Below are 133,819 nucleotides of genomic sequence, written 5' to 3'. Positions count from 1 at the left end.
TGGCAGGGATGGGCATGAAAAAGTGTATTACTAATACTAAACAGCGTATGCATTCCATTCATGTGGCGCGAGATACCTCTATAGCAACATAAAGCCTGTCTTCAACTCCGTTGGTCGAACAATGGCAACCTGAAATTTCAAAGAGATGAGCGAGACGCTATATACACCTGGCCCAGAGTTAATTTATTCAGTTCTCATTCCTACTTTAAGTTGGGTTATGCTATTGTAATCATTCCCATCTGCAGTATAACAAAACCAAAGTGAGGGAAAAGGGGAGAGAAAAACGAGAGGTGGCAAAAGGAAAACTGCATGCACAACTGCAATCCATGTCATTGCGTGTGACAGGTGAAGCAAATGTATTAGTTGTTATAGCAGTGGTTTATGAGCATAAACTGGCAAATAGACAGACAATGTCAAATATAAAAACCATCAATTTAATGTCAGAGAAGATGGTAAACAAGATGCATTGAAACTGTAACTAAATCGCTGCTCTTCTACTCGATCACGGAACGTCTAACTCTATATTCAACAAAAAACAAATGTTAGGGGAAAGAAACAAATTTAGATATAACATTCTTAAATTAAAAACAAGAAAAAAAAATGTCCACGTCAGGATTAAAAAAAAAAACGCCGCACGAACATGCATTATATTCTAGATGGGAATACGGTCTTGATGCAAAGGTCCAATGATTGTCTCATTACTTTAAAAGCAATCTATGGTTCCCTTACCATCACCAGTACCACACCACAATGACGTCTCTAAAATCAATGGTAGCACATTTATCATTGCATCATGCATTAACTCCCTTTGCCTAAACTACCAGTGGAACGTGTCATATTATATTGCGTATTTCGATCAGTAGTGATTGACTTTAAAGAAGAAAGATGATGCAAAAAATTGAACGCTTACCACATTGCTTATAGGGCTATTCCAGTTTGGTACTGATCTGTTCTATTCTCCCAGATGCCAGCAACATAATATCACCTATGGCTAACTAGTGAAACAGCCATGACGAAAATAAACGACAGAGAACCCCGTCATAATCACTACACTTGGAAAGGTGTTGCCCGAAATTCCTCATTATGAAGCAATATCAAGTCACTTCCTTCCCTGCCTGTCTTTAACTCCGTTATTTGGTCAAACAATAACCTGGAATTCCAAAGAGATAAGCGAGACGCCATGCACCTGGACTAGAGTTAATTAATTCAGTTCCCATTCATGTTAGTTATGTAAACGAACACGTTCCTAAATATCCTGCTACAGTATAACAAGAACAAATGAAGAGAAAAGGAAAGAGAAAACGAATCGTGGCAAGCGGGACACTGTAACAAGGGGAAATTTACAACATTAAGTGTGACAAAATTATTGAAGCAAACCCAATCTCCAAACTCCAATACAAAGCAAGGGAAATAGAGCAGCCGTGTTCACGGGTTACGTACACTTGATAAAATAATACGATAAATGACATCGGAGTAAAGCTGAACTGCCGAAAAAAAAAGAGAGAAAAAAAAAGAAGAAAGAACGGATAAAAGTCCTGCGGGGGTCGAACCTCTCGCCTTCCGGTATGGCGTTATGAAGAACCAGCGCGCTAACAGATTATGCCACATTGCTGTCCTGAAGATCGAGTGCAAAACTTAAATGTAAATACTATTGTGACAGTGTCGACTTGTGATGGCGCTATTCAATTTCTCACAAGTGGCAGCGTGGATTCGATCAATATACAGTTGCAAAGAAAAATTGGGAATCGTTCCGTACAGATTGCATTCTCATTTTCAGTTTTAAATTGCAAAATTGTCAACCTGATGAGGAGATTTGAAAACATAAAATGCATGATTACTAAAGCTTATTGTCTAAACTACAACATATTTATGTTTCAGAGGAAATGGAGCAAAATCAGATGAGGTAAAGGTGCTTAAACGTTGTCAAGTCAATGCATGGTTTAAAAAAAAAAATCACCTCCCATAGACATAACACGTAAACTTGTCTGATTTTGAGTCTTTACCTTTAATCACAATTTCTAGTGTGATGACGTCATCATATTTCAAAACCATCACATGGACTTGAAAGGCAAATGTTCAAACTGCAACATATCTGAATTTGGGATAATATTGAGCTTAAACAACAGAGATACGAGCAAATGAATGTCAGAAACAGTACCTCAAAAAAATCAATTCCACTTTTTTCATCTAAAATGACGATATGATGACGTCATCGCGTTTTCCTGGCAATATTGATACCAGGAATGTTATTTACAATTCATATACTTTTGTAATATGCAATAGAAATATAGGGTCAACGGACGATTTAAAGAGCCATGGCGAAATAAACAAAGACATGTTTTTTCACTATATTTGCAGAAAGACGCGCACGTGGAATTTCAACTTTGACGCCAGTGCATTCCTTTGTTATAGGTCGAAATCGATCGGAAATCAATGGATATTGTTACTCAAAGTATCAGGAATCCAAATCAGTCAAAAAAATTGCATTTTCATGTTGCTTACGGGCTCTGCGCGCGGAATTGCGCGGACGGACGCGCACGCGAGAAAATGTTTGAAACGCTTAAAATTGTCTGAAACTTCGAGATTTCCCATTGGGAAGTCGTTTTGAGCCTTTTAAAATTTTGACGCGCGCTTACGCGCGCGTAATGATGACCTGTGTAACTAGCGTTAAAAAGTAAGATAGAGCGTGACCTGAACTTCATGTCCACCGAAAATGATACAGAAATGACATCTAGTTATGAAGTTATGATCGATCATGTGACAAGGTCCGAAAATCACAAAATGGCGCCTAGATGACGTCATAGATATGTTACTGTCATGAAAACCTTATTGTGGCTAGATTTTGTCATGAGACATGTTGACTGAAAATGTCATGTTATTTCGTTATGTCATTCTTGAGATATTGACGACACAAAATTGTCCAGAAAGAAAGAAGAATAAAAACGAGATATGAAACTCGTCACGCTGACGAGTTAGGTGATACGCTTGGGGTCATCAGGTGTCGGTCATCTGTGATCGACAAAGAAAAGAATGTGATATAGGCACCTTGAAGTTATATTTAGCGTGCATGCAAAACCGTTTCTCTAACCACTCGGCCACGGGACATCCCCGGAAATGGTAAGGCAAAAAAGAAATGTATAGATATTACAGGGGGAAAAAGTCAATGCCCACTCAACAATCATGGCCGCGTGAGCATGTATTGCATTGCTAGACGGAAATGTGGCCTTGTAACGACTGATGTCGCTATGCCATTTCTGGCAACTTGGGAAAAATACGCGCCGTAGACATAAAGCCTATAATCGGCTGGTTTTGATACCTTGCCTTTAATCACAATTTTCAGTGTGATGACGTCATCAAAGTACAAAACAATGACATGGTCTTGAAAGACAATTGTTCAAAGTACAACACCTCCGTCGTCGTCATTACATACTATGATCGGTTTGACAAAGTCAGCCTGCAAAATTTTTTCAGCAGTCGAAGCAATGTGGTCTCCAACACAAAAAAGAGGGATATGGTGTGTGTGTGTGTTTATGTGTGTGTGTATAGGTGCGTTTATATACGAACGTGATTTCTACATGGACGAATATGTAATACAAAATTGAAGAAAAAAAGTAAAATAGCTAAGTATTTTGTTTCGTGATCTTGTGGGGTTCGAACCCGCAACCTCACATCTCTGAGACGTCGCCTTTAACCACTCGGCCATACGTCTCGGCGAGAAAATATGAGGAACGTAAACTTATGTATGTGAAAGCTGAATCGGGAATCGTTTTGTCCACATTCCATTCTCATTTTCAGTTTTAAACTGCAAAATTGTCAACCTGATGATGAGATTTCAAAGGATAAAATGCATGATTGCTGAAGCTTATTGTCTCAGCTACAACATACTTAAGTTTCAGAGGAAATGAAACAAAATCAGCTGAGATAAAGGTGCTTAAACGTTGTCAAGTCAATGCATGGTTTTAAAAAAAATCACCTCCCATAGACATAACACGTAAACTTGTCCGATTTTGCATCTTTACCTTTAATCCCAATTTAAGGTATGATGACGTCATCAAATTTCGAAACCATGACATGGAATTAAAAGGCAAATGTTCAAAGTACACCATATCTGAATTTGGGATAATATTGAGCTTAAACAACAGAGATACGAGCAAATGAATGTCAGAAACAGTACCTCAAAAAATTAATTCCACTTTTTTGATTTCAGATGATGATATGATGACGTCATAATGTATTTAGGGAAATATTGATACTTGAAACGTTATTTTCAATTCATATGCTTTTGTAATATGCAATAAAAACATAGGGTCACCTGACGTTTTAAAGAGCTATGGCGAAATAAACAAAGACATGTTTTTCGCTATATTTCCACATAGACGCGCACACGAAATTTCAACTTTGACGCCAGCGCATTCCTTTGTTATAGGTCGAAATTGATCGGAAATCAATGGATATTATTACTTTATGTATCAGGAATCCAAATCTGTCAAAAAATGTGCATTTTCATGTTGCTTACGCGCACTGCGCGCGGAAATGCGCGGACGGACGCGAACGCGAGGAACGCTTAAAATTGTCTGAAACTTCGAGATTTCCCATTGGGAAGTCGTTTTAAGCATTTAAAAACTTTGACGCGCGCTAATGCGCGCGTAATGATGTCCTAGGTAATTAGCATTAAAAAGTAAGATAGAGAGTGACCTGAACTTTATGTCCAACGAAAATGATACAGAAATGACCTTTAGTTATGAAGTTATGATCGATCATGTAACATGGTCCGAAAATCACAAAATGGCGCCTAGATGACGTCATAGATATGTTACTGTCATGAAAACCTTATTGTGGCTAGATATTGTCATGAGACATGTTGACTGAAAATGTCATGTTATTCCGTCATGTCAATGTTGAGATATTCACGACACAAAATGTGCCAGAAAGAAAGAAGAATAAAAAGAAAGAAAGGAAGATTTTGACAAACACAATAGGTGATACGCTAAAAGCGTATCACCTAAAAAATAAAGAGAGATTTTGACAATCACAATAGGTGATACGCTGATAGCGCATCACCTAATAAAGAGAGATTTTGACAATCACAATAGGTGATACGCTGATAGCGTATCACCTAAAAAGAAATAAAGAGAGATTTTGACAATCACAATAGGTGATACGCTGATAGCGTATCACCTAATAAAGAGAGATTTTGACAATCACAATAGGTGATACGCTGATAGCGTATCACCTAATAATCTGTCATCTGCGTATTAGATGTATACGTATGTCATCTATCTCTGTCTGTCCATCTATCTGCCTATCTGTCCGTCTATCTGTCTGGTCCATTTATCTATCTATCTATCTTACTATCTATCTATCTATCTATCTATCTATCTATCTATCTATCTATCTTACTATCTATCTATCTATCTATCTATCTATCTATCCATATAAGTTGTATATCTACTTTTTTATATATCTGTCTGTATGTTTGTCTACCTATCTATTTGTCTGTATATCTATCCATCTATCTATCTATCTATCTATCTATCTATCTATCTATCTATCTTTTTATCTATCCATATAAGTTGTATATCTACTTTTCTATCTATCTGTCTGTATGTTTGTCTATACCTATTTATTTGTCTGTATATCTATCCATCTATCTATCTATCTATCTATATGTCTGTCTATCTATCTATATATGCTGAAAGAGTTCCAAGAAACATATACCCTGAAATTATTTCTCATTGAGTGTTTTTGTTTTGTTTTGTTTTGTTGTTGTTGGTGTTGGTTTTTTTGCAACACTCCTGAACACACACGACCATGATAAAAGGCCCCCTTGTAGAGTGAAACTTTATACCGTTATGACATACTAACATAATTATACGTAGACATTTTGGAATCAAAACAGAATGGAAAGTTTTCTGAGTTCATAAGATTATTTCAAGCTAAAAAGTTGCAAACGAATTCATGTTGTGTATGTAGTCTTGGTAATTTTGTATTATATATTGTTGATTAATAATTAATGCTTGCGTGCGTGTTGTGTGTGAGTGTAACAGCCTGTGTTTGATTTTCTGTCGGGGAACCTACTCCCACAAACATCTGCTTCTATGTTAATATAGGTTCCCACTACACGCAATTTTATTTATCCGTCATGAATGTGATGTACTTAAGATTGATTTCAATTGATTTTGGGCCATGTAAATATTATTTGTATATATGAACTTATAACTTTTAATTTATGTGTTACTTTACATTGCAATGGATGGATGTTGCAAACACAACACTGTATGCTTTGTGCGGAAACGTCAATAAAATGACAACATTGCGCTACGTTGTTCCGTCACTCTACCTATGTTGCTTAAATACAAATATCATATGATTGTTGCGTGCTGTTATCACACCTGGTGTTTATTATTCAGTGCCTTATTATACAGTCATAATGATAAAAAGAACTATGAAACAGCATGCGAAAAAGTTCTGCCCCATCCTGTACAATTTTACACTAGATTATACAAGACTGATTATAATTGTTTGTTTCACCCAAAGTCACGACAAATTTGTGTTGAACATGGAACTTATTTCTTTTTTTTTTCTGTTTTTTTTTTTATTACTTTTTTTTGGGGGGGTGGGAGTGGGGATTTAGATTACCAAGCCACCGAGTCATGTGCAAACGGTGGTTTGTTTGTGTGTTTGTTTTTGTTTTTTGTTTTTAACCCTGAAGTGCACGGGGATCCTATATTATATCCAGGTACTAGGCGTATTCAAAGATCAACGTTTAAAGTTTGAGAGCTCTGAACAATGCAGTTGACTTCTTTTGTTGTTTCAAACATTCGAATTTTCCAGTTCCGCGCGAGTCGAATAAAAGAATCAGAACTTGCAAAATACGAAAGAGTTCAAAAGAAACGTATAATAAATAATTAACAGGACCACTAGTACATATAATTGTCACAGATACGCTGTTCCTGAAATATGTTTCGTTGAAGATTCACAATTGGAATTAGGTAGCCTATTATAATGTAGTGAGATATTGTCTTATTTTGTCCCCTGAGCGGACTTGCACAGAAATATTCCCATCCAAATCTCAAGAATGAAGTGAAACATTTTTTTTTTACTTAGATCTGAAATTTTTGAAGCATTTTAATGTCCCTTTGTTTTCAGACAAGTACTCTTATCTTATACGGATATTAAAACGTGGATAACTGTCCACAAGTGTGAGATTCACAAAAACTCGTGCATTACTGTCGCGACAGCAGGCCCGACTCCCAGTTTTTATTCAAGCGCGCTGCCTCTTCAGAACGGCCAAGCATGGGCCACCGAGGGTACGGTCACAGCCCCCAATATCAGCCTGCTCGGCGGCCGGGCGGCGATTTTTTTTTTTTCTTTTTCCGGCCGGGCACCGACCGCCGACAGACTTGGCACCGTAGATTTTTTATAATAGGGTATCTCGGTCGCCGCTGAAGCACATTTCGCCCCCCACCATATTTTCATTTGCCACTCCCACACCCTTACCCAATTTCAACCAAATTTGGTGACTTTTCCTAAAAGTAAGAAATTCCAATATTGTGAAAATATGAAATGTGATACCAATATCATATGTAGCCTACACCCTAAACAAGTCATCATTATATAGGTCTCATACATTATTTTCTTCATATTGTAATGAATAGCGCCCCATGTGTTGGCCTTGAGAAAATTCAACAATAGCAAATAGTGAAAGTTTACTTGATTTTACTTTGTGCCAAATATAACAATGATTGGCACAAGATAGAACATAATATACACGTGTACTGGGATAAGGAAATATATCGAAAAAATATGATTTCAGCATATTTCCTATGTATTTCTTTATACTTAGATAAATAACGCCCTCAATGGGCAACCTTGAGAAATTTAAAATAATGCGTCAGAGCACGATTTGCTTTATGAATTTGCCAAAATACAATGACGGTGGTACATAATATAATAAAGAAGTTATAGAGGGGGGGGGGGCACAGTGTCCCCCCCCCCCCCCCGGATACCGACCTAATCAAACTATAGCGGATAGCGGTCGCCGTCGAGCGATTTTGAGGAACCAAAAATTACAAAAGCACAGATGAAAACCAAGGGAAGAAGAGGAGCCATGCAGACTCTCTGAACCTTCTCCCCCTGAGAGAAGAAATAGCTCAGGCTTCAACACTCTCAGTAGCCCTCGCAGAGGATGACTAGCCTATCACACAGGGCCGGTGGAGCGTTTTTAAAAGCGTGGGGGCCCACTTCCGGGTTTCATGAGCTAACAAGCAAAAAAAAAAAAAAAAAAAAAAAAAAAAAAAAGGTCCTCACCTCCTCTCCACCCTTCCATTTCCGGGTTTCTTCAGCTGACAAGCAAAAACAAAACAAAAAAAAAAGGTCGTCAGCTCGGATCTCCTACCTCTATTTCCGGGTTTTTTCAGCTGACAAGCAAAAAAAAAAAAAAAAAAGGTTTTCAGTGGAAAAACATAACCTTACCGCGCTCACACTTCAAGATCTCTATCTAAACTAGGCCTATTTCTATTGAGTGCCGCTTACGTACTTCCGGGTTAAAACAAAGTGTGGGGCCCAAAGTGATGACAACTTATGTATTTCTTTGTATGGTGCACAAAAAGTGTGGGGGCCGGAGCCCCCACGGTCCCCACGGCTCCGCCGGCCATGTAACAACAGGCACCATAGTTTGGGGGGCAATGAGATGAAAACTATAAAAGCTTGGGTTGTTACATTGACATAAGTAATATGGTTTCGTTATTTCTTTATTATCTATCTATTGAATGAAAAGAAGTAGGGATAGTGAAAATCTGAAATTAGATAGGAAATTGGAACATTTTGATCTCGGAGTTACGAAGGATTTTTTTTTCTTCTTCTTCTTGGTTTCTTCCTTTCTATTTCCTGTTTTCTACATAAAATGATTTAATTCTGGTTTCACAACTGAGTTTGATAGATCGTAATTCAAATTTTAGATCCTTTTTACTTCAGGTTTTATCTTTTTGCAAATCTAACTCTATTTTGAGAAGAATAAGGTAGAAGGAAATTTATTTGTTCACTTGCATATACGGGCTTTCATGTATTCGTGTTTTAAGAAAGTGCTGGGTTTGTGAACCTCGCTGTTGTAGCCGTTGAGGCAAAATCAGCGGCTTCTTAGATCTGGATGTTGCTCTCTCACATGCAAAGCAAAAGCGTAGTTGTTGATGGCCAAGGGGCAGTCACACATAATTATACCCAGGTAGCTCAGCTCGTGAGAAATTTCCGGCAGAGGCCGGTGTGGTAGGAGATAATGTCCGGCGGGTCGGTACGCATTCGGGACACCGACAGATGACCCACCGATCACCGGCAGGGCCACTGGGCGATTTCTTAAAAATCGGTTGGTGGCAGGTGTGAGAATGTTCTGCTGTCGGCGGATCATCATTCGGTCACTGCTCGGACTCCGCACGGGGAAATCTTCCGACATCGCCAAGTTTCGGCCTGAGACGGGAAATCGACAGGGCATCGCTCGGGCATCGCCTCCTTTATACACGTAGTGACCACCGCACTGTGCAGTACGCCCGGATGTCAACAAACGAATAACCAGCTGATTGAAATATCCGGCGCGCGCGCTCCGCTGATCTGTTGTGGGCATGTACTATGGGTGGCCAAGTTATCCATTACACATTTTTGACAGTGTACAGTGCACTGATTACCAACGTAAACCGATAAGGCCTAAATTGAGGTTTTCATGACATTATACAATCAGCTAGCCGAGTTCCAAGGAACTTCCAACAGTAGAAAATCCCTTACAGACAGATTAATATTTATTACCAAAGGTGTATCCATGCTTTGCATGATTTATGACCAAACCCCTGGAATAACGCCCTTGTAAATGTTAAAATCGGACGATCGTAACCCCTAATGGTACGTTATTGTGTAACTCTTCCGAACGAACGAAATTTGTGCATGCAATTGCGCAACACTAGACTGCAGTGCTATCCATAAACGTGTGGGGACAGTGCTCCGCTGAGACACGTGTGTGTGTGTGTGTGTGTGTGTACGCATCATACACAAACATTGTGACCGCGAGCTGCGGTGATTGGAGGAGAGAGGCCCGAAGACGCGTACCTCTTTTGGCCTCTATTCATGCGCATGCACACTGTGAGTGTGCGTCCATTCGCACTGATCGGAAGCTCTCGTGGCTCGGACAGGCCATTTTGGGTCAGGTGCTTTAGAGCCCAGCGTGTGTTCGCTGACCCATGGAGTCAGCGCTATTCTTATTCGGTGTCACGACATTTGATACAGAATGGGAGATGCAGCGTGTTGCGTTCGTCTCCGTGCCGCACAAACCACTCGCCACGATTGTAAGGCTTTAAGAAAACCGTGGGGGGGGGGGGGGGGGTACGTGGAACACCTATTAACAATCATATCAAAGAACTTGTGACACAACATGTGCACAAAATGCTTGACTCAATGATGTGACTTTAAATAACTAAAGTAGATTCTCTATAATTTATAATTTGCAATACAGGTAAATATGAGACGAAAGCATAATTAAAACACCATATCTATCTTTCAAGGAATTTGTTTCAGGTGAATGTGCCTGTCCGGTCCAATGAGCTCCACGTGAAATCGCAAAATTCCATAGTCCATTGCATTCTTATTATATAGTACAGTTCATTGAAAATTTGACAATATAACCATGAAATCTAGATTCATGGATAAATGTGTGTAGTCTCTTTCGCTACAGAAGAACAAAGTTTACACAAGGTAGTTTTTTAATTCATGTCTATCTTTTACTGAGCCCTGGTTCAACATATTTTCTTAATATTTGAATATTCAGAATTGTAGCAGATTTAACAAATTCTAAAATGCTATACGGTGCTACAAAATCCAGAATACTATTTCATGATGTTTTGCCTATATAATTCAATTTTTATACCTGTAACCACAAGAACCCAAGAACTCATCATCAAAAGAGAAACAGGGTCAGTTCCCCTATAGGCCTGGCATGAGGACCTGACATTATTATGAATTCACTGCACTAGCTCCAATTCTTTTTCTTCTTATCCGCCGATCTGCGTCTTCGTTGTCGGTGGCGGGTAAAGCCTTGTAATCGCGAGAACTATGTTACAATGAAGCGCAAGATATTATATGGAGGAAACTCTGCCAAAAATAGAAACAAAACAAAAAATGAAGTGCGTACTTGTGCCTCGCGCGGCAAATTGTGAACACCCAGTAGTGTACTGTGCCGATTGCGAATTACGATAGTGATATAGGAACATACAATTGTACTATTAGATGGCATAGCATGCCCAGGCCCAGCTCTAGCGCTTTTTATATACCTCCTATGTAGATTCCTCTCATCTGATTGGTTAAAAGTGGAGTCATGAAAATATATGTGCCCCATTTTTGATCAAAATGACCTCATGATTTACTGTGCCCGGGCCATAGAATCAACTGTGCCCTGTAAATGGGTTTGGAGACACTCGCAGCCACATACACATAGATCACTCATATGTACGCACCAATGATACGACCTCCGCGCTGTCAATCAGCATTGATTACGAGTGCTGTGAAAGAGACTAGAATCCATATTTTCGGTATCTATATTTCGGAATCTACATTTTCGGTATATTAAACAAATAATGACAGCTTGATATTCGGGGCACAGTTAAAATTATGTAGACCCTCGGTGATGTGAAAACCATAACTATGCCCTCAGCTTCTCTTCGGGCATAGTTATGGTTTTCACATCACCTAGGGCCCATAATTTTAACTGTGCCCCTCATAGCACTCATTATTTGTATAACGAAGGCCGTCCTTGCGGGCAAAGCGACCACACTGATGGTTAGGGAAGATACCATCATATTCAAGTGCTGCAGTAAATTCAATACTACTAGTGGTCATTACTGCTCTCCATACTACGAGACCATACATTTCCAGGTTCTCTTTGTCTCTCTAGATCTCACACTGTCAGCACAAATAATGCGTGCACGCAAAAGCGTCTTTATGTCGAGTGTGTCGAGTGGTAGCTGCGGCAAATTCAGTGGACATTTTAGATGCTTCAACTGCAAGACCCTTGAAGCGATCTAGTTTGTGTACGAGTATCTGTACATGTACTACGGCTAGCTCTACCGCGATGGGGCGGCCGTGCTGCGCTTGCCTGGCTAGCTCAACACATCATGCACACAGCAATCGACAACTGGCTGGAGAATACCGAGTATTATATTTGTACACGCACAAGCTAGTGGGGTTGAGTTGTGTTAGTGGTTAGCTGGACAACAACCACGAACCCACTCATTATTTGACTTTGAAAAGATCTGACTCTGTCTATCCCGTATCGATGGATTGTCACATTGAATAAGTTTAACCTGCGCCGGTATTCCTATTCCATCAGTTTGTGAAGATGAGATTTGCTGAACATCTAGCGGCGCATATTACACCGGAATGGAGAAAACAATACATTCGTTATGAGGTTAGTCAGTCACAGTGTCCTATATTATAGAGCCCGCCGTTAGCTCAAATGTGGTGTCTGGTGAGCTTCTTTCAAACTTGACCGAAGCGAAAGATCGATCTGTATTTTGTTAGGGATAAACTATGTTTCGCGCAGACTGTGTCTGGCTTCACGGAATCCCTTTATAAGAGGAGAGCCGTAAAAGTAGAAAATGATTAATAAGTAGAATCTACTACCAAGTAGCGCGTGGGTAGTCGGGCAAATTTACAAGTTAGTCTACAAAATAGGAGTGGTTGGATTTGTTATTGTCCCGTTCATAACATTTCATGTCAGCTTATCTCGAACTGAAACATTTTCTATTATTTCGAAATGTAAGAATATCTAGTCATAGATCTGTTATACATGTTAGAACTCAGAGCCGTGCGTCGAGTATCGAAGTAGAAGTAGAAGTAGAAGAACTATTTGTTTTGCGTGAAATTGTATTAGAAATGACTATCAAGACTGTGTAAACCGTTGGCATTAGGCAGTCCAACATAAAATAACACTGACAGTGATTAAACAGGCAACACTTGCTAAGCAGTGCAGCAATGGCCCAATGCTGAGATATTTTACTTTTTGGATTACAGTGTAGTAGGTCGAGTAAGGCTAGATAACCACCGCTACCACTGTGAGTACTAGGTCTAGTCTAGTTTTGGGACACTTGTCTCAAGCTGTTCTGCAATATTTGACCAAATTTGTTCAACCCGAATAAATTTTTTTTTACAACTAGTAATGTTAAATAGACCCTAATTTAGCCTACAATTGTATATCAAACTAGGTCTACTATTACCATTAGGTTTCTATCTCGTTGATTTTGTTAAGTAGGGTTGGACCTACTACTACTAGTACAAATCTACGTGAAATGATGTGATACAATTATGTGTGTTATGTATGACAGTAGAATTTGCTGGCTTGTGATACTGTAAATGATAAGTGTCCAGATTCTGGAGGCTGGCAGAAAACTGGGAGCTTTACCCTAGTCTAGTAGCTAGACAGAAAAATCAGTCTGTCCGGAGGAGTTTTTTTAAAATCATTTTTTGACATTTATTGGCTCTTCTCCGTAGACAAGGGGATTTTGTGAAGCCAGACACAGTCTCCGCAGAACATATCCTCTGCAAGAGACAGTTCGTAATTATCCTTAGGTCAAAGGGTCCAGCCAGAGTAAAATCACTCAGTTTTCAGACACTTTTGTAAATCTTTTCTGCGATATTTGCTCAAATGATATAATATATTCAAAATGATATTTTATACAACAATGTTTGATAGGTATTAACACTACTTTTGTCTTGATTTTTATTTTGTGATGTACATGTGTAAAATGATTTTCTGTTTGTATTTTTTGTTGAAATGGAAAGTAAATAGTAATAAATTAATACTATAAATTGGTAAACTTGGCCTCGCGGGTAAAGTCTGCCACTAGTGCCCTCATTTATACAAGTGGCTGAGTTTACCATAACTACGGTACATCATAGAATTTCACAAAATCCCAAAATATATGATCTTGACAATCCACCAGAATCCTTGCAGCCCTTCCAGAATTCGGATGCGCGCTTCAAGTGCGTTCAATGTCAATGCCCATACAAGTCCACTGAAAAATGCCCAGTGCAATACCTTGTTGGCACAAGATTGCATCAGAGAAATTGTTGCGCCCGTTGGTGTCCAAATTCTGGCGAGTCAGCACTTGCATTCTGTCCCTGTACATTTAGTCCCTGCATTGGCATGTTAATGGAGATTTTGTTTTTCTTTTGTGTTGGTTGTGGATACTGTCGCACAATGGAATGGCATTTTTCTCAATTTTTAATACTTTTTCGGCGACCCTGGTTCTTAAACACTGGACTCGATATGTGCATGCTTTGGAAAAGTTGCACCGATTCTGCATTTTTAATGGTGAAATTTGGGATTTTGGATGGATTTTTGGAGGGGACTAAGAGACTTTCCTGTTGTGAATGACAGTGCCAGTACCGTATGTAAAATGATGTGATATGCCTGTGTTGTTACAATAGAATTTACTGGCTTGTGTTAAATGGTAATTAAAGTATCCGGATTCCAAACGGTGGCCGAAAACTGATTGTTTTACTCTAGACAGGACACTCTGGCTCTCTAGGGCCTGTAGAAGCTGAGACAACTTGGAGTTGAATGAAAGTCAGACGCAAAGCAGATACGGTTACAGCTCAATTGTCTATAGGACTATTGTAGAAATTTAGTTAATGACTTCTGTACAGCGACAGGCCTGTGTGTATACAAATGTTTCAAGAGTCTAGTTATTGTCAATAGTGACATCTACAATGTATTACAGCAGTAATCATGTAGAAATGCACACCATGCACTCCTAACATTCCTTTCATAATTTGCAAAAAATAAAATAAATAAAATAAATAATGAATTTAAAAAAAATCTTATGAGTTGTGGTCTGTAGACATTTAACCAGGTAAGCAAGTTTTAGTTAACAGTTATGTGGCTACATGTAGTATAGTATTAGAAGTGTTTTGTTCAGATGAACTGTATCTGACTCTCTCTCAGTCAGTTACAAGAGAAAGGTTATAATTTTCAAAAGTACACTGATAGTGGCCTGTGTTGGCATACAATGTAGCACAATGGATCACCGATTAGATAAAATTGCGATCAATATACATGTACAGCATGACAATTACACTGGGTTGTTATACAAATGTAGTCTGTGAAACAGCAACTTCACTTGTTTAGTCTTTAACCACAATTACGTCTTTTTGACAATAAACCAAATGGAGGAAAAGGGAGTGATGTTAATGCATTCTGCCCATTTCCATTATTTTTTTCTCTCTCTTCTGGCTATAAAGTGATCAAAGGATAGCAATTTCCAAAGTGCTAATATTAGAATACTGCAATCACAGAGGACTGCTAAAGTACATTGTATGTTGTACATGTACTTCAGTTGGTATCAATAATGAAGTTTGTATGCCAAGAGTTACAGTACATACACATTACACAGAAATAGTGCTGCATTGTTGAAGTGATTTATGAATACATCTCCATATAACTTGTATACATTGTAGGTCAGTGTTTATATGTAAAACAACTTTTGTCACAATGAAATGAATATTTGTCATAATATCATCCGACACTTTGTCACAATATCATCCGACACTGGTCATTTTCAGAATAAAGGAAATAATGCCCGCTGGACCTACAATGAGATAAAGTGTCTGATAAAACGTTATGAAAGCAAGATCGAGAGGGTGTACATTCAAAACACAAGGCAGGAGGAGAAAATCTATGAGGACATGAACGACGGGGATGCCTGTGTAGTATTTGGAGAGCAAGAGCAGCATCAATACTGTTGTCATAACCTCTTCTTGCCAGCAAATCAAATACCCAGAAAATCTGATCCGATGTTCATTAACTTCAGGGATATGATGAATTCTGATGATCTAATACATGGAACAACAAAGATTTGTGTACCCTTCCCTTGTTAATGACTAACAACGTAACAATAACAGATTTAAGGAAGAAACTTCAGAGTGTGGACAAAGTAGAGGTACAATGTATTAGAATACTCAGCATGGGAATGATCACACAGTAGTAGTTGCAGTTTTGTGCGGAGTAAAACCTGTGCAAACTGAACTGCATCCTGGGATCATCGTTCATGTGCAGTTTTATCGCAAAATTTTGCCAGTTGGTCGCAGTGTGCGTAATTTTTCGAGGTTTAATTGCATTGTGAATGGACACTTGTGATTTTACAAAGTTTCACCCCGCAAAATTTCACAATGAGAATGGCCTTAGAATTTACTGTTGAGAAACAGAATAATGCTGTAATTTCTAATGAATCGAGCGCATAGACTTCATTCAGTTGCCCATTGCTATCTAAAAAAAAACACAAAACACCCAACAACAACAAAAAATGCTCATGTGGCACACTCATAAATAATGTAACAGGCAAGATTGTCCGGAGCAAGACGTTGTCAGGTTGATTCTGGTCAGAAAAGTTCTGATAAGACAGGATATCAGTAACATAGATTTTGCTTTCATCATCATGTGTTACATCTGTTGAGTCCTGGAAGAAATTCTCAGCAGATAGAGCTGTACAAACTGTACCTGTACTATTCTCCCACACTTCTAAGTTCTATTTCTAGGAAATCTCACATAATTAATCCTGTTTGCTCCTCCTATTTACTGCAAACTTCAATTTACCGTAATATGACTTTGCATGAGGTCCACAGTGTACACAAATGCTTTACATTGTACATGTACAATGTACAGTACAAATTGTACATTAGTTTACAAGATTTAGCAGATATGTTTTATTTGTTCATGTCTGACAAATTTTGATATGTTCCATCATACATTCCTTAGGACTTCAGTATTTTTGTTGGAGTGCCCTGTACCTGTTCGTCATTTGATACCCTAGATAAAAGTTTTAGATTCCTGTTTTGTTTTTTATCAGTCTCCAATCCTGTAATCAAGTCTAATATTGAGATGGATGTGAGAAAAGTGCATTTCATTGGTTTAAAAAAAAATGGTTTTCTTTGTGCTAGGTGTATCATTGGATTGTCTACAAAATGTAAACAGTCCAAATGCAACTGTAGGGACTAGAGTGCATGGAGTTTGAACAGTTACATGTAGGCTATGGAACTGACAGCTGCTGGATGATAACTTCTGAAAGGTGTAGAAAGTGATCAAACTGCCAGATTCATTCATTCAGTTTATTTCCACAGAGTAAATAAAAAAGAAATACAACCATTACAATGAGCGCACATGCAAGATGCAATGAACCTCAAAACGGGGAATCAACAGTAGGCCATAATGGCCTTTCAAAGGCTGATCCCTGTCAATTAAAAATGGTATGATTATTAATAATGATAACATAATAAAACATTACAGAATACATTCGACTGTGCAGATGACAAAAACATTACGATAAACAAGTTATTGGGCAAGTGATATAACTCATTCATGCGTGTGTCAAGCGAGATTACTGAATTAAAAAAAAGAAACAAAACTGTTTATTCTTCCTTTTAAAGGATGAAAGACTAATGGTACATTTTATGTTGTCTGGTATGTTATTCCACAAATGAGAGCCAGTATGAAGTACATCTAGAAGCATTGTATATAAAATGGAATCACTTATCCCTTTGACGAGTACTATGCATGTACAACTCTTGTATTGTTTTCCATGAAGCGGTTGTCTAAAAATTTTGGTAAGATATTATTGATTATGGGAATATGCAAATGTACAGGAAACAAATTTTTAAATTTCATACACAGTTAACAATTTCAATTTTTTAGACATGTATGGACATGTGCATCATATCTATCACATATTATACAATGTATGTAACTTAATTTGAACAGGACAGTGAAAGATATTAATTTGTATTTTGATGTAGAAAAAAGGACAGAAAAGGTCTATGATTCATCGATGAATTCGTATTTTCTTATCAGTTTCTGTGAGGGTACATTGTGTTAAAAATGTTCTCCAGCTAAAGAGCCAGAGTAATTTGCTCCTATTACAATGTCATGGTTGTAGATCTGCGTTAACATTCAACCTTGAGATAAATTAATGTGAATTGAGTTCTGTAGTGTAATTCAATCAAGCCTGATTCAGAGAGAAGGGCCGATCGTATAGCTGGCCATCCCACAGGTCTGCAATATTGTAGGTTCGTGTACAATTAGTACACGTGCCTATTGAAGAGTAACTCTTGTTTCCAGTGGATATATGGTAGAAGCATTGTTTGGCCATTAAATTTGGCCTTCAAGCAAATAGAATGCAATCATTGTATTGTAAAACTTAGAGCAGCAAGAGTCTAGCCCGCTGCTGACTGCTTGCTTTTCTGGTACCACTAATTCTTTTGGTGGCTTCATCGTGGAGCGGAAGTGGCTCAAATTTTGGTCTGATACCAAATCGATTTATTCCTGTGAAGCTATTTGAGTAGTTTGTTGTGACCCACTACAACAAAAGGATCCTAAAGTCGCTGACAGCTGAGCCGAGAAAATCGAGTTTGAAGTCACGTCATCAAAATTGGTCAAAACAATCGGATTTCTGTTTTTGACATAATTTTGTAGTCTAATGTTTTGTCTATCATCTGCCGAAAACTCGAAGCTAAATGATTAAAGGAAAGGGAAGAAATTAGCATTTTTCTGGGCCATGATTTTCCAACTTTTAACGTGATAGAAAGGTGTCCGAAGATTTGGATTTAGCGCCGCAGCTAGACTCCGCCCCTATCAACGAAGGAGTGATGTTATTGGTCAGTGTGTGGCATCCTGATTACTGATTGGTCGTGCGTAGACCGCTGGCGCTAAGCTTGAATGAACATCGCGGAGGTCCCTACGAGCATGCCTTCTATTGTCAAGCGGTGAGACCGTCTCGTCTCCTCTTGATCATGATAGCGTCGCAAGGAGAACTTTGAAGGCGTTTTTCTCGAGACTGATTTTCTCAACCACTTGACATGCGCTAATAAAATCATCGATATCTCCGCAACCGAGTGCTTTTATGATGTGTGCTTTATATGAAATTAAAGTAGAGGAGTGAGGGAATAATGTCATGCCATTTTCAGAAAATTGTTCTCCCCCGACTTTCGGATCCTTTTGTTGTAGCGGGTCACATATATGTGTGTCCATAATACACTGTATGATTGTCTATACTTTTTAAGGGTCTACTGCTGTATTCATTCTCCACATGCTATAACATTCTACATTACAACAATGATGCTGATCTATCTGGTGTGCACTGTGACCCCCTCGGTTCTTTCTAAAGTCTAAGATTGTACACAGGTATTTTAGTATGTGGTGTGTCATTACGATTTTGAGTAAATTTCACCAAAATCTACGTAAATCAAGGACCACAATGACTAAGTTTCATGGAAAAATACCCTCCCAACTTGCCACAACGATTTTTTAGCGTCACTAATTTTGAATCGTAGCTGTTCGATTTCTGTACGCCGGCGAGAAAGATCACGTGACGGCGTGACGTATCAGCCCCACTTTGCTTTTTGTTTGGAGCGTCAGCTGGCTCGGGGAGCCCTGCTTGAGCAACGGCGATACGGGCCGAGCAAGCGGTAGCGTATCGCGTGGTTCCGGCCGAGCAACGGATGCACGCGGCATGATCTATTGCCTCACTTAAAAAATGCCGATTATTGTGTCAAGTGTTTGGGTGTTGTCACTACTTCAACTTTACTAGTAAGTCTTCAAACTGAAGAAATATTTCGATTTTAAGTTGATATTTATCCACGATACTACCTTATCATGATCCTGAATGCTACAGCACGCAGTCCCATTACGCTGTGTGTATTGGGCGGCTGGCGGTACTATACTACGATGTAGTATGATGAAGCTGGCGCTGGCGTTTCTTCCGCGGTTCAAGTTACATGTATACTGTCGTAATTTACCACCGTCAGACACACTCAACAGTCTCGGACAACAAGAGAGGCAATAATTCTGAAATTGACAGACTGATTTCAGATTGTTCAAACTCAGAAGTCGAAAAAACGATTGCGGATTGTGATAGCATTTGGCAGCAGCAGACGTAAATGTATGCCTGATCAGCCTGTGTATGATCACTCTGATGGCAACAATAGCCAATGCATTGTAAGTGATGGGGTGGACACTAATACGTACGGCAGTATTACAATACATAAATATTTCAATCAAAGATAAATGTTATAGCACTGCGACTATTTCACATTAATCTTTGACGGATTTTGATATATACCGAAGATTATTTGAATAAAGGAATACAGCATTTGGCAACAGCACTCCTAAATCGGTGTACGGTCTCCTGCAGTAGCGCCAACAAGGCACACCTAGGCAGGCATGCAGACACCGCTCCGCAGTCAGCAGTGCAATGGGAGATCAATGCGTAGCTGGGCTTCGCTCGCGGTGCTCTCAGCTGAGGAAACTGAGCCTGATACGTCACGCGCAATGCATCCTGGGACAGATAGTACGAAGGGCTGCTCGCGACGGATTCGAACATGAAGAATTACCTTATTTTTAAAGAAAATCATAGTAAATGTATCTGATGGTCTTTTCTCGTCGGGAAAAGGGTAATAGGTTCATGAAATATTGTTCTTTACACAAGAAACGGCTGATAATCGTCCGGACTTCCCCTTTAACAAGAAGGAAAATGCCTGTAAAGCCAACTTTGGCAATATCATAACCCCATTCCACAGAGACTTTCTCTCATTGGTCACGCATCTGGAGAAGCAAAGTTTATTGCTTCTGCCCACCCACCAAAGTGTATCTGATCACAGTCTGATGACAGTCCATCCAATTAACCATACAACATTATGTGTAATTTAAGGAAAGTAAACACTTAACACAGTTGTGACAAACACGTCACTTCATTTTTTTTTTCGTTTTTGTTTTGTTTTTTGCCAATCATTTGAAACTGTCATTTTTACTACATTGTCAAGACATACATACGATAGACTTATTTGGAAAACCTTGCGATTTGGAGGCTGAGGCATACCAGTTGCCATAGCGACATTTCTAGTTTTTTATTTCCTTGCAATGAAGTTAGACAGTTGTACAAAATGTAAATTGATTCAGAGCTTAGCATGAAAAATTTACATAATGCTTATCTTCCTAAATTGAAAAACAGTTTCCTGACATTACAAGTATTGTTGGCTTTACAGGGTTCGAAATTGGCGATGGTCCGCTGGCCATTGGCCACCCAAAATCATGTCGGACTAGCTAAAAATCATAAAATTCTGAAGTAACTAGTCCGTCTGGCTAGCCAAAATATTGCTTCAGTGTCAAAATTGATTCTAAGTAGTCCGCCTGGCTAGTTAGGAAAAAAGTTAAGTGCGACCCCTGCTTTATGGGTGATGACACATGAATCACTGGAGTAATGTGCGTATTGTGTGCAGAAAATCAATACTTCAGCCCTGCTGATCAAAGATATTTTGATACTCTTTATAGAGGCAGTGTAGGAGCAGTTTAGAACCACATGTATATTTTTTGTATTTTTAGGAAACTACATGTAGACTCCTCCCCCCCCCCCCCCCCCAAAAAAAAAGGAGAGAGTTAGAGAAACAGCAACAAAATCTTATAAAGTTTTACACCTTTCCAACCTGTAAAAAGGAAAGCAGTGATAGATAGAGGACAGATGAACGTGTGTGTAGGTCAAAGTAGACAGTGGATAGAGGCATGGAATAACTCTACCAATTAACTCAGGACATTGCCCGCATACAACGCCCACTACCTTCATCAGCTTTTACAGGCATACACAATGTAATTCCATTGGTGAGAGCTGGGTGAGAGCATTCTAAAACAATTTCTGCTATGTCACAGATCATATAAGACCTTCACAAAACACTTATTATGTTACCTTGGGTGCAGGATGCCTCTAGGGAGAAGACTAGAACCATCCAGAATTATCCTCTGACTAAAGAGCTTTAGGTGCAGTACCAAGATGCCTACCGTACATACTGTACTACTGTGTACGCTGAACATTTCGCGAGGTTTTTATTTTTGCGAATTTCCCGAGTCAGCTTCTATTCGCGAAATTAAAAACATGCAAAAATATTGACTCTGAACGCGATATGAATGTGACGTACGCGTCTACATTTCTCCGTTTAGTACATGACTCCAGGATCGTGAATTTAAGCACTCGTGTAATCATCTGCAAGTCTCGATTCGTAAAAATTTAGACTTGCTAAATATATGGCGTACAGTATACAGTATGTACAGTAGACATGTCCCTATTGCAAAATACTGACCACAAAACCTGCTGAAACTCATGGCAATCCTTTGAGGCTCATCAGTTTCATGGACAGTAAAGGGATGACTGTAGCTCTCAGTCATCCTCTCGCCGTACCTGTGTGAATTGCCCAGAACTCATTTTACATTAACATAAAAAGAATGCATTGCTTTATTTTATGTCATACAGGTGACTTTCATTCTAATGAAGTCCTCTGGAGCAGCAATTTTCATTTAAAAAGCATCTAAAGTCGTATGTTTGCATCTTGTTTTGGTTAAATATTTGTTGAATTGCCTACCAGGTATAAAACTATATTTCTATCTCTTTTTCATGTATGAACAACCATACAATGTATGTTATTCTCTTTATAAATCATTATAAATGCTGTGCTTATTATTTTCTTTTGTTATATCAAAAATTATATACATGACCAAAGGGAATTTTGCACTATAGGCTGTAGTGATAACATATTTTGGGGCCTGAACTTCATTGTAAGGAAATATGATTATAACTGAGTTCATTGTGATGGGAGTGCCCTGTATTGCATTTTCTCTCAGACATCAGCAAAGTTGATTTGTTGATTTCTTAGTGTTCAAGACACACTCTGTGCTCTTGATGAAACAGTTGCCCATCCTTTAATGCCATCAGTGCAGGCATTTAAGCAAATTGGTTGTGCTGATATACACTGTACGTATCTGGAGTTCCTGGAAGGCATCCAAATTCCTATGATCTATACAGTGTACATTCATACATGTAGATTACCATTTGAAATATTGATGACCCTCATTATTGCTGCCAAATATCAAGGGGGTAAATGGGGACACCCAGTATGCAGGGAATGTACAATGTGCAGCTCACCACCAGTTTCCAAGGGGAGAATCACACAATACACTGATATGCTCACATCATTCATACATGTAGTGTACATGTTGCTTGTGTGGTATAAAAAAAGAATAAATAAATAAAAAAATTAAAAAAAACCACCTCTTGAACATTACAATTTAAATCCAATGTGCCAATTGTTTATATTTTGTATATACAGATATATATATATTTGTATATCATGGCTCGACACTAAATCTTAAATTTAAAATTTTTGGTGGCCCGAGAGAAAAATTTAGTGTCCCGAAAAAAAGCAATAAAAAATATTAAAAGTCATTTTTTTTTGATAAGGCAAAGATTTAAGTTTTATGATCGTAAGAATTAGAAGTTGGACATATCTACTCATAAAGTAACTTCAACAAACTTGCAACACTCACTCTCAGGCACTCATTCAGTCCTTTTCATCCATCCTTTAAATAAATTTAACTGCTAATTTCCGGCGCAAAAAGTTACGAATTTATTTACATACTTTTCAAAAAATGTTGGTGGCCCGAGGCGGGCCACCAAATTTGCCCTTTTTTAAAATTTGGTAGCCCGACTTTCATTTTTGGTGGCCCCGGGCCACCGGGCCACCGTTAGTGTCGAGCCCTGTATATATATATATATATATATATATATATATATATATATATATATATATATATATATATATAGTACAATATATAGTAGGATGGAAGGCGTTGCTTTATTAGTGACTTAGCTGGACAGTCTGTTTCGGCCGAAGCCTCGTCAGCAACTAAATCAGTTTCTTGTTAAAGTACAGTGTAAGACATACGGCTCTGGTGCACTCAAGCAAGCAAACAAAAGATACAAAAAATACATGCACGTGGCTACTTAACAGCACAATAAAGTTGATAATGACACTGGTACTGGGCTTAAGGCAGGGGTAATACACTTGTATGGTTCAGATTGTTACATGTGGAAGCCGGGGAGGTGGGGGGGGGGGGGGGGGGGGAGCTAACCAAGCTCTGCGAGGGAAAACTTTTTCTTATGTTTACATGTTGAAATGAGTTCTGTTCTTGAGTTCAGGATTGCTGGTTTCTTGGCCGTGATGATGTGGTATTTCTCCCATAGACACAGGTTGCAGCGGTTTGTTTTGGGCGAGTACGGTTGGGCGTGCCTGACGATCCTCCATGTGAGTGAGTAGGGAGTGCCTTCATCCTTCAGTCCCCAAATGTGTTTACTCAGTTCTGTCTGGTGTCGCTTTTCCCTGTTTGTGAAGCTTGCCTTGTGTGTGGCATATCTGGATTTGAAGGAGGTTGAGGTGAGGCCGATGTATATTTTCTCATCGTCTGGGGTCGCTACCTTCGCTTCGTATATGATGTTCCTGGCTGTGCATTTCCCAGGGATCGGGCAATCTTCCTTCTTTCTGCAGTTGCAGGAGTCCCTGGCTTGCTCTTGACTGTTGTTGATTATTAGGTGATCCGAGTATCCTCTCGGATCACCTATTGTATCTGTACGGATTCTTTCTTCTTCTTCTTCTTCTTCTTCTTCTTTCTTTATTTCTCCCCAAAAGTTGTGCAGAGGTTAGCTCAGAAAGTACTATGCCTATCAAGTTCAAACTTATACCATGTATGTATCGTGTCCCAAAGACGGCAATCGAACTAAAATCAAAGTGATCAGTCGACCGTGACGTCACTATGACGTCATTATATGGAAACACATTCTCAATCATATCTCATTAATGGAATGAAGTTTTTCAATGAAATTTACGTCACATATATTTCAAGTTATGCGCATTCTACTCATATTCTCAAAATTCACATTTTCTCTTGGTACGTGCGCGTACGCGCGCGTTGAAATATTTGTATGCTCAAATCGAGCTCAAATTCTTTTTGCACACGTTTCAGACCATTTAGAGCATTTTTTGAAAAATTGAAAAAATCGGACGGACGCGTACGCGCGCGCGCATATACGCACGCACAGCTCATATGCAATAGAAATTTTCAGTTTTTTCACACGGATCGGATGTCCACAATGTCAAGGAATATTTCTATCAAGTTTCAAGTCGATCCGACTCAATATGACATCATACGGGCCCGTCAAATTCAAAATTCCGCGCGTGCGTCAATGGGGATACACTGTGCAACTATGCCAAAAAACCGCCAATTTTAAATCGGATTTTACTCGTCAGGATGGACGATGACCCCCCATTTTCTTGACATATTCTAAAAGCTGATGAGTTGTACATGTCATTTCATGGGTTGGCGATACTGAAAAAATGATTAAAAGATATCAGATTTCTTAATAAAGTAAACATAGTAAATTTTCCAAATGACGTCATCAAATTTCAAATTCACTCGAGCGTATCTCACTTAAATTTCGCCAATTTTCACCCAGATTTCAGTATGTTGTAGCTTATGAAATGTTCTTTCATCAATGTGATAACAACATTTTGATTGGATAACGTCATCACCTCGTAAAAATGGATTGAAAGTATCCTTGTAAAATTTCACCAGTTTACGTGTTATCTCTATGGGAGAGCAGTTTTTCTGGCAGTGAAAATTGACATGACTCTCTTTTTCGAGCACTAGCTCACTTATGCTTCGGTGAATTTCTCCCAGATTTTAGTATGTTGTAGCTGAGACTTTGGACTATCGTAAATGTGACCTCCATTTTTTCATACAACGTTGGTATCACATCGAAAAACTTGGTTGAAAAATTGCATGTGGCTTCGATGCAGCGTCATTTTGCTTAATACACAGGGCCTATGGAGCATGAAATAGGTCATTGCATAGCGCATCCGACTCGTAATCCTAAGGTCCCTGGTTCGATGCTCACCCCTGCCAGTTTTTTTTTTTTTGAACACTTTTTTTCCTTTTTTTTTCTTTAGTTAATCTTAATCTCCTTTCCTAACTTTATCTTTTTCTGAATTTTTCATGCTTCTCCTTCAAATTTCTATAAAAATAACATATTTTTTTCTTTATTTTTCTTTCTTTCTACTACTTTCTGTGCAATAGATGAACAACAACAATGGCTATTAATCCCATATTTTGCACATGTTTTGTTCATGTCACGTACATTATTTCATAAAATAACAATTACTTGATCGGACACCATCTTGGGTATGTAAATTAGGGTGAAAGGTCATAAATGTTTTATCCTGTATCTTGGTGAATACATGTCCTATCTCTCCCATATTTTGCACACACAAAGACCATGTTACAAGAATCATTTCACAAAATAACCACTTTTTGCTCAGATGCCATCATGTCTGTGCAAAGTGGGGTCAAAGGTCATATATTCTTTCTGTATCTTCATTATGACGTGTTATCTCTATGGGAGTGCAGTTTTTCTGCGAATGAAGCTATGACAATCTTTTTCGAGCAATAGCTCACTTATGCTTCGGTGAATTTCTCCCAGATCTTAATATGTTGTAGCTGAGACTTTGGGCTATTGTATTTTACCCTTCGTTTTTTTCATACGATGTCGGGATCACGTTAAAAAACGTGGTTGAATTTAAAGCTTATCTTCAATGTATTGAGATGTTTCTTTTCTTTCTGCAACTTTATTTGCAATAACTCAAGAAAAACAGCATCTATCACCCTCAAATTTTGCACATGTTTAGTTCATGTCACGTACATTATTTCATAAAATAACAACTTCTTGATCAGACTCCATCTTGGGTATGTAAATTAGGGTCAAAGGTCATAAATGTTTCATTCTGTATCTTAGTGAATACATGTCCTGTCTCTTCCATATTTTGCACACGCAAAGACCATGTTACAAGAATCATTTTACAAAATAACCACATTTTGCTTAGATGCCATCCTGGCTGTGCAAAGTGAGGTCAGTGGTCAAATATACTTCATTCTGTCTCTTTATTATGACGTGTTATACGGAATATGGTACCAAAGATGGCAGATCTGACTCGCTTTTCTAAATGAGATTCCGAATATCACACGGCGAATGTCCCTAAACACAGATGAAACCTGTATGGTCATGCCTAAATTATATATTTGTTGCTGTATCTTCGTTATCTAGTGTATACAGAATTTGGAACCAAAGATGACAGATTTGACTCCCTTTTCTAAATGAGAATCCAAACATCACACAACCAATGTCTCTAAACACAGATGAAACCTGTATGGTGTTGCCTATTGCAATCAGACCTCGAATCATTGATTAAAAAAAAAATCGGATCACCTTAATTTGTCAGTGATGACAAATTACAATCTCTAGTTTTGTTGTTGTGTGCCTTTGTTATAGTGTGCATATTGTCCATGCAGCTGTAGCTTACTTTCAGAGTGTTCCTGTTGCATATCTTGCTGAGCTGGTGTCCTTTAGGGAAGTGGTGCTCGACGTGGGCTAGGAACTTCCTCCCGATGTTTGTTTTAACATGTCTGCTGAACGGGGGGTTGAACCACGTTATGTTTCGTTTCCTTTGGTGTTGTCTTTCTTTTCTGGAGCTGTTGGTCTCTTTGGGGGTGTACGTCAATGTTGTTTGGTGTCCCGCCTCGTGGAGTGCGTTCTCGTAGTTAAGTAGCCACGTGCATGTATTTTTTGTATCTTTTGTTTGCTTGCTTGAGTGCACCAGAGCCGTATGTCTTACACTGTACTTTAACAAGAAACTGATTTAGTTGCTGACGAGGCTTCGGCCGAAACAGACTGTCCAGCTAAGTCACTAATAAAGCAACGCCTTCCATCCTACTATATATTGTACTACATGGGCTCCTATATAGTTGAGCACTGTCAGCCATATTGCAGTTCACACTCTACTTACGTATAACCGCTCCCTCCGTCGAGCACTCTAATCTGCAACCTGAGGATGGAAAAGTTTTGCTTCAAGTACAGCACGAAGAACATACCAGTGCCGCCTGATAGCGAATACATCAAAAGACTGATACAGAAAGTCGAAGACTTCATAAAACGACTACGATGGCGAGCATTCTTCTTCTTAAACCAAGACTCAAAGCCCGACTACAGAGAAACTTACGGATTCAGAAGCCAAAAGTCCCCTCCTTCTGTCCCTCAGCTGAAACCCTTCGAAGATGACTTGCTCAAACTGATTGAAGATGTCAAATTCCGCAACGCCAACTCACCATTCCAGAGCAAACTAAAGGAGGACCTGAGAAGGATACGCAGCGAGAAAAACATCTTGGTGCCTGCCGACAAAACAAACAACTACTACTCAGTCACTCCCAGAGAATACAACAAGTTGATGAGAGATAATGTCACAACCACATACAGGAGGTCAAACCACCAAACAGAGCACAGCACGAATGTAGAGGCCAAAAGGATCGCCGACAATCTAGAGCTTTCCGACAGGATCCAGGTTCTAGCCCCGAAGCAAGCATACATCACACTGAAAGACCACAAAGACAATTTCCGGAATCACCCTACATGCAGGCTCATCAACCCAAGCAAGAGTGAAATCGGCATCATATCGAAGAGAGTGCTGGAGAGAATCAATGGCAAGGTCCTGGAAGCGACGAAGGTCAACCAATGGAAAAACACCACCGCAGTCATCAACTGGTTCAAGGGTACCCCGACAAGGCAAAACTCCACATTCCTTTCGTTCGACGTCGTCAATTTCTACCCGTCCATTGACAGGAAACTGCTCAATAAAGCCATCAAATACGCAAAAACATTCACCACGATCACGCCAGCCGAAGAAGAGATCATCTTCCACGCCAAGAACACCCTCCTTTTCCATGACAACGAGCCTTGGCAAAAAGCAAGTGCAGACGACCTCTTCGATGTCACGATGGGCTCATACGATGGAGCTGAAACATGCGAACTTGTGGGTGCATACATACTAGGAGAAATCGGCACCATAATCCCCACAGAAAACATCGGGCTCTACCGAGACGATGGTCTTGCCATTATCCACAAACCCCGCAGAGCAGCCGAGAACACCAAAAAGATGCTCTGCGAAAAATTCAAAGAGTTCGGGCTACAGATAACGGCCAGTGCAAATGACACCATCGTCGACTTCCTCGATGTCACATTCGACCTCACCAAGAAGGAATTCAAACCGTACTCGAAGCCAGGGGACTCACACCTATACGTACATACAGAATCGAATCATCCACCCACCGTCACCAAGAGAATACCACAGTCCATCCAGACCCGCCTATCCAACATCTCCAGCAACGAGGAAATCTTCAACAGCACCAAACCAGACTACGAGAACGCACTCCACGAGGCGGGACACCAAACAACATTGACGTACACCCCCAAAGAGACCAACAGCTCCAGAAAAGAAAGACAACACCAAAGGAAACGAAACATAACGTGGTTCAACCCCCCGTTCAGCAGACATGTTAAAACAAACATCGGGAGGAAGTTCCTAGCCCACGTCGAGCACCACTTCCCTAAAGGACACCAGCTCAGCAAGATATGCAACAGGAACACTCTGAAAGTAAGCTACAGCTGCATGGACAATATGCACACTATAACAAAGGCACACAACAACAAAATAATCAACAACAGTCAAGAGCAAGCCAGGGACTCCTGCAACTGCAGAAAGAAGGAAGATTGCCCGATCCCTGGGAAATGCACAGCCAGGAACATCATATACGAAGCGAAGGTAGCGACCCCAGACGATGAGAAAATATACATCGGCCTCACCTCAACCTCCTTCAAATCCAGATATGCCACACACAAGGCAAGCTTCACAAACAGGGAAAAGCGACACCAGACAGAACTGAGTAAACACATTTGGGGACTGAAGGATGAAGGCACTCCCTACTCACTCACATGGAGGATCGTCAGGCACGCCCAACCGTACTCGCCCAAAACAAACCGCTGCAACCTGTGTCTATGGGAGAAATACCACATCATCACGGCCAAGAAACCAGCAATCCTGAACTCAAGAACAGAACTCATTTCAACATGTAAACATAAGAAAAAGTTTTCCCTCGCAGAGCTTGGTTAGCTCCCCCCCCCCCCCCCCACCTCCCCGGCTTCCACATGTAACAATCTGAACCATACAAGTGTATTACCCCTGCCTTAAGCCCAGTACCAGTGTCATTATCAACTTTATTGTGCTGTTAAGTAGCCACGTGCATGTATTTTTTGTATCTTTTGTTTGCTTGCTTGAGTGCACCAGAGCCGTATGTCTTACACTGTACTTTAACAAGAAACTGATTTAGTTGCTGACGAGGCTTCGGCCGAAACAGACTGTCCAGCTAAGTCACTAATAAAGCAACGCCTTCCATCCTACTATATATTGTACTACATGGGCTCCTATATAGTTGAGCACTGTCAGCCATATTGCAGTTCACACTCTACTTACGTATATATATATATATATATATATATCGTAAATCTATCGTAAATATATCGTAAAGGACAAGTCCACCTACATACACATGTATACAGAACATGTACAACTGTACAAACTTGTACATGTGGATTGAGTAAATGCTGCAGTATTTGCAGTATTAGCAGGGAGGTGAGTCTGTATTAGCAGAACACATAGTGAAAGTTTAGGGAAAATTGGACAGTCCGTGAAAAAGTTATGAATTTTTAGGTGCACAATCACTGCTGGATGAGAAGATTACTTCATTGTATGATGTTCCATGCGTAGAACAGTATAAGGAAAATATAAAGAGAATTTCACTAAATTTTACTTTTTGAAAAAAGTGCACATTTCCTCGACTTGTCACTGACTTTCATATTAAAGGTAATATTACTCCCCCTGCCTTCAGAGAGAGGGTAGTGAAGTTTTCTTTTACTATGCAAGAAAAGTGAAAATATGCTGAAATTTCTTTATATTTTCTTTATATGGTTCTTCACATGTGACATCACAAGCTGAAGTGGTCTTCTAATCCAGCCGTGACTTAGTAGAAACTTAAAAGATTCTTAACTTTTGTCTTTTATTCCTCAAACTCTCACTGATGTGTTGAACTACATGTACTAACATTGGTGCATTCACTTAATGGTTGACTTTTCCTCAAGATACATGTAGTTCCTCAATACAGTCCTTTGACCCCGTCAAGTTAGTTCCAGACTTACATTTGGCGGGTACCTACCACCAATACGCAATTGAATGCCTCCCAGCCAGCCAGCCCTGTTTCAAATGCATTGTGGGATGACTGGGGAGCATACGGTAGTTGAATCTGGTCTGGGCTGCACATTCGGGAGAGCTTGCCATAAACAAACCTGCCCAGGCCAGGTCTTTCATCCAGGGGTATATTTGAAGATTTGTGTGTGTGTGTATTATCGTGTGACCAGCACGACCCATGTAACAGTGACGACCCATGACTTTTAATAATGGGTGCAAGAAAATTAAACCTGTATACTGTAGTGCCAGGTACTCATGGCAAATTCAAAGCAGGGAAAAGAGTAGTGATGAAGGAAAGTCAAGATCAATCACATTGCATCGTACAATGTATGAGGAAGAAGGTTCAAGCTACAAATTGTAGATGCTTGGAAGCGACAATGCTACCGTGCTTTCCCACAGTGCATCTGTTACAGGGCCGTGCATCAATTGGCGGTACCCCAAATTTAGAGGGTCAATTTTTTTATAGGTGGCATTCACATTCCCCTAATTACCTAACATTGTCTGCATTATCTCTCTGGATATTCAGCAAAGGGAAAATTATTCAATGTAATTTGCATTTTCAAGAAGATGTTCAAGGTAAACATCTCTATAGAGCTTTGTATAGATACCCTGAAAATTAACTTTGTGACATGGAAGAACATTTTTTTTCTAGTACTGTGATGTTTCTCAAAAATATGAGTGTTAAGTTCTTTATGAGGAGAAGAATACTTAAATTTTTTCACACAGTGCATTTATATTGAAAACTATTTCACTTTCGTTATCTTAGCAACTATTGCAATGTATCGCTACTGTTAGTTTTTTCTTTTCCTGTTATTGTTGTTTTCTCTGTACAGTTGTATGTCTTGATTTTGTCACTTAAGAAAGTGATATTTATGTTTGTACCCTGGAAAAAAAATGAATGAATATGAACTTGAACTTGAACTTGAACTAAATTAGATTTATGCATGATCAGAAGAATATAAATCTCATTAAAATTGTGCCACATCTTGAAAATTACATAGACTAGTGCACTACATGTGTGTGTAATTGTCAATCATAGGGATTTGGTATTCTCCTGTAGGTTTGTGGTGTGTACTGTACTTGATAGTAATGGTTTTGCTAACTGTAGCTATGTACCATTCACTTGCTCAATTGGTCGAGGGAAGGTTCAGAGACGCAAGGCATTACGGGCTGCCTAATGTTTACCTTACAAACTGTAGATGCATTGATTTACATTTTACTACACAACTTTGAAAATTAAAACATGGCGCAGGCACATTCACTCACCTAGCAAGTCTTTTGGAGTACGACTACTGTATCCGCCACATCAGTTGAGTAACTAGGTGGTTGCACGTGTTGCTGTTCCAAGTACAAAATAGACTTTCACAGTTTGTATTAATGTTTAAAGATATACAGCACACTTTTTATGAGAACCCATTGCTTGGAGATAATGCAGAATGGGCGATTGTCAAATCTGCAACTGCAATAATACAATTGTACTATAAAACATGATGTTTTCATGTCATGAAATTTTCGCGAATTGGAGCCAACGGCCTTTTTCGCGGCATGAAATTTTTGCGAGTTGCCTCTAACATTCAATGCATATACTGTAGTGTACACAACAATTTTCATGTGCATTTTCATTTCGGGAATCTTGGCTGTCGCGAAACTCGCCAAATTAAAATGCATGCAAACATTCCTCGTTTTACAATATAAGTTGGGATTCCTTTGCTGTTATGGCCATTGCCATAGTACTAAGAGATGTACCATTAAGTACAACATCCAGTGTGCATCAGGACAAGTCGTCATGTTACATGTAACATTACGCTCACTGTACTTGTGATGGCAAGTGGCAGCGCAAACCTTTAAATCCCTATAGGGCTCATGGTGTGGATTAAGATCTCTTCAATGAATGCAGGCCCACGCAGTATGGTTAAATGATTCATTCAGCCACTGAAACATACATTAGATTGCATTGGCACAGAGTTGGTATGTTACAAGGAATAAGACCATGTTTCCACGTATATCTGCAATGGCCAGAAGTCAGTTGTTGGATGCACCCACTCCGCAAAGCTGGCAAGAATTATTTTGGAGTCACTGGCTGCAGAGGCTTGTGTACTGATGGATTCACACAAATGGATCCACCCTTTTTCTCTGTTTGATTTTCATACATATGGGGGTTTTTCCCCCCCTGAGGAACATAATTTTTTTTTTTTTCAAAACTGAATTTATTGATATCTGACTGACTACCTACAATTTGTAATTTGCAAATTGGGATCCAGTGAGTTTGGATGCCATATTTTCACTACCAATGTATGGCAACGCTTCAGCATGATTCTACATGTACATTGTATGTGTTCATGCACATGATGGAGATGTGCATAAAATTTGAATATAATGTCATTCTTTTCTGACAATAACTTCAGTTAGGCACACTATCAGACAGGCTCATCATTGTCTGCTGTGCATTGTAGTTAAAAAGTAGTTTATCAGACAGAACGTTTTATATTTGAATTCCCATTATTGTGTACGATGTATTTCCGCTAGTGTGATGTAAACATGTTTTACAGACCTATTTATACACGTACAACGTGTAGTAGTAGTGAGGAAGTATGTCTTATCCAGATTTCTTTGCAAAATTGAATTAGTTCCAAGTAATGGATAAGTGCTTCAGGATTTCATAGTACAATTGTTTGTATGCCCCTCGCCTTACCAGTACTTGAAGCCACACAATCAGTTCCCTAATTGTTTTGGTAGTGTAATTTTATTCATTTCACATTGCCTGTTATTCATCTCTATGTTAATAAAGACATTTATACGCTATCAGCCAGTCACTTTTAGAAAACAGGTAGAAAAAAAAAAATCCATAAGATTGGCAGTACAGCAATCATAACAACTTAATGACACTTTGAGTGAACTAAGCAAAATGAGAGACAGTCATAACTCATTAAGTTTTGACAAAAGTAATATTTACATTTGATGTATGTCCAGTGAGCACTGAGGGTGTAGAATAGGTACATGTACCCAGGTTGTTGCTCGTTGCCACTGTTGATCTGTAGAGTGATGCCTTCTGATTTTTAGCTCACCTGAGCCAAAGGCTCAAGTGATATACCCCCCCCCCCCCCCAACCTGGAGTGGTGGGGGGAGGGGGAAAGGATCCAAATGTGGACCTAAATTGTACATTTTCATCTTCTTGCTGAAAACAACATTATTTTCACCAAACCTTGCAAGTAGCATTCCTTTAGTTTAGGGGGTTGGGATCTCAAAGTGTTTGAATGGGCACCATGCTTTCCTTGGGGGCCCAAACCTCCTAATTTTTTTTTTCCAAACTGCACCAACCTTCTATAAAGTACGATGTACGACAAGTATTTTACCAGTGTGATGCAATTATGCAAATGGACACCATGCCCCCAGCTCTCAAGGCTGCCCCCGCCCCAAGTTTGCAATGATCTCAGGTACATGTAAGAGTCTGCAAGAATGCATGGAAGGTGAACTTGCAATACTCGGGTGAGCGCGAGACCCCCAGGTTTCCTGTTATTCTCTCGTTATTTCTCATGGACATGTCTCAAGGGTCAATAGTTAAAGAGAATAAAAGCAGATATTCAAAGAAAAATTTATCACAAAAAGAGACTTTCACCATTATGGAAGCAAGTACAAGATAAGTATAACATACAGGCATTTACACCCTCTGTAGCACTACAATAATTGTAGTTCACCCTTGGTCATGGTAGCCAGGTATTGTAAGATATTATGCAAAGAATAAGAGTGTGGTAGCAAATACGGAGAAGAATTTGACTGGAAGCACAATATAGTTAAGTACTTTATGATAACGTACAGTAATACCTCTTCTACAGTTTGAGAAATTCCATCAACTTTTGGTGAACTCATCTGAAACTAGCTCATCCCCCTCCCCCTCCCCACCCCCCCCAAAAAAAAAAAGGGAATAGAAATGAATGGATTGCATATTGAAATACTCTGACGGGATGCCAAAAATGGGAGGGTCACTGTCCGCTATTTCCTCCCCAAGTACAAAAGGAGAATCCAAACACAGAGTAGCCAAAGTCCCAAGGGGTCACCCGTGGGTCACAGGGCGGCGAGGGCCGAGATCCACTTCCTCAGACCTTTAATAGTGTAGCATGTTGCGAAGGAACGGTCTGTTGATGTTGACATTAGGAACATGGGATGTCACATGATCAGGCTTTGGGGTCAGTGACAAGGACCACAGGGCCTCAGGGTGTCACTGGCATGAGTATCACATGGTGGCCTTTTATACTAGGTGTTACAAAAACATTTCCCACTTTTGATCCATAATAGTTCAAAAACTATACATCAGATAACACTGGCATTGATATGAGCAATAGCTGAATAGTGTACAATTTTGTTGGAGACAATTTTGAAATGAAAGCATGATTCACTTTTGAGCTATTAACCCTTTCTGTGCCAACGAGCGTGTTTCTAAATTTGCAGTGATGCGAGGTGATGCGAGGTGCTCTTACTAGAAACACGCTCAATGAGTCAAATGTGCACAAATTTCACACACAAATCTATGGATAAGAAATTAATATGGCACGCAGAGGGTTAAGCATCAAAAGTGGGAAATGTTTTTTGTAACACCTAGTACTTGGCTGTCCAGACAGTGCCGAATTTACCCAGAGGTCAAATTGTCTCCAGTAATAATAGAATAAGGTCAAACAAAACAAAGTTGTATGTAGCTGACACCTATTCCTCTTTGAGAGCATGCACTTGTAGGACTTCACAATCATGGGACTTTTAATTCTTCTTTTTTAACTTCCAATTCTGATTCGTCTGTCACTCTGGGTGTACAATGTTAGTCTGTTACTCTAAAAGTGAAAATTTGAATGAGGTGTGGAAATTTTTTGCGCATTTGTACAGTATGTAATGTCTTTGTTCCGCGGAATCAAAAACATGTGAAATTCATCTTACTTGGCCAAGCGTGAAAAAATAATAGCATGAAAATATCCACTTTACAGTAGGCCTAATCAATTTAACTAAAACATGAATTTGAATTGCAAATGCTGTGTATCCAGTCATATCTGAGTATGAAATGTGAACATTGTGTAAATTTGTGCCTGAATTTAAAAAGAAAGACAGTCATTACGATCATTCATTTCTGATAGCAACAAATTGCAGAAACAGAGTGTTTCCTATGGCTGTATGTTTACAAACTTAATATTCTTAATACTTTCCTTCATTTCTTTTTCATTTCTCTTAGTATCCTCCTATCCTTTAACCTCCTGCATCTGCCTCTTTTCATCTGTCTTCATATGAAATTATGACTGCCTTTGCTGAGAATGATATTAATTGTTAGTAATATGAAATTTAGTGTTAATGTAGTTTGGAAAACCATCAGAGCGGAGCTTAGCATTGGTCATGTATTTCATATTAAAAAAAAGAATAAGATATGTGTATATATCATGCTTTTAACAGACCATGTCATGACAAACATACCATGAAAATGAGATTAATTCCCTTTTGAGATGGATATTTTTGCAAGTAAAATAATAAAGTGCTTTTTAATACAAGCAGCACTGTAGTCCCACCTGCCTGTTTTAATATCAGCTGCAGCAATGCTGGTATTACAAAAATTATCACCAATATGCTCACATTTTGCTTGCCCATTCAAATTATATTACATTGTATACATAACATCTCATGGTTTTTTTTTTTCTTTTAGTCAACTGTTGAAAAGAACTGTAGACAGCTCTCTTTTAAATAAATTGTTGCTTCATATTTTAACTCATGATTATGCTCTATCTTTTCTCTCTTGTTTTTTTTTTTTTTTGAGGGGGGGGGGGGTTTATAGACATTTCTGTCTTTATCATTATTGTAAATATTGATAATATTCCCAGTATCTTAGATTGGTAAAAGTAAAGATTGTCAATATGAGGTGATTCCAATGTTTATCTGTCTTTTAGCATTTTACATACTGTTCAAATATCATATTGAGGGTAATCATCTTTGCAGAACTTTAACGTTTTAATTTCTTTCATGTATAAACTGCACAATATCATATATGAGATTATGCATAAAAGGGATTTTGTTTTTGTTTTATTTTCTTTGACACACTCTAGGAACTCAAGAACATGCTGTATGATGCACAGCGGAGAGCACCGGAAGCACATGGTAAGGAATAGGAGTGAGAGAAATTCAGTCTGAAACAAGAATACAAAATAACATATTTATCAAGCCACGCAGACACAATGGTGATATAAAAGACAACAGACAAATCCAGTTGGAACCAGTAATGTATACATGTACTTCACCTACTTAAACATCTATGAAAAATATGGAATCAACAGAGACCTGGAATCCTGTCCAAGACTGATTCCAAACGAGTCAATACAAAATCATCGTATTGACAATCTAAGCATGGGTATGTAAGCACAATGCCTGTATCTTTATTTTTCCCAACCTTCCAACCTGCATTCTGTTTGTAAAAGGGAAAGGGGGGGGGGGGAGGCATATGTGGTCCAGAAGGTAGTGTACCATTCAATCAACACACATTTGTTTTGTTGTTGTTGTTGTTTTTTTTCATTGGCAATGATATGAACTTGACTGAAATAAGCTAAATGGGATTTGTACACTGTACAGTAGGTCAGAGTCTGTATTCCTGGAGATTATTAAGTGGATTCAAAGAGAAGAATATTTTTCTCTCAATGCTCACTGCTACCATAAGTTTCAGTTAACTGTAAAATTCCTTTTTTTTTTGCAAATAAGAATGGGAGAGTACCCTGTTTTATTTCATGTTTTTCCCTTCCCTTTCCTATTCTCAGCTTTGTGTCATAAGAGACTATACTAGTGTAAGAGCACCTCGTCTTTTTTTAAAATCTTTTTTTAGCAACTATCAAAGCAACAACAGACATAACTGTCAGGTTTTGCTTGTTTGACTCGTATTGTGTGCAGCGTGAGCACTCGGTGCAACCGTGGAGCTGAACAACAGCTCCATGCTGCAACTTGCCCATGGCTGCACAAATTTCAAGTCACAATCTCTGATGACCAAAAAATTAGCAGAAAAAGTTGGCTACACAATGGGTGATTCACTTCTGACATTGGCATAAATGTCAAGTACTTCAAATTCTACTGAATGGGGTCAGAAGGCCAGGTGAACATTGAAGCAGTGTACCCATTGACTGGTACAATGCCTTCCTGGCTTTATTTGTAAATTGCTTAAGGTTTTGTAATTTGATTGTACAGAAGGGTGTACATTATGTGGCTAACTGTTTATTTAAACTGCCTTGCATTATTATTCAAATTGAGCATGAACCATTGCACATTGACCGGGGAAATTGTAGAATTGTGTGCAGTGGTGAAATGGATCTGAAGAGAAGTCATCATAATGATGTTCATGTGCAATGTGTGCTAGTTTTTAGCTACAAGTGTACATGTACATACAATGTACCTTTTTACTTAAGAAATAAATTTGCCTTTTATATTTTCTTGCATTAAAAACAAATGAAAATACTTTTAGCATTACACATATTGATCTTGTGAGGACTGGACAATGTTTCAAATCCACTTTTAGATAGACCAAGGTGGATAGGAAGAAAAATTTATGTTTCTCATATTTTATGTATAAAATAAAATGCAGAGAATAGAAATGTGCTACTTTGCATTACCCAAAATGACTGACAGTGCTGAGTATATCTGTAGATGATGTACAGTATGTGTGGATGTACTATGTGTACATTTGTGAGGTAAAGCCTGTGTATGTTTGTATACAACAGCTCGTTATATTTTGCGGAAGTAAGCATGTCCAAATCAGGTTGTACAGCAGTTATGGTATAAGTACAATATGTATGTCCTGGTAAGATTTAAAAGGGGGAAGTGGGAGGGGACAGAAAATGAATGAGGGGTAAGGAGAAAGAAAAGGAAAAAGCTGATGCAAAAAGTTAACCAGAATGACCAAAAAAGAAAAAGAAAAAAAGGGGGTCAGTGATTCAACTATCGGTAAGTCTCCTCGGATTGCATGGATTGTATAAAGAGCAGCCCAGGAAATTTGTCTGTTCCTCCAGAGGAAATGCAGCGGAAAGAACGGGTCACTAGCAACGACAGATGGAGAGTCACAGAAAGTATAGTGAGGAAGTCTGGAGTTATGAACATTGCCTTTATTGCAGACAGAGTGTCTTTACCCTGGCTTTATTTTTTATGTCACCATTGTTTTCATCTTATTTTCAATACTACATTGTTAGTAGACCTGTAGTAAAACAACAGAAGTGTTTCTAAATTCCTAAACCCGCGCTTTTCAACCAGTGGTCTTTGGCCCACTGTTGGGCTGTGAAACTCTCACAGGCAGGCTATGACACTGGCTAAAAATGACCCCCCCCCCCAAAAAAAAAAAAAAGAAAAAAAAAGAAAAAGAAAGAAAGAAAAAAAAAGAATAAAGTGGAGTAAAATGAAATGAATTGAAATAGATTCAAGTGAATTGAAATTTAATAAGCAAAGATACTTTCGAGAAATCAAACCCAACATAAATTGTGATTTGTATCTTTTGAATATTAACAAGTTGATATAGGAGAAGAGGAACAGTAGTAAAGTCCTAACCTCCTAGATAGGTTTTTGTTCTTTCACCACCCATGACAATGCTAGGGCCAAAATGACCACAATTTCATGGCTTGAACTGCACAGTTTCTTAGCAAATGTAGCAAAAAAAAAAAAACAACAACCAAACAAACAAACAAACAAACAAACAAATCAGCATCTCTTGCAACAAGACTGCAACTCCTGAAATAGGACCCTGGATTTGAGTGACCTTTCTTCCAGCCACTCACATGTTTGTTTGGTCTTGGAAGGAACAAACATAGAATCTGCAGCAGTGTGACACTTATAGTCTCTGCTACAGCTCTCTTAAAGCTATATCACGTGACTGAAATAAATAAAATTTTGTAGCTTGCTATACTTCTTTCTTGCACTTCTGGCTTCGTGGAGCCATTTACTCATTTCAAACAGAAAACAAGTAATATCACCAGAAAAAAAAAATGCACATCAAACAGTAGACAGTAAACAGTACCTGTCCAATCATGCCAACCAACATTTCTCTGCAAATGTGAGGGCTTAGCGTAAATAAGTTGCAGGTACCTCCAGAATAGAATGTGCAACTTAAATAGAATGTGCAACTGGATTTAAGCTATCCATGTGTTTGCAGGTACCTGGCAGTTTGAGTAGATTGTGATATATCATAAGTTTCCTTTGCTTAGTTTTCATCCTGACCAAAAGTTGAGGACATCAACCACTTGATTAATATCACATTTTGATTGTGATTGATATTGTGACCATGCATCACAAAACCAACAAAAAGTCACACCCACTGATTACGTGTGAGGACTCAAAATAGATGAAACGGGTCAACCTAGTTAATCTTAAGTTTTCCATATTTTCTGCAAAAACAATTCTTCTACATTATTCTGAAGTTTGGTGTCACAAAATGAACAGGAAATTGTACTCAGCAGTTTTTCTAGAACACTTTTTTTTTGTAGGATAGTGTGATCAGGTGTGTCTCAGAGTCCCCCTTTCATTTCTTAATAAGCCTTTACACACTCTTCACTTTAAACTCTAACACCTTTTAAAAGGATGATGAAACTTGGTATTCTCTTGGACAGAATGTGTTGATAGAGCATGATCAATTTCAACTTAATTTGATAATCCCTTCATTGTTTTTGTTATGAAGTGTTACATCCTGTTTTCTGTCCAAATCACTGCACAGAGCACAGCTCGATAAAGAATAAGCACTTAAATAGACCCTATGCTTCAAAGCCTCTTTTCTCAATATACTTTTCCAGAGTGTGCTTTTTTTTCCCCATTATTTAGATAGGTTAGGAGAGTCCATTTGAATTGAGTGATGCATTGTTTTCAAACTTAGAGTCCGTTTTTTTTTTTCAAAAATTGCTCTAACTACAAATTCATGTCTGGCAACTTTGGTTTTGTGATGCAAGGTGACATGCCACTCTTCCTGACATCAATTACAACTTTAGATGGATCCATATCTCACGATTTTAATCCGCAGCCATACAATTTTTTGCCAATGAGGATGTAAAATGTCACTAAGTAGCGTGATTAACATTGCAATCCAAATCACTACAAATCTTTGTGATTATTTCGGAACTATCTTGATTATTTGAGAAATTGCACAATGATTTGCACCATGGCTGGTGTGAATGGTAGAGCCTAGACATAGTCTTGGCATATTTTATCCCATCTTTCAGCACACTCATCACAACATCCCCAAATGGAAACGCAGGGGTCATCATTTTGGCAAATTGTTGTGTATGCACAGTTTGGTACGCAAAACATTATGATCAGGAATTAGCGAAATATTTCTTTCCATTTTAGCGGATGCAAGAAATCTATCAGTACTTTTGGATTAGGATTTAAATTTTGCTGCCTACTGTGTGTCTGTTTTGTTTTTTGTATTTTACACACAATTTTTTTTTTTACACACAATTTACTATTAATCAAAACTTCTCCCAACAACTGCTTCATGTGGGAAAGCCTGGATTTAGTTTTTATGTTCCTATTTGTTCTAAGGGAAGGTGAATGGAAAATAAAGGTCTCTCTGTGCAGGTGTATCTGATGTACATTTACAATAAAGATGCTATAAGGGGCGTGTGAATTTTGACAAAGATGACATAAAATTTGACAGCATTGCTGTCATTAATGAACCTGCTTGCAACTGTAACCAGCACAATTTGTCATGAAATTGTCAATCTCAGATGCCTATTTTTTATAGGTGATGAGGTTGAGGATTTAATCTGATGAAGTCTTTCTGCACTTTTGTCGTTTCAGTGGCAGGGGAGGCACAGGTCGACCGACATTTCGTCCAATTTGAGGAGAAGTTCTTCCAGTACTGTGAGAAGGAGCTTTCCAAGATCAACACATTCTTCTCAGGTAATCTAGTGTATGACCGTAAATGTGTACATTGTATTTTACTGTGGGAATGTAAAAATGCCAATAGTGCTTAATTTAAAACCCCACTCCATCTTCTAAGTTTAATTCTAGCAATATTGTAGAATCAAACAAAATAGAATTGTAGAAGATTCATAGAAATATATACCAAACTCAAAGGAGTATAGAATCATACAATTTTCTGAGTGTTTGCTAAACAGTGATGGCCATTGCAAACGTGTGCAAATTATATCCCATTGAGAGTCTCCCAAAACATAGCACAACCTCCGAGAGATGTTCTGTGTTCACCCCATACGATTGGGACTCTAAACGGTCATGGCACAAAGCGTCTTGGGTGAGTCTTGGGTGACTCTGAGGTAAAGATTGGGCTAGATAAAGGGACTCTGAACAGTCTCTGGGGTGAACACGGCACACACTTCCAATGACCTGCGCGGTTTGTGACGGCGTGCGTTTACGTGTACATGCATGTGCTCACAAGAAACTGCCACTTCTCTCAAAGGGAAATGCCTGCCCACAGGCTTCCATGGAAACATATGCTGACTTTGCGCTAGATGACCAGGGAACTCTACACAGGGGTTCCCCCCCCCCCCCAGTAAGTTTCAAAAAGATGCTTGTTTTTGTCTTGCATGTCATATGGGTCTTCCGAGGTCCTCATGGACAGGGGGACTCTAATGCTCTATAGGAGGCGTTGACGCCATCACTCTAATCTTTTTAAAAAGCACTATGGTTTTATTTCTTTGTTTAAGTGTGTAAATCAATTTTTGTTCAGTAAACTAGCCACCAACCCCTCCCCTTCCTGCTCCCCCCCCCCCAAAAAAAAAAAAAAAAAAAAACGAAAACAACATCTCGCGAAAATGTCTATAACCTCCTCATTTGGGAAAATATCTGTCCGTGAAAATAACAGCGTATACAGTAAATGTGACGGATATTCTTCCCTACATGAACTGAACACCATTTCATTGTCTGAGTGCAAGATTATGATATCTCCCTCCCCCCTCCCCCCATGGACAGGGGGGGGGGGGGGGGAGATTAGAACTCCATAGGCTACAAATGCATTTGAGATAAAGTATTCTCATTATACACAGGGGATGACAGAAATAAATATTTTTGTGGACCAGTATTATCTTGTGACAATACTGAATGATGAAAAAAATATGAGTTACTTTATCCCTTTTTCCCCTCAAAGAAGATATGCTTATTACATCATTTTGCTATCTACAGTCATTTCTCATAGACCATAGACACCTGCCTGAGTATACTTTTTTAGGAGGGGGGGGGGGAGGGATAGTCGTCAATGGGTTAAGCTTCAAATTGATGTGCAGTGGCAAGGAGTTTAAAGATTTGGAGAAGTTAAAAACAAGTCCATGTAAACAAACTTTCACAAATGGAAAGGTTGTTTATGAGTAGAAATTAATGACTCCAGACCAATGAGAACTATGAAAAGTTTCATTGTAAACAAAAAACAAGATGGATTACACTGGCAGTCACATGAGTTGTTAGTGTTCAGTTCTGTTCTATAAAGGTCACTGATTAGAAACTATATATCTCAGTGTGCCTCCTCAAATTATGACCAAGAAATATTTATCTTTGAAGTCTGAACTAGGATAAAAAAGAAAAGATGTTGCTTTTATGGCTGTCATTTGGCTGAAGCAATGCAGCTGTAAGCATCTAGATGACAGTCTGTATTTCATCTTTTATAGTCTCTCATTGTTGATTTCACCAGTGGTTAGCACAAGTTTTATTAACACGAATACTCTTCTGTACTTTATGAGTGATATACACGTTTACATTTTGTATTTCTCAAATTCGTAATTGCCATTCCAAAGGTTCTTTTTTCTTTGTTTTCACGACAGGAGGAGTAGAAATTAGAGAAATGGTAAACACTTGCGCTTGTGTAACCAGATCTTTTGTTCCAAATAGAACTTAAATTTTTCAGATACAAAAGAGGATGGAAAAAGAGAATAAAAATAAAAAAGGGAGAAAGATTGTAAGAGCAACAAATAGATTTTATGTGAAAATGAGGATAGACATGGAAAAGGATGATAAGGAGCAAGTGTAATATCTTGGGGAGATATATGCTTGTGCACTATTGAAATAAATTTGTACACTTTTATAAAATGCAGAAATTACATATTCTTTGGTAAAATGGCATACCTTTACAAGCTTTTACAGTGAACTTTATTCAATAATGGGCGAGGTACTCTACAACGTAGCAATGTGCAGGTTATTGTGTGTGCAGGTAAAACAGCTTCATATTGACAATAGAAAGACGCTGCAGCAGGATTCGGAAGGCTCCACTTTTTGTGTCAAAACATGAGCACTCAGTATATGCTTCTATTCTTCAGCTTGATAATACACACATGAACAAACAACTTTGAAATACATAGAAGAAGGAGGTTATTTACAGTTCACCATGTGTTGATGGTAAAAAAAATTGAGTATTTGTTGATTGCACACAATTTGATGTACAGTATAGGGGAGGAACCAGGGTTGGTTGGTGAGATTTTATAGAATTAATTTCAACTTTTAAACCTTCCCTTCAAAAGTATACCTTTTGTTTCAAATGGTTTTTAAATACATGTAGTGTTAGAATTGTCGCACTGTATTTTTATCTCTGTAAATCAGATGCAATTCAGCCATCGGCTGCGAAGTTTAAGGATCAATAGACCATTCAACAACAACGATAACAAAAAAAATGCCTAAAGGCTTCATGTAAATAGATGGTGTGCCTTAAACCTGCATGATTTCAGGGTCTTAATAGAAGGGACTGATTTGGTAGATGGTGCCTCATTATATGATATGTCCTCCTCTCATTGCTCTTTAATTTTTGCAGTGGATGCATATTTTGCTGCCATTGTCTGGCTCAGTCTGTGCCTCTTTTATCTGGTATTGTGCTGAGGTCATGTTCAAAGGCAACTTTGTGGAGTCAATGGATCTATTATCAAATTATCCATCCAGCCACCCCCATCTGTTTCTCATATGCTGGCTCGCTGTGTGACACCAGGCATCGCTTGTTTGATGAAATTACGAGCATTTCCACACCACGCAGTGTCAGCTTTGTAGGGACAGTGGAGTCAACGAGCATGGAGCCTTATTTGATTGGTAGAGCAAAGCATCCAATAGGAGCATCCACTGAATTATATCCAGTCTTGTACAAGCAATTTGATTGTGAAACTCATTCAGTTGTGACATTTGCCCCAGCAACTAGAGCAAGTTGAGTGCAACACAAAGTGTACTTGGGATGCCTCTGCCCTTGCTCTGCCTTCCTTCCAGGCACGTTCAGATGGCAGGAGTGTGATTCTGATGGCGATCTGGAATCACGATCCAATCTCACTTTTGAGATCACCGTTCAAATGACGTGAAAAGTTCGCTGAATAATCATGATTGAAACATCTTTTTTTTTCTTTTTTTTTTTGCAGCTGTTCACATGACAACCAAAAATTTCGATTTCCCACACAAATTGAGCCTGCTACCTCAGCCTGACCCCAAGCGCTACAGAAAGAAAGCCTGAAGCATGATTCCATGCGTGTTGCATGTGTGCGTTCATACACCACAGCACACTCAATGCAGAACTGGGCCTGGATACACACAAATACACACAAATTCATACACAAACAACACACACACACACACACACACACACACACCGTGTGAATCCCCCTTTAATATACAATGCAGGACACTCTTACCTATTATTGATTGGCTGGTATTATTTAATGGTTGTGAGTTTCAAACAATCTTTCTAGTTTGACACAGTTTAACTGAGACCTTGATGCTGATAATACTATACAAATATTGAATGGTCACAGCGGTGATGGTACAAGATTTCACACCTGGTGAAAGATAGAGGCACTCTATTCAATTAGGTGAAGTCGAGTTGAAAAGTGTGCCTCATCTTTCACTAAGCACGAATTCTTGTTCCATTGCGCAAGTAAAGACTGTACACTGTTTTACATAGCACCTTGGACATCAACAGATGTGATCCACACACATTCTTGGATTCAAAGTTTATTTGATGAAAACGAGATGAGAAATGGCTGAGATATCCAAAACGAAGTGATCGTAATAACATGTGGGACCCACCTTTTATTAGGATCGCTTTGTTTTACTTTGTTTTCGGATATCTCAGCCATTTCAAAAACGATTTTCATCAAATAATCTTTGAAGTCCTCTTAGATTTGTATGCTCTTTATAAACAATACATAAAGTGGTTTCTAAATGCCTTGAAAAAAGTAAAAACTGATCCTCACCTCAACCAATACTATGCCATTTCATTGTAATATCACAGGAACATTTTGAGGCATTTTGTTTTCCACGTAGGCCCTAGTCGGGATCAGACTATTCTTTGTGAAGGATGTGGTGCATTTTGTATCAGATACAGTACTCTCTGCGTAATCGGGTATCGCTTAAACGGGTACTCCGTCTGATTGGGTAGTAATGTCAAAATCAGTTCCAATGCACATTCAAAGTACCTGATAATGGGGTTGCCTCTCCGCATAAATGGGTAAATAATTTTCTTCTAATCTAATTTCTACCCACATTTTATCCCAGATATGACACTTTAAGAAATCATGAATGTCAAATGTTCCCGGGCTAATGACATTCTCTGCTTAAGCAAAGAAGACGATCCTTTGGGGAGTGATTAAAAATGAAAACACATCTGCCAGTACCGACTTGCCACACGTAAACGAATATTACACATGGAGCTGGCACTCACAAGTGCACAGACAGACAGAAGTTGAACACACTTGCGCTCCGAATGTGCCGTACAAGCACGCGTGTTAAGCATACAGTGTAGGTGTTTGGTGCAGTGTACAATGCATGTACATACACATTGTGTGTGTCCAATGTGAATGGGACGTGTTCTTCTCTTAATCGGGTACTCCGCTTAATCGGGTAAGAAACGCTCTGCCCGAGCCTACCCGATTATGCGGAGAGTACTGTGCTAGGTACCAAGGTATCACACAAAATAAAAACTTTTCATTAGATATAAATACAATACTCCTAAATCTTACTTATATTAAAGAAGTATCAAATTAATATGTATGATAAAGTGGGTATTTAAAAACCTGCAAGTAGTGGTAATGGAAAAGTACTAATTCCGTGATTTGAGCCACTGCCCCGGCATGTATCACACCATCCACCTCCATGTTCTCAGGGATCTCACCTATTAGAGCTATGGCAGCTGCACAAGACGTGCAACTATGGGAAACATTGATTTCATTTAATAGAAAAAAGAGTACAGTGTGACGTTGATAGCAACAAGAGGTACTAGATCGTTTTCCAATCAAGTTTCCTCTTTGCTCCCCTCTGACCTGTAACTCTCTTGAATATGTATCGTTGCTGATCTGTGTCAAGGCAGTATTTGCTCGTTCATTATCATTTTCCTTTCACTGCACCTGAGGTACAACCGACAGGGAAACCTACCTGTCTGAACCCCTCTGCCCATTGACTGAGTTGATGACTAAGAGTTCCAGTTCTGAAAAACATCTGAAAGTCATCAATCAACTTGTTCGATTCCCAGCATGGTGTCACTGGCTGCTGAAGGATGCACATGTTGAATATTACATCAGGGTTGGCATTTGTCTGCATGGCGTCGTCGCTATGGAAACAGCATCTGCCTGGAAATGCCAGAACAAACAAATTATGCTGCAAATTTATGGACAGCTCTTTGTCAGACCCCTGTCTCCCCTTAATTTGGGCTTCCCTTCCCATACTCTCTCTCTCAGTCCCTTCCTCTCCCTCTGTGTTTCTTATCTCGTTCATTTTACAGTTATCTTACTGTAATAATCAATCTTCTAGGGTGATACAGCACAGGTTGGCAGTAACTGGGGAACCTGGAGCAGCGTGTCATAGCAATGTGTTTTTCTCAGCACCACGTGATGCTCTCGTGTCCTCCCTGGTCTACCTACATCTGGTGATCTGACAGGTTGCCTTAATAATGAAAACCACCCCACTTCCTTTGTCTGATAGAGACACCGACACCTTTTTGCCTCGTCTTTTTTTCTTTCAAGATAACTGGTATTTTCTACCCAAAAGTTCAATGCTAGTCACAGCTGATAATACTGTAGATTACACTGCTTGAGTGACCTTTGCTGATTGGACAATGCCATGGGATCGTGAACGCATTCTAATATAATCATATCAATAGCTTACACTTTTACCTGAGATCAGTGTCATCAACATCATCATCAACAGCAGTAGTAAGAATATGGTGGATAAAAGATATGTTGTGATAATCTGTAAGATACACTATGATTCTCTTGTAGGCACACAATAGACACCTGTAAATTTGCATTCATGCTGAACTTTATACACTTGTAGTATTATTTGTGATGTTTGAAGTTGAATTCCTATAACACTCCAAAATTGGGGATGCTTAGCTACATCATATCATGACACTTGCATCACTTTTACCGTAAGGCTGTGTCACACCTTTCCGAGCAAGCTACGCAGGCTTGTTGCGAGGAGGATTTTCCAGCACGCAGGAGAATTTTCCGTGGGCGGACAAGAACGTTTGTGAGTTTCGCACTTGTTTCTTATGCTAGACGCGTGCTACTTACCTTCTACTTGCGTGTATTCCGTGTGACCTGCGTGAGAGCTTTGAAACCGATCCGTTTTCTGTTAGGAGCGACTTACGGGTACTGAGAAGTACCCGCATTGGAGTTGCCTGTGAGGTGCTGCCGGTAAGGGTCTCCTACTGGTGTTCAGTGTGTACCTCTGCGAGCGAACCCCCACGACTTACTCGGAACAAGTTTTGAGCATGCTCAAGGCCTTGTCATACCGTATCTGGGGAAGTTTTGCGGCGTGACTTGCGGGGAAACAATACCCGGAGCTCTCCACAGTTGGTCCGCACCTGACAGTACCTAGCTCGTATCTCGCCTGTAGTTACCCGGAGGTGCGCACGCAAGTCTGATTTAACCACAGCCAAGTTTTGAGCATGACCAAAACTTTTTCCGGGTGAGTTGGGGGGATGCCCGCAGAGGTCCACGCAGAACGCCAGTAGGAGACCCTTAGCAGCAGTACCTCGCAGGCAACTCCCACGCAGGTACTTCAATCCCTGTATGCAGCCAAGATAATGACATTCTGTGGGACTTCTGCCATTCCTTCAGAGGAATTCCTTCACTGAGTTGTCAGCCCCCACGCTCCTGGCACACAGGTCACACAGTATACCCGCAAGTAGAATTTAAGTAGAATGCGTCCAGCAAGTAAGACACATGCACTGACTCGCCCAAATCCTTGTCCGCCTTCAGATATTGTCCGGTATGCTGGAAAATCCCTACACGCGACAAGCCCGCGTAGCTTGCCCGGAAAGGTGTGACAGGGCCTGAACATGGTTGTGGATAAAAAGATTTGTGTGCGCACCTCCGGGCGACTACGGGTGAGATACGTGCTAGGTACTGTCATGTGCGGGTCATCTGCGGGGACCTCCGGGTACTAAAAATTGTCCTTCGCAAATCGCACGCAAGGCTTGCCCAGAAAGGTGTGACACGGCCTTTACTCTGTACATCCTTCAGACCAGAGGGATTGGAATCCTTTAGCAGAAAAAAACAAAACAAAACAAAACAAAAAACATTGTGGTCTTTTTCTTTTCTACAGGATAGGAAATGTTCCTGTAAATATACATCTCAAGCAAGTGACTGAAAGAGCTATGCAAACAGGAAGGTCCGTGAAGGATGGCATACACAATTACTTCATTAGTGATGTCATATGATACAAAGTGTGCAACATGGGATGTCTTTTCATGATTTATATATTTTTTTAAAATGTTTGGTTCTAACTGAGCTTGCTATTAGAGATATGTCCCCTTTAGTTTCATAGTCATTTCACATTGATCCTTTGTGAAATAGCAACTATAGCAACTGTTTTTATCAGAGTGTGACATTAACCAGCACGGAGTCCACTTTCCAATCTATTTCCTGTGGATACGATTTGGTTATCTACAGCAAAATGTTCACTGTGATTGACAAGCAAGATTGTGATCCTTTTTTTTTCCATCTGCTACAAGATCATAAGGTAGTCCTCAAACCTAGCGGGGTATTAAAGGTATAAAGATTGAAACTGTTTGATTTTCTAATACATGTGTACTTGAAAACAAACACAAAATTCAAAGTTGCATCTCATCTCAATGTTTTCTTGCCTGAAAATTTATTCTGTACACATTGATGAATTTTAACTCATAAAATCATTAGAACAAAGACACTCATGAGGGGTAAAAAGGAATAGGACACAAGATACGAGAACAAAGCCATCACAATATACACTTGTATGTTTATGAAATGGTATGGAAATAGAAGTTTGAAAGCTATTGGCAGTGCTGTAATGAAACTATTCTAAATCAAAATTCTTTTGAGTCATCTTTGTATTGTGTTCTTGTCATCTACAATTGAAACTTTGTTAGATGTTAATTTTCTTAAATATGTTGGACAAAAAGGAAAATATGTGGGATTACTTCAATTCCTAAAAGTAATATAACCATTTACAAATAACAGAGCAAGATTTATGCAGAGTCAGCTGATCCCCCCCCCCCCCCAACCGATTTCTTAATATACTGCAAAAGCTCAGCCAAAATAGAATAGAATGATATGGTGGGAAGTAACCCAAACTTGCACTCGGCATATCCGCAATGGCGTGATAGGGCCCCATTGTTCCTGTTCTGTGAGAAAACATGATGGAGGAAATAGTCTGTCCCAACATTGTGCATCAGAAAGATTTTTTTCTTAATGTGATTTTGGCATTGTTTGTATATAATCACTAGCGAGTGAGAGGGATCCAAATTTTGTGCAATTACCTGTCGCTCCATTTTGTTTAATAGTGAGGATGCTATACATATGATCTTGTTTGAAGTGGTGAGTTTATTGTGGGTGCCAAACCTTGCTGTTTTTTGCTTTTTCCTCTCAGATGAATCAGGATATTACAGTTTTTAGCTGAACCCTTTGACTTCATTCCAAATAATGAAGTAGAACATTCCTTCCTGTGTCCTCACAAAGCAAGGACACATTCAGTAACAAAATCATACACTGTCAATGATCTCCTGGACAAGCTACTGGGTGAATGTCACTTCTTCTGTCCTTCTCTCATTACAGGATCAAAGATGTAACTACATGTATGGTGTCATCAAACACAATAAATGCTTTCCGAGATGTAGTTTTGATCACTTTACTTTCTTCTAACCTCACAGAATGAGAATTCAGAATTACAGTGGGGGATTCTTGTGAGCTACAAGGCTGAAATGTGCAAAAGGCAATCAAGCAAAACAAAACAGGCCAGTGTGGCTAGAAGAGCAGGATGCAGTCTCAGGGCCAGTACAATCTGATGCCACTGTGTAGAATCCTCACGGATCTTTGGACTTGACTTCAGATAGGGCATCATACAAAACGTGAACCTCCTCCCAATTAGAATGGATTTATTGATCGTTGGACAATTTACATCGCACTTTCTTCTCGACTAGCTGTCAAGTTTTATTCTTGTCTTATTTTCTGCTGGTAGTGTTCCCTCAGATATGAAAGGCATTGTGAGGAGTGGGGAGAGAGAAAGAGACAGAGAAAGAAAAAATCATAGCATGTGTTTACTTTTAGAAGTGTGGAAGTTACTAGACAAATGAAACTGCAATTGATTTAGTTAACTCCCTAGAATTCCAGTGCTAACTAGAATGATAATCTATCATAGGCTCCAGGTTCGCTCACATTTATCACTAAGAATAGTAAAACTCAGTATTTAGGACGCAGCTGACACAGAGGTCTTGCTTGGATGAAATCTACTAGACACGAACTACTCTTCCCAGCTATTTTAGTGTATATTTCTTGATCAGCATATATGCAAATAAATCAACTAAGGCCTGAATATTCAAAATATGCAAATAAATCAACTGACAGCCTGAATATTCAAGACGCTTGAGAGGATCTCAATGAAGGGTTACTTGCTATTCATGAGTCATGTAAATTTCTCTAACAAGGATGACTGTGCTAATAAATATTCATTAACTTGAAGAACCAATCAGGAGAAAGGGATGGAAATTCTAACAATGGCTCATGTACTGATAGGACATGGAGATGTGCATGGGTAGACATAGAAAGAAAGTGTTTGTGGGTATGAGAGTGGAATGTACTAAAAAGGGAGTTTCGGAGTTGCGGAGTTGCGGTTGACTGGTCAAATGACCTTCTGCAGGGATCATATGATTTCTACCCAGCCGCTAGCGCCAACTCACTACTTGATAGAACATTTCCCGCTCGAGCTTTAATTGTTCGAAAGCTTTATTCAGTGATCCAATTATGGAGCTACAGTGATCAAATTAAGGAATGTATCCATTTTACCGATATCCTGTGTTTCACACTGCGGAGATTAAACATTTTAGCATGTATGTTATTTTCACTTCTTTATTTTCATATGATATATCTTGCTTGATACAAGCAAGTAAACAAAACACAAAATGAAATCACAGAAAGATGTGCATGCTGATCTGTTATGTCTCTGCTAACATGTTCGCTTCTTTCCGCCCCATACAAACTTGTACATGAAGGTTTTGACAATTAATCAACGTATGAGGAAGGAATTTAACAAATAGTGTATGATTCACCTAATGATAGAATAAGTACAAGAGATAATTGTGTTTGGATAGAGAAGGATGGGTGCTAGTATCAAAACTGCAGATACCACATGAATTGCAGAATAAGGGAAGGCAATGTGAGGCCAGCCCATTAGTCAACAGGGTCCAAGAGGAATGCTGTTGCTCTACTGCTCTGAAGTTCGTGTATGTTGTCATGGTTTGCCAATTGGCCACGGCCAGCCTCAGACTGTGGTACCCCAGCTTTCATATGTAGCAAGGGACTTTGAAGTTGGAATGTATTCATACAAGTCATGAATGATGAGGAGGTCATTTAATTTTTGACGTCCGTTGTGGAAGTTATTGAACAATGGGGCAAATATTGGTAAATGCCATGAGATGATAAGAAGACCAAACATGAACTTGGTACATGTGTATCGCCATGATGTTTATGATGTTGCATGGATGTACAAGGCAATGCCATCCAATAATTTCAGAATTACTAAAATGATCACGTTCATCTGCTTGAAAGAGTGTAACGGTTAGAGTTTGTTTTATGTTGTTTTTTGTTTCTTTTTGGGGGTAAATATCAGGATTATTACCACTATTTTAATAGTGTTTAACTTTATGTGGTATTGTGCGTGCAATACATGTGGTACCAGTATTTCAGTTTGGTGTCAAGTCATATGTTACAATACGGTTATTAACAGGCACTTGCAGTGGATGTACTGTTATAATAACATTTAATACTCTCAACATGATATGATTGCTGTAATGATATACCGTACCTTTTGATAATGAGCAAAACAATCCTTTAATGGCATCCCCTTGTGCCAATGGACCGTACTTTGGTGAAATGTTTCAGTCAATTAGACACTGCTGTCATGCTGTATCAGCGTTAATTTACCATTGCATTCTTGGTTCTATTCTGCCTTCCACAGAAAAAGCAGCTGAGGCTTCGCGCAACTTTGCACAGCTGTGCGATGAGCTGCGTCTGGTGGACAATAAGCCCGACCCGGTCAAAATGCGGAAGAACGCCCTGCGCCGACGCAGCTCCTTCTTCATCCCCGAGCAGCTGGACAGCGAGAACCGCGTCATCAAGTCGCACAAACGGAAGATCGCTGATCTCAAGCTGGCCTTCACAGAGTTCTATCTCAGTCTCATACTGCTGCAGAACTACCAGGTGAGGCGTTGTACCGCCCTTGTAAAATGGTCTGAATTGATTGTCTCAGCAACTACCTCATTCACCAGTCATGACTGTAACAAATTTATATGCAAATCTGCTCTGAGAGAGAGCATGTTTAGCAATAGTTGATTTTTACCCATGTTTCAGCCATCTTTGAATATTTAAGTTAAAGAGATCATATACATGTAGTTTTGGTTGAGACCTAATTTCAGGTTTTTAACATTTTTTGTGAGATAATGAGAAAACTCTTATGAAATATGAAAGAGCATGTGACTCTATGAGGAATTCAACATTTATTTGATGAAAATTGTCTTTGTAATGGCTGAGATATCCAAAAATGAGCAATTCTAATAAAGTGTGGGACCCACACTTTATTATGATCACTTTGTTTTACTTTGTTTTTGGATGTTTCAGTCATTCCAAACCCAATTTTCATCAAATAAATTTTGAATTCCTCTCAAAATGGTATGCTCTGTACTATATCATAAGTGTTTTCTTGGTATCTCACAAAAATGTAAAAGCCCAATTCTCATCGCCACCACAATACTGTCCCATCCGTTTAAAACATTACTAGGAGACAAGTTGTATCTAAACAGGAGTATATATTTGAAATATATCTATCTCTTAACCCGTTCCTTACGGGAACCTGGTTTACCAGGTTCCCGTGGGAGCAACTGATATACGGGAACCTGGTTTACCAGGTTCCCAAAATGAAGACAAGGGTGCCTGCTTCAGTGGCCTAAATTCATGTTTCTTTGTGTTAAAATGCTCAGAAAAGTGGGTTTGATAAAAAGATCACAGTTTATTCTATCAGGATTTGTTCTCTTGCTGTTTAAAAAAAGGGGGGTTTACAGTATCATGTATCTTTTCCTGATTTAGTTTTTTACTTGTTCTGCTGTAAACTCGTACGAACATGTACATAATGATCAAGGCTGAGATCAGTTAGAAATGCGGGTTCGCTGACCCCAGTCACCTCATTCAGGTACCTGGTTTTGTGTAGAACAAAAGATTCTGAGAGCTCATCAGCGCACGCTCTATTCATACCTCGCACCCGATCGATATTTCCATTGTTCACGGGCACATGTAGTTGACCGTAGAAAGGGGGACACAATAAATCGCTTGACTGCCTTCACACAGCTGGATTACCAACGTGTGTGCCTCTCTGTCGACGGGCGAAAAGAATCTCGTTTGGGGGCATTAAAGGCGCTCAGAGATTTGCGGAAGGAACGGGTTAAAAACCTGTTGCAAACTTAAGTGTACAGTTCCACACTCATATGTAGTGTCCACAAACTTTTTGTGCATGCTTTCTGTGCACTGTAGACTACGACCCGTGGATTACTTGTGATTAGAAAATGGATCGATAAGGAGTTGCAAAAATCAAGTTTTTCACTGTTTTAGAAAGAGGGAAAATTCCTCTCTAGAAGTGCATTTGTCATGTTGCGTTTTCTACTAATTTTAGTGTCTAATGGTTGAAAAAAGAAATGCATGCCATTGAAAAAAGAGAAAGAAATCTAAAGTTGCACTTTATGCTGTATCTTATAGTCACAGATTACATTCACAGCCCAGCATGGTAATGTGCACCATCTTCACATCCTGTGAAATATGACTTCCCTACTTTCTGCCTCACATTAAGAAGCCCAAGTCGGTATAGAGTTATACATTTAACAACTCTACGAGATGCTGCGCTCACTATCATGCAGTGTGGAGGAATAAGCCTTCATTCAGGGAAAGACATAGACATAGATTCTTTCACTAGGCAAGGAGTAATGTGATGGGATGGGCCATCGTTCAGCCCTTCTCCTTCATGATCACCCCATCAAATTGGATAATGGCCGTGGCATCCAGTCTCCTGGGCAGTAAACAAATATTTGAGCCATCTGCAATTAGGTCAGGAGATACATCTGCATCCCTGTGAAGATGCAATCAAGGAGCAAATTGTCGTGAGGCGTCCTGTAATTGACAATTTCCCACTGAAGACCCTGTTACAGTTTTAGTAAATAACGTCACTGTACACATAGCTCAGTAGTAACCTTACTATGATTTTGTGTTTGTTTCTGTTTCATGTTTTCTGCAATGCCTTTGTGGTTCACAGATCACTATATTTGAAATGATGGCACTGATGACTTTTGACATCAGATTAGTCCTTCAACTCTTAATTTTCCTGCCAAAGGATTGTGTCTGTGTGTATGTATGTATGTGTGTGTATTATATACACAATCTATACATACTTTACTATACATTATTTATACATAGATACATCTATTTCTGTGAACAAGTAGTACCTGTTATATGAAGAGTTAGTGCAAAAACTAATGTACTATACATGTATATCAATTTTTTATCAACTTGAGATATTTGAGATTGAAGCTGCTAAAACTCAAAGGAAATTTTTGAAATATTTGCGATAATTCTGACAGCATCTTCAAAAATATTTCATGTCTAATATGTAATGAGTGCAGTATAATCAAAATGACTCAATCTTTCTCTATTTGATTGTGACCTTCATTAAAGAAGCTTTAAAAGTTTTCAAGCTCTTTATGTGTACAACATGATATGTGTACCCTGCTACAAACTCACCCATGTTGTACTTGATCATGGTTGATATGCTAGGAGCTTAACTTCACTGGCTTCCGCAAGATCCTGAAGAAACATGACAAGATGCTGAACAACCAGAGCGGGGACCACTTTCATGTGAACAGGGTCCAGAACTCCCCATTTCACACTGCCAAGCAGATCAACAACATCATTAGGGATACAGAGGTGAGATGATGATGATCATATTGATAGTGATCATTTTTGTCGTGCTCATAGCAGATTGTCATTCATGCGCTTTCCCTGTGCATTGGCAGATTGTCACTAGGTTTGACATTATTCCATGCGTGGGGAAGCACATTAACAACATTCTGCCATGTGCACAACGATTTATGGTGTACATGTACAAATTGCTCATCATTATTGAATATCTACACTGTACTCATTCACATGCCGACATAGAGAAGTAATGTTACTTTAATATTTCACATGCAGTACAAAATCAATGGCTTTCTGATTTCAGTCTTTCGATTATTTGTTGAGATTTGGCTGTCATAAGTGAGTGAGTGTTGTCAGCTGTGTTATATTACCTATGAAGGCAGAATTTCAATTATTTTCTTGTTGCTGTAGTCATGCCTACTTTGCAAATGTGTTGAGAAGCACATCTTTAATTCGCGCAATTTATTTGTATTTCAGACAGCAATAGCAACATAAAAAGTGCCAGAAGAAGATTCTGAGGAAGTTTCCTGTTAATGCCATAGAAAAGTGGAATGAGATGAAATATGAGCTGTTTGGTTTTTTAGAGTAACTACATGAAGCAAATGTTGCTGTCATTGTGTTGCCTTTAATACCGAAACTACAAAAATACAAACCTGCAAGTGAAACGTGTTCAAGGGAACAATGACTGTACAGGAAATGAGAAAGGTCATTAAACTGACGAAAGAAAGGTCCACTGTTATTTTCTCATGCTACAAACCTTTCATTGTAGAACCAGGTGATTTCATACAGAGCGCTACAAGAGCACTTAATCTCATATGTCCTTGCTGTCACTTGATTATGTGATGGATACTGTGAATTTCAAAATATCATCATGCCACTTTGAATTCTATAAGAGCTGAACACACACACAAATTATTTTTCTCATACGAGTATACATGTTAGGTGTGATTGTGTAAATATCCATGGATGTTCACTACGCTTGGTTTGATTGGACTAACGCTTAATCTTCCAACTTTGACCAAATGTATGTCTCAACAAATGTGGCATGCTAGAGTGTATACTAGCTTTTGGTCCATGCGATCGACAGTATCAAAGTTTCTTTAATCATGCAGAGGGCCTTTATGTCAACATGCATGCTATAACTTTCTAATTTGTCATTGCCAAACACCTTCCAAGTGATGTTCTTGATATGATTGATGCATGGCTCATGACAGACTCTTTCCATTTTTCTCTCTCCTTTTGTCTATTTCTGCAGACTCTGTACATCAATGAACTTGAGGCTGGGAACAGGCAGAAGGCAATGAGCAAACTTAGGGTACCTCCTCTTGGTGCAAAGGTACAGTGACTTTAATGTCTTCTAGCCAGTGCAAGCTGAACACACAGGCTCATTATGCTGAAGGGAATGCCCTGAATATTAGTCTGCCAATTTATTTGAAGGATAAAACATAGTTTCCATATAAATGCATAAAATGTAGATCTTTGCTGTAAGATGGAGACGTATGATATGAAAATGTGTGAAATGATGATGTGATGACGTAATTTCAGTTGGGTAATGAAGAAGATGTGAAATATCAACCAAAAAGGTATGCCTTTAAAAAAATTGCAATCACAGATCATACCCAATCATAGTTATATTTTAGAATTGATTAGATTGATTATATATATATTGGGCCATAGCAGTATCCAATGTGCAATAGTGAATCACATGCAGCTAAAAAGATTCACTGCTACTGCTACGGCACAACTCGATCATCACATACTAGTCACATTCTACCTGCCCACTTCTGAACAGGGAGAGCACTTTAGGAATAAGAATTGTGTGTTACCATTGAAAATATTGTACGCTTTTCATCTCATATTACTCCAGAACAACTCTTTATCCTTGCAAATCATGTCAGCCAGGCAAGTTTTTGGTAAAACCTCTTTGGACTTGCCAGCGAATTCCAAATGGTAGATGATGAATTCCGAGCCCTCTTGAGAATTACATTGTAGCATTGAATAAACTCGATATGACAAATCTTTCATACAGTGATGGGACACAGTGTACATGTATATGGATACCAGTAATGCGTACTGATGTAAACAAAATGGATCTCAGCTGGTCGTTGTAATTGTATGCTAGGAGTTTGGCATTAGAACCTCATGTCCAGATTTGACATGCATACGTCATATCAGGATTCCTCATACCATACTTGCCACGCCCCTATTGTTTGTTCCTGCACACATGACTTTGCCTGTGGTTGCAAATGATTTTAGCAGTGAAAGGGCAATCTGCCAAGTTAGAATGATGTTGATACAGCCTTTATCCACTTTGCCATTGTTATTGGCTCTTCTTGCACATATTCTTTGGACCAAAGTGGCTGTTAGTGCCCAAGGAAGGAGGCACAAGAGATCCTAACATGTTTGGAAATGTTCCATTCATATGATATTAAAATTGTTTTAATTTTTGCCAGTGTTTACAATCATATTACATACAAACTGGTATAACTTTTCTGAAGGTACACCAACAGAACTTTATGCTATCTGCCTACCATGGCATGTATGAAAGTATAATTTTTCCAGGATTGTGGTTCAATTTCTTTCTCATTTTCGCTCTCTCTCTCTCTCTCTCTCTCATTTTATATTTTGGTAGGCAAAGGTCACACATTCTACAGTGTATTCAGCTGGAAAATTTACCAAAGACATGTCACAAATTTCACTTTGTTTCATTGCTGTAGTGAGGTAAATTTCATCAGTATGCAATCTGTGTTTGTGGATTTTTATGACGATTTATTTCATTGGGTTTGCTGTCATCAATCATGATTATGTAAGTTTGGTTAACCTTTACTTTCCTCTTTTTTATGCTGTAGAACATCAACTGGACAACATTCAGAGTGGGGCTGTATCTAGGAATATTTACAGTGTTGTGTTTTGTAGCCGCAGTTGCAGGTAAACGTACACTGTATCTTTTATATTCCCCATCAATTCATGTTTTTGTTGCCCGTTTGGAGCATGCATAGAAATCAAATCAAACAAATAAATTTTCAGTTATTTCAGAGACAATCATAGCACCAGGTGAATGCAGCACCTTTGATAAGAACTTAATGTCACTAAATGAGGGCAAGGGTAGGAATGGCTGAAATGTTTGCTTCTAAGTTTGTCTGTGTCTTTAACATTTCTAGGTGTTTGGCCACCTCTTATTGTACTCAGATGTTGAGTTTCAAAGCTGGAGGCAAAGTCCTCCCTGCCTATTTTTAAGTATTGGAAAGGTGCTGTAATGTTTACCAGAGCTAATGAGATTCACATGTATCCTTGCATTTGTATGATGATTGCAATTTTTGTTAAACATGTGTAATGAGTTTTTGCTACATTGTAGGGTGTTTGAATGCAAGCATGTAGAAATATTTGCATGATTGAAAATTAATATTTTGATGGAAAGAAAGTTTGAAAGACAATCCCTATGTGAGTCCTTTTTTTTTTTTTTTGCCTTGACTTTCACTGTCTTTTCTGATGTTTATGCCAGTATCGTTGCATTGGGAATTTATAGGCTGCAGCAATTGTGCTTGAATTTCCTGAAAGTTTGTTTATAGAGCTTCTAAAATAATTGATTGAACAGCAGATGTTTATAGTGTCAACAGTTTTGTCAGGGTAATACCCTCTCAGTGAAGAGTACAAGATCTGACAGATAGACATCTGTGTTAGAAGAGGGGAAATAGTGCTGTGAATATGTGAAAATAGAAGTGAGTGATAGAAGTTGCTGTAGTGGTAGACAATCCACCATCGTGGCAGTGCCTTCCACTACAGCAACTCCTTTTACTCACTTCTATTTTCAAATTATGGAGACCACATCTTTAGTAGTTGGCAGATAACTGATGTCTACAATGTAATAATATGAATTCATGTGTTTCCATGGCGACAGGTATCCTGATAGACAGCAAGGTGGATAACATGCCGGCGGTTCACATGTACCGAGGCATGTTCCTCATCATTCTCATGATCTTCCTCCTCGGCATCAACACCTACGGCTGGAGGAAGGTCGGCGTCAACCACGTCCTCATCTTCGAGCTGGACCCACGCAACAACTTGTCGCATGAGCAGCTCCTTGAGGTATCGTATAGATCTCCTTCAAGAGTTACAGTCAAACCTGTTGATGGCGGCCGCCGAAGGGAGACAAAAAAGTATTGCAGCTATTTGACAGGTGCCTGCTGTAGATTGGGTCTATTCCGTGGCTTTTCTCTTGGAGGGAAATCTTTTTAATTGGACGTATACGACAGGTAGCTGCTATAGACAGGTGGCCACTAAGACAGGTTTGACTGCATTTCTTGCTACAGTTGTCGTTGCTGTTTTGTCTATTGGGAGCAGAGAAGAAAGGATTTTATTCCCCATGAAAATCTGGCCTAGTATTGCTGGTAAACTCTTCTAAAGGTCTTCAATTTGTTTTTTTTTTTTTAAAAAGGACAATTAAAAAAGGAAAAATACCAATTTTGCATATGAGCATAACCAAATTATGCTCCTTTGCATGTTATCCAGTTACTCAGTTACTTAGTTACTTGATTACATAAGCAGTTAATTTGATGATTAGTTAGTCAGTCAGTCAATTAGTTAGACTGCTTATTCACTCATTTCTCTCAGCTGTAGAGTATTATTTTATATTAGAAAAACAACAAACTATGACTGCACTGCCAAAAAGTTCAAACTTTGATATTGGATGTCCAGATGTAGTGGAAAATTATGGGAATGGAAATGCAAACAATATCCCTAACGTATGCAGTGTAAATGTATATCCTAAATAAAAGCTGTAGCTGTAGAATCAGATTGAAGAGAAATTTGGGATGTAGAGCTTTTATCAACAAATTGATAGCATTTGTAAAAATAGTTTAATACTAATTAAGTCAAGCTCGATGATCTGTCTTTTTTTAATATGTCATGAAATATTGATTCGAAGTGTTCATCCACATCTGTTTATTGCAAATCATGTTTCAGGGTCATTTATGTGTAGAGTATGCAGTATGTTATTGACCTGTGAGAATGTGGCAATAAATCATGCAGGATATCAATATGAATGCTTCGGGGTTCATTGATAACATTCACTTTATCACAAGTGTCATAAACAGAGAGCCAATTTAAACCTCTGCTATCGATTTATCACCATTACAAGTTAATCTTAAGTACATGTATGATGCATCAACATGTTGACATGAGTTTTTATGATTGACAAGGGGAGGAGATGTGCAGTGTAGCATTCGATGTCTCATCTCTACGTTAAATTCTCTGTTTAGAAAGAGATGTGTATCCGTGAACTCAAAGTCCATATAGATAAAATACAGTGCTTTATTACCGGTGTCACGAATAGCGTGAAGAGACTTCATGCCTGTGTGATCTTATCATTGTCATCAAAATTTGATTACCAGGTATGATTTATCACTTTTTGGTTGATTGACAGGTATGGACAATGGAGGCTTTTTTTTTGAGTTGTGAATTGTGTGTCTGGGTTCACATAACTCTGAGTGTCTTTTTTTTTTGGTCTGCCTACATTGTATGTGAAACTGTTTGTATGTGTCTGTGTCTGTGTCTGCATGGTTGTATGTGTTATTCTCCCAGTAGTGGGGCAGATATGTGAAAAAGATGCTCACATCCGGCGGAAAGTATGAAATTTTGAATATAGGGGGATTTTGAGGCGCTGATTTCAAAAATTGCCGGATCCAAGAGATCTGATCACGGGGTCAGCCGTCATTTTGAATTCCAATATGGCCGCCGTCAAAGATCCCTATCTTCAGTTCTGAATGACATTTGCGATTGGAATTTGATATATAAAAGCATGAAGATATGATGACTTCAATAACAGACTTATTTGATATGTCTGACAAGCTGCACGGCAGCCAACTTGAATTTAATACAAATTTGCCATGTTGGAGTGTTGAAAATCTCTATCTCGGTTTGTAAATTAGGCTACCTGATTGAGCGCGCGTTTGTAACTGATAGAGTGCGCGCTGATGTATTTACATTGTGACGTCGGTGAAAGGTGCATTATGCTTCCTTTTTGCTGCACTTTTTGACATGCTCGTGAATGTTAGTCGTGATGTTTGTCTTCGTAGCCACATTGGAATTCAAAATAGCCGGCATTGCGTTTGTCAGACACATCACATCAGTTAATATTTTAACTCAGTATGTTAAAATACTTGTTTACACCTAATTTCAGGGTCACTCACCACTTAGAAATCGAGATAGGGATTTTGAATATTTCGTCGAGGCGGCCATATTGGAATTCAAAATGGCGGCCATTCGATGTTTGTCAGACACTCCGAATCAATCTGTCATCAAATTCAATGTGTCAAAACGCTCATGTGTACCAAATTTTGGTGCCACAGGTCATTCAGAACTGAAGATAGGGATCTTTGAATTTGTTTTGTGATGGCGGCCATATTGGAATTCAAAATGGCGGCCGACCCCGTGGTCAAATCTCTTGGATCCGGCAATATTTGGAATCAGCGCCCCAAAAGACCCCCATATGCAAAATTTCATACTTTCCGCCGGATGTGAGCATTTCGACCAATTTTTGTTACATATCTGCCCTACTACAGGGGTTGTTCTATTGAAGGGAAAAATAGAGAATAGTTTTCATGTGCGATACTTTAACCCGCTGTAATGATGAATACTGCCATCAATTTTTTTTTTTTTTTTTTTTTTTTACACTAGTGAAAAAAAAAGAGATCTAGGGATGTGTCTCGTTACATGCAGGACTAATCTTGTCATAAAAGGAGAAGCTCACATTTATGTGGCTTCAGTAGAAATGGGTGAAGAAAGAGGCCCAGCTGGATATTGGTCCACCCTTTGTTCATACTGTGCAACAGAGCACTTGATTAACGATCTTAGCCCTTCCTCGATCACCATCTCGCGGTCCCAAAGACGTTGTGCACAAACAGAGGTGTAGATAGTGGTTTACCTGGTATGGAGTTGATGTGACATAGATGTAAGAATGCACTGCTTTATATTATAAGAACATCAAGTCGCTCTTTGTATGCACAATAAAAGATCACAATCACTAAGTCTGGCCAGGTAGTCATATAGTGTAGCTTGTCTTCAGATGACTTTGGGTGGAATTGGGAGAGGCAGCTATCACAAAGAGTGGAACTGTTTACGAATTCAGGATGTTTCTATTTCCACTACAGCTATCAACTCTGCCTTATTGTGTGGAGGCTCCTCAAAAAGTTATCTTTTTTGTCCTGACAAAAGAACATGAAAGCCTTCCTGCTTTTGGAAAATGACATTCTCCCATTGACATGCATGTAACACACTAGTTTCTCCCTAGTGACTCTTACAAACCTCCCCAATTTTTATGTCTGGAATACAAATGGATTATGGTTGAATGCATCACAATCCTCCTGTACTGCAACTTTGCCAGTGCTACCAGGGCAAGTCATGCAGTCATTTGCATCAAAAGCAGAGCTGCCAAGTCTCCCTGATTCTGCAGGAGTCTCCCTGAAAATGTCAAAGTCTGTTCATGTCTGAATAAGAGAATATCAAAATCTCCCTGATTTGGGAATTATTTTTGCCCATTGAAATGTGTGTAACACACAGATATCTCCCTGATTGCTGTGTGGAATCTCCCTGATTTGGATGTGGGAATGTTGGCAGACCTGCAAAAGATGATCAAGTGGTTTTTGATTTATTTGGGCATCACATTTCCTGATTGTATGCTTATTGTGTATACAACTGTGGGTCATATACAGTATTTACCCTATCAGCTTCGACAAATTTACTTTGTATAGTTCATTTACAAAACCAGTCAAAGCAATGTTATATCTTTGCACTTCTTTTTTCTCATTATCCCCAACTGCCAAAGAAAATAAATTTATTTGATACATTGTAGATGATATTATTGGAAAGCATGAAATGCAGTTATAAGATACTCACACAATACTGTTTTGACATCACTATTACTGTAACTTCATTTAAACAGCAAAAAAAAAAAAAAAATCATTGATAGCAGCAAATAATTCAAAATCTCTTTTCAGAATACTGTATGAAAAATGAAAAATCATCTCTCACAGAAAGTACGTCAAATCATCCACCGGGATTAAGTGACAGTAGGAAGACGTGGAGATGACATACATTGTACATTGTCCTGTCTTGCAATACAGACAACATATCACTGACATAATCATATATCAACCTCAGGAAGAATTGAATCCAGCAAAAATGTGAGATCATCACCAAAATGACAACCATTCTATCAATAAAATTGTCTGTTTATGCCAATTACAATCATTATCATCATTGACTGATGTTATCGTCATTCGTGAATAAGAAAAAAAAAAGAAGTCCTAGTCAAAGCGACCAATAGTTGTAATGAATGAGATGTTTACCAGATGCCTGCCATTCATGTGAACAACACTGTCAGTTTTTCGTTGAATTCAAGCTGACATGATATGTTATCTGTATCATGCTTTGAATTGGCATTAGATATGACGAGGAGCACTCAAGGAGGGAGGCATTTATGGTTTAATGGGAGGGAGGGGGGGATTGCCATGGGAGAGGTGATTGCCCTCTGCCTTGTCATACTTGAATTATCTCTGTTTTAGATTGACAGGCTTCAAGCAGCGTGCACTGTAAACAGATGACAAACACCGGCAGTATGTCCTCTACTCTTGGTTGTTATTTATAGCACCTTCCCCTGTGTCTTCAGCTGCTTTACGTCGCATATATGGCGTTTGTATGAATGCAGTGCAAACAGCATTAACAATGACTGTCAAGATTGTGATAAAACGCTCCCATCCTAGTGAGCCTTGTGCAAACAGGGACTGCGCTCCTTTTATCAGCTACGTCTGACCTCGCGTGTTAGTGACTCTGAGCAGAGTGAAGGGAAACCTGAAGGCCTTTGTTTTCAGGTAGAGGTCATTAACCCTCTCCAAACTCGCGTCTCAAGATTGTTATTTTCATCACATCTAACAGTCTTGCTTGTGGCTTTGAATGGCTTAAAGGGGATGGCTAGTAACTGGTCAGTATGAATCAGTGGGAATGCTGGGGGATGATTGTTCCAATCCTTGTGGGATTCATTTAAGAGTACATTATAGTATCTATTGTTGTGTGAAAATTTATTGCTTTAGAACGGTCTCATTTCAAGTAATGTGAAGTTTAATGCTCCGTCACTGTACAGGCATGCTAACCTGGAAACATCGAATTGCACATTACTTGAATATGAGACCATTCTGAAGCAAATCATTTTCGCAAAACAATTGATATATAATGTACTCTTGAATGAATCCCACAAGGATTGGAACAATCATCCCCAGCATTTCCACCGATTCCCACTGATCAGTTACTAGCCATCCCCTTTAATGGGAGGGCATACGTTGTCACTGAGACCCCTTTCACACCGGAGTGGTAGTAGGAGCACCCCTAGTTGCACTCGATGTAGGGAAGTCTTTAGCTGGATCACACCTCTGGACCACTTCCATAAACCTGGCAGTCAGTTTGTGTTGCCATAGCCAACAAGCCTACTCGGCATCCTCAAGGAAGAAACTGTACTAGGAGTGTAGAGCAGCCATGTCTCTGTGATTCGGCAAAGGACTCTCGAAAACTAAACTCTCTCGTCATGTCCTGACAATAGAATATAAAAGCCTCCTTGACTTTGGTATTGTTTTCACCCATTGAAATACATTTATTAACCTGTTGAGGATGAGCCCTGAATGTACTCGGGCAGAGGTCTATGGGAAATGTGTGTTGTAGCAAAATTAGTCAGTCCTCTATGGGTTAAGCAAGTATCTCCAGCTGATTGCTCAGTGGAGTCTCCCTGATGTTGCTGTCTGAATCATTGGCAACCCTCAAAGTATGTAAAGAAGTTTGTCGTTGGTATTGCAACCTGGATGCATATTCCCCCTCTTTTTTGCTTTCGAGAATGTATCGTGAATGGGACAGTTCACCTCATAAAATCCAGAAAATTTGTCAAAATTGAAATACAGTTGTAAAAAAGCACCCAAATAGATCAGTGGAAAAAGGTATAAATCCAAACTCGAGTCTCTGACAGGTATGATTGGCTTGCTTTATCCTCATGGTACTGTTGAATTGTGGTATAAGTCATGTGACTGTGCAGCCATTGAAAATACTCATCCTTCTCTCGCTCATTTTTGAACGGATCACTAGGCCTACATACGTATGTGCAAGGCTGCACACTAACCATCTTTTTCTACTGGTCCGACCTGTCTTTCGGACCAGTAGGTACCCAGTTTTTCCATTTTTACTTGTCTATTCATGAAAAAGTTACTAGTCCAACAGTGATTTTTGCTAGTCAGGAACCGTTGAACCAGTGCCACTGTGCAGCATTGTTATGTGTAGTACTACAAGAGTGGAAATGTTCATGCGACACAAGTAATATTTTGTGCTCATCCTGGGGAGTGGTAAGATGAATTTTGTGTGTTTTTAATTCCCCATAATCAAAATATGAAGTAGTATTACATATAACAAGCTAAAAACTTTGCATGTTTTTATTTTCATTACTAGTTTCATGTCGCACAAAATTCGCGAAAGTTTACACACTGCAAAAAATGCCACTTTTACGGTATGCTAATAATCATCAGCAAATTGAAAGTTGTATGCAAACTTGCAAAGGTTGTGCGTGCAAAGATAGCTTTGTGTAACCCTGAATCATTAAGATCTATGCTGCCATTGTTGGACCATCTCAAGGTGGTTTCGCTGTGGTAACCTTGGTCATCTGCAACCAGTGTAGAGTCTTTTAGAATGAACCCGCTTTATTTTTGTCTCTTGTTTTGTTTCTTTTTTTCAGACATTGACAAGTTGGTTTGTGACAATGGTTAGTGGGGATAGATTTTTACTGTGGATACAAATGTTTGTTTAAACTTTGTAGGTCCTGGGCCCCATTTTATCAAAAGATGAAATGGATTTTAAATTTAATTTAAAATCGATGTTGTTGATATATTCCAGAAAGCAAAGTAAAACTTGATTTCTTCTTCCTCTTCCTCTCTCTTTCTTTCTCTCCTGCTTCATCGTTGTGATTGTGAAGACCTCCCAAGCATTCTGAATTTTGAGGAAAGAATCTGAATTTTGACCATTCCCAGCCCTTGTGTCAATAGGAATTTCCTATTTTTATTGATAATTTTACCACACGCTTCTACGGAAACTGCTTTTTTTTCCTACGTTTGAGCCAAATCGTCCCTATTTTTCAGTCAGAAAGATTGGAAGGTCTGCGTTGTGTATCAGAATAGCTGTTCTACAAAGCTGTGCCAATCACATAGTGCACACGTAGATGATAGCAGTATTTATATTGGCAAGAAAGTATGATAGTCACCAGGAATTTTATTACCAAGATAACCATCTTTCTCTTCATTCTTTTTACTGTATGTGATGTGTACTATGCAATGTGTATGTACGTGATATGAATTTCTCGGAAAAAAAAGCAACAGTTCTTGTTGTCATTGGAATTACATATATATCAAGTGCCAGGACACAAGGTTATTGCCTTTTCAATTAGAATGTTCAGAGGGACATGTACACAGACAGGTAGTGATAATGGCTACCTGTGGTTTCAGGGATCTTCTTCACTCCCTTTCTCTGCATGGTCTGTGACTTATATTGGGGGTAAATTTCAGACTTGGAAATATCTATATTTTGTAATCTTGTGTATTTTGTGTACATGGCATTCCCCCCGTCATTGAAAGGCTTTACTTATCAGGGTGTTTCATATATCAAATAATTTTGAAATCTCTCTGAATTTCACCAGCATTGAGCTGGAATGATAGTTTTGACATGACAATTCAACCATTAGATTTGAGGCTCAGAGAATGGATAGGCCTAACCAACTGGAAGAAAAAAAAAAGAGTCCAAGATTGCATTGTGAGGTATCTCTACAATTGCAGTAGCTTTCAGTGAATATGACAGGGTGAGTGAAAAACGCTAGACATAGATGTAAAATAGCAGAGACATGGATAGGGCAAAGTCTGTAGCACATTGCAAAGTGACGTCAGGTGTAATGTTAAGGCATGATGGATGAATTATCATGTTGTTACTCCAAGAGACTTTAACATAAAACTTTCGCACGACTTGGCACGTGGATTGTGGATGTGAATTACGTGCATAATCACATGGCAATCACCTGATAACGGGATGGGGACGAACTGTGTGTAGGGTCAATTTGGCAGGCGTGTCAGCGTGGTTGCTGGGAACTTCTTAAGTTGACGTCATTTGCAAATCTGCAAGTTGATTTTCTTTTGGTTATAGGTTGAGGAGTGGAGTGCAAAAAATAATTTTAAGTTTAACCTTTAAGATATAAAATCACACAGATTAAAGCAGAAAAACAATAAATCTGTTAGTGGTAATATGCTTGGAAATATGTGTTACTGTATAAGTTTATATATTCACTTGAATAGATTTTCTAGCTTTGCCAAGTAAGATGAATTTTGTGTGTTTTTAATTCAGTAGAGTTGAGACATTACATAGTGCTACATATTATATAACAAGCAAGCAAAATATCTGCAGGCTTTTATTTTTGTACTTGTTTCTGGTTGTGCAAAATGCAGGAAAATTTCCACTCCATGACAGCATCCACTTCTACAGTAAACATGTGTTTTCTATCAAGACCTATTTATGTTTTGTTTTGTTTTGTTTTTGATTGGGGAGGATAAGCTTATTTGTGTTTCCATCAGTATACATGTGTTATTGCTTTTCTGATTGAATGATTAAACCATTCATACAATTGTATGTATGACACACCCATTGCTTAACATATTCAGTAGTTACCAACCAAGATCTTTTAGAGCTGGGCATAAATTTTAAATGAGTACAGTGGTACTACTTGCCCAGATCCCAAACTAGGTACATGTAGTCCCCAGGTCCTATCTCCTGCCCCCATCAGCCACCAAGAATCTACATCAAACCCACTGACAAGATTTGGTTGCTGGCCTTTCTCCATCTCACCACTAGGTGGCGCTGCTCTTCCTGGTGTTCTGGATCATCAGCATCCTGTGTTTCATCTGCTGCAGCATGACTGACATCCCTCCGTACGTCAACCCACTCATCCTGGCCGGCTGCATGGTGCTCTACCTCATCAACCCCACCCGCACCCTCAACTATCGCGCCCGCTTCTGGCTGCTCAGAATACTAGTAAGGGAATTTGCTATAACCTTGTGGTTTTGGAATATTTCAGACCAATTTCAAACTCTGATGCCGAGACAAATTTCAGAACACTGAATATTGAAGATTCTGCTTGTAACTTTTCTAAAGTTTTCTCCCATATTTTACCTGCCTAGTACAAGACGTAGTCATTTGTAATTTTTGTAAGTCCCCCCCCCCCCCAACCAAAAAAAAAATAATAGTAATAACACAAAGAATAAAGTATGGGGTAATATTTTTCACCTTTTGTTTCAGCTTTGATATTGGTTCAAACTGCCCCTTGTATATGACATATAATTGCTCAACTTCAAAATGAGGTGCAGGTGACCATTGACATTCATATTTTTAGGGGATGTTCAGAAATTGAGATATATTTACATGTTGGTGTGGTGGTATGTTATGCAAGCTGAATTCTTTTAAAATATGTCCTACTCTAGATCATTTTGATATTTCAATGTACAGTTGTACATTTCAATTTTTTTTTTTTTTTTTGCTCTGTCTCAAAACGTTGTTACAGAAAAGGAAATAGTGCCACTGCTGTTTGAGTTCTTACAATTATATGCGATAGGGAGAGTTAATTTGAGCCTTAATGAGCCCAGTTGTTTTTCAGCCAGTGCCCTTATGCTGATCCTCAATTAGGTCATTTTTCTTTGGTGACTTGTCATTTTGAAGTGAACACATTTCAAGGTTATTAGGTTCATGATTACCTTGTTATTCATTTGGAAAGGTGTTTTTCTGTATTGTGAAACTCCTCCCTCTAATTTGTGATATTTGCGGTCGGGCGGTCGGGCGGTCGGTCGGGCGGTCGGTCCGTTGCAAATCTTGCGTCGCGAACTACTTCCTCAGTTTTCAACCGATTCCCATAAAACTTGGCACAGATGTGTGCCTTGGGTTGTAGATGTGCAAGACGTATTTTTTGACAGTACCCAAAAGTACGTTGCCATGGTAACGGCATATTATGGGCAAAAATGGGTACAAATCTTGCGTCGCGAACTACTTCCTCAGTTTTCAACCGATTCCCATAAAACTTGGCACAGATGTGTGCCTTGGGTTGTAGATGTGCAAGACGTATTTTTTGACAGTACCCAAAAGTATGTTGCCATGGTAACGGCATATTATGGGCAAAAATGGGTACAAATCTTGCGTCGCGAACTCCTCCCACAGTTTTTGATCAATTTTTATGAAATTAGGTACAGATGTTCATCTGAATATGTTAATGTGCAAGACACATATTTCCGCAGTGGCAAAAAGTGCGTTGCCATGGTAACGGCATGGCCTTCGTGTGATGCCTTAAATGTGGAACAAAAATTACTGGTGTGTCATCAGCCTGCCATTTTACATTTATAAGTCTTCAGATAAATGGCTACTGAGGATCCACATAAGGGCACTGGCTGAAAACCAAGTGGGCTTGTTAAGGCTCAAATCAGCTCCCCCTGTCATATATACCTAAGAACTCAAACAGCGGTGGCGCTATTTACTTTCTGTAACAATGTGTTAACCCGTTGAGGACGAGTCCCGAGTATACTCGGGCAGGTGTCTATGGGAAATGTGTGTAGTAGCAAAATCAATCCGTCCTCAACGGGTTAACAAGGCTGTGCCGATGCAGAGCGCAAGCTGGGTTTCAGCATACAAGAAAAACATGGAGCGCTATCTCTATCCCCAAACTACCAAAGTTTGGCAGATTTGTCTCAGCAATTGTTACATGTTGGGAAAAGAAGTATAAAGTTATGAGATGTGAAAATGCATATATATGGTGAAGTGACAATGTTTTAGTCATGATCGGGAATTAAAAAAAAAAGAAAATGGAAAGCGATGACAGCATATCATTGTATGCTCTGCTGTGCCTGCTGCCCAGTAACTCTCCATTACCAGAAGTGCCCAAGTTGGTGCAGAAAGTTTGACCCCACTCGACCTCCATGTAGTGTGCGTGGGTGCATAAGATGACCATATTCATTTGCACGTAGGGTACAGCCACTATACGAACCTGACCACTAGTGACGTAATGTAACATTTATGTGTGATGGGGAGAATTCTGACCGCTGGACTTCATTGCATAAATAGTAACCAAAATTGTCCCAACTTTCTCTTATTTGCTTTCAGGGTCATATAGCTATTGCTCCATTTCACGCCGTGGGCTTTGCCGATTTCTGGCTGGCTGATCAACTCAATAGTTTAACCATCGTTCTTCTTGACATGGAGTTCCTTATATGCTACTATTCCTGTGAAGTCAGCTGGGTTAATACACAATGTGAGTAATTCAGCTGCTAAGTTCTTCCCCTGTTTGTGTCTTATTATCTCGTTAAGAATTGAAATGCATGCATGTCAGCAGAAAATAACCCACACCCTTTTTCCTCTTTGAAAACTAAGACTTATGATTGTGTTTGGATATCTTGTGTCTCCATGCATGACAAATCAATATAGAACAATACCACAAGAAAGCAAGGACCATCAAGATCCTTTTTTAGAAATGTCTAGAGAATATGTGTTGTATGGTAGCATTGATGTATAAGGGTTGCATACATTTAAACACATAGAAATTGATATTTATCTAAAAGGCACATCAGAATCATTGTACTGATGAACGTTTGTATCCTATCTTGAATGAGTAGATCACAGCTAAATTGTTAGTCATTATTTTTATGCCACGATCTCATTTTCTTCCAAAGTGGGAAGCATCACAGCTGTAGGCCGAGAATGATTATCTGTATTATGGATATACTTGTATTTACGATGTCTTTTATCCCTTGCATCAATCTATCAAGCTCTGTTCATGGACAGTGAAAGAAAAGATTGCTATTCAAGTCAGAAAATAATTAACTCTCCCCAAATGTTAGTTTGTTTATCAATTAAGTCATTTTGTTGTTTTTATTTTATGTATTCATTATTTTTCTGGGGGGGTGGGGGTGGGGTCCAAAGTAGCGTTACACAGTAGAAACCACAAGAACTGATGAGAAATCTGTGTGTAACTGTGATTATGCTTCTCTCTTCACAGGTAATGTAGCTTGTTTATCTTCTTACTCGCATGGAATTAGAGCAGTAGTCAAGTGTCTGCCTGCGTGGTTCCGCTTTGCCCAGTGCTTGCGGCGTTACCACGACTCGCGGCAGGCCAACCCCCATCTCGTCAATGCGGGCAAATATTCGACGACTTTCTTCGTTGTCTTATTCTCAGCATTTGTACATATGAGAAAAGGTGAGACAGATATGTGGAAAACACGCCTAGATTTGATTGAGTTTTTTCTAACTTGTCAAATAATCAAGCAAATAGAAAAGAGATTCAATTACATGTCTAATAATGTGGGTTGAAGTTCAGAATGAATAGGAGGTGAGGGGCAGACTTGGCTAGGAGTTGAGCCATGTGTTTTATCACTGTCTAGAATTTTTTGAAAAGATTGTTTTTATTTCAGTTCCATTTATGAAATTGATGCATTTGAATGATATCTGACATATTCTGATCAAGTGTAGTTTTCATATACACTAGATAGAGCACTTGTATTGATCTTTAGATTGCAGTGTTCTCTGCAGATTAATGCTGATATCAGCAGTCACAGCAAGGCTTATGTGAAGTCAAGAAGAGATGAATGTCGCTATGATGCATGTGGTGCTAGTGGTGTTTGTGTATTTGTCTAGACTTTTCAGCGGAGTATCTAGGTCTCGTGAGTGTTGGCAACTGGTATTCAATGCATTGTGTATACTGTAAAACCAGAAATGTTCACATACATTTTAATTTTGCAATCAAGAGCCAAGATTAGCAAAATTAAAATGCACGCAAAAGTTCTTGTCTGCACTATTTGCATTGAATGCCAGTGGCAATTTGCGAAATTTCCATACCGCGAAAAAGGCTGTTGGCTCCAATTCGCGAAAATTTCATACTGCAAAAACATCTTGCTGTACAGTAAACTAAAACTTTCTTTTGCGAGTCTGGGTTCCTCGCAAAATTTGTGAAAGTTTCACACACGACAATGTCTGGTTTGACAGGATTTAGATATTCAAAGCGTTGTTTTGTGATCATGTACCTTTCATTTGATCGTGCGATGTTTCAGAGTCCAACACGTATAGCCACTTCAGCCAGGATCCTCTCTTCTACTGCTGGGTCCTCAGTGCCTTCATCAGCTCCTGCTACACACTCACCTGGGACATCAAGATGGACTGGGGTCTCCTGGAGAAGAATTCCTACTACAAACTCCTCAGGGATGAAATAGTCTATCCAGAAAAGGTTGGACTTTTTTTTTCCTTCTTTTTTTTTTTTCTTGGTACCTTCTGCAATTTCTGCCAATGTGCTCTCAACTCCACCACAGTGATTTAGCAGAGAGCACTGGAGGGCATACATGTATGTGACTGCCCAGCACGAAATAGGCCAAAATGAATTTCCACTTTTCTTCATAGTTTAAAAAGATACAAGCTCTAAAGCTTTAAAATGAAATATAACTTGTTAACATTAGACCATCCTAACCCATTGACAAAGAGATCATTGAAATTAGGGAGAGTTGGGAGGTGCAGTTTCATAGAAAAGGGAGAAAAGAAGATTTAAAGATTAGGGTCACTCAGGCTTCCTGTGAAGAAATATTGATGTAAACACACTCTCCATTCTATTACCAAGTAGAAGCATCATCTGTCCAGTGAAAGACAGTCCAGAAGAACTACTATTATCTCGATTTTGGTTTTGGTTTTATGTCACAAAATTTTGACAGTAGGTAGAGAAAAGATTACTCTCCCAGGTACAGCAAGCTTAAGAAGTTTGATTCAGTCAACCCAAATGACATATTTTGGTCCATTACTGAGAATCCAAATCTGCGATTTTTTGTTGGTTTTGAGCTGGGCAGTTACATATGAACTATCAGCACAGATAGACATGGCTCTTTATATGAAGAATCACTTTTAAGTCAGGCTTGGGATTTATTTATTACAAGTGGTACTAAGTAAAGTCTGAAATAATTATCTGAATATATATATTAAAGTACTTCAACCTGACACATACCAGCACTATTATGAGGATACAATGTGAGATTTGTGTATTTGTGTGACTATTACCTGATAAATGGACAACTTTGGATCCATGCAAATGCAGGTCATCCTTGGACTAAAGATGTGTGAAGGTCACCTGTAGTAGAGCTCTGTGAATTGGTGCTTTGAGTTTAGTACCACACAGGATACAACCCAGAGGTAATAGCATTCTGTTAAGCTGAGGCAGCATACGCATCCTCTAATACATCAACTGTATCTAGGTACTAATAAATAGTTGGAAGTAATTCATGAAATTCTCACTTTTAATTCATCCAAATTGACATCTGTACATGCCACAAATGGTCGGTTCATTCCATCCCTCCTTCAGGTCTACTATTTTGCGATGATAGAAGACTTCATCCTTCGCTTCATCTGGACCGTCCACGTCACGTTGGGTCAGATGGGAATCGGCAAGAGGAACAATGAGATTATTAGAACTATTTTGTCCCTGCTGGAGGTCATAAGGTCAGTGAGAATTACCCATCTGTCTTCTCATTTTCTGTGCTTTCATAGACTTTCATACTTCGAGTCTATATGTAGATGGATATACCCTTCTATCCATGATGCAAATTTGATCAGGAGACAAAATGTTCAAATTTGTACTTGGTGCATACTTTCTGGAGTTCCTTAAAAAAGTGTTATGGATACTGTTGTATGCTGTATTGGCTGCTATCTTTATGTAACACTTTTACACATTATCTCCCTTCAGAGTTACCAAAGCTTTTGTGACATGTGAAGTTATTCCAATAATCGAGTGTAAGGATGCGTCTAAAAACAAATAGATATCGTCAATGCCCTTGAGAAATCTTGATCTTACAATGTTGTGTGTATTTGATTTCACATGTACACAATTTTGTATTATGCGATTTGTTGACAAGCACATGGTACATTAAGCATAATACAAGGACTTGTTAAAAGATCAAATCTGTAATCATGTCTTCTATTTCACAACTTCATCCTTTCCTGGTGGTTTCCCAAACATTACAATGATGCTCTTTAAAATGTACAAAACTTGTGATCAAGCTCTGTATATCAATGACATTGTTTTACTCAGACGGTTCATATGGAACTTCTTCCGACTGGAGAATGAGCATTTGAATAACTGTGGTCAGTTCAGAGCTGTGCGGGACATTTCCATCAAACCAGCCAAGGAGGATGAGAACAACCCAATGAAGGTGAGACTAATCCAGCCATCAGGTCACAAAGAGCACAGTGGCAAAACATCTTGGAGTATTATTGGCATATAATGATGATATTATGAGAGCATTTCATTTTCAATAGTGAAAATGCCACAGTTACATTGTATCTCCAGTTATCTCTTTACACCTTTGATGCACTATGAATAGACTGTTATGAAAATGAAAAATGACAAGGGGCAGATATTATGTTTTATATTAGGTTTTATTCTTGAGTGTTGCAATGTCATTCTTTCAAGGTTGTTGATGGGATTGAAATTGATTAAAGTTCAATAATGCTTCCTGTTAACTGCCAGGGCAAGTCCAAGAAAGATTTGTTGTACACTGTAAGTGCAGTTACATATCACATAGCGTATTGACCGATTCTGTGACGCGCTATGTGTATTTTTGGCATGGGCGCAGCCATAGTGGGTGTATCAGCCGACCCCCCCCCCCCCTCCGCACTCCCCCACCCCTCTCCCTACATTAGCACGCGCGCAGAATGAAAAACTGCTTTAGCCAATGGGCGTCTCGTACTGAGTGCGCGAATGCTTGCTAGTGCGCGAACCTTTGTTACAAGTGCGTGATAAACCTGTTGCCCGGGGGTGGGGGAGAGCAGGGGGGGTCGGCTGATACACCCACTATGGCTGCGCGCAGTGCTATGAAATGTCTGCTGCCCTCAACGAACCCGAATCGGTCAATAGATAGAAAAGTAGTTTAGGATGTAGGGATAATAGTGAGAGGAGAAAAGGCCAGTGACTTCTTGATCCTCCACTGAACTCTTCTACTTGTAATTCACATTTTAACTTCTTTTTGTTGAAATATTTTAAAACCATACAAAAAGTATTTGCACAGTGTGACAAACAAATAACTGACCAACAATCAGAGCTGGAAAACAGTAAAAAAAAAATGAATGCACAACTTCCTATTTTTAATGGCTATAAAGTGGTCTGTTTTGTATTTCATTTTTTTTTCTTGGTCGTGAAATTTGAAAATGCAGTATGTGTGTGATAAAGTGAAGGAGATATCACTGTTTGTATTTTTGATATTCCATCCATTCATTAGGTTGAGGAGATGATGGACAATGAAGAGTTTGTTCCGCTGTGTAAGCACAAACCTCCCAGTGAGATTCGCAGGAGATGCAGTGTCAGGAGGTGAGTGTCTTAGTCATGATTCTCATGTACTGTAAAAGTGGATATTTTGGCGTGACTAATTTTTCGCGTGTTTCGCGTGTTTTTAATTCCGTGGAATCAAGACATCAGCTAACTGGAACATATGGCACGCAAAATATTCACATGCTTTTATTTTCACGCTAGCTTCTGGTTGCGCGAAATGCGCGAAAATTTCAACACCGCGAAAATTTCCACTTTTACAGTATCTGTTACAGGGCTGCTGCTATTGATTCACATATTGTCCTGGAGGGCTGCTGCTAAGACTCTCTCACACACATATTGGATATTCAATCTCCACAGTGTCTTGAAAACTTCACATTTATAGAGTGAAGTGCAACTGATTGAAAAATTGCCCCTAGAATATTCAGTGTTTTAGTAGTAGCCATGATAAAAAATCACAGGCATGCACACTGGGGTTGGACCCAAACCAATGATCTCCTGATTACTAGACAGGAGTCGTATCCACTGGACTATCAAGCTTTCGCCTGACAGCCAGTGCTAGTTCTTATCAGAATGAATATCAAAGTTAAGATGTCAGTGTTTGCCTACCGATGTTGAAAGAGTTCGACCGGTGCTGTGAATACCACACTACACTGAGAAGGCTCTTATGCAATCAAGTATTCCTCACAAAGGTTGCCTTCAGAGAGGGATAATCATACATTGTATAGAAGGCTAGAGCGAGCTGCCAAAGGAAAGGACTTTTGAATTTTTGTGAAGTTCAACCAATATCACGTAGCCAACAATTTTCATGCTGAGAGTTTGATGTTTTTGATGTTTTCTATAGAAGAATTTATCTCCCAAACAGAGTGAATGTGACAAATATTCACAGAAATCATCAAATCATGTTAAGGCCTGTGTTTAAAACATCAAACTTGTGATTTTGTAGGGGAAATGTGATGCTGGAAAGAGTACAATATGACTCTTAACAAATTAAAAAGTGACCCCCCCCCCCCCCCCTTCTATGAGATAAGCTGTTCAGGTTGCTACTTATGTGGAGAGACTCTTGATTTATTCCGCTTTATGTGTCATATGAAAAATGACCTCTAGAAACTATCTGACTGTAATTCCCATGGAAGCTTTGACTTCTTTTGCACAGAAAAACATATAAGGAGTGATTCTTTTTTGCATACTTATTTTGTTGCTCACAGTGCATGTTTTGCTCCAGGTAGCTTTAAAGGGGATGGCTAGTAACTGATCAGTGGGAATCAGTGGGAATGCTGGGGGATGATTGTTCCACTCCTTGTGGGATTCATTTAAGAGTACATTGAATATATCTATTGTTATGTGAAAATTATTTGCTTCAGAATAGTCTCATATTCAAGTAGCGTGCAGTTTAATGCCCCGTTACTGTACAGGCATGCTAACCTGGAAACATTAAACTGCACATTACTTGAATATGAGACCATTCTGGAGCAAATAATTTTCACACAACAATAGATATATAATGTACTCTTAAATGAATACCACAAGAATTGGCACAATCATCCTCCAGCATTCCCACTGATTCCCACTGATCGGTTACTAGCCATCCCCTTAACTGGCAATAGTCAGCAAGTAGTAGCAGCCAGGCACATTGGGATGTAGAATGGATGGATGGATGGATTGAGGGAGGGAAGAATGAATTAAATGAACAAATGAACAGGATCATTTCATTGGTTGACTGATAAGAGTGACCATTTCTTACCCTTAATTTCTTCTTCTTCCCACCAGCACTGCACTGGACAACAGCCACTTACTTCCTTTGCTGCAGACGCCACCTAGCCCGGAGGAGGAGAGCATTCCAAGACGGCCGTCCGTAGTGCGCTTCCAACTTGGCAATAGCGACAACCAGTCGTCCAAGACCAGTGTGACCCAGGTTGGCTTGTACCAGCACGTAGAGGAGGAGGAGGAGGAAGAGAGCAGCGATGGTGGCAACCAGGGGGAAAAGTTTCTCTGACAGGAGGCGAGCTGCTCTCTAGCAGACCACACTCTACACACATTCACACAAAGGGAGATGGACTTTGCGTCTCCCCTCCTGTACACTGTCATGGTATAACTTAAACCAATAAAAAGGAGAAGTTTCATGAGTTATGTAAAATGTTGTAGATGGTGGAAAAGTGTACTGCAGGGTCGTAATGATAGCTATGAAGTAGGTCAGGAGCCTGGCATTGCTATAGAAGAATTAAGACATCATACAGAAAGATTAATGTGATGTAACCAAAACTTTGAGAGAGAGAGTGCTGACATGAAGCCCCATTTCTATGGTCAGTTACGTCAATGACATGTATTATGTTGTCATGGTAACCCATCTACACTGAGGATGTGAATTGTTCTCAGATAATGATTCGTCAGCTGAAGCAAAAAAAGAAAGAAAAAGAATAAAAGGAATCATGGTGTTTGTGATAAACGTTTTGTGATTCTTTTAAGTCTGTACTCCCTTTGTTTATCTCCTGTTATGTTTTCATATAAAAATGCTAAAATGGTGCTCTGAAAAAAAAAGATAATGTGTATGTACAGTCTATGAAGTGTATCATAATCAAGAAATTTATGCTGTTTTTGCAAGAAAGTGGGTTTATATTTCATTGTGTGTGATGCCATGGAGCAATGTATCTTTTGCTTCGTTGCTCTCCCGTTGATCTTGTCGCAAATATACTTTTATTTTTTAATTTGTATAGTGCCTTGTATCATGTCCACAGTCTTTTCGTGTAGATGGAGGATGGTTTGAGTTCTCCAACGAGTTTTAAGTGTCACAACAAATTTATCGATTTACAGACTGCAGCTGTTGGTGCCAACAAGAAGAAGGAAACTTCTCGTCGCACATGCATGTAATTTGCATGGAAAGTATACTCAATTTGTTATGTAGTGTGTGTGTGTTGTGACAAAGTGTGGGGGAAAAAAATGAGTGATGAAACTGAAGAAACTGTATACTAGCTGTACATTACCCTTTGTACACGCACTCAAACTATTATCAGACTCAGTTTTGCTTTGGGTTTTTTTTTTTCAAAGTATCGTTACCATACTTCTATGCCAATGTGTAGCATTAAGAAGAAAATCATCAGTAATGTTGGACCTTCATTAACACATCTGTTTTGAAATACTGTAATTAAAGTCATACCCTTTAATTTGAAGCTGTCAAGCATTTCAGAACTAGTGCACACATATAAAAGTGCATGGAAGTTTGAAGCTTATTTGGCACCACTTTATGTGTAGCTGCAGGGATTTTTCTTTTTAAAATCAAGTGGCAATATTTACTTTACAACTTTTTCTTAAGCACCAGAAACACTTCAATTATTGCAAGTGTGACTCTTGTGTTTAGAATGTGGTACTTGTGATAGGTACGAACAGCCAATCAACATCCATTGCACTTGAATTTGCATCAGTCTTTCATATGAAATATATCTAGAGTGTACATTGTAGAATCATCTGAGTTATTCTCACAGAGTGCATGTATCTTTATTTATAGGAATTGTCTGAGCCTTTTAATCTTAATATGTAATTGAAATGAGTTTACATGGTGGGATATAAATTGTGATCATCTTCACAACACTATCCTATGTTTTAAGGCTGCAACTGAGAGACGGTAGCATCAACTCCATATAAAACAGTAAATGATAAAGCAGTAATGTTTGATGTTGGTGTTCATTGGTTTTGTTCTGTAATGTTTATTCTTTTCTTGGGTGAAAAGGGACACAAAATGGAGTAGCAATTATCAGCTTTTATTAGACAAAACAAAACCAAAAACACACAGAAAGACATGCCTTAGGAAGGTTAACAGGAAAAAAAAAAATGCGCACTCGTTTTCCGTATCTTAAAATGCTGCAAATAAGTGTGATTGTGGTACAGTGGACTCCCATTATAATGAAGTCCTCGGGACCGGCAGTTTTCTTTCACTGTATCAAAATTTCGTTGTAGCTGAACAGATGAACAATAAAGACACATAGAGCGGAAAATGTTACAGCCTGAATTTTTACTTTGTTGTAACCAAAATTTTCTTATAATCATGTTCGTTATAACGGGAGTGCACTATATCATTATTCGCTGCTTTTTAAAAAAAAAAAGTGGAAAGAAGTGATTTTTTTTTTTTTTCAAAGCAGGATCAAATAATTTTTTGCCACATGTTACAGGTGACTGTGATATCCTAATGCAGTTTCAATGCCCATAAAAAGATAAAATGTGTTTTACTTATTCCTCTGAACTAGAGTGTATGATATGTATCATCTGCCTCTACCATGTGTGAGAGGTTATTTGTCCAAAAGATACAAAGAAGTTATGTGTTGTTTGGACCTACCCTCCACTTCATTCTGTCCTCTGACCAATCAAATGTACCTGTACTTACTAATACACAGTAATTTATTGTCATTTGGTGCACTCTGAATATTCATGGTTGATTTTTCTTTTTAAATTTGGTTGGTGTTATACTTCCTGATATGTATTATTTGAGCTGTGATCTAGTTTTCTACTGTCCATGTATTGAATTGAAGGGTATATGGCATTATCTATCTTCACAAACGAAGTGAAGTTGGTTGATCTCTCAATGCAAATTACTGATTTTGACAGTGCATGCTTTTTATCAATATAGATGAAACCAATGAATTTCTATTACTCACCTGCCAAATTCTGCTCATTGAGGAATATGAAGATGCACATTTGTATGATATACAAGTAGATGTACATGTATATTGAAAGTAAATGCAATTTATGCAAGAACAGTATTGTACAATGGTCATATAAATGTCATCACAGTGAAGTGACAAAGTTGAGGTGTTGTGCAAGATACTACATGTGTGCTATTAGTCTCTTACTCCGGCAGTTATCACTTAGCATAAAAAAATAAATAAATATTGGTGGAAACTGGATATGCAGGGATTTGATGAAATATAATGCAATGTACACTGTACTAAATCTAATTTGATTAAAAAGTCCTGGTGCCAATGACGTCCTATGTAGTTTCCACTGTTACGCAATAATTACAATTTAATGGAACCTCGTTACGATGAGGGCAAAATAGTGAGATACCTGATATAAAAGGTAAATTTTACAGGTCCCATTCCTTTCACTCAGTATATTATTTTTGTTTCTATCCATGATGTAATGAGCAAATTTTAGATGTCCCAAGGAGCTCAGTATAACCAAGGATGTTCAAGAGAATGGAGTCACAATTGTCTTATTTCCTTTGCTAGATGTTCGATGCCACCGCTCAAATATATTTGAAGCATGTGCCACGCAGATAGGAAAATGATTGACTCATGTCTCATTGCATAATCACGAGCCACTTTCTAAGGAAGATATGTCTTTGTGATGGTAATTACTTTTCGCTATCCCCTCTTATAAAAGGTAGACGGTCTTGATGGTACAGACACAAGGATGTGCGAATAGAAATTGCGCAAAAAATGCTGAAATAAAGATGAAAATTACTCGACTGGGCATACCCGGGCACTAATCTGATATATCTATCAATAAAGAATTATACTTGAAGATTATTCCATATTAGTTTTGTTTGTGGAAATCAAGTGGAAAAGTGATAAAACCGGCTTTCCAGGATGGTACAGTTTAAAACATTTTTCACATGATGCAGCTCTGATTTACACTTGTGCACAAATTTCTGGACGGGATTCACTTTTGTTTTACATGCTTTATCATTACGTGAAATTTTATTTCATTTAATAAATAAATAAACAAAATATGGCCAACATTATGTTAGGGTTCAAAATGAATCTTCACATTGCTCAGCAAGACGGCGGCATCGAACATCGATCATCAAAGGCGCAAATGAACCTGTGGAATTCTTTTGTACATCAATACAAAACTGACAACTGTTTGAATAATTATTGCCAGCAGTTAGAACTCCAGCTGTGAAACCTCCGTGGTATAACAACGTTCCCCTCTTCTACAGATATCGGTGCCAAAGGAGGAAGTTACAGCGTACAGTGTACGACTAACTTGGTGTAGTTCTATTGACTGCTGTACAAAAGAACGCCACCAATGATAGGCTTTAAAGTGCATTGCAGGGAGGTGCGCATTCTAGCATTCAAACCGAACACACTGCATCTCTGATAGCTGGCCAACACATGTAGGAGAATGTTGTAGGCATGTTATGTCTAATTACATCAGCATTATGGGGGTTTGAGGCATTCACAGCCAAACAAATATTTTGGTCACTAGAATGTCCTTGTGATGAATTTGACAACCGCTGTTTTTTGATGATGGTAGATTGCATAAAGTCTTGTCTTTTTGTTTTGCTCAGGAACAAAAATGTTGAAAAATTTGTTCTGACATCTGAAAGGATGGATTTCCTTTATGTTCATTTTTCAACAAAAAAAGAATGTTGACACAGAGATATGTCATGTTGATAACACAATGAGAGGTCAGTTTCTATATTTTTGGGAGTTTTTTTTTTTTTTTTTTTTTTTTTTTTTTTTTTTTTTTTTTTTTTTTACGCAGCTTAAGAAAAACATAGACCACCTTCAGACAGATTCCAAGCAATTTACAATGCAGTGTTGGCTGTGATCGAACAGCTGGCTATCATTTTATTGTTTACCTCTTTTGACATGTGAAGTGTGGTAGGCCTTTTTGTGGTCTACACATTGTATGTATTACAACTGAATGTTAAGGTTCAAAATGTATATCCAGCATGTGATCCCCCACCCCCACCCTTCTCGGTCCAGACTTCAGGTTAGATCTTGTCATTTTACTAATTGGCCAGGTTTCTCACATACACTGTATGTAAAACAGGTTCATTTTGTAGCAAGGATTTGTTTGAAGAGGATTGTTCTCTTCTTTTCACTTTCAAACAATGTTAAGATGGATGTGCTAGCCATGTGATAGTTACATCGCCAAGGAATGTCAGTGTCTCCAAGTTATTAAGATCATCTATTTTTTATGAGTTGTAAATCTCTTTGTACATTCCTGTAAACTTGTCTTTTTACATTGTAACATTTTACATTGTCCTGTAGATATTATCAATTTGTCAATGTTTCAACTCATGAAATTTTAAGCACTTTTACTATCTTTTGGTTTATATTATGCCAACGAGTTATTTGGTGATGAACTTTCCAACAAGAATTTTTTTTTTTAGTACTATCAGTATGAAATCAGAATTGACAGTGCATACATTTTTCTCACAAAATTGGCTCCCACTGCTTTAATGCATGTTCAAAATAGTGAGCTGGAATATACTAGAGCTTCCAACAGGGGTAATACACAAATACAGGCTTAGGTACAGAGATTTTTTTTTCTCTCCCTTCAAATGTTAGTGTGGCAGTGTGTAGGATATAATGGTGTATTATGTACAAATGTGCAAAGTAGTTTACTTTTGATTATTCAAATGATTTGGATAGAGGCTGCAATACTTTGCAGCCAATCGTGATGTTGCTATTTTTAACTCAGTGTTTGTTGCATGCAGCCTTTCAATACCCCATGGAATTTAAAAGCTTCAAACAAGTATGTGATTTCAAGTTTGCAATACCCTTTATATGCGTTCTCATCAGTAGTGTTCGCAAACAAGGGAAAAATATTGAATATCACACTATCGTTGATTTTGCCAGCAAACTGCCTTGGCATTGGATGCTAGGACACAAAATTTGAGAGGAGGCGATAAGTGTTGGTTTGAAGTCTGGATAAAGGCCCTTCCACTGTTGCAGGATTATAGTAAATGTTGTAAAAGAGTGCCATTACAATTGTGTACAATCGAGGACAACAAATTCCCTGGGACCAGCGATACTGTTGCTTCGTAGCATCAGTAATATATTCAGGATGTGCCAAAAATAACATGCAAAGATTGAATATTTCCTGACCAACTTTAATACTTCAGAGTCCAGAATATTTGTTTATACCCAATGAATGGACATCCTTCTTTTTGACCAAACACAAATTGTGAAATAAAAATGAGACATAACTGCAGGTAGTGTATCCATTATACATGTACAGGTGTCAAACAAACCTCTAGGTGCAGAGTGGTGTTTTCAATGGCATTACCACAGGGGTGTTTTACAAAGAATTTAAGTCAATCTTAGAATATATGATCAACTTCAAATTATGGTATGCCCTGTGTTTTCAATGATATATTCCAGCATGAAAATGAAAGTTTTGTAGACTTATTTATGCAGCCATGACTATACAAAATAAAATGAAGTGGCATAGGAATTTGTAAATTTTTGTAACAATTTAAGTGAATTCTGAAAACATATGATAAATTGTGGCATACCATAACTTTAAGTTGATCTTAACTTTAAATTTAAAGATTGCCTTAAATTCTTTGTGAAACACCCAAGTATTATGCTCCCCCTTATCCAATGAGCTAGCATTTATCTGGATTGACAGCCTTCTAATTGTGATAAAGGTTTTCTTTAGAGTGTCAGATCACTGTACCACTCTGAACCATGTCAATCAATATTTTAACTTCGCTGGCTTCAATGCTAAATATGGTACAATGTACATGTAGTAAAGGGACATATCCTTCTGACAGTCCTTTTTCAGCAAGAAAAAAAAAGAACATTTTTGGAAGGTTGCCATATCCTTAATTCCCATGCACAGTTTGCTGTGGGTGACTGCTTATCAGTGTTCCATTTTCTCCCAGCTAAGCTGGGTTTGAGAACAGCACGTGCAACAATTAGACATTTACATTTACAGATATAGTTAAATTGATATCCATTTCTATTGATAAATTCTTCAAAGTGTTTACCCCATTGCACAAAACTTACGATGCATGTTTTACAAACATGTTAAAGAGAATTTTTCTTTTTACAGTAAGCACTGTGCATGTACATTTATGTCCAAGTCTCTCACTTTATCTCAGGTATATTGATATTTTCCCAGTAAGAGTTGCAATTAGCATTTTTCTCAAGGAGATATTGTGACTTTTTTTTCTGTACATTGTGTTGAGGATGTGTTATCTTGTATTGTCTGCCTTTCATAGCATTAGTATGGAAATCATCACTTCGAGTATGATAAGTTTATGTACATAATTTGGAAATAAAAAGTGTAGTCCTAGAATTTAATCATATTCTGGTAAGTGGAGAAGTGAAGTGTGTATCCCGTTCAATCTCATACAGTAATTGATATTGTGAATTGGATGCAGTAGATGTTGTGACTAGCATGGGGCATTGCTAGTGAGCCAGGAGTCAAGATGACTATGCCTTTGTTAACCGTTATTTTTCACAATAAACTATTTTGAAAGATACTCTTATAGAGTGTACAGCTGATTTTCTTTTCTTTTTGCAGTAGGTGCCTTAACCCTAATCAGGCTGGGGGGGGGGGGGGGGGGGGGGGGGAACGGAATCCGTTCCCCCCTCGACGTTTCGCGCAATATCTTCGCAACGCGATAAGCTCCCGCCGCGATGTTTCATGACTTTTTTCTTTCAAGTATCGCGCAACTTTTGAGACCAAAATTGTTGTGCCCGCGCGTACCGTTTTGACGCGACGCCCTTTCGAAAAAAATTTGTCAACCCCAAAATTGCTCCAAAACGTGATTTTGTGTACAAATCCAATGCAAATTGTGTTTTTTCAATTAATTCACATAAAAATTCATATCTTCACTTAGAATGGCCGAAATTAATTTATTTTAGCATGATAATGCTTCGAAAAATGTCTGTGACAAATTTTGGCCAAAAAACAAACAAAAACAAAAGGTCAAAAAACAAGGAAATACATAAGAAATTCAAAAAACAATAAAATACATAAGAAATTAATTTCGATACAGATTTTTTTTTATCCTATGTCTCAGAAGAATGATACAAGAAACATTTTAAAAAAGAAATTAGCTTAATTGGAGCATTACTAAGTGATTTAGAGCCCAAAACTGATTTTATGCATAAATTACAATAATTAATTAATATTAAATATAAGAAAATTTTTTCGGAGAGAGCAACCATACATTTTGATAGAATACGTCGCGGGTGTCGCGTGTGCCGATTTTTCGGCGCGATCGCGCGTTCCATAGGCGAGATCTAAAACCCCCAGATATAGCATAGCCAAAAAAGCCCAGCCTGATTAGGTGTCTAGTTCAATAGAAACAGCAAGCAAATGCACTTTACATGTATTTTTATTGACATAGCTGGTCTCCGATATTTATTATGCAAAGTAATTCTCTGTAGTATTTACACAGACAATTGCATACATATAACGTATCTGGAAATTACATAAATTTCATCTAGTGGAATGTCTGGGCATTTTTTAGTGTCAATTTCAATTTTATCAATGACTGAGTTAGACTACACATAGAAGTGCACATACAATTTCTATGAAAGTTTCACACATTTAATATACAATGCACTCCCATTATAACAAAGTTCTAGGGACCAGCAGTTTATTTTCGTTGTAATGAAATTTCATTATAGCTGAATAGCAAAGTGTATAAAGATATAGATGGTAATTTGGTGAACTGAATTCTTATTTAGTTATGATGGGAGTGCACTGTACAATTCTTGTACAATTCTTGTAAATTCTTGTACAACTAAATAAGAATTCAGTTCCCCAAATTACCATCTACATGTATATCTTTATAACCGGAAGTTATGCGGGAGTGCAATGTACACACCATGTTTACACATAACGTGCATCAATGAACAACAGAGGAGACTTCACTTTGTGAAGATTCTACATCACACAGATCAAATTTTATAAATGGCAGGATAGATCTACTGAAAGAAAATATGACATGAACAATGAATTATTTTACATGCACAAACACATTACAGGTAGACTGTATCTATCCCATAAACCTACAGGCCAATTTTGTGCATCTACCAAAATTGCTGAAGAAGCTCTTCTCATAAAATTCCACAAAACTGCTTGGAAACTTTATATGGGAGTCAGCAGCAAGACAAACACAAAAGAAAGGTACACAGCACACTATTGTAAGAAAATTTTCTTACATCAACAACAAAAAAGGCAAAACCAATGTTTAAGAATGTGTCTGTCAGGCATTCAAGGCACATAACATTGCAAAGTGTCAGTAATCAGGAAAAACAGCCACTCAAGCCAGTAATGGTGGGCTTTATCATATTCAATGTAAAATCCAAAGGTAATGCATCTTGGTTTTGTGTATCCAATCAAGACGATGTATAGAGACAGACGCTCCTCAGAAACTCTGACTGTATTCCAGCTGTAACAAAACAATTTCTTTCTAATGCAACCTCAAAGACAAATTTTTTTTTCTTTTCCTTTAATGTCACAGAATTATATTTGGAAGACTTGCCAATTAAGAGAAGACATAAATGTATTAAAAGATATATAGGTTCTATGTCTGCATTTTGTTACTTTTGTTTTCCCAAACTTGCTGAAGTGGGCATGAAAGGATACAGCTTCTAAAAAAGACCTTGGGATATCAACATTAATTGATCAAGCTAGTTACTGACTTCTTCATCCAGGAAAACAACACCTATGACATTTCTTGAGCATCCAGAGGGATATATATACATATATATCCTCTAGAAAACAAGGTAATTTGACGGTCATGCTCAAAACACGTAGATCTTATGCAAGCAGCATCATGGTCACACCATTACAATGACTACCTCGGGTAGTTCAATGTACTTAATATTAGCAGATTGGAAAAAGGAGCAAAGAAAATGGGACTTCATCGGGATTCGAACCCGAGACCTCTGGAGCTAGCCCGGTGCTCTACCGACTGAGCCCTTGTACAGTGTTTGTCCCAGAAACCCTTTATTCTCAATGCTTGAATGGTCAGAAGCTATAGCAGTGTGTATGTGTTTGATACACACACACACACACACACACACACACACACTTAAACCTGACATAAACCCGAAGGATAATTCAACTTGGGGATAAATGCGAGGGATCACCAAAGTGATGCAGCTTTTTGAGTATGTAACAAACACTATTACAGAAGGAAACTGACCAGAAATGAATATAATTTTTATGTGGAAGATGATTGACATATGAATGGATCAAAACTCTCTCAATACGTTTGTTTGTTTATAAGTTGTTGTCGTTGTTGTTGATAGTACGGCATTCACAAGACATAAGTTTAACCGACCAGGTTCCCTTTCTGCTTTGAAGACATTTCATGGTGGGACGGATGAAGACTGGGGAAGACGTAATTGGGAAGAAAGTCCAAAGATTCCATCCATCATGGGTCGCGATCTCCTCCCTCCAAGTCGCCAAACAGTGCTTCGTTGAGTTTCAGTTTGCGTGCATCATTGGCTTGCAGTTGAGCCTGCAAACTAGCGATGCTATAAGAGGAAGGCAAGGGAAGGTAGGGGAATGTCAAGGTAATGAAGAGAAATATAGATACTGTATTTAACTCTTTATGCGCCAAGGTGAAAACCCCCTGTATGCCACATTATTCTGAGACAGCAACGTAGTCATGCTTTCAGAAAACATCGTTGGTGTTTTTTTCAAATCCTTGTAACTTTCATAGATATCTGTTACCCTGGATATGAATTGAGCAAAGTTGCAGAGAAAGTACCAAACTTTGCTTTTATGTAAATTGCATGACAAGTTTATATTTGTTTTTCTTTCAAATGACCAGTAGCTACAGTAAGGCAAAGGCATGACTTTTGCACACAAAACAGTTACAGAAACTTAAAATTTACTAGCAAATTCAGTAGGGAACATCCCTTGATAGTCAATCACCACATAAAATGCAATTGCAAGCTACATGTGACAGGGATGGAGTCAAGAGAAATGCTTCCGTTGCATTGCGGCATTTGGTGATTTATCGATCGGTTTGGGCGAGTTTATGCGTTTGAGCAGAATATGCAAAGTTGGCATACCATCGACTAAGACCAGCATGTGAAGTTGGCACATAAAGAGTTAATGATCTTGCAACAATAATTTTACTTCCTTCTCTTCTATTTCCTACATCCATACACGTGTGGCTCATTTGTTTGACTTCACTACAGAGGACGCCACAGGTATTTACTCACCTGTCTCTCTACAGCATATGGGAAAAAAGTTTCAACAATAATGCATCTTTCAAGTTTTGTAATGATGCTGCTGAATTGATTTTCATTTCAATGCCATCTTCTGTTTTCCAAGATATCTTGAAGTTCCCACTGGAGCAAAGCAGCAGCATAGGCTTTCAACATTACTCAAGAAATAAAGTTTCTTGTTTCTTCCAGCAATTAGATTCTTTTTTAAACACAGAAATAAAAGGAAAGAAAAGCAACAGTTGTGATTTTGTCCAGGTATATCACTCCTGCACTCACCATTGCTTTGGTTTCAGTTGAGTTGATCCACCTAGTTTAGCCTTCCCCTGTGATTTCAGCCTTGCTTTCTCATTGGCCAGTTTCTGCTTGAGGGGCATGGTTTCCAGGGAGCCGTTTCCATTTCCTTGATGGAGAAGAGAGCATATTTGTATTCTTTTAAGGACTCTAGAATCTCACATCATTGAGAAGTGTGTTTATTTATCACCTTATGTATGACCCAAATCTCACTTTCATTTCTGCTGGTAAGAATGTAGGAAAACAATTCTAATCTTGTAACACTGTACAATGATTATATGTACTCTCAAACCTGTTAATAGTGGCCACCCAGGGGAGACAACACAAAGTGGCTATTGATAGTATTATAGACAGATGGCCACTATAGACAGGGTCATAAAACATGGCCGCTCTTTCTCTGGGGATTTTCCTTTTAGTGACTGTATAGAGAAGGTTGCTGCTATAGACAGATGGCCGCTAAGGCAGGTTTGACTGTACATCCATAGCAGCAGAATTCTAGCAGAAACAATTCACATATAAGTCTTTTCAGGATTATAACAAACTATATACAAAGCCCACACAAAATCTTCTCTCCTCTCAGAACAGTGTTGAACTTCAGCGAGTTCATAATGATGACTTGAACAAAACATCATTAATATTTTTTTACTCCTTTATAAATGGAAATGAAAACTAGACGTATGTAAAACATCAGTTCTCACGGTTAGACACACAGGTATTCTAATCAGCAGTTGGGGAGAAAAACCAACGATCATCATATTTTTTAGACGAATCTACAATTGTATCTACTTTCCTTCCATAATTCTTTTTGAAATACCATGAAACAGTCACATTGATTCATCTTCACATTTCTAGCTACAACATAGCCACAAGAAATGTTGACAATATATGGTAGAAAATGGTAGATCAAGGATCCTAAACGCTGACATCGCATCACCACGTAGATTCGTACACTGAATATTTGAACGCACTGCATTCACAACATGCTCAAGCTCCGCACATGTACTGTAAAGGCAAGCTGTTTGTCTTCACTCCAGCCATACCGGAAGTGACGTGTTCTCGACCATAAGGACAAGGACTTCAGTGGGTGGAGTTAAAATTGATTCAAGGTCTTATTTTTTATCTCAACTAATGTCCACGAATAATGAGGTCTTGAGGCAAGACTGAAAGTTGACAGCTATAAACAGTCAGCACACTGCCTCCAAGGATATCTTGTTTACCTGTTCGCTTGTCCGCTGATTTTGCCTGTCGTCCACTCCTCATGACTTGGTTCCCCCCTCGAAAAGATGCCAACACCGAGTGCCCAGTCCCCCCTCTGGAGAAATGGAGTACTCTACGTCCTGGTGAGGAGCCCTTCCTCAGGGGTATTCCACTCTTTCTTCGAGGGGAGCCAGGCGTCGGAGGGGCAGACCGTGACGATGGAGAGAAGTTGGCACTCTTGAGCGGGGTGGGAGGGGAGAGGGATGAGGCTCGGCTGCTGTGAGTTGGGGTGAGCAGCAGACCTCCGTCAGACATGTCATCTGGGTTTAGCCAGCTCATGTCATCCACCGTCGTGCCACTGTCATTCTCCGACAAGATTTGCTGGTTCACAAAGTCCAGCATTGCTTGGAAGGTTCCTGGCTGCTCTTCTGGCTGCATCTCTGGCAGCCGCTCTATACCTGAAATAATTGAGTCTGTATCAGTCACATCGGAGAATCTATCCACTTTGCTATGAAATTTAGTCTCTGATTGATGGTAAGAGAGTTTGACTTTGTCACCCAAGGGAAAGTCACTGTGCTGCTCTAAACTCACTCCATCATCTTTGAACTCCTGAAATTCTGCTTGAGAGAATTGTGTTACTAGTCTCTCTTCTACACTGGTCTCTGCTACACTCTGAGTGTGAGTCTGTTTGTCAGTGAGCTTTGTGGGCACTGTACTTTCCTCTACGCTGGGTCTCAGCTCAAGACTACCATTCATCCCATGAGAAGCTGGCGATGATAGTCTGTGCTCCAGACTCCCATGGTGAATTCCAGATGAAGGGGAGGAGTCAAACATGAAGTCAGCACTGCTGGGTCGCTGGGGAGAAGCTCTGGAAGAGGCTCCAGAGTTGAAGTGAATGCCAAACATGGCCCTCTCGTATCCCGATACCTTGGCCTTTAGTCTTGCCACCTCAGACTCCTGGCAAGAAAAATAGAGGAACAGAAAATAAAAATACAAGTACTAGTAGTTCACTTCTTATTTACAGCAAGGAATGTAGACTTCTTCATTGTCTTGTTAAACCTTAGGCATCAAGTCATTAGCAAACGTAGAGATAAACAATGACATTTGTACAATGGCTAACGTTCTACAATACAGTTTGTATTACTACTCTTATCAGGGGGAGCATTATAAACATACAAAATGACAAGATGCTCTTCTTGCTTACTAATGAAATGTTGTCTAAAACAAGTAAAATCAGATCCCTTTGTGAATTTAAAAAAAAAATAGGTATGGAATGAAAACCAGTTTTCACTGGTGATTCCCAGTTTACAGATTGTAAAACACTCACCTTGATAACAATAGCCTCATTGGTGGCATTAATGACCTCCCTGGATGCTGCTAGGTCAGCCTCCAACTCAGCCACTTTCTTCAGGGCCTCACTCAGCTCCTCCCGGGCTCCCTGCTCGGCTGCTTTCAGCTGGCTGATCTGGAGCCTGGCAGAGGAGTCTAGCTGGTCTCTGGATGCGAGCAGCTTTGCATGGCTTTCCTGCAGCTGGGCAACCTGGTAGAACACATGATATTATGCACTTACTTTCAGACCAGATAGAGAAATTTACCTCATCATTACACAGGCTACCATCTTGAGCGTATTGGGCATAGCGGTTGGCTAATCATTGCCAATTATCTATCACAAATTATTTGTTGTCAAGGTGATACTATTTCACCTACTGTTATTGCATTTTATAACTATCATAATAAACTTCCCAAAGAAACATAATTTTGAAACTATAACATCTTGATCTGAATCAGTGCTGCAATACATAACAGTGGCAGATATTTCATATTACAAACCACACAGATTGGAACAAGAAAGTTTTACACATGCAAGCAGAGAAGAGGCAATGCAATGAAAAAAAAAAGGCCAGTTGTAGAGGAAAATTTACTTTGATAAACTTTAAATATCACTGTTCCATAGACCTTTGAACATTAAAAACTGATCTGCCTTACCTCATCTTCCTTCAGCTCCACCTCCTCATCCCGTAGTCTGGCGATCTGCTGCAGCTCACTGGTGTACTGGGTCTGCAGGGCCATCTCCTGGGCCCGGGCCGCACCAAGATCCTCGGCTAGGTGGGCCAGCTCTGAGTCCTTGGCCCTGCTGGCTGCTAGGGCCTCCTCTAACTCAATGGACAGATTATCCTGAAGGAAATCCAATGATCAACACCAGAAATCTAGATGGCTACTTATGGCTTTTGCCAACCAATGTGACTTATGATACAATACATTGCATTGCCTACATTGCTCTGTGCACATACATGTACATTGTACAGATTCACGTTAAGATCTTTAAAGAATGAAAAGGACCTGAACACAAACTGTAAAATAGGATATTTTTTGCATAACTTATTTTTTGCTCTCAGCAGGGTAAAGAGAGTTTCGCGTGTTTTTTAATTAAAAAAAATCAAGATATCAACTACTGGAACATATGGCAAGCAAAAATATTCGCATGCCTTTATTTTTCACGCTAGTTTCTGGTTGTGTGAAAATTTCAACACTGCCAAAATTTCCACTTTTACAGTATGCTGTATATCTGGCGTCCATGAGTATTCTTAGCAGTTTCTATAATGCATACATTAAATCTCTCTTTTTTTTTTGGGGGGGGGGGGAGAGGTTAAACTGTCATCCTCACAAACTCTTCAATTTCAACTTAGCTACATGACACTATGGCGGTTCAAATTTCGCCTTACCCATCTCCTAATATCTATGGTGAATTAAAGGAGATATAGACAGATCTTGAAAGTACAATGTAGCTTGACAAGAACAATGTCTGACCTGTTGCCTGTGAGCCTCAGCCAGCTGTCTCTGCATCTCAGCCAGACTGACCTGGGTCTGTTGGGCCTGCTCCCTGCCCAGCCTCAGCTGCTGTCCCTTCTCCATACACTCCTCCCTCTGGGTCTTCAGGTCTGACATCAGCTCTTCCACTCTCTGGGGGGAAAAACGGGATCATAGAGTATCAAGGACAGTCATAGCTGCATAATAGCAATCACTCACTGAAAACTAGAAAAGCAGTTGGAGAGCACAGACCTCTGCCAATTAAGCAGGTCATTTCCACCCATTATTATACACGCATGCTGAAAATTGCCTTATTTTCCAATATAGGAGCCTTTTGTTTGCATCATCAGCTTTCAGTTACGCAGCCCCTTGCCCGAACAGAGCACACGCTCTAGAGCATGTATGCAAACCTCAAATACCCACAGCTTGAATTCCCGAGTTCATCGACCCTATCTGCAAAAGGATAAAATATCCTTCAAAAATCCACAAAAATTCTCTAATCACTGCCAATATTGAATTTGTTCATGGTGTCATTATCAAATTTTAGTGCAAGTCTCATTCAAATCCATTCATAGCATTTTGAGTTATTTTGCAAACAGACAAACCAACGCCGATCATCACTTTTATTAACCTCCTCCTTCCTTGGCGGAGGCAATAAGAAAGGTGGCAATTGACCCGTACTGTTCTTTGTTCACCAGTTAGCATGCATTTAGCATGAATGCTGGAGTACTTTCTTCACAAACTGGCACAGATGCCTGGAAAGGAATTGTCAATTAACAGAGATGACCTAATCCCCCTAATCCCTATAGTGTCACAAGGGCCTTCCTGTTGATCTGGGGTACACCAAGGTGGCTTACTAATCTCAAACTAGGTCAAGTTTGGATGCACTGCTGAATGCTAATGACAAAGCTGCTTGGTAAGTTAGGCTACATGTAAGTGACTGAGCATAAAAAGGGTTAAAGACAGATGGCCATCACTGACAGGTTGGCAACCAAATTGACTTGAACAAACAAAACCTGCAAAAGACATCACATACATATCTCCCATAAATAAATGAATACACATGGCCATAAAATATGTTTCCGATTGCTGTGTGTAGCTAGCTGTGACAGTGTACAACATGAAACCCATGGTCATCTGCATTGCTAAGAGCAGCCCCATGGGATAGCAATACAAAGTTTTATCAGCTGATATCATAGTTCAATTCTATAAAACAAATAATGCACAGGTTTAAGTTTGAGATATCAGTGGAGAAGCAACAAACTTTCAGATATTCACAATGTCTTACAACATGCACTCGGCTGTGTTGTGTCTGTATTGCAACATTGCAAATGCCCTTGAGTGCACTGCATCTCCACTAACACACTCTCACCTGTGTATTCTTTGGATACTTGAGTACCAGTTATATTTAAAGATGTATTGCAAGGACATGTTACATTACATCTTTAAAAAGGAAAGGAAAGAAGAAAACAGCAAACACAAGTAAAAATTATGTCAAATCTTTGCTCACCTGTTCTAGCCGTGTCACTGTTTTGCTCTTGAGTGCAAGCTCACCATCCTGTTTTTGTATAGTCTGCTTCAGGTCATGTACGCGTAGCTCACTTGCTTGACCATCCTCCCTTAGCTTGCCTTCCTTCTTCTCCAGCTCTGTAATCTGGTAGTAAAATAAACAGGAGGCCGACTATATTATGATGAGTTAAATATCAATTCTTCCACCTCGAATCCCATGTCATTATCTGTCAAAATTGTCCAATTTACAGGCATGCTGTGTATGATTGAGAAGTTATATGTAGGTCCACTGTCTTACCGCTTCAGACATCACCTTCAGCCCAGCACTGTTCACTCCCATTCATTACATTTTGTGTGTTGTCAAAGTTTGAACAGCACCTCAATTAAGTCGGGAGTATTAACCCATTCCCCCACAATTTTCTGAAAGCTTTCTATGCCCACATACGACACTTTTTCCAGGTCAACAGAGAACGGACAGGTTGGTATTCCTCCTGTGCAGACACAGACAAGCGGTACATGTATCCCCTTTCCATGGTCAACTACCGGTACATGTGCCATCGAACAATGAAAATATTGGTCGAGTGTGAGGAATGAATAGAGAGTGCGCTGATGGGTTCGCAAAATCTTTTGTTATACACAAAACAAGGCACCTGAATGGGGTCAGCGAAAGCCAAAATCTACAGAGCTAAGTCTTGATTGCTATGTAGATCTTCATACAAGTTTTATAGCAGAACAAGCACAAACTACAGTACACTAGAAAAAGGCACATAATACTGTGATACACACATTTTTCATACAGAAAGGGAACAAATACTGATAGAAACTCGCATCTTTCAATCAAAGCATTTTTCTGGACAATATGATACAAATAAACATGAAGTCAGGCCAGCAACGCAGGCACTCTTGTCTACATTTTGGGAACCACAAGGTTCCCGTAAGGAATGGGTTAACATAGACCCCGTTTACAGTGAGCGAAAAGGCTGGTCTCGGCCGTGTAAACGCACAAAGGCCAAATGCGGGGCCAAAATTGGCAGCGCTCTGGAGGTGGCTAGGCTGCAGCTCGGCCGTGGCCGAGCCCGTCCTTTTCTCAATGTAAACGCAAACTGGGCCAAATGCGGTACCAAATTTAGTCTGGCTTCCAGACCCTCTGTCCGTACTATTTCGCTATTCAGGATATTAACGGCCTCAACGTCGAAAGCTAGTGTAGTTTAAGGTGGTTTTGTTCTGCGAAGGATTTTTCCTTCGGCAACTTCGTCGCCGCCACGGAGTCAAGATGGCAAAGGGTCTGGAAACCAGATTATACCAAATTCCATTTATTTGTAAGCAGAGCACCACTACAACAAAATATTGAAAGGTTTGGATCAAAAGCCCAGGGCAAGCCCGGTAGTGTAAACGGACAAAATTGCGGGGCTCGGCCCAGCCTCGCACTGTAAACGGGGTCATAGAGCACACAGCTTGAGCCTCACCCTCTGCTTACTCTGCTTCAGCTGGTACTGACACTTGTTGAGACTTGTCTGTAGCTGTAGGATCTCTCTCTCCATCTCACTCTGTCTCTCCTTTACTGTTACATCCAGCTGACTAACCTGTATTGAAAAGAAAACATACAAAAGCCACATTTAACCCTATTCTAACTGGGGGGGGGGGGGTCAAATTGACCCCCCCCTCGACGTTTCGCGCCATGATTTTGCAATGCGCAAAGATTTTGCCGCGTCGTTTCACAACTTTTTTCATTGAAGTCTCCCGCATATTTTGAGACCAAATTTGCGACATCCGGGTACACCGTTTCGAAGTTACATAATGTTTTGCATATGCATGTCAACCAAAAAACAGCTCAAATTCATGATATCGTGTGCAAATCCAATGCAAATTGTGTTTTTTTGTTAAATTGATATAAATTAGATTATTTCAACTTTTAACCATTGAAATTAATCAATTCTAGTGTAGATAAGCCTGAAAAAGTGCCTGCAACAAATTTTGGCAAAAAAACACTAGAAAACAAAAGGTTGAAAAAACAGTAAAATACATAAGAAATTAACAAAACAATAAAAACAAAAGAAATTGATTTCGATTGTGCTATTTTTCTACACGAAAATTGTTTGATGTGTCTTGAGGAATTCTGACACAAAAATTTAGCATTCCTCCAGTCTTTTTAATGGAGTTATAGGTGAAAATATGATTTCAGGCACAAATTTGCATAATTGATTTAAAATAGAAAGGCAATATTTTTCTATTGTGTGACCATGTAATCTTGTAGTTGACATCCAGCTCTATCTTCAGGCAAAATTTCGCGGCGATCGCGCGATCGGTGGCTGAGATCTGAAGGGGGGGGGGGGGTCAAATTTACCCCCCCTCAGTAAAAACTTGGTCTCAAATAGCCAAGTTAGAATAGGGTTAACTGAGGTGTATCCATATCAAGTACAGTTTGTTGAGTAAGAAAATTTGAGATTTTATAGCAACTGATTGACAAATTGCCCTTCACTGAATAAATAAGCATCAATTATTCATTGTTTAGAGTAACAGCCAGGATAAAACTCATGAGCATACATGTAAATACTCAGGTGGGATTTATGCCCATGCCTATATTCTTTTAAAGCTGTTATCCTAAACACTGAATAATTGGTGCTTATTTACATCAATGAAGGGCAATTTGTCAATTAGTTGCAACAAAAACAACTTGCCTCAAGAATCATTGATTTGAAATTTGTGATTGTGTTAATGCACATGACACATCATTATGTAAGCAGACATGCAATAGTAAATGCAGGCTGACACGTCCACGCATGAGGTATGCCTATTTTATGCTTGAGTCCAAGGATTAAGGTTAAACCATGGATTTGATTCAAACTAACGCTGTGAATTCCGTTTCATGTGTCCTTGCAACATTGAGACATATTCTGAAGCTCAGCACCAAGAGCGAACTTTTGCAGGGGTATGCTTTGGTTATGAGGTGCTGGTCTACAAGGCAAACACTTGGGAAGTTATGCAAAATGTTCATGATGTAAGAAGTCTTAATTGAGAACAGAACACACAAATAAATATGCTTGCAGTCTGCAATAAAGTCAAACAGTTATAATGCTTGTTTGCTAGATTTCACGATTCAACTTGCACTAAAGATCATGTCTGGTTTCTGAAGCATATGTAAGAAACCACTAAATAGTGTGTGCCGTATCATATAAATGCTTATTTCAAGCCCCAAATAATTCTATTTCACGCAAGAAAATTCATCCACTTCTACAATCTTCCCCTCAAACAAAGCTTCGAAAATACAAGTCAAGGCAACATGGATTGATATGGAAAAGTCGTATTAAACAACAGAATACATGACACATCAACGAAGGGCTCCCTCACCTGGGCCGATCGCTGGAGTAGTTCCCTCTGACTGGTCCTCAGAGCTAAGTCCATCTCAGCCATGTCTCTCTCCTTGCTCCTAACCTCTTCCTGACTCTGTCTGTAAACCACAGGTTAAACATACATATGAACCCTTTCTGTGCCAGGGACTTTTGACAGTATATACAAGGCTATGGGGTTTCGTGCGCCAATCAGCATTCACAGCACACATAGTTTTAAGATCAGCAGAGACAGAGAGACGGTGAGTACAATTCTTGTAGTCATGTCATACATCTGGAATTATGAAGGAATCCTACATTAATGTATGCCAGATATGACTTTACCAAAAATGAATTATCATGAAGTATTCAAACTTAAAACTTTCTACTGATAAACAAATCATTATGGTATACCTAAGACTGTCCTACCACCTTCAAAGCAGTTTAATTTCCTGACTATTATACACTAGGGTGTTTTTGTTTTGATTCATGTTCTTCTCAAAATGTCATAACATATGAATATGATTAGATATTTTTGTCACATGTTGGGGACAGGATCAAACTGTGACGATATGTCACAGTTTAAAAACAGCAACAACAGTACTCTTAACCTGTTGAGGATGAGTCCCGAGTATACACGGGCAAGTGTCTATAGGAATTGTGTGTTATAGCAAAATCAATCCATCTTCAATTGTTTAAGTAAATCAAAAAATACACTGTATGCTACATTTGTACTGCATTACCCACAACTGGTAAACCCTACATACACTTACTTCCTGTCTTTCCTACATTGGTCTTAGACAGTCAGACACCTGGGGCTGTTTTATTTAGTGCTGAAATTATTCTGAAGTTCAATTCAACAGAACTAAGGGACTATTTTGGGATCAATAAGTCCTCAGAAGCTAAGAACTGTATCACTAAAGCTATTTGCGACAAATAACTTGTACCAACCTTGCCACATTCTAGAGCACATCTTAAATATCTACATGTATGTATCTTTGCATCTTACATATCTATGTATCCTTGCCAACTACATCTGTTCTGAATCTGTCCCAACTGTGGGATCATTGTTTGGCTCAATACAGTTCCCATGTTAGTGAAACAGGGCCCAGTTCTCACTCAAGCACTTAAAAAGTAGGCTGAGAGATCAAGTTAAGTCCCTGGATTCTCTGCTGACCTGAGAGAGTCATTGAGCTCCTGCATGTGCTCCTCCTTCAGCTTGTTGTCAGCTTTGCTCCTCTGTAGCAGCCGATGGAGCTCTCCCAGCTGGGTGGCCGCCTCCCTCAGGTCTTCCTGGGCCTGATGCAGCTCGTCGTCAAGGTGACGGCATCGCTCCTTGGACTGCCGGGACTCCTCCCGGGTCCTCTCAAGCACCTCATCCATCTCCTTGGCTGGGAGGGACACGACAGCAACCAAGGATGGGATTTAAATGCAGCTACATGAATCTTTGATTCATATAACATGTCATTTCATCTTTCAATGAAGATGAAACAACAAAATCAGAAATATGGGCAAGTCAGCATTATATCATATGGACCTGCAACTTATTCTTATGCATCTACACACAGCTTTTTACCACCTCATACAATGGTAACACCAAGGACTAATGTAACACTTAACAACAAAAAGTGGCCTTGAATTTAGTACTTGAAATTTGAAATTACCTGTATGCTGTCCACATTAGCAGGATTTCTCACATTTTACATAATAATTGGCTTGAAGTGCCAATTGTACATTCACAAGATTTAGCTGAAAGAAAATCACATGGGTTGTCAACCAAAATAAGTTCTGATTGATTGAACACATGATCTTTCAGAACAGAAATTGTCATTAGTGTGGTATGTGATCTCGAAAGCTATTCCTTTTTTTTATCCCTAGAAGAAATGTAGCAAATAAGTGAACTGTGGTACATGTTTAGTGATGTCCTTCATATCAGAGCATTGGTGTTTATGTGAACACACAGACACTGAAATAGCTGGGTTTATGATTGAAAGTACAGATGTGTGCACAATGAAATCACATACCATTCCCAAGCATGTCTTCAAGTTTGGCTTTGGCTGAGTTAAGTTCGGTCTCCAGCTGTGCAGTCTTCTCTCCTTGATTCTCGCCATCTTGTCGAGCCTCTCTCAGCTTCTGTTCTAGGTCCCTGCATGTCACTTTGGCTTGGCTCAGGTCTGCCTGGACAGTACTAGAGTGTTACAATCCCACAAACACAGAGAGACGGACAGAAAATAGAGATATGTACATGTACGTGTACATCACCTCTTGCAGTACTTCATAATATTATCAACTTGGCCTGTGATTTAGCATGTTGCTGTAAGAGAAGGTAGAACTGAGTGAATACAGAGGCAAGTAGGCTCAAGGAAGACTGTGTTCCAGATACTCAGGGTCTCTAGTTCAATTTCAGACAGGAATTTACATTTGTATATAAGCGTCTTTTCACCTACTGGCATAAGAATAGACTGCAACCTTTGCCAATCTGAAACTTCAGTTTCAACAATTTTATCTAAGGTAGCTCAAATCTTTCTTTGGTGTATTTTCTGTCAAGAGAATAGAGGTAGGTTGATTTTCTTCTGGGGAGACTTTAACAGCTGGAAAAATGGCAACTAACCAGCAACATCCATAAAGAAGAGATTCCGATGCATGATAAAAGAACTGAACAAGAACTAATACCACTCTTGGAGTTTAACTTACACTTCCTGAAAGGGTCATAGAGAGAGAACATATTTCCTCCTCTCTTTCCAATATTTCACATGATAGCGTACAGGTTCTACACATTGTCCCATATTATTGAGCAGTGGACACATTTGGTTTGGCAAAGAATGAGTGTGCATGCACAAGGCCAAGCTTCTCAGTCAGTGTAAGCTGTCATGGAGACTCCAGGACAAGACCAGGGATGCTTACCTGGTATTAAACAGTATTGCAGTATTCTGAGGGATGATAAAAGCAATTGCTATTTTGGTGTCGTTGAAAAATAGTATTTTTACCATTCCTGCAATAAACTTATGTAGTATTCCAATTCTTTTTTTTTTTTTTTGGGGGGGGGGGGGGGGAAGAGAAAGGGTTTTCCCTGAAACCTGCAGTATTTTGGGGAAAAAAGTGGAAAATGCTACAGAAGAGTACTAGTTGGCCTCTTTAAAAGCCACATCACAATGCATGCTACAGCTGGTCTAACCTCAGAGTTTCCTTGGCTTCCCTCAGCTGCTGGGTCCTGTCTTCCACCTCAAGACGAGCTTGGTGTAGCTTCTTCTCCAGGGAATCCCCTTCCCTGGCTGCTGCCACACGGAGCTGGCCTAACTCCTTGGTGAGACCAGACACCTGGGTCAAGAAGGGTTAAACATCTCTCACATCAGTATTAGTTATGCCATGTTGATGTAAGACACATCCATACCACAGCAGTTTGTCACTTACTGTGGCACTGTCAAGACACAACTGGAAACCTGTCTGTGAAATCATCCTATCTTTTTAACTTTTATTTCAGCATCAATGCTAAATGCATCATGATAAATGAAACCTATTTTTCAACTTTTGTCTAACATCCAGTATCCATAAAACCCAATCCAAATTTTATGCACTAGGCAAGTCCAAAACAGTCAAGACAAAGTATACTCTGCCTACAAATTAGTTGTACATGTGGTGTCCTAAATAGCTAGCTTCTAGTTTACAACCCAAAAGAGCACACAAAGAGGATTTTTTTTTTTTTTTTTTTGGGGGGGGGTGTTTGTTTACATTTGGCTTTCATTATTGAGAAAACTATATCATCTGCCTATTTATAACTTATTGTGACAGTCATATCATACACTCTTAGTGAAATTGCAAGTCAAACCCAGTTGCTTGGTTTTAAATAAAGTACTTTGTTGCTGCTGTTGTAACATCCTGCTTTTTTAACCCTAACTAGGCCGGGGGGGGGCCTCCGAGGCCCCCCCCCCCTCGACGTTCCGCGCGATGTATCGCAATCGCAAAAAGCTATCGCCGCGACGTTTCATGACTTTTTTCTTTCGAGTCTCCCGCATCTTTTGACACCAAATTTGCGACGAGACGCCCGGGCGTGCGGTTCCGAAGTTACGCATAAATATGTACATGCATGTCAGACCAAAAATTGCTCAAAAACGATAATTCGTGTACAATTTCAATGCAAACTGTGCTTACAGGCAAATTTCATAAAAGCATGATTATTTTGGTGTTTTATTGATTAAAATCAATGAATAACATATTTTCTTGTTCGGAGCGATGTCGCGGACAAATTTCATCGAAAAAACAATGAAAAACATAAAGTCAAAAAAACAGAGAAATACATAAGAAATTAAAAAAAAAACAATAAAATACTTAAGAATTTTTTCTAATATCACAATTTTTTAAAATTAAATTTGCTAAGGACACTAAAAAGAATATTTACACAAAAATGTGCCTGTTTTGAGCTTTATTTTGTGATTTATACCAAATAGTCTGATTTTATGCATCATCATGCATGAATTAGCATAATTTAGCATAAATGACAATTTTTTGAAAAAATAACTTCATGGTATTTTAGATTACATCATAGGCAATGTGTGTGCCAATTTTCGTCACGATCGCGCAGTCGACGGCCGAGATCTGGAGGGGGGGCCTGGGAGGCCCCCCCCCCCCCCAGCTCTATCAACTACCTAAATAGCCCGGCCTAGTTAGGGTTAAGGATAATCTACTCCAAAGAGTACTTCTTTGTCCCCTGTCAGTGTTGAGGAGTAAGGATAAGGATGCAGTGTGTTACCTGCTGCTCCAGCTGTGCCTCCCGATCCTCCAGCTCAGCGATCCTCTCCGTGCTCTGTTGCAGCATCTCCTGTCTCTCCCTCAAGGCCCTCTCCAGCTCGGAGGACCTCAGCCCTCTCTCCTCCATCTCGGCGGATGCCTTCCCCCAACGCTCCTCAAGGTCAGCAACCTGCAATATTGAAAAGTTCACATCCATCTTAATCTGCCATTCCACACCGTACATTTGTATTTCAAACGGCTGTCACCTTTTGTGTGCTGTGAGTGCCAACTGGCACAAAAAAAACCTCGTGGGATTGTTAAAGGTAGGGAATCCCATTTGCACGCCTTAAATGAAGAGTTGTATAAATACAGTGGTATATTGAAGAGAATATCATTTTAAAAACTCCCATAAAGTATTGAAAGTGGAAGGTAACATTTAGTACATTTTTTTGACGGTTAGATTTTGAATTGAATTGTTTTCGGGGCTCACCGTAAATTCCAGTACATTACTGTAAAAGTGGAAATTTTCGCGGTGTTCAAATTTTCGCGCATTTCGCGCAACCAGAAACTAGCGCGAAAATAAAAGCACGCGAATATTTTTGCTTGCCATATGCGCCTGTGCGTGATGTCTTGATTCCGCGGAATTAAAAACACGCGAAACTCTTCCGACCCGGCCAAGCGCGAAAAATTAGTCACGCGAAAATATCCACTTTTACAGTACTAGGCTACCTTTGCAGATCCATGTACTGCATGTGTGTCCATCATGTATATTTTGTGAAGAAAGTTCATCAACACTTACAAACATTTCTATATACATTCTTACCACACACTCTATATGTTATTACATCAGCTCTTGTACTTTTAGATTTGTGTTTATAGATCACAAATACAGAAGAATGCAACAAAAAGGCTTAAGTGTGGCTGACACACAGAACTACTGAGTAGTTGAGTTTTGTGCATTATTCAAATTTTAGATAACTGTTGACTTTCAAATTTCTAAGCAGTGGCCTAAGCAAGTCCCCTGAGGTTCATATTTAATGTTTTGCTGCATTTTGGGAGGTCTGTAAAAGGTATCCCCTACCTTTAACACTGTTCAAAGTTCCTGGCACAGAAAGGCTTAAAGAAAGAGATTAAGGTCAAATGATCTGAATAAAAGAGGATTTATCAAAACAAGATTTACACAAAAGATGTTTTGGATTTTAGCATCCTATGTTTTCACAAGCTTGTTACACTGTATGTTAGACAAAAATATATACCTTTAGTATTCTAATAGGCAGATGTGATGTCATCAGCTGACAGGACAAGCTTCCCTTTCAACTGTATGCAAATCTTCACTAAAATCTTTTTTTGGACATAAAAATCAGTAAGAATAAGATCCTTCATATAAAATCATTGTAGGCTTGTTATAACCCAACAACACAAACTTTGAGGGGAGAAGAGGTTATAGGTGCTAAATCTTCGAACACCCCTCCCCCCGATTTAAAAGAAATACATACTGTATGTATTTCATGTGCAGAAACCAATGGGAGAGTTGTAAGGTATTGACATCACAGCCTCTACCACTAATGTATGTGTGGTTACAACCAATCTCACTTCTCAGTGAAAACCTGTGAACCATCATGTGTGTCTAACGTTTCTCTTGGTCTTGCAGCCAACTTGAACATGATGAGGAATTCAAAACTAAACTGTGAGGTATGGTATGTCAAACCTGTGTCACTGATCAACAGAAACATGAAATGTACTGGTGTCTGTCACTCGTATTTTCAGGGATCCCAGTTAAAATGGAAGAGAGGGCCAGAAATACATACTCTACATGAGGCTACTTTGCACACAAAAGGGCCTGGACTTTGATACTCCAAGGGCCCGAGTTCAGGCATTTGCCTGAAAACTGGCATCCCTGTATTTTTTTAAGTTAAAAACAAAAGAACTTCGACTCAAGCCTCACTTCTTTGTTCTTCAGCTCAATCTCCTGATCATGTTTCTTCTTCTCCCCTTCCAGCTGGTCGATGTACATCACCAATTCCTGTTTGCAGACAACGAGGGCAGCCTCCAGTTGTGACAGTCGAAGGGAGCCCTCGTCTGCTCGGTTCTGCAGTGTGTTCCACAGCTGCTGGTTCTCAACATTCTTCTTGATAACCTCCTGTGCAGATTCAAACAGTGTCATGTTGGTTTAATAACAGAGCAACACTTTACACGTCACTGCTCTTATACTGAGCAAACATTCAGTGTGGATATCACGCCATATCGTCCACAGACATTTCCACCACGTGTTGTGACAGGAGCACTACTTCATTCTCATTTCCTTTTCTATTTACTAAATAAGCTCAAACAAGAGGCTCACACATAAACCAAATCCTACTAGCAAACAATGACAATACAGTGCACTCCTGTAATAATGAACATGGTAATAACAAAATCTTACTACAAAGCAGTAAAAATTTGGGTCCCCAAATTATTGTCTACATATCTTCATATACTTTTATTTGTTTGACTTTAAAGAAAATTTCAATATGACAAAAGAAAACAGCAGGTTTCGAGTACTTCAGCATAATGTGAGTCATACAAATGTATGTATCTATCCTAGATCATAAGTATTCACATTAATCTGTCATCTTTAGTAGCACTGGGAAAGAAGTTCCAATAATATCCTTCCCCTTTCACTGTAGACTTCTAGAGTGGATACTTTACCCTCGCTGTGACTTGTTCTGCTACACAACATACAGGAGGTGATGGGTTCTAGCCCTCCTGATGTAATATTCTACTACTCATTATTTATAATGATAGAATTATTATGTCGCATTGCACTTTGCACTAAGTACCAACTCTCATGACTTTGTACTGACAGGATGACAACTTTCCTGTCTCATTTCCTTTTACTTGACATCAAATGGGATGCCTCTCATCTTAGAGAATCTCAGAGTCTCTCTCACACACATGAACCAGCCTGAATCACATACATTGTGTACCTTCTGGCTCTCGGAGAGATCGTCTTGAAGGCGCTGCAGACGTTCCTCTTTCTGGCTCACATCTCTCTCAGCCTGCTTCTTGACTTCTCTCAGAGTCTGGAGGTCGGTGGTCTGTGCCTCTGTTTTTTGCTGCAGCTACAATTAGAGGACAAACAAAAAGCATGGAAATAACTTTCAAGATTGACAGTGGTGGCAACAAAGAATGTGCACTTAATTTTGAGCAAAAAAGATTATTTGGACACCTAACATAATAGGAAAATGAAACAAAACTGTATTATCAACATTACGCCAAAAGGCAATAATCTTATAGAAACGTGATCTACATCACTTTTCTAGGGGGGAAAAAAGGGGGGTTTTGAAACTGGTAGAACAGCATGACTGATTCTACACAAGGATAGATATACAATGTAACATGAAAGATCGTATCACTAACCATTTCAAGCTGCTGCTGCAATTCATGACACTGCTCAGAATTCAGTTTGCGCATCTCTGCAAGCTTTGCTGCATAGCCCTCTTCAATTTGCTCTCTGCTCTTCAGCTCTTCCTGATGAAAGAACAAAGAAACAAAACCATCATGAAAAATTCTGGAGACAACAGATTCATAAAAAAAAAGAAACATATTGAATCCTTTGGAATGACAATAAAATGACACATCGAAACTATACATTGCAGCAAACAGCCAGAGCTCTGTGTACCTTTGCTGAAGTCAGCTGCGATGACTTAGCCTCCACTTCAGCCTGAAGTTCTTGTAGTTTGGCCACATGCGATGAGAAGGCTGAGGTCTTCTCACTGAGTTGAGACTCCAGAGCAGATATCTGACCTTTGCACTTTTTCAGCTGTTTAGATATGAAGAAAGTGGCAGGCAGTTTACTGTTTCATGAATGTAATTACTACAATCCATGCAAGTTTCAATAAACTCTCACACATTAATGTTTCGAGATAAAATACAACATGTAAACAAACTTTGTGCTGCGTGGCATGGCATCTGTCTTCGAGGTACAAGTCTGTATGATAGCACCGTTTTCACTGCTGTGTATATCCCATTTCGTTTACCATGTAACTACAAAACAGTTTAAATTGTAAACTGCTTTTATGGGACTATCAAACTTGCATAAAGAAAGAGGAGAGGCTTGAATTCTCATAAAAGCTCTATCTCTTTCATTTGAAGCCACACAGTGCTAGAATAGAGAGGAAAAAGAAACTTCCACAGTTTTTTTTTCTTCCAATGGTCCTGACTGCTTATTACACTGAGTAAATCTTTATGCATTGATTAAATCAAGCCTAGAGGACAATTTTGGCATATTGGAGTTTATGAATGTATTGAAGATAGTGTGTGCCATGGAAAAGGCAAGTTACAAGGAGTTCTTCACCTTCTCAACTGTTTTTGGGTCTGACAATGCAACGATGCAAGGAGGTGAGATTGCAAGATTCAAGATTTGTATTCTCGACCTCATGGACCCCAAAAGACAAAAGGACAAGATCTCACATGTCATCTTCTCAAACCCGAAGGGTAAAGAAGGCAAGGAATTATCTTGTCTTCTCTGTAGGTCTTACATACTTCTATAGTGAATGTGTTCATATTGTAAGCACACATACGAGATGTTTCATGTTAGGAAGCATGCTTGAAGCTTTGGAGAAAGAAGACTGACTTGTAATGGTGCTAAGATTCTGACAGCATCACACTGTACCTCCTTCTCAAGGACTGCCACCTCATTGGCCCTCCCCTGCACCTCAGCATGGAGCTGAGCTAGCTGGCCGTCTCTCAGGGACATGCGGGACTCGGCAGAGGCCCGTCCAGCCTCGGTCTTGGCAAGCTTATGCTGGAGGTGGTTGATATCGCTAGACTGCTTCCCCGCTTTGGACTCGAGACGGAGAATCACCTTCTCCAGTTCCTGGGTCTTTTTCTCTTCTGTTACCATGACAGCACAGAGATTAATGGATGACAGCAAGATAGGGTGACTCCACATGATGACAAGTGCAATCATACAGCCAAAACTTTTGTGTTCACTTGTAATTCTAAGAAATTGTATAATTTTGGTTGAGATGGGGATTCAGGTTTTAACTCTTTGTGAGATAATTAGAAACCACTTATATGAAATATTAAAGATTATACAATTCTAAGAGGAATTCAAATTTTATTTGATGAAAATCAGTTCTGAAATGGCTGAGATATCTAAAAGCAAAGCAAAATAAAGTGGTCCTAATAAAAGATGGGTCCTATCTTTCATTATGACCTCTTTGTTTTTGGACATATCAAAAAATTCAAAACCGATTTTCATCAAATAAACTTTGAATTCCTCTTAGAATTGTATGCTCTTTAATATTTCATATAAGTGGTTTCTTATTATCTAACACAGAGTTAAAACCTGAATCCCCATCTCAACCAAAACTCTACCATCCCTTTAAGAGAAAATTTGCTTAATGCCAAATGGCTGACCTGTGCATGAATAGATGGACCTCAAGAATGATATTAAACAGTAGAAAGTGAACAAAGAAAGAAAGAAAAAGACAACACCACAAAAACTCTTGACGAAAATTACTTTGATGCTCACCTAGCTTACTCTTTTCCATGAGAGCTGCTAGCTGGGCGCGCAGGCTGGTGGGGCTGCGGCTGGATCCTAGCTCTGGCAAGGAAGACAAGCTTGACTGGGGCAAGGGCACGTTGGCCGAGGATTTCAGGTGCTGTAGTTCGGCATCCTTCACGGCAAGCTGAAGTCTGCCAATCACAGACAGCAAATCATAAGTCACATGACCAAAATGGCAAATATACAGCCTCGTCTGATGCCATGTCACATGATCTGTAGACATCTACACTCTGAATTGCTTTTCTATTGCTTGTTCACTGCTATGTCACCAGAATTAAACTCTTGTCATCAATAATAACTTCCTGTAAGTCGTACCTGATAACTGCAATCCAAATTATTCTCAGTATCCTTGTTTTACTGATGACCTTTGAATTTTCATTATCCTTCTATACAACAAGCTGAAATGATGATTTAATCACACAAATTAGCTTTTATCAAAATAAACTACTTTAAAACTAGAGTACAATCTTGTGTTGAAACAACCAAAACAGATGTATGTTTAATTATAGCCATAAATCAGTATGGGAAAGGTGACCATGTCAAACACTTGGCACAAAAATATTTTGTTAATGGCCAGTTCAAACCAGATGTAGCTCATTCTTGCAAGCATGTACTGTCATTCACAGCTGCTGTATATATATGCTGCCCCAAAGCAGTGTACAAACACCGTTTATACAACATTTTATGAATGGTAGCTCCCAAGTTACAATTCCTTCAGACAAACTACACATGGCAACTTCCTGGCTTGCTTTTTCATGAGACATAGAAGAATAAATCAAAGAATTATTCTATGTACTTTTTCACACTGACATCATCAATGCATAGTTGGACCACCTGCATTCAACAGTTTCGAATCTTTGCCAGTCTTACATCAATTTCTACTGGCCTCGATTTACTTGGCTAGCATCAGTGCATAAGGGACCACTTGCATAATGGAGCAAAGCATATGAAGGGACAAAAAAAAACAAAAAAAAAAACCCAACCCCAACCAGAATGTGTGAGCTCTGATACCTACCTTAGCTCGGAGATCACTGTTTGGCTGTGACTCACTACACTGTATGTCTCAGGTTCAAAACCAGAGTCCACACCGAGCTCCTTAGACAGTGAAGAGGGCGGGGTACTACCAGCCCCATCTTTTCTCTTCACATCCCTGGCATTTTGTTCAACCTGGATCACACAATCAAGCATATCATGGTAAAAACAGGGTTTGACAGACAAAGGGAAGAGGAGAATTAGAGAGAAAGGAAGGGAAGCAGCATGGAAGAGCAGGACAAGACAGAAAAGGTAAGAAAACAGCATCTTCTTTCATAACTTGATTAGATTCCTGTCCTGAAATTCTTATGTATACCGATGGTACCATGATATCTATAAAGAGGTAAATACACATACTTTCACACAAAATATGCACAGACAAAGAACAAGCATTGTACAATGTGACAGCATAGCACTGGTCTGACTTGATGAAATGATTCTTGAAATAATAAGTGTTGGTAATGCATGTGAATTCATATTCTTTGACTTTCATAAAAGCTCTTTTTCTTTCATATTTATTCTAGGTGCAGACATATTGTCCGTACTTACCTGACAATTGTATTTTTAACAATGTGACATTATTATAACCTTCATATAAAGCACAACCAAGCAACCACCAAACAAACAAATCCTCGATAAGACAAATCACTAAACCTGCTTTACATCTCATGCAATGGACACCAATCTTATTTAGTCTTCCCTAGTTGCATACCTACAACAGTAACTAAAATTAATAGTGTGGTGAGTGTCAGTAATTCAGCATTTCAGCTTTAATGGTTCATCATTACTGCAAAGCCAGAAACATTTGTGGCATGAAACTTTCGTAAATTGCCACCCATTAAAAAATTCTGTACACAAACACTTTCACATGCATTGTACTTTTGTGAATTATGGCTCCTCGTGAAATTTATGAAAGTTTCACGCATGCTAAAATTTCTGGTTTTACATTAGAACCACCTGCACCCTTCTACCAGCCAAAGGGGTGCAACTAATACCTCTCTTGGCCCCCTCCTTCCCAGCTCTCTCTCCAGTCTCTGCATCTCCTCCTGGCCCAGCTCCATGTCTCTCTGGCACTCTGCTAGACGCTCACTCTGCCTGTCGGTCAGCTCCCTCAGATCCTGGTTCTCCTGCTCCTTGATGCGGATCTCTGCCTCCAGTTCCTGGATCTTCCGGCCTTGCTGGTCCGTCTCCTGACTGAAGGCCTTCAGAGAGGTCTCTGCTCCTTGCAGACTAGAGTTGCTCTCCAACAGTGTCCTGGGGGAGTAGACGGTATCTATTCTTTGCATGTATTCTACCACTTTTCAGTTTGTCTTACCACTAGGTTTTGGTTGAGCTTGAATATGAAATCCTCAATAAATATCAGCCCTTTGATAAATGTGATTTTTCAATTCAATGAAAAATGCCCCCAAATTCCCCCTTCTATACCTGATTGGCTTCAAGCTTTTGACATTCAAATTTACCCCTTTTGTTTTCATTGTCCTCTATCTCTTGCCCCTTCCAGTCAGTGTATGTGATGCTGTTACCACGGTATATGTCTGGAGCTCGTATATGTTAGATTTTACATGTGTGTTTGTAAGTTTCCCTCTGACAAAGATTTTGCTAGGATTGAAAACTCAGGCCCCTTTTGACTCTTCAGGGAAACTGGACAGATCAAAAAACCAACAAGGGGTTGGTTTCTTGATCTGAAGCATCTTTGTCCCAAGATCATCCATCACATTACCAAGATTGCTCCTTTCCTACCTGACATGATCCTTAGCATCCTGGAGGTCTTCCTCAAGGGATGTAGCCCTGGCTAGCAGCTCCTCTCGCTCCTTGTCACAGTGGGCCAGGCTACCTCTCAGGTGCTCTTCTGTAGCAGAATGCTGAGGTCCAACAACACAAAATGGTGAATTACACTCTATATTTCTCTACCATAATGAAACATCTCATACAAGTATACGCAAAGAGTTGTTTTGCTTGACACGAGAGGTAACAACGTAAAACCTCAGCCAGTTTGATTGAATTCAAGAGAGCATTCAAGAAAGCTTTTTTTCTTCTTGGTTAATACAAAGTGACAGCTTTAATGGGTGTACATCATGTACCATTGTATAAATTTTGACAGACATGTTACAGTCACATGTAGTATTTTTTGCTCATATATCATAATTGCAACACATTCATATGATAATTTTGTTTTCAAAACTTGTGTTGACGAATGAAATTCATTTGTTTGGGAGAGTGTGCAAAGATAAATTCACCAGATTTTTATCAACATTTCAGAGATTCCCCATTCTCACATTTAATTTATGTGTACCTGATACACATTACTATTCTCCACAGTTTGGTAGAAGTGAAAGCATTAAGAATTGGTTAACATCTTTACAGCACACCATGATACCACCTACTTTGGTGAGTTGTTTCTGAGTCCGCAGCTTGAAGTTATCCATCTTTTCATTCAGCTCCTCCACTTCTTTCACCACCACATCCCTCTGCTCTTCAAGTCTAACCATTCAAACAAAAGGAGATCAACAAGTTGTCACTTGATGCATGAGGGTCTCTTATGCAGCATAATCATGCAAATGAGTTAATCGGGACAGTTTTTATGTCTTTACCTGTAATACAGTAGCATGAAAAAATATAAAACCACATTTCATTCATAATCTTCCTGGCTGTTGCAAGTTCATTGGAAATCATAGATCACAATGTGGCATTGATTAAAGCAAAAAAAAAAAAAATCAAATTGCTGGATGACAATGATGAAATGATCGATGCTAAGTGAGGGACGGCAGTCTGTGCAATAAGAAGAAGAAAAAAAGGCATACCAGCAGCTGTGCTGATCAGGGGTACAGTTCACAGTGCCAATCAAGGGGTCACTTTAGACAAAATTTAGATGCTTCCTTAGACATTTCTACGATCCTTCCTAACAGGATGACATTATACATCAGAGTGACCTGTCCTCTAGCATTTTACTCTGTAATCTGCATCATGGAGTTGTCTCCAACAAAGACATTAGAAATTAAACTTGACTGAAAAATTTCTCATAATTACTACCTAACTTATTGTCACTTATATGATGATTATCATTATTAGCAACATCATCACTATTATCTGTGTAAATGTAAAGCTCTCCATCCTTCCTAGCACTCATACAACAAGAGACCCGCGGGTCTAGCGCTCACCTGAGTATCGCAAGTTCACCTTTCACGCAGTCACTAATCTAAATTATTCACAGCTCTACCAAAATTTGACCAGGCATTCTGAAGTAGAAGATGAAAATGTACAATAAGGGCCCAAATTTTTAAAGATTCCTTAATTTGGGGAATTGGGGGCCCCCTGGGGCCCTCTGGGTGGGGCATGGTGCCCATTTTGATAAATTGAGATCCTGACCCCCTAAGGATGCTACCTGCCAAGTTTGACGAAAATCTATCATGGCACCCCTGGATCTCCTATGAACAAACTCGAAACTACAGTCATTAATGTACTCACTCATGGTATTATCTTAGCTGTATAACTTCTGATTCTAGAGAAAATTTTTAACAATTCCTTCATTTGGGGGGTTTGGGCCCCCCTGGGGCCCCCTGGGTGGGACATGGTGCCCATTTTAACAAATTGAGATCCTAACCCCTTAGGGATGCTACCTGCCAAGTTTGGTGAAAATGGGTCATGGGGTTCTAAAAAAGAAGATAAAAATGTACAATTTAGGCCCCATTAGGACCCCTCCTCACCTCCCTCCCCTGGGTCCCAAGGGGGGCACCCCTGATTCTGCCATGAACAAACTTGAAACTGCAGTCATCAATGTACTAACTCATAGTATTAACTTAGCTCCATCACTTCTGGTTCTAGAGAAGAAGATTTTTAAAGATTCCTTAATTTTGGGGGATTTGGGCCCCCTGGGGGTCCCCGGGGGCCCCCTGGGTGGGGCATGGTGCCCATTTTAACAAATTGAGTTCCTAACCCCCTAGGGATGCTACCTGCCAAGTTTGGTGAAAATGGGTCATGGGGTTCTCAAGAAGAAGATGAAAATGTACAATTTAGGCCCCATTAGAACCCCTCCCCACCCCCCTCCCCTGGGTCCCAAGGGGGGCATCCCTGATTCTGCCATGAACAAAATTGAAACTACAGTCATCAATGAACTAACTCATAGTATTAACTTAGCTCTATCACTTCTGGTTCTAGAGAAGAAGATTTTTAAAGATTCCTTAATTTTGGGGGGTTTGGGCCCCCCTGGGGGCCCCCTGGGTGGGTCATGGTGCCCATTTTAACAAATTGAGTTCCTAACCCCCTAGGGATGCTACCTGCCAAGTTTGATGAAAATCGGTCTTGGGGTTTTCAAGAAGAAGATGAAAATGTAAAAAGTTTACGCACGACGCACGACGGACGACGGACGACGGACGACGCACGACGCACGACGCACGACGCACGACGCACGACGCACGACGCACGACGGACGCCGGACGAAGGGCGATCGCAATAGCTCACTTGAGCCTTTGGCTCAGGTGAGCTAACAATGTTAATACAAAGCAATTTTATCATTATTGTATCATTATAGTCAAAGATCACCATACAGGATGGATGATAAACAAGGGTTTCAGAAAAAAAAAAAACTCGTCACAGCAGCATGCTCAATGTTTTGAGAAATTTTCAACTTTTAAGCGTCAAAATTACATCTACCTGACAAAAGAAAATTTGCACAGTCAAACAATTTCCTCCAACTTATTTTCATCCAGCTACAGATTTGTAACTTTGGATGGCAGCTCATTCACTGTGGTAGAATGCTGAAACACAAGGCTAAGATGGCACAAGAAAGCATCCAGAGAGCCCTAGAGCTTCCTGGCTGATAAACAGCGGCAGAGTCCTTGCCACCAGACCAGGGACATGCTTGTGACTTGTCTTCAGGAATGTACATTTTCAAACAATATCCAATTTTTTTTTTATACCCCATTCAACAGTAAGTCCGACATGCTAAAATTTTAAGCTGTCAATCAACCTGATCATCATGCATTGCATAGTGTCTGTGACTTCAACTACATGTCTGTAGCACCATTTGCTGTCCACATTACCTGAGTTTAAGTTTCTGTTCTTCAGCCAGCTCAGCTCTGAGTTTCCTCACTTCCCGCTGATGTCTGTGGACCAAAGAGTCTCTCTCAGTCAGCTGCCTACCACTCTCCTCCAAGCTCTGCTCTGCCAGCCTGGACATACAACAAACATGTGAGGACAAGACAGAACAATCACACAGTTTACTGTAAAACGAGAAATTTTCACGTGCATTTAAATTTCGCGAGCGCCAAAATTCGCGAAATTAAAATGCACGCGAAAGTTTTTGTCTACACTACATGCATTGAACACCAGTCGCAATTCGCGAAAATTTCATGCCACGAAAAGGGCTGTTGGCTCCAATTCGCGAAAATTTCATGCCGCGAATATATTATGTTTCAAGCATTTTGTTCCCTCAGTCACACATACAAGTAATGAGAACAGGGAGTGCTTTTATCAACCAGTAAACGACAAGTAAACATCAGATATTTATCATCCTGTTTCTTCCATCCAGGGAGCAGGCTATGCTTTTGGAAAACAAGACACACACACAATGAGCATTCAACATTTTTTTTTGTTTTTGTTGTTTTGTTCAGGCAATACTCTTTATGAACTTTGAACACACTACAACCGTGTACAACACACACTGAATACCATTACACCGTTTCTTCAATGATGACACAAACAATTCTTAAATCTGACCAGCAAACACAAAATTCTAGACAACTGTCATCCCACATGCTGATGTCAATCTACTTATGCAGCCTAAACATTATAAAGAGTTGGATGTAGTCTACAAACCAAAATGTCAGACAAACACTATATTGCAAGCATGAGCTCAAATTAGCAAGAAATGCTTAATAACCCTTTCTGTGCCAGAGACCTCAGACTGCGTGTACACTGCTATGGAGTTTTCCATGTCAGTTGACTCTTAAAGCACGCGGAGGGTTAAAGCTTTAACCCTATTCTAACTGGGCTATTTGAGACCAAGTTTTTACTGGGGGGGGGGGGGGTCAATTTGATCCCCCCCCCCCCCCTTCAGATCTCGGCCACTGATGGCGCGATCGCCGCAAAATTTTGCCTGAACATAGAGCCGGATGTCAACTACACGATTACATGGTCATACAAAAGAAAAATGATGATTTTCTATTTTTAGTACATTACATGTTAATTATGCAAATTTACGCATGAAATCATATTTTCACCTATAACTCCATTAAAAAGACTGAATGATTGCTAAATTTTTGTGTAAGAGTTCCTCAAGACACATTGAACAATTTTCTTGTAAAAAAATAGCACAATCAAAATCAGTTTCTTTTGTTTTTTATGTATTTCATTTTTTTTTTGACCTTTTGTTTTCTATTGTTTTTTGGCCAAAATTTGTTGCTGGCACTTTTTCAAGCTTATCTACATTAAAATTGATTAATTTCAATGATTAAAAATTGAAATAATCTAATTTATATCAATTTAACCAAAAAACACAATTTGCATTGGATTTGCACACGATGTCATGAATTTGAGCCATTTTCGGGTTGACATGCATACACAAAACATTACGCAACTTCAGAACAGTGTACCCGAACAACGCAAATTTGGTCTCAAAATATGTGGGAGACTTCAAAGAAGAAAGTCATGAAACAACGCGGCAAAATCTTGGCGCGTTGCGGAATCGCGGCGCGAAATGTCGAGGGGGGGGTCAAATTGACCCCCAGTTAGTTAAAGTATCAGAGAAACACAATTCCACCAACAAGCCACAGAGACACATACCTGAGAGCTGCATCGTTTGCCTTCAGTTCTGTCCTTAGTGCACTGCATTTATCCTCCAGGCTGGCCACACTTGTTTTGCCTGCTTCTGTCTCCAATCTCAGCATCCTCAGCTACAACAGAACGAGATAATTCTTTTTTTTTATGATTTCAAACCCTTGAAATTCTAATAAACCAGTGTGGTTCAAGATAGAAAAGCCATACACAGGTATATCCAATTTAATACTAAATGGAAAACAGTCAAATGAAGGAATAGACAAGACATTAAAGGTAGGGAATCCCATTTGCATGCCTTAAATGAAGAGTTGTATAAGTACAGTGGTATGTTGAAGAGAGTATCATTTTAGAAACTCCCATAAAGTATTGAAAGTGGAAGGTAACATTTAGTACACTTTTATTGACCGTTAGATTTTGAATTGAATTTTTTTCGGGGCTCACCGTAAATTCCAGTACATTACTAGGCTACCTTTGCAGATCCATGCACTGCATGTGTGTCCATCATGTATATTTTGTGAAGAAAGTTCATCAAAACTTACAAACATTTCTATATACATTCTTGCCACGCACTCTTTATGTTATTACATCAGCTCTTATACTTTTAGATTTGTGCTTATAGACAAAAAATACAGAAGACTGCAACAAAAAGGCTTAAGTGTGGCTGACACACAGAACTACTGAGTAGTTGAGTTTTGTGCATTATTCAAATTACAGATAACTGTTGACTTCCAAATTTCTCAGCAGTGGCCTAAACAAGTCCCCTGAGGTTCACATTTTATGTTTTGCTGCATTTTGGGAGGTCTGTAAAAGGTATCCCCTACCTTTAAAGGGAAACGGATAAAAATAAGCAACTGAACATTCTCGAACACACAAACTCATTTTAGCATACACAGTCAGGTTCCTAATGTAATTTTGCCGGATTTTTCTTTACAAATATCCCCGGGGTATAATGAAAGGGTTTATAAAGAGCTGGGAATAAAAGGGTAGTAAAAAATATTGTATTGGCAAATGAAAGGGCCTACACTGAGCTGAGAACAAAAGGGTTATAGACACTGTCCTGCCAAATGAAAGGGTCTACAAAGGGTTTTAGAAACTGTCCTGCCAGATGAAGAGGTGTACAAAGTACCTGGGAATAAAAGGGTGATAGAAACTGCCATGCCAAATGAAAGGGTTTACACACAGATGGGGGAAAAAAGGGCTATAGGATATAAAGCAAATGAAAGGGTCTACACTGACTTGGGAATAAAAGTATTATAAAAACTGTCCTGACAATTGAAAGGGTCTAAACTGAGCTGGGAATGAAAGGGTTAAAGAAACTGACCTGCCAAATGAAAGGGTCTACACTGAGCTGGGAATGAAAGGGTTATAGAAACTGTCATGCCAAATGAAAGTGTTTACACTGAGCTGGGAATAAAAGGGTTATAGAAACTGTCCTGCCAAATGAAAGGGTCTACACTAAGCTGAGAATAAAAGGGTTATAGAAACCGACCTGCCAAATGAAAGGGTCTACATGGAGCTGGGAATAAAAGGGTTATAGAAACTGTCATGCCAAATGAAAGTGTTTACAGTGAGCTGGGAATAAAAGGGTTATAGAAACTGACCTGTCAAATGAAAGGGTCTACACTGAGTTGGGAATAAAAGGGTTATAGAAACTGTCCTGCCAAATGAAAGGGTCTACACTGAGCTGGGAATAAAAGGGTTATAGAAACTGTCCTGCCAAATGAAAGGGTATACAATGAGCTGGGAATAAAAGGGTTATAGAAACTGTCCTGAAAAATGAAAGGGTCTACACTGAGCTGGGAATAAAAGGGTTATAGAAACTGTCTTGCCAAATGAAAGGGTCTACACTGAGCTGGGAATAAAAGGGTTATAGAAACTGACCTGCCAAATGAAAGGGTCTATACTGAGCTGGGAATGAAAGGGTTATAGAAACTGTCCTGCCAAATGAAAGAGTCCACACTGAGCTGGGAGTAAAAGGGTTATAGAAACTAACCTGCCAAATGAAAGGGTCTATACTGAGCTGGGAATAAAAGGGTTATAGAAACTAACCTGCCAAATGAAAGGGTCTATACTGAGCTGGGAATAAAAGGGTTATAGAAACTGTCCTGCCAAATGAAAGGGTCTACACTGAGCTGGGAATAAAAGGGTTATAGAAACTGTCCTGCCCAATGAAAGGGTCTACACTGAGTTGGGAATAAAAGGGTTATAGAAACTGTCCTGCCAAATGAAAGGGTCTACACTGAGCTGGGAATAAAAGGGTTATAGAAACCGGCCTGCCAAAGGAAAGGGTCTACACTGAGCTGGGAATAAAAGGGTTATAGAAACTGTCTTGCCAAATGAAAGGGTCTACACTGAGCTGGGAATAAAAGGGTTACAGAAACTAACCTGCCAAATGAAAGGGTCTATACTGAGCTGGGAATGAAAGGGTTATAGAAACTGTCCTGCCAAATGAAAGGGTCCACACTGAGCTGGGAATAAAAGGGTTATAGAAACTAACCTGCCAAATGAAAGGGTCTATACTGAGCTGGGAATAAAAGGGTTATAAAAACTGGCCTGCCAAATGAAAGAGTCTACACTGACCTGGGAATAAAAGGGTTATAGAAACTAACCTGCCAAATGAAAGGGTCTATACTGAGCTGGGAATGAAAGGGTTATAGAAACTGTCCTGCCAAATGAAAGGGTCTACACTGAGCTGGGAATAAAAGGGTTATAGAAACTAACCTGCCAAATGAAAGGGTCTATACTGAGTTGGGAATGAAAGGGTTATAGAAACTGTCCTGCCAAATGAAAGGGTCTATACTGAGCTGGGAATAAAAGGGTTATAGAAACTAACCTGCCAAATGAAAGGGTCTATACTGAGGTGGGAATAAAAGGGTTTTAGAAACTGTCCTGCCAAATGAAAGGGTCTACACTGAGCTGGGAATAAAAGGGTTATAGAAACTGGCCTGCCAAATGAAAGGGTCTACACTGAGCTGGGAATAAAAGGGTTATAGAAACTAACCTGCCAAATGAAAGGGTCTATACTGAGCTGGGAATGAAAGGGTTATAGAAACTGTCCTGCCAAATGAAAGGGTCTATACTGAGCTGGGAATAAAAGGGTTATAGAAACTAACCTGCCAAATGAAAGGGTCTATACTGAGGTGGGAATAAAAGGGTTATAGAAACTGTCCTGCCAAATGAAAGGGTGTACACTGAGCTGGGAATAAAAGGGTTTTAGAAACTGTACTGAGCTGGGAATAAAAGGGTTATAGAAACTGTCCTGTCAAATGAAAGGGTCTACACTGAGCTGAAAATAAAAGGGTTATGGAAACTGTCTTGCCAAATGAAAGGGTCTATATTGAGCTGAGAATAAAAGGGTTATGGAAACTGTCTTGCCAAATGAAAGGGTCTACACTGAGCTGGGAATAAAAGGGTTATAGAAACTGTCTTGCCAAATGAAAGGGTGTACACTGAGCTGGGAATAAAAGGGTTTTAGAAACTGTCCTGCCAAATGAAAGGGTCTACACTGAGCTGGGAATAAAAGGGTTATAGAAACTGGCCTGCCAAATGAAAGGGTCTACACTGAGCTGGGAATAAAAGGGTTATAGAAACTAACCTGCCAAATGAAAGGGTCTATACTGAGCTGGGAATGAAAGGGTTATAGAAACTGTCCTGCCAAATGAAAGGGTCTATACTGAGCTGGGAATAAAAGGGTTATAGAAACTAACCTGCCAAATGAAAGGGTCTATACTGAGGTGGGAATAAAAGGGTTATAGAAACTGTCCTGCCAAATGAAAGGGTGTACACTGAGTTGGGAATAAAAGGGTTGAAGAAACTCTCCTGCAAAATGAAAGGGTCTACACTGAGCTGGGAATGAAAGGGTTATAGAAACTGTCCTGCCAAATGAAATGGTCTACACTGAGCTGGGAATAAAAGGGTTATAGAAACTGACCTGCCAAATGAAAGGGTCTACACAGAACTGAAATTAAAAGTGTTATAGAAACTGTGCTGCCAAATGAAAAAGCCTACTCTGAGCTGAGAATAAAAGGGTTATGGAAACTCTCCTGCAAACTGAAAGGGTCTATACTGAGCTGGGAATAAAGGGGTTATATAAACTGTCTTGCCAAATGAAAGGGTCTACAGTGACCTGGGAATAAATGGGTTATAGAAACTGTCTTGTCAAATGAAAGGGTCTACACTGAGCTAGGAGTAAAAGGATTATAAAAACTGACTTGCCAAATGAAAGGGTCCACACTGAGCTGGGAATAAAAGGGTCATATAGAAACTAACCTGCCAAATGAAAAAGCCTGCAAACTGATCTGGGAATTAAAGGGTTATAGAAATTGACCTGCGAAACGAAAGGGGCTACACTGAGCTGGGAATAAAAGGGTAATAGAAACTGTCCTGCCAAATGAAAGGGTCTACACTGAACTGGGAATAAAAGGGTTATAGAAACTGTCCTGACAAATGAAAGGGTCTACACTGAGCTGGGAATAAAAGGGTTATAGAAACTGGCCTGCCAAATGAAAGGGTCTACACTGAGCTGGGAATAAAAGGGTTATAGAAACTGTCCTGACAAATGAAAGGGTCTACACTGAGCTGGGAATCAAAGGTTTACAGAAACTGGCCTGCCAAATGAAAGGGTCTACACTGAGCTGGGAATAAAAGGGTTATAGAAACTGTCCTGCCAAATGAAAGGGTCTACACTGAGCTGGGAATAAAAGGGTTATAGAAACTGGCCTGCCAAATGAAAAAGCCTACTCTGAGCTGAGAATAAAAGGGTTATGGAAACTCTCCTGCAAAATGAAAGGGTCTATACTGAGCTGGGAATAAAGGGGTTATATAAACTGTCTTGCCAAATGAAAGGGTCTACAGTGACCTGGGAATAAATGGGTTATAGAAACTGTCTTACCAAATGAAAGGGTCTACACTGAGCTAGGAGTAAAAGGATTATAAAAACTGACTTGCCAAATGAAAGGGTCCACACTGAGCTGGGAATAAAAGGGTCATATAGAAATTAACCTGCCAAATGAAAAAGCCTGCAAACTGATCTGGGAATTAAAGGGTTATAGAAATTGACCTGCCAAACGAAAGGGGCTACACTGAGCTGGGAATAAAAGGGCAATAGAAACTGTCCTGCCAAATGAAAGGGTCTACACTGAACTGGGAATAAAAGGGTTATAGAAATTGTCCTGCCAAATGAAAGGGTCTACACTGAGCTGGGAATAAAAGGGTTATAGAAACTGGCCTGCCAAATGAAAGGGTCTACACTGAGTTGGGAATAAAAGGGTTATAGAAACTGTCCTGCCAAATGAAAGGGTCTACACTGAGCTGGGAATAAAAGGGTAATAGAAACTGGCCTGCCAAATGAAAGGGTCTACACTGAGCTGGGAATAAAAGGGTTATAGAAACTGTCTTGCCAAATGAAAGGGTCTACACTGAGCTGGGAATAAAAGGGTTATAGAAACTAACCTGCCAAATGAAAGGGTCTATACTGAGCTGGGAATAAAAGGGTTATAGAAACTGTCCTGCCAAATGAAAGGGTCTACACTGAGCTGGGAATAAAAGGGTTATAGAAACTGGCCTGCCAAATGAAAGGGTCCACACTGTGCTGGGAATAAAAGGGTTATAGAAACTAACCTGCCAAATGAAAGGGTCTATACTGAGCTGGGAATGAAGGGGTTATAGAAACTGTCCTGCCAAATGAAAGGGTCTACACTGAGCTGGGAATAAAAGGGTTATAGAAACTAACCTGCCAAATGAAAGGGTCTATACTGAGCTGGGAATGAAAGGGTTATAGAAACTGTCCTGCCAAATGAAAGGGTCTATACTGAGCTGGGAATAAAAGGGTTATAGAAACTAACCTGCCAAATGAAAGGGTCTATACTGAGCTGGGAATAAAAGGGTTATAGAAACTGTCCTGCCAAATGAAAGGGTCTACACTGAGCTGGGAATAAAAGGGTTATAGAAACTGGCCTGCCAAATGAAAGGGTCTACACTGAGCTGGGAATAAAAGGGTTATAGATACTGTCTTGCCAAATGAAAGGGTCTACACTGAGCTGGGAATGAAAGGGTTATAGAAACTAACCTGCCAAATGAAAGGGTCTATACTGAGCTGGGAATAAAAGGGTTATAGAAACTGTCCTGCCAAATGAAAGGGTCTACACTGAGATGGGAATAAAAGGGTTATAGAAACTGACCTGCCAAATGAAAGGGTCTACACTGAGCTGGGAATAAAAGGGTAATACAAACTGTCATGCCAAATGAAAGTGTTTACAGTGAGCTAGGAATAAAAGGGTTATAGAATTGACCTGTCAAATGAAATGGTATGCAATGAACTGAGAATAAAAGGGTTATGGAACTGTCTTGCCAAATTAAAGGGTGTACACTGAACAGAGAATAAAAGGGTTACGGAAATTGTCCTGCTAAAAATGAAAGGGTCTATAATGAGCTGGGAATAGAAGGGTTTTCCGCTATAGAAACTGTCCTGCCAAATGAAAGGGTCTACACTGAGCTGGGAATAAAAGGGTTATAGCAACTAACCTGCCAAATGAAAGGGTCTATACTGAGCTGGGAATGAAAGGGTTATAGAAACTGTCCTGCCAAATGAAAGGGTGTACACTGAGCTGGGAATAAAAGGGTTTTAGAAACTGTCCTGCCAAATGAGAGAGGCTACAATGAGCTGGGAATAAAAGGGTTATAGAAACTGTCCTGTCAAATGAAAGGGTCTACACTGAGCTGAAAATAAAAGGGTTATGGAAACTGTCTTGCAAAATGAAAGGGTCTATATTGAGCTGAGAATAAACGGGTTATGGAAACTGTCTTGCAAAATGAAAGGGTCTACACTGAGCTGGGAATAAAAGGGTTATAGAAACTGTCTTGCCAAATGAAAGGGTGTACACTGAGCTGGGAATAAAAGGGTTATAGAAACTGTCCTGCCAAATGAAAGGGTCTACAATGAGTTGGGAATAAAAGGGTTATAGAAACTGACCTGCCAAATGAAAGGGTCTACACTGAGTTGGGAATAAAAGGGTTATAGAAACTCTCCTGCAAAATGAAAGGGTCTACACTGAGCTGGGAATGAAAGGGTTATAGAAACTGTCCTGCCAAATGAAATGGTCTACACTGAGCTGGGAATAAAAGGGTTATAGAAACTGACCTGCCAAATGAAAGGGTCTACACAGAGCTGAAAATAAAAGTGTTATAGAAACTGTGCTGCCAAATGAAAAAGCCTACTCTGAGCTGAGAATAAAAGGGTTATGGAAACTCTCCTGCAAAATGAAAGGGTCTATACTGAGCTGGGAATAAAGGGGTTATATAAACTGTCTTGCCAAATGAAAGGGTCTACAGTGACCTGGGAATAAATGGATTATAGAAACTGTCTTGCCAAATGAAAGGGTCTACAGTGACCTGGGAATAAAAGGGTTATAGAAACTAACCTGCCAAATGAAAGGGTCTATACTGAGCTGGGAATAAAAGGGTTATAGAAACTAACCTGCCAAATGAAAGGGTCTACACTGAGCTAGGAGTAAAATGATTATAAAAACTGACTTGCCAAATGAAAGGGTCCACACTGAGCTGGGAATAAAAGGGTTATATAGAAACTAACCTGCCAAATGAAAAAGCCTGCAAACTGATCTGGGAATTAAAGGGTTATAGAAACTGACCTGCCAAACGAAAGGGGCTACACTGAGCTGGGAATAAAAGGGTAATAGAAACTGTCCTGTCAAATGAAAGGGTCTATACTGAACTGGGAATAAAAGGGTTATAGAAACTGTCCTGCCAAATGAAAGGGTCTACACTGAGCTGGGAATAAAAGGGTTACAGAAACTGGCCTGCAAAATGAAAGGGTCTACACTGAGCTGGGAATAAAAGGGTTATAGAAACTGTCCTGCCAAATGAAAGGGTCTACACTGAGCTGGGAATAAAAGGGTTATAGAAACTGGCCTCCCAAATGAAAGGGTCTACACTGAGCTGGGAATAAAAGGGTTATAGAAACTGTCCTGCCAAATGAAAGGGTCTACACTGAGCTGGGAATAAAAGGGTTATAGAAACTGGCCTGCCAAATGAAAGGGTCCACACTGTGCTGGGAATAAAAGGGTTATAGAAACTAACCTGCTAAATGAAAGGGTCTATACTGAGCTGGGAATGAAGGGGTTATAGAAACTGTCCTGCCAAATGAAAGGGTCTACACTGAGCTGGGAATAAAAGGGTTATAGAAACTAACCTGCCAAATGAAAGGGTCTATACTGAGCTGGGAATGAAAGGGTTATAGAAACTGTCCTGCCAAATGAAAGGGTCTATACTGAGCTGGGAATAAAAGGGTTATAGAAACTGTCCTGCCAAATGAAAGGGTCTACACTGAGCTGGGAATAAAAGGGTTATAGAAACTGACCTGCCAAATGAAAGGGTCTACACTGAGCTGGGAATAAAAGGGTAATACAAACTGTCATGCCAAATGAAAGTGTTTACAGTGAGCTAGGAATAAAAGGGTTATAGAATTGACCTGTCAAATGAAATGGTATGCAATGAACTGAGAATAAAAGGGTTATGGATCTGTCTTGCCAAATTAAAGGGTGTACACTGAACAGAGAATAAAAGGGTTACGGAAATTGTCCTGCTAAAAATGAAAGGGTCTATAATGAGCTGGGAATAGAAGGGTTTTCCGCTATAGAAACTGTCCTGCCAAATGAAAGGGTCTACACTGAGCTAGGAGTAAAAGGGTTATAGCAACTAACCTGCCAAATGAAAGGGTCTATACTGAGCTGGGAATGAAAGGGTTATAGAAACTGTCCTGCCAAATGAAAGGGTGTACACTGAGCTGGGAATAAAAGGGTTTTAGAAACTGTCCTGCCAAATGAGAGAGGCTACAATGAGCTGGGAATAAAAGGGTTATAGAAACTGTCCTGTCAAATGAAAGGGTCTACACTGAGCTGAAAATAAAAGGGTTATGGAAACTGTCTTGCCAAATGAAAGGGTCTATATTGAGCTGAGAATAAAAGGGTTATGGAAACTGTCTTGCCAAATGAAAGGGTCTACACTGAGCTGGGAATAAAAGGGTTATAGAAACTGTCTTGCCAAATGAAAGGGTGTACACTGAGCTGGGAATAAAAGGGTTATAGAAACTGTCCTGCCAAATGAAAGGGTCTACAATGAGTTGGGAATAAAAGGGTTATAGAAACTGACCTGCCAAATGAAAGGGTCTACACTGAGTTGGGAATAAAAGGGTTATAGAAACTCTCCTGCAAAATGAAAGGGTCTACACTGAGCTGGGAATGAAAGGGTTATAGAAACTGTCCTGCCAAATGAAATGGTCTACACTGAGCTGGGAATAAAAGGGTTATAGAAACTGACCTGCCAAATGAAAGGGTCTACACAGAGCTGAAAATAAAAGTGTTATAGAAACTGTGCTGCCAAATGAAAAAGCCTACTCTGAGCTGAGAATAAAAGGGTTATGGAAACTCTCCTGCAAAATGAAAGGGTCTATACTGAGCTGGGAATAAAGGGGTTATATAAACTGTCTTGCCAAATGAAAGGGTCTACAGTGACCTGGGAATAAATGGATTATAGAAACTGTCTTGCCAAATGAAAGGGTCTACAGTGACCTGGGAATAAAAGGGTTATAGAAACTAACCTGCCAAATGAAAGGGTCTATACTGAGCTGGGAATAAAAGGGTTATAGAAACTAACCTGCCAAATGAAAGGGTCTACACTGAGCTAGGAGTAAAATGATTATAAAAACTGACTTGCCAAATGAAAGGGTCCACACTGAGCTGGGAATAAAAGGGTTATATAGAAACTAACCTGCCAAATGAAAAAGCCTGCAAACTGATCTGGGAATTAAAGGGTTATAGAAACTGACCTGCCAAACGAAAGGGGCTACACTGAGCTGGGAATAAAAGGGTAATAGAAACTGTCCTGCCAAATGAAAGGGTCTGTACTGAACTGGGAATAAAAGGGTTATAGAAACTGTCCTGCCAAATGAAAGGGTCTACACTGAGCTGGGAATAAAAGGGTTACAGAAACTGGCCTGCAAAATGAAAGGGTCTACACTGAGCTGGGAATAAAAGGGTTATAGAAACTGTCCTGCCAAATGAAAGGGTCTACACTGAGCTGGGAATAAAAGGGTTATAGAAACTGGCCTCCCAAATGAAAGGGTCTACACTGAGCTGGGAATAAAAGGGTTATAAAAACTGTCCTGCCAAATGAAAGGGTCTACACTGAGCTGGGAATAAAAGGGTTATAGAAACTGGCCTGCCAAATGAAAGGGTCTATACTGAGCTGCGAATAAAAGGGTTATAGAAACTGTCCTGCCAAATGAAAGGGTCTACACTGAGCTAGGAGTAAAAGGGTTATAAAAACTGACTTGCCAAATGAAAGGGTCCACACTGAGCTGGGAATAAAAGGGTCATATAGAAACTCACCTGCCAAATGAAAAAGCCTGCAAACTGATCTGGGAATTAAAGGGTTAGAGAAAGTGACCTGCCAAACGAAAGGGTCTATACTGAGCTGGGAATAAAAGGGTTATAGAAACTGTCCTGCCAAATGAAAGGGTCTACACTGAGCTGGGAATAAAAGGGTTATAGAAACTGGCCTGCCAAATGAAAGGGTCTACACTGAGCTGGGAATAAAAGGGTTATAGAAACTAACCTGCCAAATGAAAGGGTCTACACTGAGCTGGGAATAAAAGGGTTATAGAAACTGGCCTGCCAAATGAAAAAGCCTACTCTGAGCTGAGAATAAAAGGGTTATGGAAACTCTCCTGCAAAATGAAAGGGTCTATACTGAGCTGGGAATGAAAGGGTTATAGAAACTGTCCTGCCAAATGAAAGGGTCTATACTGAGCTGGGAATAAAAGGGTTATAGAAACTAACCTGCCAAATGAAAGGGTCTATACTGAGGTGGGAATAAAAGGGTTATAGAAACTGTCCTGCCAAATGAAAGGGTGTACACTGAGCTGGGAATAAAAGGGTTTTAGAAACTGTACTGAGCTGGGAATAAAAGGGTTATAGAAACTGTCCTGTCAAATGAAAGGGTCTACACTGAGCTGAAAATAAAAGGGTTATGGAAACTGTCTTGCCAAATGAAAGGGTCTATATTGAGCTGAGAATAAAAGGGTTATGGAAACTGTCTTGCCAAATGAAAGGGTCTACACTGAGCTGGGAATAAAAGGGTTATAGAAACTGTCTTGCCAAATGAAAGGGTGTACACTGAGCTGGGAATAAAAGGGTTATAGAAACTGTCCTGCCAAATGAAAGGGTCTACAATGAGTTGGGAATAAAAGGGTTATAGAAACTGACCTCCCAAATGAAAGGGTCTACACTGAGCTGGGAATAAAAGGGTTATAGAAACTGTCCTGCCAAATGAAAGGGTCTACACTGAGCTGGGAATAAAAGGGTTATAGAAACTGGCCTGCCAAATGAAAGGGTCCACACTGTGCTGGGAATAAAAGGGTTATAGAAACTAACCTGCCAAATGAAAGGGTCTATACTGAGCTGGGAATGAAGGGGTTATAGAAACTGTCCTGCCAAATGAAAGGGTCTACACTGAGCTGGGAATAAAAGGGTTATAGAAACTAACCTGCCAAATGAAAGGGTCTATACTGAGCTGGGAATAAAAGGGTTATATAGAAACTAACCTGCCAAATGAAAAAGCCTGCAAACTGATCTGGGAATTAAAGGGTTATAGAAACTGACCTGCCAAACGAAAGGGGCTACACTGAGCTGGGAATAAAAGGGTAATAGAAACTGTCCTGCCAAATGAAAGGGTCTATACTGAACTGGGAATAAAAGGGTTATAGAAACTGTCCTGCCAAATGAAAGGGTCTACACTGAGCTGGGAATAAAAGGGTTACAGAAACTGGCCTGCAAAATGAAAGGGTCTACACTGAGCTGGGAATAAAAGGGTTATAGAAACTGTCCTGCCAAATGAAAGGGTCTACACTGAGCTGGGAATAAAAGGGTTATAGAAACTGGCCTCCCAAATGAAAGGGTCTACACTGAGCTGGGAATAAAAGGGTTATAAAAACTGTCCTGCCAAATGAAAGGGTCTACACTGAGCTGGGAATAAAAGGGTTATAGAAACTGGCCTGCCAAATGAAAGGGTCTATACTGAGCTGCGAATAAAAGGGTTATAGAAACTGTCCTGCCAAATGAAAGGGTCTACACTGAGCTAGGAGTAAAAGGGTTATAAAAACTGACTTGCCAAATGAAAGGGTCCACACTGAGCTGGGAATAAAAGGGTCATATAGAAACTCACCTGCCAAATGAAAAAGCCTGCAAACTGATCTGGGAATTAAAGGGTTAGAGAAAGTGACCTGCCAAACGAAAGGGTCTATACTGAGCTGGGAATAAAAGGGTTATAGAAACTGTCCTGCCAAATGAAAGGGTCTACACTGAGCTGGGAATAAAAGGGTTATAGAAACTGGCCTGCCAAATGAAAGGGTCTACACTGAGCTGGGAATAAAAGGGTTATAGAAACTAACCTGCCAAATGAAAGGGTCTACACTGAGCTGGGAATAAAAGGGTTATAGAAACTGGCCTGCCAAATGAAAAAGCCTACTCTGAGCTGAGAATAAAAGGGTTATGGAAACTCTCCTGCAAAATGAAAGGGTCTATACTGAGCTGGGAATGAAAGGGTTATAGAAACTGTCCTGCCAAATGAAAGGGTCTATACTGAGCTGGGAATAAAAGGGTTATAGAAACTAACCTGCCAAATGAAAGGGTCTATACTGAGGTGGGAATAAAAGGGTTATAGAAACTGTCCTGCCAAATGAAAGGGTGTACACTGAGCTGGGAATAAAAGGGTTTTAGAAACTGTACTGAGCTGGGAATAAAAGGGTTATAGAAACTGTCCTGTCAAATGAAAGGGTCTACACTGAGCTGAAAATAAAAGGGTTATGGAAACTGTCTTGCCAAATGAAAGGGTCTATATTGAGCTGAGAATAAAAGGGTTATGGAAACTGTCTTGCCAAATGAAAGGGTCTACACTGAGCTGGGAATAAAAGGGTTATAGAAACTGTCTTGCCAAATGAAAGGGTGTACACTGAGCTGGGAATAAAAGGGTTATAGAAACTGTCCTGCCAAATGAAAGGGTCTACAATGAGTTGGGAATAAAAGGGTTATAGAAACTGACCTGCAAAATGAAAGGGTCTACACTGAGTTGGGAATAAAAGGGTTAAAGAAACTCTCCTGCAAAATGAAAGGGTCTACACTGAGCTGGGAATGAAAGGGTTATAGAAACTGTCCTGCCAAATGAAATGGTCTACACTGAGCTGGGAATAAAAGGGTTATAGAAACTGACCTGCCAAATGAAAGGGTCTACACAGAACTGAAATTAAAAGTGTTATAGAAACTGTGCTGCCAAATGAAAAAGCCTACTCTGAGCTGAGAATAAAAGGGTTATGGAAACTCTCCTGCAAACTGAAAGGGTCTATACTGAGCTGGGAATAAAGGGGTTATATAAACTGTCTTGCCAAATGAAAGGGTCTACAGTGACCTGGGAATAAATGGGTTATAGAAACTGTCTTGTCAAATGAAAGGGTCTACACTGAGCTAGGAGTAAAAGGATTATAAAAACTGACTTGCCAAATGAAAGGGTCCACACTGAGCTGGGAATAAAAGGGTCATATAGAAACTAACCTGCCAAATGAAAAAGCCTGCAAACTGATCTGGGAATTAAAGGGTTATAGAAATTGACCTGCGAAACGAAAGGGGCTACACTGAGCTGGGAATAAAAGGGTAATAGAAACTGTCCTGCCAAATGAAAGGGTCTACACTGAACTGGGAATAAAAGGGTTATAGAAACTGTCCTGACAAATGAAAGGGTCTACACTGAGCTGGGAATAAAAGGGTTATAGAAACTGGCCTGCCAAATGAAAGGGTCTACACTGAGCTGGGAATAAAAGGGTTATAGAAACTAACCTGACAAATGAAAGGGTCTACACTGAGCTGGGAATCAAAGGTTTACAGAAACTGGCCTGCCAAATGAAAGGGTCTACACTGAGCTGGGAATAAAAGGGTTATAGAAACTGTCCTGCCAAATGAAAGGGTCTACACTGAGCTGGGAATAAAAGGGTTATAGAAACTGGCCTGCCAAATGAAAAAGCCTACTCTGAGCTGAGAATAAAAGGGTTATGGAAACTCTCCTGCAAAATGAAAGGGTCTATACTGAGCTGGGAATAAAGGGGTTATATAAACTGTCTTGCCAAATGAAAGGGTCTACAGTGACCTGGGAATAAATGGGTTATAGAAACTGTCTTACCAAATGAAAGGGTCTACACTGAGCTAGGAGTAAAAGGATTATAAAAACTGACTTGCCAAATGAAAGGGTCCACACTGAGCTGGGAATAAAAGGGTCATATAGAAACTAACCTGCCAAATGAAAAAGCCTGCAAACTGATCTGGGAATTAAAGGGTTATAGAAATTGACCTGCCAAACGAAAGGGGCTACACTGAGCTGGGAATAAAAGGGCAATAGAAACTGTCCTGCCAAATGAAAGGGTCTACACTGAACTGGGAATAAAAGGGTTATAGAAATTGTCCTGCCAAATGAAAGGGTCTACACTGAGCTGGGAATAAAAGGGTTATAGAAACTGGCCTGCCAAATGAAAGGGTCTACACTGAGCTGGGAATAAAAGGGTTATAGAAACTGTCCTGCCAAATGAAAGGGTCTACACTGAGCTGGGAATAAAAGGGTAATAGAAACTGGCCTGCCAAATGAAAGGGTCTACACTGAGCTGGGAATAAAAGGGTTATAGAAACTGTCTTGCCAAATGAAAGGGTCTACACTGAGCTGGGAATAAAAGGGTTATAGAAACTAACCTGCCAAATGAAAGGGTCTATACTGAGCTGGGAATAAAAGGGTTATAGAAACTGTCCTGCCAAATGAAAGGGTCTACACTGAGCTGGGAATAAAAGGGTTATAGAAACTGGCCTGCCAAATGAAAGGGTCCACACTGTGCTGGGAATAAAAGGGTTATAGAAACTAACCTGCCAAATGAAAGGGTCTATACTGAGCTGGGAATGAAGGGGTTATAGAAACTGTCCTGCCAAATGAAAGGGTCTACACTGAGCTGGGAATAAAAGGGTTATAGAAACTAACCTGCCAAATGAAAGGGTCTATACTGAGCTGGGAATGAAAGGGTTATAGAAACTGACCTGCCAAATGAAAGGGTCTACACTGAGTTGGGAATAAAAGGGTTATAGAAACTCTCCTGCAAAATGAAAGGGTCTACACTGAGCTGGGAATGAAAGGGTTATAGAAACTGTCCTGCCAAATGAAATGGTCTACACTGAGCTGGGAATAAAAGGGTTATAGAAACTGACCTGCCAAATGAAAGGGTCTACACAGAGCTGAAAATAAAAGTGTTATAGAAACTGTGCTGCCAAATGAAAAAGCCTACTCTGAGCTGAGAATAAAAGGGTTATGGAAACTCTCCTGCAAAATGAAAGGGTCTATACTGAGCTGGGAATAAAGGGGTTATATAAACTGTCTTGCCAAATGAAAGGGTCTACAGTGACCTGGGAATAAATGGATTATAGAAACTGTCTTGCCAAATGAAAGGGTCTACAGTGACCTGGGAATAAAAGGGTTATAGAAACTAACCTGCCAAATGAAAGGGTCTATACTGAGCTGGGAATAAAAGGGTTATAGAAACTAACCTGCCAAATGAAAGGGTCTACACTGAGCTAGGAGTAAAATGATTATAAAAACTGACTTGCCAAATGAAAGGGTCCACACTGAGCTGGGAATAAAAGGGTTATATAGAAACTAACCTGCCAAATGAAAAAGCCTGCAAACTGATCTGGGAATTAAAGGGTTATAGAAACTGACCTGCCAAACGAAAGGGGCTACACTGAGCTGGGAATAAAAGGGTAATAGAAACTGTCCTGCCAAATGAAAGGGTCTATACTGAACTGGGAATAAAAGGGTTATAGAAACTGTCCTGCCAAATGAAAGGGTCTACACTGAGCTGGGAATAAAAGGGTTACAGAAACTGGCCTGCAAAATGAAAGGGTCTACACTGAGCTGGGAATAAAAGGGTTATAGAAACTGTCCTGCCAAATGAAAGGGTCTACACTGAGCTGGGAATAAAAGGGTTATAGAAACTGGCCTCCCAAATGAAAGGGTCTACACTGAGCTGGGAATAAAAGGGTTATAAAAACTGTCCTGCCAAATGAAAGGGTCTACACTGAGCTGGGAATAAAAGGGTTATAGAAACTGGCCTGCCAAATGAAAGGGTCTATACTGAGCTGCGAATAAAAGGGTTATAGAAACTGTCCTGCCAAATGAAAGGGTCTACACTGAGCTAGGAGTAAAAGGGTTATAAAAACTGACTTGCCAAATGAAAGGGTCCACACTGAGCTGGGAATAAAAGGGTCATATAGAAACTCACCTGCCAAATGAAAAAGCCTGCAAACTGATCTGGGAATTAAAGGGTTAGAGAAAGTGACCTGCCAAACGAAAGGGTCTATACTGAGCTGGGAATAAAAGGGTTATAGAAACTGTCCTGCCAAATGAAAGGGTCTACACTGAGCTGGGAATAAAAGGGTTATAGAAACTGGCCTGCCAAATGAAAGGGTCTACACTGAGCTGGGAATAAAAGGGTTATAGAAACTAACCTGCCAAATGAAAGGGTCTACACTGAGCTGGGAATAAAAGGGTTATAGAAACTGGCCTGCCAAATGAAAAAGCCTACTCTGAGCTGAGAATAAAAGGGTTATGGAAACTCTCCTGCAAAATGAAAGGGTCTATACTGAGCTGGGAATGAAAGGGTTATAGAAACTGTCCTGCCAAATGAAAGGGTCTATACTGAGCTGGGAATAAAAGGGTTATAGAAACTAACCTGCCAAATGAAAGGGTCTATACTGAGGTGGGAATAAAAGGGTTATAGA

General features: G+C 39.4%; 2 protein-coding genes across 2 annotated transcripts; one reads left to right on the top strand and one right to left on the bottom strand.

Annotated features, from left to right (window-relative positions):
* Positions 1-12,174: 12,174 nt before the first annotated feature.
* On the top strand, positions 12,175-80,087 carry LOC139732211 (xenotropic and polytropic retrovirus receptor 1 homolog). Its single transcript, XM_071643089.1, has 16 exons — positions 12,175-12,442; positions 37,098-37,149; positions 41,806-41,907; positions 53,410-53,651; positions 56,265-56,414; positions 57,661-57,741; positions 59,255-59,333; positions 60,304-60,491; positions 69,321-69,500; positions 71,610-71,757; positions 72,502-72,699; positions 73,550-73,722; positions 74,839-74,975; positions 75,565-75,685; positions 76,751-76,839; positions 78,568-80,087. Exons 1-16 carry the CDS (start codon positions 12,374-12,376, stop codon positions 78,791-78,793), a joined length of 2,235 nt encoding a protein of 744 aa, XP_071499190.1. The 5' UTR covers positions 12,175-12,373; the 3' UTR covers positions 78,794-80,087.
* An 11,061-nt stretch (positions 80,088-91,148) lies between these two features.
* Positions 91,149-112,648, bottom strand: LOC139732221 (uncharacterized). The gene is made up of 21 exons (XM_071643098.1): positions 112,556-112,648; positions 111,912-112,033; positions 111,167-111,425; positions 110,155-110,306; positions 109,107-109,270; positions 108,243-108,463; positions 107,250-107,390; positions 106,988-107,098; positions 106,555-106,689; positions 105,534-105,728; positions 103,611-103,778; positions 102,039-102,181; positions 100,888-101,051; positions 100,041-100,254; positions 98,886-98,985; positions 97,004-97,120; positions 95,539-95,682; positions 94,029-94,181; positions 93,207-93,395; positions 92,548-92,760; positions 91,149-92,177 (listed from the first exon to the last, which is right to left on the bottom strand). The coding sequence occupies exons 1-21, from the start codon at positions 112,595-112,597 to the stop codon at positions 91,149-91,151; spliced, it is 4,176 nt and encodes a 1,391-aa protein (XP_071499199.1). The 5' UTR covers positions 112,598-112,648.
* Between the last annotated feature and the right edge of the window lie 21,171 nt (positions 112,649-133,819).

The sequence above is a fragment of the Diadema antillarum genome, unplaced genomic scaffold (genome assembly GCF_040938485.1).
Source record: "Diadema antillarum isolate AM-2024a unplaced genomic scaffold, OU_Dant_1.0 seq00000406_RagTag, whole genome shotgun sequence".
NCBI classification, from domain to species: domain Eukaryota; kingdom Metazoa; phylum Echinodermata; class Echinoidea; order Diadematoida; family Diadematidae; genus Diadema; species Diadema antillarum.
Note: the sequence above shows the minus strand (reverse complement) of the source record. Positions and strands in the feature narration are given on the sequence as shown.

Bases quoted from the DNA above. Each gene is read 5' to 3' on its own strand.
- LOC139732221 (XM_071643098.1), bottom strand. From the start codon at position 112,597: ATGGATAACTTCAAGCTGCGGACTCAGAAACAACTCACCAAA. The intron at 112,034-112,555 runs GTAGGTGGTATC...GTTGGACCTCAG, and splicing joins CTCAGAAACAACTCACCAAA to CATTCTGCTACAGAAGAGCA. The intron at 102,182-103,610 runs GTAACACACTGC...TTCTTGACCCAG, and splicing joins AGGCACAGCTGGAGCAGCAG to GTGTCTGGTCTCACCAAGGA.
- LOC139732211 (XM_071643089.1), top strand. From the start codon at position 12,374: ATGAGATTTGCTGAACATCTAGCGGCGCATATTACACCGGAATGGAGA. The intron at 41,908-53,409 runs GTAATCTAGTGT...TGCCTTCCACAG, and splicing joins GATCAACACATTCTTCTCAG to AAAAAGCAGCTGAGGCTTCG. The intron at 60,492-69,320 runs GTATCGTATAGA...TCTCACCACTAG, and splicing joins CGCATGAGCAGCTCCTTGAG to GTGGCGCTGCTCTTCCTGGT.